Genomic DNA, 117,500 nt, shown 5'->3' with positions numbered 1-117,500 from the left:
ACCCACGCCCACTGCCTGCCTGCTTCATATAAACTCCAAATGGGCTGTTTTCTTAGGTTCTGTCTTTAGAAGTCATTGGCTATCTGCAAGGGCTGGGAAAAGACAAGTTTGCAACACCAAGTGTCACCAAATCAATATTATATTTGTTTTGTTTCAAAGATTAAAAAAAAAGAGATTTATGAGTGCAAAACTGCATATCAGACATGTGTTAGCAGAAATTAATGAATATGGATCAATCCGTTGATTTCTTAAGCACAAATGAATCCATTCATTAATTTTCTGAGCTGCTTTATCCTTATTAGCATCGCGTGGGGGTGCTGGAGACTATCCCAGCTGACTCCATGCATTGGTGGCCAGCCAATCGCAGGGCATGAGGGGATGGACAACCCATTCATGCTCACATTTATACCTGAGGGCAATTTAGTGTTCAACCAGTTGACCATGCATCTTTTTGGAATGTGGGAGGAAACTACAGAACCCAGATAAAACCCACGCAGGCCCGGAAAAACATGCACACTCCATACAGGAGAAGTGACCTGGATTTGAACCCAGGACTCCAGAGCTGTGAGGCCAACGCACTAACCACTCAGCAACCCCAAAATGAATCCAAATGAATTCCAATGCAAAAGGATAATGTATATGGATAATAAATTTATATTTTAATATGCAATTTTGTTATTTGCTTCAGCAAAATTGTCGTACATATTAAAATATGTATCCCATAGATGGCTGGGATAGGCTCGAGCACCCCCTGCAACCCTTGTTAGGATAAGCGGTTTGTAAAATGAATAATCTTTTTAATGCTTTAGGTTAATAAAAGATGATTGTGTTAATTTATTCCTTCAATCAGTTCATTTTCTCACAAGGATTACAGGGGTGCTGGAGCCAATGTGGCAATATATAATGAATGTGAAAATGACATTGCAACCACTGCAATGCTAATTTTTAAAACAGGAATCGAGAAATTGGGATAATTTGGTTGTTTGTTTTTTTACTAAGCCAAAGTATACATATAATTAAAATTTCTTTCCAATTATTCTTACATATTTTGGTCAGTGGAGACAGAATTTCCAAGTGCGTGAGAATGACATCAGGTCTACATAGTTTATTTCCCGCTCACAAGTCTGTATTTGTTACTGTAAATGGAAATATACCAGAATATACTGCAATGAGGTCGCATGTGGTTCATTGTTCAGGTTATTGTTTCATATTTGTATTCACGAGGCGGCTCCAAAAAGAGTTGCCTGTATTAATGTAATATCCGCATTGAATCATTGACTAACCTCCAAATTTTTTGCTTGCATGCTCTTGTGTAGTAAACGGTTCCCCTCCCAGGGCTCCATGTTTCAATAACAGGAAACAATTGGCCGACATCTTTCATCACAGCTTGACGCCGATTCTCGCACGGTGCCAGCCTACCAGTCACCACACCATCGGGCATGGAAGGTGAGGGGGCTGGGAGAGGGGTTGCAAGGTCGAGCATGAGTCACTTGACGTGTTTCCTTCTAAGCATTCTGAGGGAGGGAATTTAAATGAGGTTTTTTTTTGCGAGTAGGAGCAAAATTTGAGTGTGTTAATGCCAGTGGAAAGGGGTCAAAGGGTTCATATTTTACATGGAGTGAAATTGTGAAATAATAGGAACATGAGCATTATTAATGAAAAGGTCACAATTTGGTGACCTTTTCATTTTTTTTCATTTTGGCCATAATAAGCTTGGTCCAGTGATTTATTTGAGGATAAAATAAATGTGATTACCTCTGATGTGCAGATTTGAGAATGAAAACAAACTGAATGACTCCATCGAAAAAGAGAAAATATTAAAAATGATATGTATCCTTGTTACATATCAGAGTAAGGAAAACTGATTTAATTTGTCTGTATATTTCACTTTTAAAAAATCAATGTGAAAGTATTGTTGCTTTACATCATCTTATTATGAAAATAATTATAAAAAATATCAAATTTAATTCTAAATTATTCATTCATCTTCCATATCCTATACTGTAGTGAGGGTGCTGGAGCCAATCCTTGCTAACTATGTAGCGGGATTCACACCAACCATTTGCAGGTTCTAAAATATCGACTTATGTTATTTTAAAAAATGTATATCAAGGTGGACACAGATTAAATCATGTTCAAAATACAAAATATACTCATTGCCTACCATTGATAGATGTCTCAATCCGCCTCCTAGTTTTTTTCCATTCATTCATTTTCTGTACCGCTCACAAGAGTCACGGGGGTGCTGGAGCCTATCCCAGCCAATCGCAGGACTCCATCTCCTAGTGGCAAACACATTGAAATTCTCAGCAAAATGTTTTTACGCCACATTTGGACATCTATCATTGTCAATGTCATTGAAAGTGTTAAGCTATAAAAAAAATACTTTGCATTACATACATATTCGCACTAATTGAAGTTTTGTACTACCACAGGAGGGCGATAAACAAGGGAAGTCGATGAATTGTCCTCATAAATTCCGATTTGAACTGTTTTCCCCTTTTCTGTATAATTAGCATGTTTGAAATCCTCCCCGTGTGTTGTCCACGTGTTATACTTCCTGCCCCATTGTCCATTTTAGCACCGTACGTGATGTATCGCACTGCCACCTCGTCTTTTATCAGCTACCTTTTTTTTCACGCCAGCATTCCGCACATAACTTTCGTTGGAAAGCGCTTACGGATGCCTTTTCTTGTCAGGGCTTCCCGACAAGGAGGCATCCTGTAAACCCCCCCTCTGTCTTCCTCATCATCATCCCTGGTCTCCTTGGAGGATAGTCCGGATACCTGGTGGAAGTGCGCGTGTATTATTACGAACTGTTGCCTTGGTAGCAAAGCCGCAGCAACAAGTGCAGACTGCGATGTCTGACATCCTGTTGTGTCTCCCTGATATTTCTGAAGAGGAGTAATTCCTGTTTCCTAGGGATTGGCAGTGAATGAACACTTGTTTATTCGCTTTTAGGCCGCACGTAGCTCAAAAGGATGAAATGGCAGTCGGCTTACCTGCTTTGGTGCAGAAGGTTAGGTATACACTTCATTATCATGTAGTTTCAGTGGACTTAATTTCAATGTAGAGTCATTGATTTTTAAAAAAAAAGTGGTAAATATACCTAAAATATATATTCTTTTGAGTGTTGTATATTTTCCTCCTTTAAGTAATTCAGTTTCAAATAAATGTTATGCATTTCTGTCTTTGCGTGCATGTTTGTGTTCAAGATAATTCAAGAAGTGATTGTGAAACTAGTAGATATTTGTAATGGAAATAAATGAGGTGGTTCAGTTGTGGAGTAGTGAGGTCAAATACTGGTCTTCAACATAAGGATTAGATTCAAACTTGTAAAGTGTAAATTAGAATGGAATAATTGTTCACATTTTGGGGTAATGACGTCACAGATGTATGTCCGTCTGTGTAGTTTTGTTAAAGATAATTCAAGTATGAATACAGGGATTATTATTAAATTTGTAGGATGACTGTAGCATGAAATCGATGAGATGACTACATTTTGCAGTCCTTAATTCATTGGTCAAAGGTCAGAAAGAGTTTTAAAATAGCTAGTTTCATACTTACAGGATGTGATGACCTTTTGAATTTGTCTTCTTAGGCAAAAGTCTGCTCTCAGAGGCCTTCTATTTTATTTTTTTCTTTAGTATGGAGGAGGGCGCATGTGCGTGATGAAGGCCAACTGTGAATTTGTAGCTAATTTACATGAGAATAAGCTTTTAAATAAAGGGTTGTCTTTTGAAGGATTTTCGTCGATTGGCTTACAATATCTTGCGAGATGTCAAAGAATGAATAAATGAATGAATGGATGGGCCTTGTTGGAAGTCACAGGAAACTCAAAAGCAACAAACAAGTGTCTTCATGTTTTTTTTTCTTTTTCTTTTTTTTAACTACAGTGCATCAATAGCTTTTGAGACTTGGGCGAAGACCTCCTCCACTGGAAGTTCAGAGTCCACCTGAGCAAGATGAAATAATGACATTATCAGCTAAGATTCTTGATAAAATTACAGCAATATTATAATTGACATGATTCATTTGTTGTGTGAGCTCATTCATAATGCAAATCGTTGAAATCTTTCTCCATTGAAGTTGGACTTGAAAAAAGTTTCGTATCAAGGTCCTCACCTTCCTGACAATGCCCCGCTTCTCATAAAAGGTGATGACAGGTTCGGTGGCCTTGTAGTAGAGGTCCAGACGTTTCTTGATGGTCTCCTCGTTGTCGTCGGAGCGGCCGCTGGTCTCACCGCGCTTCAGAAGCCTTTTGACCATAGTTTCCGACTTGGCGTCCACATACAGGAGCAGGCATGGTTTGCCGATCTGGAGATGCCATAGATTTTGGTTAGAGTTGTTTTTTTATTTAGTTTTTTGTACTGTACACTAAAAGTTGTACCTTTTTCTCAAACTCCTCGCCCTGCTTCAACTCGCGGGGATAGCCATCTATGAGGAAGCCCTTGGATACGTCAGCCTTGGCAATCATGGCGTCCTTAATCATGTCCAATACAGTTTCCTGAACACAAGTCATGTGAAAAATAGATGTGTCACAAAGTTGGAATTTACCAAAAGATTTCATATGGGTTCCTCGGAAATGTGCTTTTTCTCACCAGAGGCACAAGTTCTCCCTTCTTCATGATGGCATTAAGCTGCTTTCCCCTCTCAGAGCCAGAGTCCACTTCAGCACGTAGCAGATCACCCGACGACAAGTGAGTATAGCCGTACTTTTTCACCACCATGGCGCACTGGGTGCCCTTGCCGGACCCGGGACCGCCTGAGAACATGAAAGTTGTTTGAAGCAGGGAGCGCCATCATAGGGGACGCAATCTCCACATGAGTGTTTCTACTCACCGACCACGAAGATGATCTTAGCGTCTTTGATTTTGTCTGAAAAGAGATGTTCTTCATTAATTTAAAGTTAAACAAACACTCATTAGTTCTCATTGACAGTGCATAGACGTCAAAACTATTTGAACTGGAAGGGCTGCCTTCTTTTAATGCCTGAATTTACATTTAACTAATATACAAAAGGCATTGGATGAATATGAGTAAAAAAAAATGTATATATAGTTATATACATAAATATATGCAGCATATTTTAATAGAAAATGTCATTATAAAGTACAGAGAGATTGACAATTTAAAAATATATATACAAATTAAATATTCATAAATAATTTAGGATTTTACATTCATGTTGTATTTCACTTATGGAGTGAAGATTTATAATAAAAAAACGAGCCAAAATTTGCCTTAAAAAATAAAGAAAACAGCAGAACATCCCTTTTCCAAGAAACTAATATAAAATAAAACATTGGTATTTAAATGAGATAAATGAAATTGATTTGACAGACCTTTTCGGCAGATGAAACCTTGCGAGGTGCATATATTCCCCATATCGGCAGCACAATTTTTAAACTACTTTTGTGTTGACACAATAACCATGTCAACGGCTTGTTGCCAAAGAGAATTTAACAGATCCGATTTTTATAATCTACCAAAATTAAAACATTGGTCTTTACTTTCTTTTTTTATACATTGGTTCAATGAAAAATATGATTATTATGATGAATCATACAAATACAAATGGGTATTTAACAGTCCTGTTTAGCAGTATTCCCATTTATAGCCACAAGGTGGCAGCAAATGACAAGAAATCGTCATTTGGACTTTAGTATTCAACTCCATGCAAGCAAAAATAACGCTTTCTTTTGTCATAGAAATTCACGACATTGACATTTTGTCATCAGAGTGTCATATTTAAAGCGTCACTCACCTGCCATTGTGTTGCGTTTGCTGTCAGCTCCTTTTCAACTAAAACAAAGAAGAAAAACATGTTAGTGATGATTTTTAAAGAAGGGGCGTCTTGTCAAGTCATGGGCAAGCCTCAAATACAAAAGCACAACAAAAGCAATGACAGTGTCTTACATTTGAATTGAATTTAAATGAATCAAATCCAAAGAGGTCGGCAAGCCCATTGTTTTCCTGTTTTGGTGTTTTTCTGCAGAGGGCTTAAGAATGAGGAAGGAGGCGTTGCAAGGTTTTGATTGACAAGTCCAAATCCCAATGCCCATTGTGCATGTTGCAGCCTCTGTAATAACCTTGAAATTAAGATGCTTAATATGCCAAATGTGATGAACATGAGTCCCAAAAATAATAATAGGATGTCCATTGGTTGCTCATTATTAGAATTTGGTAAGGTGACATCATTATTATGTGGAAAATGTGTTGTCATTGCTCAACAAGTTATTTTTTAACATCTATTCATTCAAGTCAGCCTTACTCAAGTTAATAGATTGGAAATCTATTGCTGTCAATAGCAGCCAATGTGTCAAAAATGTTAAAAAAATAACTATAAAAAAGCATGTAACTATAACTACTGCTTTGGGGACTGCACTTTTAAAAATAAAACACTGTTCTAATAAGTACATTAAGCTCTGTAAATGAAAAATATAATCAAATTAAGTTGTAGCAGCAAATGAGAAGCAAAAATGTGCATCGCTGTGTCCTAGCTATACTTGTCTTCAGTCTAAGGTGTCCATTTTTATGCCTGTGCCCCTCCCCACATGATGATAAAGGTCACTTGGGGGGCCACCTTTGAGTCAGCACTGCTCCTGTATGGAAACCGAAGCATTAACAACTCAATTAGGATATTTTAAAATATATATTTGATGACTAGTCATACAAATAAAAAGCCATTATGTTTATGCCCCCTAATAAAACTTTAAACTTTTTTTCAGCTTTAGATTTCCAAGCAATTTTGATTGGGAGGGCCCGTTAACAAAAATGTCGTATCCATTTTTGACAAAATCTCAAGAAGCACTTTTAAGTCATCCATTCACATGCATAATGTCTTGACCCCATTTGTTAACACGCTAAAAAAAAGAGCACGTCGCAGCTGTTAAGGGATAGCATGTCAGGCGGACCCAGGCGTTCACCGAATGCCAATTTAGGCGCGTAAAAGGCAAGTGGGGCAATTCCCACTTTGGTTGTTGTGGAGAGGCCTGCTTGTGATTCAGTGGCTGGCCCTTTAAGGCAGGCAGTGCAAGTCTTGAGGACCCTCAGTGCATTGGATAATATTGGAGAACATGTCTGTGCATGCCGTCTGGCTTCCACAAAAAGCACTCACTTGAATCGATAGAATTCAGCTTGAAGGCCTTTATGACATATTTCAATTATGCAAGGCATTGCATCAAAATGGACACTAATGGAAAATGTTTCATAATGGGGGTGAGCACACAAGGCCAGTTCTATGCAATTCTGGGCCGAGAGGCAAACCCCCTAGTCCTCTTCAGACCCCCAACGTCAACATCTAGTATAGAAATTAGGTGATTTTTTTGTCTAGTATCAGAAACGGGTGACAATTTTCATTGCAAATTACTTTTTCCTGTTGTTTTTAGTCCATTAATAATTGATTTGAAGTATTATACACCCTGTTTTGGCATCCTTCATCAATTCATCCTTCTTGAACTTTGTCATCAATTGCAGTTTTGAGGAACTCAAACTTGTCTTCTTCCCCACAATGTTTAGTTCCTTTTTTTCATGCAATTGACAATGATTGTTGTTCAATTGTTTGGCTTTTTTTTATCCTACTGCTCAGAATTGAAATTTGCTTATGAATTGTAGACATCCAATCTATTTGGCCTTGCAGGAAATGAACATTTGTTATCGCCGTCACCCTCAATGACTGTCCAACTTTCTATCTTTCTCCCTGTCATGTTAACTTCATTCTATGCCAAGTGCATAGAATACTGAAAGCGTCATAGCAGAGCGGCATGGAACAGCCATCACTGTCAATAACAGTAAATGACATGCCTTCATTTTTTGACATTCTTGTTCCTCTAAAATGACATTATTGTTTGTTTTGGTCACTAACTGACCAATGCTGCCGAACTCAGTCCTCCATTCTTGTTTATCTCAGATGCATCCCTTCCATGTCAGAGAATCCTCCTCTGTGTGACATTCACATTACATCGAGATGTCCTCACCATCACTGCCAATGATGACATCACACCCCTTCCTCCGCCTCCCCTTCCCATGCCCACATGGCACATCGTCCGGACTAACCTGTCCTGCGTCTCCCGTCTCGAGATCACCCGGTTGCGAGGGGCTGGCCACCGACACAGTGGTTCTCCCCACCAGCGAGCAAGAGCGGTTCCTTCTGAACGGCAGCCCTCCCTCCCCCATGCGACGCCTTTTTATAGCACTGCTGAGCCTGCGTCGTCTGGGCTGCGCTGCATTCTGGGTAAAAGGGCATCTGAGGAGGGGAGGGTGCAGATATAGGGATGGGGTGAAATTACAGAGGGGAGCAGATTATGTCACTTCATTTAGAAATGATAGCAATGGATACAAGGCAGTTATTAGAAATACAGTGGCACAAATTTGTAAAACCCTGTTCAAGAAGCACTAAAATTGGGTGAACACAGGAATAGTCCGAATTTTTTGACACTACTATCAAAGAAAAGAGGTCAGGGGTGTCAAAAGTGCGGCCTGTAGCGTTGTTCTGCCTGGCGGGAAATTTGTAACTCATTCATACTGTACATATAGAATTAAATGTTAAAAGGTCATCCCAAAACCGTGTTTGTGAGCTGTGTGATCAAGTGTGTGCAGTCTTGCACTTTGCTCTAGTTCAGGGATAGGTAAATTATTTCATAAAGGGAGTGGGTGCAGGTTTTTGTTCCGACCTATAAGTGGATACCTTTCCACCAATCTGGTATTTTAATCAGTGGGTGGCACTTTTTGTTTTCTGCAGAAATCTCATTGGTTAAATTGTTTGTGTTGGATCCTCCAGGACTGGTTTACCCACCTCTACTCTAGTTCTTAACCATAATCACATTTGTTCATTTGCCAACCTGTCGCCAAAATAATGCCTTCAACGAGTTAGTAAGGAATCTTAAAATTCCCCCAAATCAACAGAAAATAACCTGTAAATGCCCCAAAATCCATTGACGTTATTGTGGCTAAGTGAAATGTATTCCACAATACCAAAATGAGTGATAGATCTTACACCAGATTCATACGTCACATGGCCTGTTGTAATTTTTTTATACTTCGTTTAACCATACAACAGCATATAGTGCATGGATGGGGAAAGCACTGTTATAAAAGAAAGTAAAAGGTCATAAGAGCACATACCTCAAACATTTTATTAAAATCATAGCCAACTTACTTGCAACCCCCAAATGGAACATAAATATAAAATATAATTATATACTGTACATATACAAATTATGGCAGTCACAAATAGAAGCGTACGCAAGTAAAATCACAGAAACTGCTGCTCCCAATGCTATTTTTTTTCTCTCTTCAGAGTCATATATTGAGGTACAAAAATTAGGCACGCACCCCCTTTGCATACATTAAAGTACATGTTCGTACCATTGAACTGCCACTGTTTAATCCTTTATAGGACATAAGTATTCATAGCAAGTGGTCCCGGTTTAAATGAATTGGACATTTATTATTTTTGAGTAAAATACAATGTTATATTCAAATTGACTTGAGTGTTATTGGAGGTCATAACTAGATTATATTTGCTTTGATTTAATATGTTTATTCTATTTTAAATCATTCTTCAACAGAAAAGTTTTAAAAATAACGATTAATAAGAATGCATGAGTATAACACTGGTTTAAAAAAATAGTTGAATTGATACAAATGGATAATTTCAAGGTGCTGAATCTGAAGTTAATTTTATTTCTGTAAATTGTAATTTTGTGTTCTTTTCCTAATATATATTTGTGTGGAACATTTATATTGTAGCCTAAATAGACCAAAACAACAGGTTTTCATTGGATTACTTATTTTTTTCTAATTACCAAAACAAGTCAGTTGCCCTATAAAGGATTAAAAACATCTTTTACTGACTACAACTGTAAATGCAAGTAGTTTCGTCAGTAAAATTCTTACAGCCCTTCTTAATGTATTAAAAAAAAACTTTCAGGATGGGGTAATTTCAAGTTCACTGCAGTATTACTGTATAGTACAACACTGTGTATGAGCAGTTGGTTGAGGCAAGAATAATCTCATTAAAGTGGATTGGGGATTTTGACCACATGGGCGCAGCATATCATTTGCGTTAATAATTGCCTGGATAACATTTTCCATAATACTGTACTGTACTACAAATATTTGCTTTTAAGTTTGATGCATTTTAGTAAGCATTCGCTCCAAAATGTCATCACTGCAAAGTATTTACTATACTAATCTTGTCACTGAACATCAGTGACACCAGTCTTGTACAAATGCTTAAAGTTGAATAATAAGCATTCCCTTGACTGAAATTCATGGATACCAGATTTGGCATGTATATATTAGTACATATATATATTTTTTTAAGTAAAGTCAATAGATAATAGGGGCTCAAATAGCAAAAATGATTTGCACGATTTGGAGGTTTCAATGGACCTGACGTGCATGATTTTGGAATATGGAAGAAAGCTCCCACAAAAACTTCACAGAAAAAACAGCGGAAAAATTTAAATCCCAAACCTCAGTGAGGCTGATGTGCTAAGTACTTATCCGCCAAATATAAAAAACTGGAAAAATAAAATAAAACTTGTGTCACACCGATACTATCAATACTATAAATGGCTGTCTTGGCAAGGACTAAGAAATAACGTGGCAATTCTGCACTTTAAGGATGTTTTGCCTATGATGGCCACCACCTATGCATGCCACAGTTAGAAAATAAATAAGATGGTATGGTGTCCAAACATTTATCTGCTGTAATTTTAAGTTTTAAATAAGTTTAGCACTTGTAGATGTCCAATACATTAAAGTGTTCTACTTAAAATGAATTGGACATCTAGCACAAATCAATGGTAGATAATTAGTTCAGCAGTGTCTGGCCATGTTCGTAATTACTTTACATTCGGGTGTGCAGTAATTTAAGATTTTTTTAAAAGTATGGAAATATATATTTTTTAAATTCGATACTTGTAGGTATTGGCTTGGCCGCGATCAGACAACTGGCTGTTGGAAAAAGTATCGGGAGATGAAAATAGTATCGGTGCAACATACACACACATACACACTCACAAAAAGTAGCAAGTAATTGATATGATGTGTACCTATTTCCCTAAAAATCATCTTCTCGATTTCAGTGCAAAATCATAGAGGTCGACAATTCAAATGAGTCCCAAACAGTTGGTGTGCTTCTACTAGTACAATCTTGAGTCTGGGAAACAAACAAAAAAATGCTGATTAAGGCATCACATCTGAGTTCACGTTATGTTGACTCACTGGCTGCCATTGATGGTGATAGACATCCGAAACATTTGATCTTGGATAGCAAACTAACAAATGTCCAGCCTTATAGTTTAGATGGACGTCTACTAGAAATAAACTCTCAATTAAAGAGTTTTAATTTAGTTTTCAAAACCAAAATGATTGGATGTCTATCATCGTCAATGGCATTGAAAGAGTGAAAAGCAATGGCAGTCAAATATTTAGAAATCCCATGATCGTGCAAAAAAATGCAACTTTTTCCCCACAATATATTATTAGTAAAATGGCACCACCTGTTTCACTTTTGCTTGCAAGCGGCCCATCGATGCATCATTTCAGGAGCTGAGGACAGACGGGTCCCTAGCTAGGGAACCCGCCCCGTGGCTCGGGATCGGGGGACTCCTCGTCTGGGCTGTCCTCTTCGTCATTGGACAGGTGGACTCGCTGCTCGTCCATGCGCTTGGCTTGCACCCGCTGAATTAAACTGAAAAAGTCCTCGTCTGGCACTGTGGGGGCATGGGGACCCGCTTCGGGTGGGGAACACCGCTGGTCGTCGATACGGGAGGACTGCAGTCACAGAAAAAAATGTATATTAGAGAGAATTGCAGTGTTTGTATTGGGTATGGGATTGAATTAAAAAGAAATGATATTTTAACTTATCTAAATACATAATTGCATGTAGCTATTTGGCTTGAGTATATGTGATAATAAAAACATTATTTAATATGTGTGATTTACCTTTAAGTGTGTATAATGTTGCAGTTGGAGTAATAAATGTCTTGATTCTATTTTTTTTTTATTCCCTCATGAGTAGATGCCATGCAAAAAATAATAATACGTAGTACCACATTGCTTGGAGCGCAAACTCCAACTCTAAAAATGTGTCTGTTTTTTTTTTTTTAAGGCTTTTTGTTTTACAGGCATTTCAGCTGGAGAGGGGAAAAAAACACAATTTATAGACATCATGAAGATAAAAAAAATGTCAGTAGTTGTACTAAGAGACTGAAGTAGACAACACAATAAAGTTCGACATCTTTCAGACCTTTCCCACGAAGAAATGTTCTCAAACTGGACTGGTTTAAATTTTAAAGCCTGCTTTCTTGCAATTACCTGGCACTTGATGAGCATGTTGAAGAAGTCGTCTGTTGGCTCCTGCTCTCCTTCTCCCACTAGGTGCCCCAGGTTGTTCTGTGTGATCCTGAGACCCGGAAGGTTTCCCACGTTGACGCGCTGGTCATCCAGGCGGCGACTCTGAGAGCTGGCTATGAGGTCAAACAACTCCTCAGTCTGGGGGGACGTAGTCATGCTGGGATCTTTGGAAAAGAGAGAAGGGGGACATGTCAGTTTCTAAGTAATCTGTAACATGTTTTTTTTGTATAAAAAAAGAGGGAGATTGATTATTTTGCATGTGTTTTCTGACTCAAATTGTGCCATTTTAGCATCTGTCATGGCGCTGACCATTATGTGAACACATTGATGTAGGGGAATATGAATTCTCATCTCAAAGTGTAGTATATAAACTTCAGACAGGGGAATTATGGTTTGCTGTTTGGATGAATGCACCAACAGATTTTCAAAAGGTTTGCTTACATTGACACATTTTACATTCCTTCAATCGCTGCCAACCTCCAGGTTCAAGTTCATTCTATTAAAAAGAACTCTAGTGCCATCAATGGTAGACAGAGTCGACCACGTTGCATGAAGTCATTTATATATATATTTTTAAAGATTTAAAGTACTGTATTGGCATTGGATGACTTTTCAATGCTCACTACTCACCGAGGATGTCACTAAGAGAAGCGCCATCTTGGCCATTGGTGTCGTTTCCTTCATCGAGATTGCAGCGCTGGTCATCCATGCGGCTGCTTTGGAACTTGCTGAGCAGGTCGAAAAAGCAGTCCTCATCGGAAGGGTCACGGCCAAGTTTCTAACACACATGCACCAGCGAGGTCAGCCGTTTGAGGGAACACATAAGCAGCCGATGAGACAACTGAACAGGATGTCCATTATGATTAAGCATAATGAGGAATATGGGGAAGTAATTTGATGGCATCACAAGAGGCCATTAGTGCAATCTGACTGTGTCCTTTTATCACCTAATGTTGCAAGCACATGCTGATGCAAAAAAAGGTTCCAATCAAATAAATAGAATCTTATTGGGCACGGACTAATGACCTCAGAATTAAACATTGACAAAAATAAAATATCCATGGTCCTTCTAATGTTCCATGTTCCTGTGGTGCAAATATGCCACAATAAAATGATTTGATTTTGCTTTGAAGTATTTTTACATCCCTATCACCTGGAAAATGTAAGTTATATAAAAAAAAAAGATGTGTGACCCTAATCAAAATTAGATATTTAATTAGACTTAAAAAGGAATCAGTCTTATCAAGAATATTTGTCTCAAAAAACAATTTATCATCACCCTTAAGATAAGATATAATCTCTTTAAAAGCTTATTTACTTTTTTTCTTGTTCCAGTGGCAGAATTTGGGGGGTTCGAAATATTCGTATTCATAAAAGATTTTTTTTTCCAGGATAGGCATCCCAGTTAATAGGGGGGAACCTCTGGGTACCCCCGGATATAGTACGGAATGCAAAGCTCACAATAATGATTATCTCATATCAGTATGGCAAAAATGATCAATACATGGCTAAGGAACTCAACCTATAATACAATACTGAAGAGGAAAAATTAGGCTACTTTTAACACACAAAACAATGTTTACAATCTGCCAAAAACATTTCCCCTCCTCGCAGACCATGAAAATATGTCAGTGCAACATATCTTTAAATATAGCAATATAGCAATGCAATATGATTGTTATATTCTTGTTAACAAATCATTGCCTGCCATTTGAAAACAATTCACATCAAATTCACTAAAACTGGGAGGAACATAAATATCATAGTAAAACATCAAAATAAAATTAATGTCTACAGCAGTGATGGTAGCCGTAAACTAACATATCCACTACTCCACATAAAACAGCTTAAATGTAGGTGTCACTAGTAAACATCCAATACATTTGAATTGGGAGTGTGGCAACAAATGAATGAATTTCTCCCAGTTCAAATGGATTGGAAATACGTCACCGTCAATGGCAGGCAAGGGCTGAAAACAAAAGTTGATGTCTCTACACCATAAGGCGTGATAAGTAGCTAAGCATAGGCAAACATAGTTTGATTTGCATTTAATGTTTAACCAATCTAGCAAATAAAAACATGTGAAAACATGCCTGAGCGCAAATGCAATATTCATTAAAACTTGAATGAAACCACTCACCAGTTGCTGCACTCTCCTCAACTCGGCCTCTGTCATTCCTCTCCCCTGACGTCCCCCCCAACCACCTTACATCCCTCTCCTCCCCAATTGTGTCCTTCTATTGCAGCCAACTCTGCTTTCATGCACACCCTTCCTCTTTCTCTCTCTCTCCCTCTATTCCGCGGGCCGTTTTTGTGCCATTCACTCACTGTGGGAAAACAAGTCATTATGGGAAGGGTGGGCAGTGAGGAGGGGGTGGAAAGCGCTTCTGTGATCAAGGTCACATTATCAGACTGCCGATGGGGGAGGGAAAACGGGTGCTAGGGCTCAGTTATGAGTAGATTGCATGCCAGTGTTGGCAACACTTGCCCAACCAGAGTCGGCAATGTCAACCAAGCTTTTGTGTTAGGAGTGTGACAATATCTGGATATGGCGATATACAGTAATATCTTGCCATTTCATGCTTCAACTTTTGCTGCTTCATTCTTACTTATGGTTTCTTTCAAATCGTTATTATCTCAGCCAACCCATATAAATATTTAACACTTCCAGTGACAGCAAATTAAAAAAGTAATTTCCCTTTTTTTGCTACTGTAAATATAATACCAAATACCAAAATATACCAATGTCTATAAGAGAATACAAAAAATGTCTATGTAAAAAGCCAAATGCTGTTAGATTTACCATTATGCATGAATTGAGCACCAAGGAAAATGAGATGAGGGACATCAACTTGTTCACTGTTGGTGACCGACTAAATCATGTAGCTCAATGTCATGGGAAATTAAAGAAATCCTCGAAATACCTAGGCTAATCATTGTTCTTGTTAATTCTTTCAGTGTCATTAACGGCAAAGACTCTTTGAAAGAGTCTATTACAAACGGACCTCTGAAACTGTTGAACTGACAGGGCAGCTGCTAATGAACATTTGACCCCAGGTCAAACAGATTAGACATTTATCGCCAACACGTTGACTTGTTTGCATATTTGAAGGCTAGACCACCAACTGAAAAAGGAAATTGAATATCTACTCACGGGCACCAGAGGCGGAACTTGCAGACTGATGTCATCTGTGTCCACGGGAGAATCCAACCAGGGCCTTTCGTCTGAAGACTGGCTGTCGGGATAGCCTTTGCCTTTTCCCAATTGTGGCGTCTCATTCTTGAACCGCCTCGGGATGTTTTCCACCTCCTGACCCTCTCCGTCCTACGGAAAGATAAGAAATAAGTCATTGGTTGCCTATATTCAAATGCATTAGGTATCTTCTAGTGACCACCTAATATAAATTCACAGCGGAAGAATAATTCAACAATGCATAATTCGATGTCTATTGTCGTCAATAACACTGAAGGTGTTTCAAGGCTTTACACCACAATTCATGCTTATAGAATTGTTGATCATCTTTGTTACCCTTTTTATTAGTCACTCAAATAGGGTTTGTCACATTTAAGAGAGTTTTGTGTGTGTGTTCGATGGAGTGTGATGAAGTACGCAGTTAAGTAAGCCAAAACTGAGAACTGTAAACAACTACTTTCCAGATAAGGACTTCGAATGCCCTACACAAGTATCACCTTATAAGAAGACAATTTCCACAGCTCCACGCTGTCCATGCTGTTTCTCTTGGCGAATTTGGGCCTCGCTCCTGAAGAAAGTGTATAGAACATAAAATTAGCCAAAAAGTAGAGCAGTTGAAAAATCTGATTACCCTTTTTGCTCATAATTAAGAGTCTATTTAATGGACGTTCAGCCTACAGCCTATAACAACTTTGACCCAAATCTTATTTACCAATGTTCAGAGACCCAATACATATGGAAACAATTAAAAAGTCAATTTTCTAAATGTTATGTTTGAACGCCAAATGGAATTGGATTAACTCTAATAATTGCATTCTAATCTATGTGCTTTATATGAACCACCTTGCATCTCAAACTCTGAACTTGAAGGTGAAAGGTCACTGTCATTGACACCCAAAGCTTCCATCAACTGCTCCACATTCATCTTGGCCGTCAGCTCACCATTACGGTCCCCAATCTGTCAAAGTGAAAAGCAGAAATAGATGTAAAAATTCAGGAATTAAATTAAAACATGTTCATTTTCATAGAAAACCACTCACTTCTTTGGAGATCTCCAGATGTTTCCGAGCATAGTGAAGTGCTTGTTTGTGATTGGCTAAGGACACGTAGGCATTTCCCAGGCTCCAACAGGCTCGACCTTCGCCAACCCTGACGTGACACGTGCACATTTGCAGCAATACTTTCTTCAAAACATCGACACTCGTCCGTTTGAACGTAAAGTCAAGTATAAATTACCTGTCTGTGAGATCCTGAGCGATATACAGGTGCTTAAGATGATACTCTATGGCTCTGTCATACTGCTGTAAAAGTGTGTAGGTGTTTCCAAGACTGTAACAGGCCTGCGCCTCCATCACTTGGTCCCTTAGCTGTCGTGACAGGTGCAGCGTTTTCCTGAATAAAAAAGATTTTCAACAATAGTATCAGTGCAAGTTCGCACAATTATACATATATGCATTAGTTTATTGAAATGAGAGTGTTATTGTTGATTTATTTAATCTAAAAAAACTTCTGTTGTTTTAAAATAAGCAATTTCTGAGCTTAGCAGAGACAACAGACTAGACATAAATATCAAAATCATTTAACAATTTAATATGTCGTGTCTCCAAATGCTGTATCCCAAAATAGGATTCGGTCATTGAAGCGAAAACAGGCCATAAATAAATGTTCGAAATGAAGTCGTTTTTTTAATACATTATAAATAGACTTTTTTGCTAGGTGGAATTCGAGGAAGCAGTTATTTCATTCCGTTCCATTAAGCATAATTATGTTATATTTGTAAGCACTTGTTTCATAGGCAGTCTGTCAAAACTGTGGCAAAAAAGGGTGATTGCACGACATCATTCTGCATATTTTACTTCCTAAAAACACCAGCAGATGTCATGCTTTGGCCTTACCTGTAGTAGTCAGTAGCAGTGTTGAACTGACCCAGGAATATCAAAGCATTGCCCAAATTGCTGTAGGCTCTTCTCTCTGCCGCTTTGTCACCAAACTCCTTGGCTATGGATAATCTCTGTTAATTAAAGTAAACACAAGAATTACTTTAAGAGAATACATTTTGTCAATTGCCTTTTGAAGAAGATCCTGTTTTTACACTACTAGAATTTTCAACTCAGTACTACATGAATAAAAAAAATGGCAAGTGGATTTGTCTCCAAAAGGTAAACATAATCTTCCATTACAAACTTGTTGCTTCATCTGGTAACAATTTATGGATTTGTCTTTGTGCAAAGGACATTGGGCATCCAGAGTCATGATTTCAAAGTTCAAAGCCACCTGGTATACTTACTGACCTGCCTGTGAAACTTGATGGCTTCAACAAAGTTTCCCAAAAGGTAGTGCGTGTTTCCCAGGTTGCCATACGCTCTCCCCTGGGCAGCGCGATCGCCAAGTTCTTTGACCAAACACAAATTCATCCTGAAGAGATAAACCAAAATTGAACACTACATAATCCATCATGGAGATCCTGAAGCATTTTACAACTTATAGAAGAGAAGTACTCAAGAGAGAAGGAATTCTAGCTGCAAATTAAGTTCCCAACGTATGAATGGGTGAATTTAAATACCTCATTTAACATTACAAACATAAATAAAATGTAATAATCCAAAATAGTGACAGAGCGAACCGAATACGCTGCACATTCCATAGGTTTCACCTTTTGTTTTTAAGACTTCTACATACTGATTCACAAAAGATACGTACTCGTAAAAGCTTGTAGCCCTTTGTAACGTATCCCTAACGTCGGGTGGAAGGTCTCCGGGTTCTTGTGTGCATCCCCACAATTGCTGTTTGCCTTTAGCGTGGAACACGTTCCCAATGTTGTATAGCGCCCGGGCCTCACCCACCTAAAAGACAGTAGAGTAAAAAATAAAAATAAAAAAATAACACACATACATGCAGTTTATGACATCTAGAAAAGCTTTTCGGACCTTGTCGCCTTGCTCTTGAGAGATATCCAAATGTCTCTGGCAGCAGACTGTGGCCTCATCAAATCGGCAGAGTACCTTGAGCGTGTTGCCAAGGTTACCACTGGCTTTTCCCTCACCAATTCGATCTCCGATTGTCCTGAGGGAAAAAAAAGGTGTTTCGGAGCTTGTGTTAATACAGCAATTTCCTATTGAATTAAATGGCCTTGGTTTAAATAGTAAAGTGTGGTGCTTAGACTTTATTTAATTAGACAAGGAAGCAAAGTGCCTTTTAATGAGCAGCTTCATTGGGACCAGCTCTCCATGGACCTGCCAGGTCTACAATGTAACGAGGTAAATCCTACCCTAGGGGGTCTTTAATCACTCCCCTGCTGCCAAAATACCACCTGCAGTCACAGCTGGTTGCTAATTTCTCATACGTATCCTCGATTATAGTTGTTGCCAAAATGAAAGTCTCCTTACTTTTTGAATCATATTTGGTGCATTAACCCAGAGCACTTAGTGCAGTCATTTAGGGCAGTAGACGTCCAATCCATTTTGATTGGAAGGGACGAATGACACTAAAACTGTCAACGTCGTTCAGTCAGCCTTGCTGTACAAATGGATTGACCCTGTATTACCCTTAAACGTTTATAAGGAGCAACAATCGACAACTAGAATCATTGAAGGTTCACAAATTCAAACATGTTTCTCACCTGGCCAGAGTAAGATCGTGTTTGTGGTACTCCAGAGCTTTTCCATACTCTTTCAGATAGAAGTAGGCATTGCCTAGCTGGCTGTAAATGGCACTCAGGGTCTTCAGGTCCTCCGTGCCAACCTGCACAGCCGCCTCGAAGAATGTCGTTCCACTTTTGAAGTCTCCAGCCTTGCACATGCGCTCCCCTTCCAAGGCTAGCTCCAAACAGGAGGCCTCCATCCTGGATAATGAGAATTTGGGTATTTCTTAGTATTTTAAGTCCAGCTCCCGCAACAAAAACTGCCTTCTTTGACTTTCAGTAACTAAATGGCTTCACTCCTACGCCCATGTGCACCAAGATAATGCAAAACGCATGGATTAAAGTGGTGGTGGGGGGTAAGGAGTCATTCAAGGAGGGGCACTGTTGGTATTTGAGGTGTTAAATCAGTCACCAGTTTTCCTTGAAGTCTATTGCAAATCAAAAGAATGCAATAATAAGCCAAATATATTGTAGGGAAAAGAGGGTAAATGAGGGGTTTCCAGTACATGTACGTCATAACCTCGACCAAAGCCTACGTGACGTCGTAAAACTTGAGACCATGAAAATGCCTTTCAAAAGGAGACTTCTCAAACACAATACTACTTGGTTACCGTGGCAACCACTGGAAGACGTGCACTGGTTGAGTTAATGCACAAAACGTCTTTGTGTACTCTGACAAGCACTTCTTTGTAAACACAGCGCACGATTCAATGACAGTGTGTGAAATGTAATGCAGTACAGACGTAGCAAAGTATCAACAACAAAAAAGTATGAGAAGATCCGTAAACCAGGATGAATGAAAGAACATTGTATGTTTGGGATATGGCAAATTCCGAGAAAGAATGTTGCTCAAGGATTATCACCCAATTTAATCTAATGTACATATGCTGCCTATAGAGAAAAGACAAAGCCATATGCGATTCAGTAAAGCAGATTTAGTGGAGGGATGATGGGTCGGGGTCAATTCCCTGTAATCATATCACTTCACTTGATGGCTAAATCATGGATTTTACTGATTTTTTTTTACATGACAGGTGGAAAGTCAAAGCAGACATGCCTTAGTGGCTTATTACCATTAAACCATAAAATGACAAATATTTACTTGTGACATTTAGACATAAATATCAGAATTTGCCCTAAATTGTGAGACTAGAAGCTTGGTGGAAGAACCAACTTTTTGTATTTGTAGTACCTTAAAACTTTCTTTTGAGTCATAGAAAAGGTATAAGTGTTTTGAAGAAAAAGACCCTCCCTACCCCTGTTTATAAATCACTTATTTCTCTTGATACTTGTATTGTGACTTCCTTGCATTGACTCACTTCTTTCTTGAGGAACTTATATTGTTTGGTTTAAGTACCTGTGTTTCTTCTTGCGAAGTGTCTTGTCCACAAATACCTGTAACTCCAAGTGTAAAGGCTTGAGCATGGCCTGAGGTCTAGGGCCACGGTGCACCAACCTACACACCGCCTGCTCTGCCCCCGTCAGAGGACAGGACTCCGAAGCCATCAAGATAAGGCGTTAAAAGTAGTACAATTATAAAGCAGGCATGCAGGCAATGTGACTGACAGAGGAACCTCCCTTTGGGTCCATCAGGGTTATTGCAGTAGAATAAAAAGAAAATGACAGAATTCCAAGTAGAATCTTAAAGCCAAATAATCACATCTGCTTCACAGGTACTTGGAAAAAAAGACTGTTTACAGAATTCCAATGCAGAGCCATTCCAGATTTGCCACTAGGCAAAATCAGTTCAACTTAAAAGTCTACTGAAGACGTTTTCATTCTCCTATCCATCCATGATATTCTTTTCAGCCAGTTCCAATTTCACACAGCTCACGTATTGGGGGAAAAAAAACACAAAAGATGCTTTGATTAAAGGCAAAAGAATTTTGAATACGACTCCTTGCCAACAAAGACAGAGCTTCATCTTCTCAATAGAATATAGGCATCACAGTAAGTGACCGAGGCTAATCCAACTATACGCTGAATCAGCCCGAAGCTTTTTAGGTCATTAGATTTCCAATGTAGAGTTGTCCAAAGGTTTTGAACTGTCAATACAGTGTATATATACACAAACACATAGGGGACAGTTATCTAATAAAATTCGAAAATAAAAGTGTGGATGACACTGACCTGTCACATTATCGAAAAACAAGCCCAATCACATAATTTTTTAAAAGATCAGGCAACTGGTGGTAATGTATATTTAAAAAATAATAATAATAAAAAAATAAAATAAAAATAAAACGTATGTATATGTGTATATATACATATATATATATACATATATACGCATATACACATATATACACAATAAGTACACACATATACACATATATACACAATAAGTACACACATATACACATATACACAATATGTACACACATACACATATATACACATATATATACACATATATATACACATATGTACACATATATACACATATATACACATACATACACATATATACACATATATACTCAACTGAATATAAATTCAGTTTCTCACATGTCCTGGTTCTTGTAAATCACTGTGAATTTGGATTCTAAAACTACCTCAACAAACAGCAAAACTCATCTGAGGGAATCAAATGGACAGAAAGAAACCTAAGAAAATAAATAATGAGGGGAAGAGAAGCAAGGCCGCAAGAAAAACAATAGTTTCAGTTCCACTCGACAGTCACATTCTTGACATCCTTGTGGTTTACGAAAGAAAGTTCTGTGAAAGACATCCCACTATTATTATACGAATTGGTCAGGTTAGGGAAAACTTTCATTCCTCCAGTAGCCTGCGGCCGACATGAGGTTTGTAGTAGCAATCACAGTAGATACATGCTTGGCATGCTACAGTAGCACAACTAATTCCAGGCAATTAAATGTACTGTCTTAATCAGATTTCATTTAACTTTATTCATACTGCCCAATTGACTACAGTAGTAGTAGTAAGGTAGCCATAATGGTAGACTGCAGTGGCCAGTCAGTCGTCTGGAAAAGTAAGTCGGAATATTTTCCCCCTTCCCTTCTTGCGGTAGGCACTTAAAAGTATATTTTTCTTTTTGTTTCATGGAAAATCTAATTTTCTCCTTGCAAGTTAGTTCGGATTGCGACAAGGAGCAAAACTAAGGAAACATTGCATTGGAAGGTCAAGTTTGGGGAAGAAAAACAGCCTTAACAATCAGATATGTAACATATTTAACCTTTAAGTGTCAACCATGGCCTATCTTGAAAATGTCATTGCAGAGCTTTAAACATTACCTGTGGTGTCTGTTGAGTTTGTCAGGGACTTAGAATTACCTGTCATTAGAAAAGAAATGTTTACCTCGCTATTTAGAAAAGAAAAAACACTGTAAAAGAATTGGTGTGTTATCATTCTTGATATTTGGAGTATTTTGGTATGCAATAGAAATTAAAAAAAAAAAAAGAGGAATACAGCCTGAATAACATCTGATGACCTGAAAACCATAGGTATGAATTAATATTGCGGTAATGTCGACCAGTCATGGCCCATGTCATAACCATTTTTAGTGTGCATTTTCACATTTTTATGAATTTAAAATAATAATAATAAATTCTAATAATTAATGCCAAACCCTATCAAAACCCTAACTCTATTCAAACCCTATTAAAGACCCTAACTCTATCCAAAATCTAATGCTAACCCTAACCTTAACCCTAACCCTAACCCTAACCCTAACTCTGACCCTACCCCTAACACTTAACCCTTAACCCTTAACCCTAACCCTACCCCTACCATTGGGTCCGCCCACAAGTCGAGCTAGGGTTCTTGAGTCTCCTGGTGCCAATTCTACTCGCGATCCGGTTGAGTCAGCAACGATCGCATGCCCTGGACATCCCCAAAGGCTTCGATCTGCCATTTTTTAGTATTTAGGAGGGTTTTGACATCTTAGATCTTCTAATATTAAGCACTTACCTTGAATGTAGCCGCTTGCTAGCCAGCCCCTGTTCCATACCATTTGCCAGTGACTGATCCATCTCGCCACCTCGTACCTGATCCCCCTCCTCCTTTAAAAAGAGCCCCCCTCTCACAGCGAATTAACTTTTCGGGTAGCCCCCTCCTGCTTTAACCCTCGCCGTATGGCTCTTTTTTTACCCTCTTTCCCCCCACTCTGCCCACAGTAATGGCAGCAACTGTGTGGAAAAAAATCGACAGCGACACATGGTCACGCCCATTAAGTGACGTCACAATGTTGGATGTCAAACGCGTGGATTTACGAGTACTACTATGTAGGCTTGATGTTTTTCTAATCTTTTATCACTCAGTCTCACGATTGGTATCACGCTTAGCCTTTAAAATGTGTATTTGAACGGTTGGATAATATACAAATATATTAGATATGGTGCCACAGTCTGGCTTGATTTGCTAAAAGAAATTATGCAATCCAAAAATGTGTTGAAACAGCAGAAAAAACGTCAGCAAAAAGACAAAAACAAGTATATTTGTTGACCTTTTGACTTATTTTTTATAGATCTTACCGTTACTTTATTATGTTCTATTTTATCCTCCGTATAGTCGGTGAAAATATTTTTGGGGGTCTTTGACTGCAATACTGCTATAATCCTCGCAGAGGGCAGCATAGCATTGGTGATACTCTCGACCCAGTTTCAAAACCAACCAAGCCTGTACAAAAATTATTTGGGACCTCAGGTTTGAAGGGGGTTTTGGTCATTATCTCCACTAAAAAGTCAAAAGTTTTGTCCTTCCTTTCAATTTTTATGATTTTCTACTCTCACAATCCCAAAATATGCATTGTAATCTAAATGCAGACTAGTTATGTATAGGGAATATTTTCTAGTTTTACCCTATTAAATCAATAATTGCATTTTTTAATTCCCAAAATGGTATGTTTTTTTCTCTTTGTTTTGTCTTTAAATATGTTTTAGATCTATAACAAATTGAATATTTAGGGCTTTTGATCAAGTTTCTTTTCTCCGATTTAAAAAAATCTACTAAACTGTTTCTTTTTCCATTTTTATTTTTCATTGTTGATAAACATATATTCAAACATGCAATTTTGCCTTTTTCCTTTTAAAAAACCCACAAAAGGTTAAAACATAATTTTGATTTAATATTAGCTCTCTCTCCCAATTAAAACAATTATAAATACATGTCAAAAATTCAACTACAAGAGAATATTTGCTATTAAGAACCCCAAATAGCAGATTTGTAATCATTTCATTGTCAAAAAAAGATCTATTGATTAGCACATTAATCGATTAATTTTGGCAGCCTATTTGGAAGACATAACGGCCCTCCAAATAAAATTGAAACTATTAAAATGTGGCCCATTACAAAAAAATGAGTTTGACACCTCTGAGGTACAATATAGTTAAGTATAAGTACAATATAAGGCCCACGTGCCACAAGTTGCCCACCTCCTTCTTAAAAAATTCATTATTGAATGGTTATACATCAACTAAATAATCCCAGCTCACAAACATCCCTTCAAGGTTACGGGTTATTATTTTCAGTTGAAGCCTCTTAATTTTTAATGAATTGCTCACGTGAGTAATACGCTTCTTCAAGTCTCTTCATTTTCATATTTTTGTCATGACGGTAATAATCCTCTATCGGCCGTATACCAGCGGCACTAGCTCATTACGGAGCGAAGCGAGGAGCAACAAAAGCAAAATGAGATTGGAGGTATAAGCTGATTTTAGATTTAAACTGAGCAACTTAAACTTGCCTCTCACTGTTTGGCAAAAACAAAACCATCTGCCTCCTTGTGTGTGTGTGTGTGTGTGTGCATGTGCACGTGTGTGTATAACTATAAAATTGACACCGTTTATCATTATGACCAAAGATGAATAAATACAATGGTATGCAAGCATGGAATACTTTCGGTTATCTTGAAAATCTAGCATTTTTTGCATTATATTAGTTTTTGAAGGGAATAAATCAGCCATAGCATGAAGTATAATGAATGATATTAATCTTCAGTTTAGTTCAATATCATTGGGTAACATATAAGGACAAAATAACTATTTTTTACTTCAGAAGGGGTGCGGGGAAAATAGCAATATAGTCTTAAACATACTAGCATGATCTTGATGAGCAGAATTGTGAATGGATGTAGAATATATGCAGATGAATATAATATTTCAATTTTATTCATCATACAGGAGCACAAAATGCAACTCATGACTAGCCACCCCTTCCCATTTGTTGACATAGTTTAAATGTCTATCTGTGTTATTTAATAAAATTAAAAGTATTTCCAACCCTTGGCATTTTGTACTTTCTTATGTATTATCCGGACAATAAGTTGCCTTTTTTGTCATTGTTTGGCTGCACCTGAGATTAAACATCAAGAGTGATTTATATGTTTAACTTGTTTTTGTTATGTTTGTTATGTATTTCACCGACAGCTTGTTATGTTTTATAGGCTTTATCTGAAAAATTGCCGGCATGTATACATTTTTTATTGACTAGTTTGTTTCAACAGTTCTGTTTTCTAACTCGTGGTGCTAAATAAGAAAAATAGACAAACTCTATTAAGTCATTGTCCCATCAGGACATAAGGACTCTTTATTAGTATGATGGACATGAGGAAAGGCAGACTGCTGGCTTTTTTTTCTTTAAAAGCTAAAGCTTACATTCAATAAAATTAATTGATCACAGGGGGAGTGGGTATGGGCATGACAAAATATTTTGCATAATGTGAAAGTCAAATGTAATCTTTTGCACCATTGCTAGAATGAAAGTGAGGGGGAGTTGAAGGGAGGAGCGTATGAGTGACCTAGGGATTTTATTGACTCAACCAATTCCTGCTTTAAGCAAATATTTTCAATAACATTAATGTACTCTAGTTTAAGGTTAATGTTTCATTTTAATTTAAGAAAGTCCATGTTGTTTGTGTAAAGATGTTATGTATTTATTTCACTGTCATTTCAATCATTTAATGGGATTATGCACAACAAGTGTCAGTTTTTGTTAAAATTATTGTAAATGTTATTTTCGCATAAAAGAAAATTAAGAATAATAATATACAATAGCTTCATGAATATATATATATATATATATATATATATATATATATATATATATATATATATATATATATATATATATATATATATATATATATATATATATATATATATATATATATATATATATATATATATATATATATATATATATATATATATATATATATATATATATATATATATATATATATATATATATATATATATATATATATATATATATATATATATATATATATATATATATATATATATATATATATATATATATATGTATATATATATATATATATGTATATATATATATATATATATATATATATATATATATATATATATATATATATATATATATATATATATATATATATATATATATATATATATATATATATATATATATATATATATATATATTTATTACTCTTAGGTAGGAAACCGCATTACCCAGGGAAAACCCACGTAAACCTGTGGAGTACAAGCAAACTTTAAACAGTAAGTTCAAAACCTTCTGTTAAACTGTTAAAATTGTCTTTACCCTGATCAATTTATAGATTTAATTGTGCTTAATGAATCATATACCCTTCGTAAATCTCAAATTGACCAGGGCCTGTCTTTTAAGGTGGCAGTTACCACCCCATGCCACTGGAATAGAACCGCCCATGGCTGTGCCTTTAGTTTACTGCATATGAGTTTATATGTCATCTATCCCATGTGTGTTGTGGCTTCTTGTTCTTGACCTACTTTGGCAGAGGTGAATTGGGGGCAAGTGGAGTCTATGAGTAAGGGGATTAGGTCTCAAACATGCTCCTCTTCAGTTTGGGATTTTGCTGCGATGCCAGACACTTAAAGTCTGCCAGGGATTAAGACATACAGAGAAGTAAGAGCGTCGTGTATTGTGGCGGATGTGTGTGTGTGTGTGTGTGTGAGTGTGTGTGAGTGTGTGTGAGTGTGTGTGTGATGTTTTTGACAACAAGGAGGAGGGGGACAGTGGTTAATAAAAAATATGATAATAATAAGATGATGATATGACCTATTTGGAGGTGGCTCGTGCCGTGAAGTCGGTCAGTATGTTTTCAAGGGATGAGACACAATAATGGAGATGCTGTTCTTTTGATTTTGTTTGTGTTAGTGGCTCATCTCAGCTTAATTTGCTGTTTTAATTAGGAAATGGCTTCCTTATTTAGCAAACAAAGGCAGGCTCTTTGCATGATTAATGATGGCGCGTGCCATTTTTAACAATTGTATCAACATACCATTGAACAATGGTCATTTTAAGGGGAAAGATATCTACGGAATATGGCGATGGATGGTATCTTTGAAAATTGGGGTATTTTGACCTTTGTTTTGTGGAGTCGTATTTGCCTGATGAGCAGGATCAGGTGCATTTATGACTCTGTGAAAATGTTGATATATTAAAATGAGAGAGAGTTGAGCCAATTCCAGAAACTTAACAGTATGAATTGAGAGTTATGCAAAGGGAGAAATCATATATCAATTAGATAACTTTTAAGCCTAAATATTATAAGATAGAAAATACATTTTAAAGATCTTGGTCTTGACTCCAAAAAGTATTTTCTTTGGATTCTTTGGTCTTGGATTAGATAGATGGGAATTTTTCATAGAAGTGTTATGAAGCAACATAGACCAGCTTTTAAAATCATGTTACAAAAATTCATTCAATCCCCCAAGTTAAAAGAGCAGATATACACTATTTCTTTAAAGTATTTTTACTCAGTCGCTACAAAATGTTCTCATTATGTCGTCTTATACCATGAATCACAATGCTATTTTAAAACGAAATAAAACTGAGCAATTGTCTGTCAATGAATGATTTTACGACTTTAATAACACCACTGCATGAATGAAAATCACGTCTATTATGAGTAATTTATTTATTGATTCATCATTTTAGTGTCAATGAATCTCCCAAGGGCCGGTCAAGAGCCCTTTAAAAGCTAACATTTTTCATTTCTCGCTGCTATTAAGTGTCATCATCCCTAGCTACGTATAGCCTTCCCTTTTTTAATGTTTATGTTATTCGCTTTTGGGCTTTTGACACCCTTTGGCGTGGTGGTGAGGAGTTAGAGTCCAGCTCACGCCGCACCACCCCCCTTTTTTCTTTAAAATGAAGGGGTGGGTGCATCGGAACAGTATGGCTAAGTAAGAGGTGGCCTGGCACACGCCTGGACTCCTAATCCTTCAGTCTCAGACTCATGACCCACTTTTCTTGGAGGAGCCAGGGCCTCTAACCCAGGAGGAGCCTCCAGACGCAGGGTGGAGGGGCGTAGGAAGACACCCGCCCATTACCCGCTCACTCCCCCCACTCCTACTCAAGCAAGACAAAGGGAAAGACAACTTAAAGGCAAATAAGAGGTCAGGCGGCATTTCATGCCAGCTGATGCTTGTGAATTAACAACGCCGTCACAAGATTATTGACTCGGGTACAGTATTTGAAGATAAATTGATAAATAAAAAAGCAGTCCCTACAGTCGTTTAAATCCAAAAAGGTGATGCATGTTGATTATTTTTTATAAGAGTAGATTGATGTATTTTAGGTCTTTCTCCAATAAATCAATTTAAGATCATTGTTTATTGATCCCCATTTTGGTTGGCATATTCAGGTGTTGTGGCAGCATAGTACAGTTAGAAGTGTAAAAAAATATATATATTGGCCATTTATAAGAATATGTATTTACAATTCATATAAGTAAAGTCTAAAGTGGCTTAATGTATTAATGAATACATGATCAAATAAAATAAAGTAAATATTTATGCCTATGAAGGATTGCAGTATGAAAAAATAGTGCATTAAGATGGAAACCCACAGATTAATATTGGTGGATATTCTTGAGAGAAGTATTTATTATTTGTATTATAATTTTATATTATATTATTTGTTATTTAGTAACATATTTTAAGTTTACAAAGGCCACTGATTAGTTGTTGGCCAAACATATTCAAATACAGTAAGGTGACTTTATTCTTATTATGGTGTGTGTGCAAATCCTATAATTTTTTTTTTCTAATTAATTCTATGTTTCTTATAATATTGGAAATATTATAATATTGGATATTGGATATGAGGGGATGGGGGTCAGTGACAATTTGTTAAGTCATTGGCTACCATTGATGGCATCCATTCCATTTTAACTGACAGCAAATCAGCATGTTTATACAAGTGGCAAACAAATCTAGACAAACTAATATATGCTGTGTTACCATTCAGATCTATCCAATACTATTTACACAATTTAAACAAAATGAAAACTCTCGCATTCAAACAAACAGAAATAATATAAACCCCAACTTTCTACGCAGACCTCACAACAGGCCAGCAACATCTGTAATGACAAGTGAGGTCAAGCTTCAGCACTGCCTGAGAGCTTTGAACTCTGACCTCTTTGGCTTTATGCCGATTCTCTGGGGGGCGTTGTCCGAAGCTGATATTACCCACTTGCCGTCAAAAGGCAGGCAAACACAACGCCAGCAGCCGGGGGGACCCCTAGACAAGCGTTTCGGACCTTCCTGGCGCTAAATGGGATGCCGCAGTTTGTTTGGCCTTTCATTGTGTGAGCGTGAAAGCAGGGACACATGTTGCCTAGTAAAAGTGTCAAAGCCAACTGAAGAGCCTTTGTGCAGCCCTCCAGTGGTCACCGCACGCCTTTTGTCCCCCGTGTTGTTCGCCATTAGCATCTCAATATTCAGAGGGGGTGACGGCGTGCAGAGGTGGCAGGCTTTTTAGCCTCGAGTGCACCCTTCCACACACGGGGGACCAGCTGTTGACTCAAGATGGCGGGCGATAAGACTCCAAACGCTGGCTCAAAAGTAGTGTCGTGTTAGTCGATAACCGAGGCACTAACTGTATCGAAAAAAAATGACTAAATTTTACCACCCAAAGGCGAAAGAGTGACGTCTAATTATTTGTTTTTGTTCTTGTGAATACAAATTATTTTGGTACAAGTGCGACTATTCATCTGCTGCAAATTCTCCCAGTTCAAATGGTTTGGACATTTTTTATCATCGATGTAATACATGCCATCATGTCATCGATATAATGTGTAGATACTGCTTACTTAGTAAGTTCTTCTTGCTTAAGATTTAGAGTTTTGGGCAATAAATTGCACTAGCAGGTTTGCTTTCAAATGGAATTGAAATAGTTTGACTTTACATTTCAAATTTTGCAAATTATTTTCTTAAGTCTATACCTCAATTTACATGATAAATGTAGCACTTGTTATGGTAATTCTCATATTTTTACACAAAGGCGAAAACATTGGCGTGCTACCTATTATGTTTTGCCATCACGTATTTGAGTGGTAGTTATGTTGTCCATAATAATATTTCACTTTATTCCTGGTTATTGTCACTTTTTACCTGCTAATTGTGAGATGTTAATTCTTAAACTCGATATAATGTTTTTACATGCAAATTTTCACATTTTTACATGATGGTCATCACATTGGCAAGTAGTAGTTAATACTTTTTTGCAGTAAAATGACTACTGAAAATGTTCATTATCCCAACAGAGCTTGTGCACACAACTGTACTTCTGACCTATATAATAAAAATCTTCTCTTAAAAAACAAAAAACAAAAGGGCCCAAGACGACAGCGCTCCGCCAAGCGCCTTGGCTCGACTCATGCCAGATGACCATCAGGGCCGTAGCGGTCAACACTTTGTGCACGCGCGTGTTGTTGTTGTGGAAGGAGTGTCGGTTGCTGCGAAAACCAAGCCGCAAAGCGGTTGGGCAGTTTAGCCAGCTGCTGGGGGAGCATAGCAGCGCCGCCCTGGCCGGTCAGTGAAACCTCGCCAGATGGAGCCGTTTTGCAAACAATGAGAGCGGGGAGGAACTTCATCTACCGTGATGGCCGTACGCTGGTCGGTCCATGCTCGTTTTTCTTGGATTTCCAGTCCTTAGTACTACTAGGGAAAAAAAAAGCATGGACCACCATCTTTGAGGCAATTGTATCACTTATATGGCAGAGTTCCCGCTGCTTTGCTGTATGAGCAACGGGCCGAGGTGTCTTGGGACCACTTTGCTTGGGAGTAACCAAGCCTGGCTAATGAGGCGTGTGATTGGTCCCCCTCCCTTATGGAGAAGGCCCGTCTTATAGTGGTGAGGGGGACATGATGGATCGTGACAGCGGAACAATGGCGGCCTGGTGTCAGGAGGGTGGCATGGGTGCGCTCGGTACCCCCGTCGACACTTGGCTCGCTTATGCTCAGCTGTTCTTGATGCACACTCAGAATTTCGCAGGAGAGATAATATATATTTATATCATCGTTTATGGATTCCTTTTAAGGAATGTTCCCCTTTTTAGTTTGGTTAATTGAATATGATTGTCATTGGGTTTGTTGCATTTGACTGGCAATCAATTCAAAGTGTACCCCGCCTCCTGTAGGTAACTGGGATAGGCTTCAGCACCCCCCGTGATAAACGGGACTGAAGATGAACGAATGACTGATTGTCATTGGGTTCAAACGGCCTTCCTGTTTGCATTTAGATTCTTCTAAGTGGGTACTTTCTGATTACTAGTGTAGGTACAATACATATATATTTTGTATGAATTTACCATGCTATGAAATTAGAAAAAAAATCCACCAAACATACAGAAAATGACCCAAAAATGCAGAAAAAAATTTACAGAAAGTGGCCCAAACAACATTGACCCCAAATCAATCGGAAACTATGCAAAATCAATAGTTAGTGAACAAAAAAAATACACAAAAATCTACAGATACTGACCAGAATTGGACTGTAATCAACTGGATGTGATCTAGGAGCAACAAGAAGTGGATTGGCATTGACCTAAAATCAATAGGAAGTGTCCTGGAAATGCTACAAAACCAGCATGAAGTAACAACATATAAAGGGTAAGTGGGTAAGTAAGAAACCCGTAAAATTCCCAAAATTAACAGAAAGTGACCCGATAAAATGCCCCCAAGTTAAATATTTGCCTAGTTAAATGTTTCAATTCGAATTTGATGAATTCCTATGTTTTTATCCCTCAAGAAATAAGACAAAAATAAACAACAATTCAATCAATGATAGTAAACCTACATTTTTTAAATTACCAAGAATAGTTCCATGCATGTCAATGTCAGTATTTTCCTGATGAAACAACAGCAGCGATTTGTGTTGCGCCAAAGATATTTCCATTCATGTCATTTGTTTGTTCTTTTGAAGCAGCTTTTGACCCCCCCAAAAAAGCTCGACATTAAAAAAAAAAAAGCATGGAGAGCTTTGTTGAGTGCATGACAGCACGAAAGCCTCACTGGAGGACCATCGAGGGCAGATTGCAGCTGCTTTTTCAAGTGGGACCTCAGCTGTGTGGACTTATTCAGCCATTAGATACGATGATGCTTCAGCTCTCTGGCCAATAGGGAGAGAATTACAATATTCATAAAAGGCTTATTTGTAATGTTGCACCATTTTTCTGGCTCCCAATACCCATGGCCTGGGATGTCCACTGACGCCGAAACTGTACTCTGTTAATCCCCCCAAAAAATGCATATACTCGCTTGAAAGTAGAATAAATAAATCTATTTTTTAAGTCATTGACAGAGCTAGATGTCCAATCCTTTTGAGATAATTGCCATTTTGGGCATGGCTGTTGGATATTTGATCTTGCAAAGTACATATTGGCATGAAAAAAGGAGAGTAGATGGAAAAAAGAAATAAAAATTAAATTATTACTGGAAATTTGGAGCCCTACAATCAACACAAGTGATATTTTTTTGCATACACTCAATGTGCATGGCAATTAAAAAAATCTATATATGTCTATATAGAATTTACTATATACTATTTAGTGAACTAAAAGTATTCAGTTAATCCTATAGTATAGTCAAGCATCATATTTGATTCTTGAGATTTAGGCCACTAGATATTCTTTTGCTGATAATTGAAATGTATCCTAAGAATAGGATACATATTTACAACAAATTATATTTGAAACTTTGTAGTATTTTTGTCGAGGGATCAGTAAAGGCTTGGAGTTTAAAGAATTATTTACTGGTTTGGGCTTTAAAGGGTTCAAATAAGTAACCATGACAACACATCATGACTTGTTTTTTTTTGGTTTGTGCTTAATTTTTTGAAGACCAAGCTTAGAAGATGTCCCCCTCCTCCTTACTGTCCCCTTCCCTGTTGTTATGCAGTGTTGTCCCTTCTAAGCTCCTTTGACACCATGTCAGGCTTTAGCTTCCCCGTTACTGTGTGTGCCTCCTTGCAGATTTACAAACCTTAATCTGTGCACGGCTACACACTGACTTGTTGACTGGAGATTAGGACCAAAAACCGCAAAACATAAAAAAAGAATAAAAACACCGGGGGGGGGGGGGGGAAAGAAAACATGTAAAAATCTGCATTGATTTAAAATCAACATCCCTCACACCGGTAGGTTTCTTTTAATGGTGGAAGCTAAGTGGCCCTGGAGGGGTGAGGTCTAATTGGAGTCAAATTGAATCAAAGCTGTATGTATAAACGGGTGTGCTAATAATTGGCACATTGTCAACGGGGACGGCAACATGGCACTCGGCCAAAAATGGGTGACGTAGCCGTGTGTGCTACAACTAGCTTTGTACAGCTAAGGAATTAGACAGGTATGATATCATTGCTAGTAAAAAAAAGTTTAAAAATGTTTAGAAAAAAATAGGCACTACAGTGGAAATGTATGAGAAAGATTGACATTTAATACTTTTAAACCTAGATAGGGCAAGTGGCTAGTTTTGCTCATTATAAACTTAAATATTTGCATTCATTGAAATATAGCCATTACTGTATTTTGCATATTATTTTTTAATAATTATATACATTTTTTTTCATTAAAACACTGTTTAAATAGCTAAATAAAACTCAAACGAATAAAAACAGAAATACAGTCATATTGTGATATGAATTCATAGTGATTTGCATGCCATTGACAGCAAGAGTCGTCCAATTTATTTACTCTCAGTCCTTATTCGTACATGACAGTGTTGGTAAACATGTCCAGTAATCTCAATTTAACAATAAAACACAGTGAGTGAATGACCATGATCCAATGCCATTGACAGCTGTAGACGTCCAATTCATTACAACATTGTTCTCCTATACGGACGCCCAGTTGGCCTATTGTGGGGCCTCAAAAGATAGACACGTGCACTACGCACGGAAGAGGGGCGGGGAGGGTTGAATGATGATGGGGCTATTCAGGACCGTGGACAGTTACCTCCCACTCTGGCGGAGGTCTCTTGTGGATCAGCTGACCGTGCACGAGCACCGCCCCCCTCCCATTCGGAACCAAAGTCTCCACACTTGCTGACATCTCACACTTGTGAGTAACAGCAGGAAGAAACGACCACTTTTGGTGCTTGTTTTTTTTTCTTAAAACCCCTCGGTGGAGCCCATTTTTGGGGGAAAAGAGAAGGATACGGCAAGTGTTCTGCAAAATGTTGCTCGAACATCCTGGCTCAAGTTGCCAGAATAATGCCAATTTCTCTCGCTACAATGCAGGTCAAGGTAAGATAAATTATGTTTTTAAGTATTGTTATCATCATCAATTGTAATACACTGGATTTTTATCTGCATTGAGAAAGGTGGTTAAATCGCTTGGCATGTTTTTTTGCTATATTGTCAATAAGAATACTATGGAAACATGTTAAACATTTAGAAAGTATTTTAACAGCTTTAATAGTTTACATCAAGTAACTCATTGGATGTCATTGACGGCAATAGACGTCATTTCGAGTTGGTTGCATGTATGCAAGTTTTCAATTGACCTGTATTTCCTAATAGTTGTGTCAGGTTTTAGTTTTCTCAAACTCCGATTTTATTGAATTGCATAGCTTAATTTGTTTTATTTAGTGGCTTAGGGTGCTCAGTAAACCCTTTTCTAAGTTTTATTAAAACAATTATCATGATAGCTTCCCTAAAAACTCCTTCCATTTTCTTCATAGGTGCACAAGAAGCAAAACTTTTCTTTTCCTTCTACATAATTCATTCGTTTACAGTGCATATTTCCCACAAATTACAGAAAAATATCTCTTAAACATGGTGCAGTTTAATAATAAACACGAGAAATTCAATATAGGATCCTCAATATGGGCCTTATTTTAAACATGCGAGCATCTCCTTCACTTTTTTTTCCACACATCACACAAGATGAGCAAATACTTTTCCTGTCCAAAGATAATAATATTATGGAAAGATCGCATGCAACACATGACATTTTTTTTGATTGCCTTGCATGCGTGCAGAAGACGTTATGAATGCGTAATGAGCTCCTATTGTTGCAGCAATGCCTGGAACAGATGTTGTGCGCGTTTCGTCATTTTACACCGACGAATATGGTGTATGAACGCCCCCCCGACTCAGACCCCATAAAAAATAAAGTCAAAAGAGGTGGCCGGCTCACCTGAGAGACACAAAGGAGAAGGCAACAGGTGTCACGTTGCTTCGGTCGTGCACGACAGGTGGGACACTTGGAGGGGTCGAAATTGACGTGAGTTGCGTCAAATATGAGAAAATCGACCATATGATGCACATATCAAATTAAAAATGAAATTGGTAAAATCAGGAACGCAAAACAGGTTTGGCAATGGTGAAATTGTGTAAAATGAGTCTTCACATAAAGACAGCATTTTCGCCAAATTTAGAATTTAAGGATATAATATGATTAAATTCAAAATATAAATGTATGGAGATGCAGGGAAATAGTCAAGTGAGTAACTTAGCCATGAAATTGTGATACCTGGTTCAATTAATCTGCACAAACAAAAACAACATAAAAAATGGATGAATCATAGTGATGTAAAAACAAATAACAACTGCAATATTTGTTATTCATGCAAATACTTCAAGTTAGGTGGGTGAACAGCAGACTGACATTTTATATCTATAAAATCTATAGAGATCACGCACACACACATACACACGAATAAAAGGAACAATTATAATAAGAGATATCAATGCAAAAGCATAATTTACTAGAATATTATTTTCAAATAGTTATTGATAAAAAAATACAAACAATTTAGTCAAAAAGATTAGTTTTTAGGCTTTTTGCAAAGTAGCAAAGCTCTCGAGTATTTTAAATGGGACATGATACACACACACACACACACACACACACACACACACACACACACACACACACACACACACACACACACACACACACACACAAATGTGATCATATCAATCATAAAAGCCAAATATTAAGTTCATGTTTCTTTTGGAGTACAATTTCCTCTCATCAGGTTGTAAAAATAAAGCTTCAAATTAACAATAAGAAAAAGAAATTTCATTTTAAAACAATTTTATGAATATTATATTATTATATCTGAGTGTGATTGTCCTCGAACTACTTTAAATCCGAAAAAAAAACAATATGCACCAGGTTAATGACCTAAAAAAAATAATAACCAAAGCTTCAAATGAGAAAAAGAGGATATGTTTTACCGTACTTGCTCGTAGGTGGCCAAATGGTGCAATTGATTTTCGATTCATCAACATGCTTGCACTTCGCCTGATTTCCCCAGGCGCAATTTTGTGCCAAAGATCAGCGTCAATAAAAATCATTGGGGTGCTGTTAGCCCGATCAACATCGCTATTGAAACAACAAATATCGGCCCTAAATAAACACGAGCCCCTCAGGACTCGATGACCGTACATAGTAGCACTCCATCCACTAGGGCTGAAACGTTGACTTCCTTTGAATTTGATTTTTCATTTTCGATGCATTATGCCCGGCCAAATACCATTCTCTTTTTTTCTTGCATCAACTACGCTTTTTTAAATCATATTTTGCATTAAGATAAGTAGATGAAAAAGGTAAATACTTAAGCAAGAAAGAGAAAAAAGGAACTTTAAAACAAAAGTGTTCCTATTTTTATTATTATATTTTTATGAACACACCTGTTTGAAATCAGCGTGAAGAAAATAAATAATGTTAATACTTGTATATTTATGTGTACAAATGTATTTTTTATATTTACTATAGATGTAACACATTTCATTCAATTGCTTCATAAATCTTTCCTAACAAATTCTTCACTACATTTTCTTTCCCTTAATAATTATTTATGTTATTATTTCAGTCTTTGTTTTTTTTCATTTAAAGTATAAGACTTCAATTCAGTTTTTAATTGAAATATTATAGCTCCTTTTATATAAAATATCTATTTTTGCAGTAAAATCTACTTTATGTTTACCAACATATATATTTTCTTACCCTTAATAATTCACCATGTTAGTTGTTTTCTTTTAAAGTAAAACCCTTTAATTCAGTTTTTAATTTAATGATTCAAGCTTGTTTTTGTTAAAAAAAATCTGACTCAGCAGTAAAATCTACTTATTGTTCTCCATTGATGTGGATGATTTTCATTCAAAATGGTTCTACTGCAGTATATTTTGTTGTTATATTAACACAGATTATTGTGATTGCGCGACATTCGAGTATGGTGTGTCTATTCTGGGTGTTTTAATATTCCAACCGGAGCTGTGAAAGCGAGCAAATGACTTGTTTGGGGCATCTGGCTGATGACGTCAAGCTTGTACAGGCTCCAAAACCCTAGTTCAGGTTCATACATGTTCCATTGGATGGAGGGCCACTCCACAAAGACCATGATCACATTCATTGTGGTGTTTGCTTGAATAAAATATAAGCCTGCATGGGTCAAGACATGAGTAAAGTTACTGGTGTTATTGCTTCTCTATTTAGAACTAGGTGGACGATATTTCATTATCTGCATTGCATTTCATCGTAGTTTAATGGATTTGAGGCTCTTATCATAAATATTTTTGTTTTATGGCATCGGGTATCTGGAACATTCTTCTTGTATGTGTATGTGTGTGTGTGAGTGTGCATCATTTTTCTCAACCTATAGTGCAGTTAAGATTTTTTATTATAATTTAAAGGCCTCATTTATTTAATATTGTTGTTGTGTTTTTATTTTATATGTGTACATTTAACTCATGTTCATTGCTGTGGGCCCTCGCAGTTTGTAAAGGAATAGTTAATTCTGAAAAAGATTTTTTTTAAAAACAAAACTAAATTAGGATAGCAAAATATGCATGGACCACGTGTATTTATTGCCATTCAAAAATATAGATATTTCCCCCAGAATGCAGTATTCAATTAATTTACTCATTTCATTTTATGAATATCTATACTATACAATTATTTTTAAGTCGCCCTTTACAAACTATTTGCAGGCAACAAATAACAATGTCTAAGAAATAAAAATCATAATTCATGCATTAAAGGGTTCATTTATTAAGACTCAAAAACTGCCCGCCAAGATAAAATTGGCTTAAAATGCCTATACTACGAAATTCTAATTTCTATTTTTGACAAAATACATACAACATCCCTGTTTTAAACTACAATCCTGAATATGTTCAGCAATAAAATTATGAGCACAAATCCATTAACATCACAACACAATAACACAGAATAACACATAATACATTATAATGTTTTCTTGTTTCTTTTGTGCTATGTACCCAGACATCCCAGTGTGTGCGGGCTGCAACCAGCACATTGTGGACCGCTTTATCCTCAAAGTACTGGAGCGCCACTGGCACAGCAAGTGTCTCAAGTGCGCTGACTGTCATACTCAGCTGTCCGACAAGTGCTTCAGCCGTGGGGAGAGCGTCTACTGCAAGGATGACTTCTTCAAGTGAGCAGCATACAATACATGCTACATACATACAATACAAAAAGCTTCCAATAGTACATGCTTTTGTATCAAAATGTCTGCCTTCTCTGATATAATGACGCTTGTGTTTGATTGATGCTGCTGTTGAAAAGCTCAGGAAATAGTTCAAATAGAGCTTTTAAGGCAAAATATTTGTTTTTTAAAATGCAGTATGTGTATTTTTGATAGCAGATGTGACAAAATAGTTATATGTTAACATGAGGTTTGGTTTGGGTGATACATTAATTTTATCAGTTAATTTGGGATGATTCAAAAAATAGTTCTTTTTAGTTCTTATATCAATATTCAATATCAAGCGAATTTCAAGGAAGTCCTTACTGAAGTAGTGCCTGCGAGAGAAATGAATTCAATACCACTCACAATACACAATTTTGATAATGCATTTGTATTGAATTTGATACAGTTGCATTTTAGTACGTTTCTCTGCAAGATGTGAACTGACAATCCACCTTGTCTGCACCCGAAAGGAGATTTGGCACCAAATGTGCGGCGTGTCAGCAAGGAATCCCGCCAACGCAGGTGGTGAGGCGGGCCCAGGACTTTGTCTACCACCTGCACTGCTTCGCATGCATCGTTTGCAAGCGGCAGCTGGCCACGGGCGACGAGTATTACCTGATGGAGGACAGCCGTTTGGTGTGCAAGGCCGACTACGAAACCGCCAAACAGAGAGGTACTAACAACATCCTTTAAAAGACAAGAAGGGACTATTAATGGCCTTCGTGTAAGACATTTGCTCCTAAAATCAAAATATGCATATCAAGAATCTCTCATAACCATGAATGATCATGTTTTGGTGCCATTGATGCAGATTTTATCACCACATCTGTTTCAGTTGAATGTACATTTAAGTACTCAACTCAACTTTTCGCTCTAAAACATATATGTTTATTTTACTAATTAAAGAGTGCAATTAATCGGTGGAAGGGTATGTGGTTATTTGCAGGATGTTTTTTTTTTCCCAACAGATGTGATGCAATTAACATGAAGCCAGGTTTGAATTAATGGGCATATCAGGGTCATTTTAGCTGTTAAACTTGTTTCACCCTTGCAATTTGGGCGACCATGTTTTTTTAATTACTTATGTGTAATTGGTTGCTTTTGGAAGAGCGACATAGGTCATATAAGATAAATTGAACGTCTATCGCAGTTCTTGGCAGCCATATGTAAAATGTACTGTAATTCACCATTGGGAAAATATTGTATGTTGTGGAATCTTATCCATTACAGCTTGACATCTGAGATTATAAATTATCTGATGCCATGAAAACAAAAACAATGCAATAAAAGGATGTGATTTGCCTTCTAATTGTTCAATATCTAAACAACATGAACTAAAGTGAATGCTAATCAAGTTAAACTTTAGATATTAACTCTTTCAGATGTGTCGCATAGACATCTAATTCGTATCTACATATGAATGAATTCAGGACAGTTACATAATAATCTGAGTTGGATTATTCATGTTCCATGAAATATATTAGATACACACAGTTCACATATGGCTATATTTTTGTGTACTGTAGAAACAATATCAGACTGATAAAGATGGCTACACACAAAAAAACAAAATCTCCATATAAAATCTGAATTGGGCATCACCACCTACTCCGTGAATGTAGCATTAACCTATTTTACCCCCCAATTCCACCTAGCCTCCTATAAGGGTTTGTTCCACCATCATGGTTTTTCCATCTCAATTCCCATGTTCGATAGTTCTATTTATCTTCAGGATGTCCTCTGTCCCACACGTCCTCACACGCATCCCCTACCCTGCCCTTCAGAAGCCGACTCAACCGCGAAAAGGCCCCGAACGACCATCACGGCCAAGCAACTAGAGACCCTGAAGAACGCCTACAATAATTCTCCCAAGCCGGCACGCCACGTCCGTGAGCAGCTCTCCTCCGAGACGGGCTTGGATATGCGGGTCGTGCAGGTAAGGTTTATGATGATCCATTAGGGAGCCGATCCATTAGTGTCCCGACTTCATTACGGCGGGACAACCGGGGTCCGGGATAGCACAGCAGCACTCGCGCGGGCCGTGGCGTTGCGGTGAATTTACGGCAAGATTGAGCAAAATGAAGTCCACATCAAAGTCGGCGCGGTTTAAGTGCACGCTCGTTAACAATGGCGGCGGTGCGTATTGTCAGCCGGGCCGACGAGCCCCCTCTCACGGCCGTATATATTGTTTTATTTGCAAGGACGAATGTGGGGGACGGAAGCCACTAAAATGCCCCTCATTATTCCTTGAAAGGGAAGAAGGCAAAAAGGGTCGACCCAGGGTGGAATATCATTAAGGCACGTGTAAAATGCCTTTTTGTGTTTTACATGGGAGATTAAATGGCGACGAAATATAACCATTTCAGCCTCTTTTTATAAAATTTTTACTTTTATAAGCACTTCACATTTAAATCGCTTTGAGAATTTTGCTTGTGTAATCAAAATAACAGTAAAATTGACATCAGGAACACGATAGATGAAGGTTTTTGTCCAATAACAGTGCAGGTGAAGTATGAATAATGGAATGTGACATCTATTGCCGTCCTTGGCTAATGACTTTCAAAGGTGATTTAGAAACAGCTCTACTGTAAACTGTGTTCCCATCTAGGGTTAGTGTTAGGGTCATTCGGGTGGGGGGATACTCAGAGTGCCTTGCTCAGCCAATCATCGCACCCTACTGGTCTCGTCCTTCTACAATTGAAAATTAACGTCATGTTTGTCCCTAACAGGTCTGGTTCCAGAATCGGCGGGCTAAAGAAAAGAGACTGAAAAAGGATGCCGGACGCCAGAGGTGGGGCCAGTACTTCCGCAACATGAAAAGATCACGTGGAAGCTCCAAGTCAGACAAAGACAGCATCCAAGAAGAGGGCATGGACAGCGACGCTGAGGTGTCCTTCACAGGTATACAACTCATTCACTTTATTGTAGTCCAGGTAAAATAGCATAAGAACCCATCCTCATTTGTATTTACCACCCCTGAAACAGATGAACCTCCAATGTCCGAGCTCGGTCACAGTAACGGCATCTACGGCAGGAACTCCCCAGCCATGGGGGGCCGCCAAGGGGGCAACTTCCCCCTGGAGCATGCCGCCCTGCCCTCGCAAGAGCAATTCCACGACATGCGCTCCAATAGCCCTTACGGATTACCCCAGTCTCCGGGGTCTCACCCAGCGCTACCCCGCCACCAGCCGCTTATCACCGGCCTGGTCTACCCCGAATCGGGCCTGTCCATCATGTCCCAGGGAGGGGGGATGAATCCCGCTGTGAGGGTTTCCATCGGAGCCGCCAATGGCCCAAGCTCAGACCTATCCACTGGTAGCAGTGGTGGATACCCGGACTTCCCAGCTAGTCCCGCTTCTTGGTTAGACGAAGTGGACCACGGACAGTTCTAAATGCTTGATTCTAAGAAACTGGACTTGATTTTTGGGGGGATTTTGTCTGTTTTTTTAACATCTTTTTTGGGGTAATGAAATACAAACTGGTGGAAATCACCAATATTCCATCATCATTTCAGTCTGGATGGAGAATAAACTCGTAAAAAGCACTTAGCCTGATATTGTATGAGGCAGGTTTGACGTCTTCATGACAATCTAAAGATTAGTGTTGCACCGATACCATGTTTTTCTTTTATATTATTTTTTCATGTTGGTTTTAATAAGAAATTACTACATACTCTTTGGTATCTCATCTTATTACTATCATGCCTTGATCACTGCTTAACTGATTTGCTGCCACTGAAATGAATATAATAGAATAAAATACACAAATACACAAAATAAAACAATTTTTAACTGTCACAATTTACTGTTAAAAAATAGTTCATTCACTGCCACTCTCTTAATTTAATTGAGTTGAATTGAATGCTTTTATTGTCATTTAACAAGTGTAATGATCTTTAAAGCTCAAATAACAACAAAAACAAATAGACAAATAAATAAGTAAGACTACATAATAAATAAATAAGTAGTCACAACACAAAAAAGTACTTCACAACATACATACATAAATAAATACTTCAAATGGATTGGATAAACATATTTTATTCACAAAAGAAGGAAAAAATGGACGCGACAGGATTGGACGTCTATCATCATTTTGCAAAGTACAACATGAAAACTATTAGATCTTGAAGTGTACATATTAAGCAGTGTTGGCATGTTACTTCTTAGTACTCCTCGATACTGCTGTATTGGTACTGATGTTAGCATCAGTATTGGTGCAACACTAACAAAGACTGGAATTTAGACATCTATCACTTCTTCCTTTTTCTTTTTTTTGTCGTGCATTCAGGTGCAGAAGTCTTTCAATGTCTGGTTGTTGCCAAATGTCAATATATAGAGAAATATACACATAATGTTTTATCATTGTGGAGATTTTATTTTTATACGAGGACCATAAAAGGAATATCCAATGAGGAAGTACATTGTCTTTAAACAAATGGCTAGATATTGTGATGACGACAGTTCTTATTGGTCCAGTTCCATCTATGCATTTGTGTGTCTTGTTTTACTCTCAAAAAATGTTTAAAAAAAGAAGAAAAAAAAAGAAAACAGAAAGTGATTGCTTGCTTTAGCAACCCTAAGCTGTGATGTATGTTTAATTATGTGGAAAAATGTTTTTATGTGTAATTTATTCCTTTATGGTGATGACCATGTTGATTATGATGAATCCTGATGAATGATGCAGGAATTTAATAAATTAATGAATTTGTCAATTTTTTGGCTTTCCTTGGCTAGATAATAATAATCAATGGCCTCCATTGACTTTCCTCAATTCATTTTTTAGGACAGTTTATGGTTATTGAAGAACTAAATGCAAATTCAGCACCATGTAGTTTTCTCCATATAAAGAACAATGCTTCTTGAGAAATGCGACGCAGACGGACAATTCACTCGTCAATTGAGAGATTACTTGCCCTTGTTTGCGCTCAACGGCCCTTATGGGAAAGGAATCTGCAATCCATTAGCCTGGGAGGGATCGGATACCCCTTGTGAATTCTTACCATTTGTTTAGACATTCAAAGTCAGGTTCAATTAAGTGGATTAAAGCCCAAAGGTGTGCGTCCGTGCGCGTGTATGTGAGCGTGCACAAACTGGCTTTGCATATGGCGACGACGTCAGTGATAAAAAAGGTCATATCAGCTGTTTTTCATTCCTGCTATGCGTCCCAGTTGCTCCTCGTTACCATAAATAATTAGCAGAGCGTTACCGCAGCAACCTGACCTCTTTAATTCATAATGAGCCCTTTGCAATATGAAACTCAGATAATCTTTCAAATCGCCAAGTTTTTTTAGGGGTGGATATTGTAGTACTGCAGTGAAGATACTGTATTAGGGTTATTTCTAATACTCCTACAGAGAGATAAGCATTTGTTTGTACAAACATTTTTTCTGGAAATCACAGTAAACAATCAATAGGAAACGAAATAACAATGATATAAGTCAGGTAAAGTGTATATCCAAAAGAATTTCATTATTTTGACCCATTCATTGCCAGCACAGGTTTTGTACTGTGTTGTGGTAGTTAGCAAAGGAGGAAAATTGAGACTGAGAACGCGTACTAACAGGAATAGACGTCCAATCCATTTCAACCGGAAGCCGTCAATGTAAAGTGTAAAGGTTAAATGTCACCTAATGTATTTTCCACAGCTCAACCTGAAGTGAAATGCTTGAATAGACAAATAAGACGTGGGTGGCCAGATGTCCTTCCTCTGCCGCTGATGGCCGGCTGCTTCCCCTCTCAGGTTGCCAGGACAAAAAAAAAAAAAAAAAAAAAACATAGTCCAGGCAGGATATTGATTCGAATCATTCAAGCCAAGCAGCAGGTTAGCAGTGTTACAGCTAAATGTTTAAAAAGAGTCAAGTTTACTGATCAAAACAGGATGTTTAACACCCACATCTGTTTAATCTGATGGGACAAACCTTCACCCTATTTAGACGTCGCTTTAACGTCTCAGCAGGTGTGAGATTTCGGTGGCCAAAAGATGAACCCTTACTTAAAGACTGGGGATTATCCCAATCCACTCTTTGGGATTGAACGCAAATCCCAACAGTTTTCCCTGTGGAAAGAATTGGATTAAGACAGGTATGCAATTTTGGGCCCAACAATTGCAGGAAGTTGTGGCAGGTGTTGCGCAGCAGGTACATTTACAACTCGTGGGAACTTCAGGAAAAAGAAAAAGGTGTTCCATTTTCGGTGTTAACGTTAATTAGGTCAGTGATTTTCTAGTTAATCCTTGTATTTAAATTTGTATGCCATTTGTAGATGTCCAATTTATTTGTAATGGGAGGTCTAGCAGCGAATGGATGTCTACTTGGAATAACCTCATTTCTATTCATGGGAAAAGCATGAAAAGATATATCCTTGCCACTCCCCAAATACTTTCAGGGTGGCCATATTGGTAGAAGTAACATTCCCACCCAAGTCAATGCATTGACCTTCAAATGAATTCATAACTATCTTTTCCTCTCCTAATTGTTAAAATATTATTTCATCAATGTCAAAGCATCTTCTATTTACTCACTACCTGCCACTTGACGAACATTCATTCGATGCCAACCCTCGCAATCCGAATGTATTGGACGACTATTTCCATCAACGGCAGCCAATGAGTTATTTAGACCGGCATTTTACATTTAACTTTAATGGCGCCTTCTGTGAAGGACTCTAACCATGTTGTCTTTTTCTCACAGATACACGTGTAGAGCCATCATACCCAAGGCCCCACGACCCGTGTCAGATGGTGGCGAGTAAATCAGCGGTGACAATAACACCTCCCTCGGGTCCCACACATCACAGCTACAATTCAGACCTAATGGAGCGTTGGACCGAGGGGACGCGCGTGCATGTGTTTGTGTTTGTGTGTGTGTGTGTGTGTGTGTGTGTGTGTGTGTGTGTGTATCTGCATTCGGGGTTGTGGTATCTGATTGTGATGCCGTTATTTCGGACATTTGTTGTTTTAGTGTTGTCTAATGTCTCAATTTTAAAGGGCCACATCCGGTCTATGAAAATGAAGTTGGAAGTGTTTTAAAAACCTGGAGGATCCGAGATTGCCACTAGGGGCTAGCTTCAGATTTGTGTGTCTCTGCATTTACTTCCATTGTAAAGCGCCTGATTTAATCCTCAATGCAGTTTAAAGCCTGGCGTGAACTTGGCAGAATTTGGACTGTATTGTGACAATAGTTCTTCTTAACAATTGCTTGGTGCAAATTATGTGGAAGTGAAGAACGGCCCACTTGTTGACCAAAACTTGAGAAAGAACCGTTTATCTTTAAACACAATGTCGCTTTTAAATGCACCCGCCTAATTACTGGCTTTCGTTCATGTGGACAAAAAATGTCATGGCAGCCCTGGAGGTGTTTTTTGTTGTTTTTAGGAAGTGGGGAACAAATGGATGCAGGCTAAGAGTAGGAATGATGTTTATAAAGAATCTTACATATGCTTAATGGTGGAGTCGACAGGGTAAATAACCATTATGGTTCTCCTAAAATGCTCTTGCCTATCTTTCTGAATTCCTGATAGATTTACCAACTGTTTGGTTCATAACAAACCGTTTTAACCTGGCTCTAATGCAGGCTGAATTTAGTGAAAATATTTTAAATAGGCTTACTAATGTCGTAAAATGTCTCCATTTCTGTCATAATTAAGCTGTTTAAAATCTTAATGTGCATATTTGATTGTCTATTCTAATTCCGGCTAGTTTCCAATGAACTAATCCTCAACCAAAATGGATTGGACGTCTGGCACCGTCAAAGGCGACGAAAAAGTTTTTGTCTGTTTGTGCCTGAGATTAATGAGGACGTCATTCACGCGGTCCAACTAATCAACACGGTCATTAGCACGTGTTGTCACTGACAGCTTTAATCAAATCCATCACGGCTCCCCTAGGCCTCGCCATTACAACTCCGTCCGCATAATTATCTCTTCGTTCCGCCCCCGAGACCAGAATGCAATATGCGGGTAATGTGTCGGCGGCATCTGATTGAAATGCATTTTGGGACATTCGTATTAGAAACACATCAGCCATGTATCACTTTCGTCTTTGCTCGCAGGTAGGAAGTCATTTTTTATGCAACACTCGCGGCACTTCATATGCAAGTCACAAGTAGAGCTATACTGATTTATACCGGGAATCGACTTCTGATGAATGAAATGCCTTATTTTTGTCTAAAGCACCACTGTATAACATTCAAGCAAAATTCATATTTTGGTCACAGTCTGTTTTTTTTCTCTCTTTGTGGTTATGCTTTGTTTGTTTCCTTGAGGTAACTTGGGTTGATTGCCCTCCCAATGGTTGCATTTACATGGACCAATTATTTCAATTACAATCAAATTTTAAGACCAAGACGAATAAAAGTAGCCCATATAAACACCTCCATTGGAATAAACAAGCTGAATCTGGATTGAATTTGATTCCAATTTGTACAGGTGGAATATTTCTATTTGAAAACTGTAGCAAAGTAAAAAATATGTATGTTTTATCACCTGGTGTTCTTATTTGGCATTTAGAAATTTCCATTGGATGAAATGTGAAGTCATTTGCAATTATTCTTTACCTAATAGATTAATTTCTTGGCCTGATAAATTAATAATAATAATTAGAATTAATTAATGAGTGAATTTTCTATATACAGTACTCGTCCATAAATTTTCTAAGTTTGCTAGTTTGACATAAAACTCCTCCACTACAAAAAAAAACAAGAAAAAAATTCTAAAGCCCATGAAGAAAAACATAAAATAACAAATTGCTCATTTCCCAAACAAGAAAGGCTTTGATGAATGACCTCAACACATAACTAGTGAATCAGCTTTCAATTAATCCTCTGTGAATAAATTACTACTTTAAATGGGCGATAAATCTTCCCCCCTCTATTGCACACTCTTGGAATCTTTAACTCTGCCTTCTTGTTACTGTTGTCAGCGTTCATAATGATGCAAACTACAAACGCTAAAACTCACAGTGCGGCAATCACCCATTTTCTCATTAAGGCTCTCCCGGTGGTGCCGAGGAGCATCTCGGGGGGTGCCTGTGGCATCTATGAGGTGTTAACTGCTCCCTACGGGGAGGCCGTCTGGCTCTCCATCCACCCCGCCGACCCCCCTCTCCCAAGTCGGCCCCCGCCCACGGGGAGCCACACTCGACAGTGCACTCAGACTCACAGATGGTTGCAAGACAAGCAGCCGGCCCGCGTGTCGTGCTTTTCAATTACCGGCGCGAGCCAGAGGGAAGGTCATCGCTCTGCTGTCAGCGGGATGGATGGCGGACGCCGAATTCCGGCATACGCAACCACTGTTGGAAGAAGCTCAGTGCCAAGTGCCTTGTTACCACCATGCAAGAACCAGGGGCGGAACAAATGTGAACAAGGCCCGGGTGCATTGACTATAAACAGGGCCCCTCTAGTATGCGTCTGGGGGGGATTAGTCACTAGTCCATTGACTTTCCATGGCATAAATGTCTTTGTAGAAAAAAAATAATTGAAAGTGTACAAGTCAAAATTCATTCATTCATCTTCTGAACCGCTTATCCTCACAAGGTTTACAGGAACACTAAAGACTAACCCAGCCAACTACATGTAGGATACAGAGGACATCCTGAAATGAATGCCAGCCAATCACAGGCCACATAATGAATTGTAATTTATTAAAATGAAATTTCAACTAAAAACTACCTGTGTTGCTTTCAATGATTGATTTCAAAATGATGAAACAGAAAACCATTTGCGTTCACAGTCATACCAGAGAGAAATTTAGAGTATTCAAACAGCCTACCCTGCATATTTTTCTAAACTGGAGTACCCAGAGAGAACCCATGCAAGCCCAGGAAGAACATCCAAACTCCACTCCAAACTTTTGATCAAACCTTCAATCTCAGTAGTGCGTGTCCAACGAGGTAACCACTCTAGCACCGGATTTGAATGCTTCTGATGACTTTGTATTGAATAAGAATTTTAAAATTAATGGACAATCAATGTAGTTATGGGAAATAAACATCTCAGATTTTTTATTCTGAAACACCAGCTCATTCTCAAAGCTTAGTGCATATGTGCATGATTCATGTGAACAAAATCAATATCAACCCGCACATACATCAGTCTAATTTCCATTATTTCTCCCACATTTCTGGATATTGCATATGTAGAGTGGCGGCATCCATCTCATTCACTTAATGGCAGCGCTTTGATGCCTGCACCACAACAACTGACAAGACACACTTTTTGGCAGCGACGGGAAAGGAAACAAGGAAAAAGGATGAATTTGTATAAGGTGTACAGGTTCAAAGTTCAAGGTGCAGTCTGCCAACCAAATGTGTTTATGTCCCTAATAAGAATGAGTGGATTAAATAGATTGTTCGTCCCTGACCTTGGTGATCAGGTGAACCCGGCGGCACTATATCATGGCCGAGAGGACGGGAGGATGTCGTTCGTGTCTCGGTTGACGGCTGCCACCCGAAGACCTAAGATGGAAGGTGGGGGGGCCGTTGCAAGCGATGGGAGGTGAAGGGGCAGCGGTGGCATGCATGCTTTGCATCTTGTTTGCAATGAGGCGTAGGGCTCGAGGGCGCCTGAAGGACGTATGCAAAGAAAATACAAACGTGAATGTCATGCTTATTTTTGCATATGTATGAGCTATTACGGCTGACCATAGGATGGTGAGAATTAAGTTAAAATATTATAAGAAAGAGAGTCATAACATTAAGCTTTATACGTTGGAATGAATAGGAGATTAAAGTGGAGGAATTAGAAATAAAGGGGTTAATATAGCACTGTTTTTTCTATTACATTTCATTATTGGAAATTTTTTTTGCAAGTGGTCTGTTGGTCTCATTCATCCGATCTTATATATGTTTCGAATTTAAAGTTTAATGACACTATTCACAGATTATTATGAGAAATAATGAAAAGAAGCAGAATTGTTTTTTTTTTTAAATCACAGACTAAGGTGGTTCAAAGATAAAGCAATTGAAGCCATATTGATCGTGTAGTTAAATTAAAAATACATTATGTTATGGTTAAAAATGTTAATAAAATAAAATATATTTAGAAAAATGTCCTTCAATCCTTTTGAGGAGAAGCAGAATTGAAAACGAATAACAAAATATCTAATTTGGGCATGCTTAACACTTAAATTCTGCATAAACCCTTCAAAAAAACTCAAAGCTTTTAACCTAAAGAGTTTTAGCCCTCTTGTATCGGATTTAACTGTGTCACAAATATCCGTTTCATTTGGCTCAAAAGACTTCAAGTAAACAAAAAAAATAAAAATTCATACCCTGAATCACAAAGGGAAATAAACCATCTCCCAGGTGGGAAAATATCACATGGCAAGTTTTGAATATGATCAAAAAAAGAGCATTTAAACAAGAATACCACAGGGAGCAGCTGCTTTTTGTGTGTAAACTGACTGGACTATGACTCAAACAATAGTAGTGCCTTTTGTCTTTTTTCCCTAAGCCCCCCCGCACCACCAGCAGCACCACCATTACATCCCCTCTTCTCCCCACTCTCCAGAAACCAAATTATAAAATCATCGAGAGCATGATGAGATTGCTGCTCGGGTTATTAATCTTCAATAAATACATCTTGACCCGAGGATTAAGTGTGTGCCCCGGCCGTCCCCCGACCGACCACACAAACACACACACACACACGCTCATCTCTCCAGAGATGCTTTGACATGAATTATGACAAAAAATAGGGAAAGAAAACAACAATCTGTGGGTTGAGGAGAGAGAAAGAGAGGCTGGGAACCAATGTTTCAAACGGGGATTGAGCCTGGGCGACGGATGGCGGTGACCTTGGATTGGGGATTGCTCTCCACTTTGAAGCTGGATTGCTTCTTCCTGTCGAACCTAAAGACAAATAGCATGAAGGGCAATGTTGTCAATTTATAGCTCAGGGAATATCTCAAAATATCCCTATCAGAGGCAGGTTAGTGGTTCAGTTGTTATTTGTGATGACTTTTTAAAATTATTGTAACTTGAACTGCACTGGGCAAGAGCCAGAATGAGACCAGCCGAGAGTGACGCAAAATGAATTTTAAAAACCAGGATAAATGAGAAAACAACTGTATAGGCACATAGCTGTATGTACTTCATGCTACATGATTATAAGTAACATTACAAAATTGTCCCAACTTCTTTGGGTATTTGGAGTGAAAATGTTGGCCATCCATTGGAGACTGGATTTGAATATTTGGTTGCACCCAAATCTAACCAAGTTTAAATATTCTATCATTTCAACCTTAAAAATATATTTAACCAGGGTGAAAAAAACAGTATTTTAGTCCTTTAAAGTCTTTCCAGGGCTCTAGTTTAAGTCTACTGATGCAACTAGACGTCCAATTAAACAAACTTGTGAAACTAGTTTCTTCAGATTCATTCATTCATTTTCAATACCGCTTATCTTGGTCACTACTATATAAAGGCAGACTACTCCCTAGAATGGTTGCCAGTCAGTAGCAGGTCACACAGAGGCAGACAAATATTGGCACTCATAATCACACTGCCAACAACCAGGAATTGAACCCATGCTACTACTACTACACAGTCAGGTAGTCCCCCTTAGAGGGTGATGCTAAATAAGCAGAAATTTAGACATAAAAGACTTCAAACTGCCAGAAATAGCAATCCAACCACCCTTGTCTAATATCGAACAAAGTGCTCCCCTCTTGACTCCACCTTTTCTTTGAAATGACTCAAGAAGCAAAACAAGAACGATTATGAGGGAGGGTCACGGGGGGTGCCGACGGATTCGAAGGATTTACGGTGACAAAATGCCGGGGTCAGCCAGGGTGTTCGGCGGAGGTATTGATCAGAGAGGCGTACGGCTATTCTGAACTCTTGACCCTTAAATAGCGAATGAATCTCAATCCAATAGACTGAAGCGTTCGCTACAGTGCGCACACTCAAGCACCACACAAATATGAGTGCTTGAATACACTCTCCTACATTCGCTGGGGAGAGCAACGACCCGGCCTCTGCGATCGATAACACCGGCGAATGATTTCCACATTATAGATTGCCGCTTCTTTCATGGAAGGAAAGGCGCGTGTACCTTGATGGACACTGAATGAAAACCAATTCAAAGTTAGAAGGAATAGACTAAAGCCCACTCAAAAATGTGAGGATTTTAGACATTATTTTATAATTCATGAGCAGAAAAATTCATACAAGCACTGAACAATAATCACTGTTAGGCGACCAATCCATTTTTAAAAGGGAGAGGCAATATACATTCTAGTTAAAGAGTAAATGTTAGAAACGTTAGACTAAACATTACCAACAGTTTAATTTACACTACCTGAATACATCTTATTGGCAAGTGTGTTGGCTTCACAGTTTTGGGGTTGAGGGTTTGATTCCCAGGTCGTTTGCATCTTCTATCCGGGCTTGTGTGAGTTTTTTCCGGGTACTTTCCTCTAAAGTTCTTAAAAATATATAATTTTTATGTGGATTTGCACATTACATTGGAAATAAGTGAGCCCATTTAAAATGTATTGGCTTTAGTCAAATTCTGGTGGAACTTTTTTAGTGTTTGAATAATGTAAATCAGACAATCATTATAGAAGTAGCATTTGGAACGTTTTAAATTATTTTTTTTTTTGCCAATGTAAATAAAGGGGGCTCAAAAAACTCATATTTTTGCCACATTCGTGTTCATAAGACAACAAAGAATAGTGTTGAACGTTATTAACGGGTGCGCACAATGAATCGACACAAACATGTTGACAGTAAGGTACTTTACCAAATAAAAACACTTCAAATAATCGGGTTGCTCTCTATTCTTCATTTTGGGGTTTTATCATAAGAGTTGAGATCCGACTATGTTTTACATCACTTAGAGCTTTACTCATAATCACATCTTCTTAAAATACGCACACATACACGCACATCACTGCAACAAACACAAACCCTTTTCCATAATGAAATTACACAGAGTCATATGTTACGTCGTCAACTTGAGTTATGGAGGAGGGGGGGTTTAAATAAAATTCACATTGCGAGTGGGGGGTCGAGAGTGGGGTAGGGAGAGGGATGCATGTGTGCATACGGATTTACATTTTATTAAAGAAATGAGCGAGGTGCGGTAAAATAAGGTAGTGGATGAGAAGCAGAGGGGGAGAAAAGGAAAGGGAAAAAGCGACCCAATTTCCTGTTCTATCAGCTCAAATCCTGGCAGCCATAAATAAAATCAGCTCACATACACACACACACTTTTCCATGCAAACTCCAATAAAAATATGATTTTAGTGCCTCCAAATTCCAACGACATCATTCTTTCAGTGCCTTTGACGATGGTACACGTCCAATCTAGTGGCTTTTACTCCGCTATGACATAGAGACCAAAAAATAAGTGTTTACAACAGTTAATTATGAAGCTCAAAATTGACCCTAGGTACATCATGTGTCATTTTGAAATACACTTTCTGTAAATTCAAATGGTTGGAGATAATTTGGAAAGGCTGACCCATATGTAAAATGCCTGAAGACCTTCGAAATAGGATTGTTTCGAGGCACAACCCTGGGGTTAGAACAAATACTTTATCTGCTGCCATTTGGGTTCCAATCAGCAAGGTGCTTGCCATCATTTGTCAATGGAAGATGTTTAGAACCATCAGGACTTTTGCCAATGATGGTCTACTGTCTAAAATGAGCAATGGGGGGGAAGGAGTTTAATTAGAATGACTTCAGTGATTGCGGTAGCATAAAGAAAACAATTGAGGCTGTAATTACTATTAAAGATATATCAGTAAAGTATTAAACAATGTCTGTAAATGCTTAAATTCATGTGATTTTAATAGTTTATTTATCATTCTTTTGGAAAAATATTCTTCCCTCGAATGTGGAACAACTTAAAAAGTCCAGTGTCTCATCCAGGAGCAAAGCTTCCTCCTCTGATCTCAATCCAAGCAAATATCAGATAATATACGAATATATATATATTTACAAGACCGGATTATGTTTTTTTTTTATTTCTTATTACTGGCACTGAAACAGCGTTGTGTTGCGGAGGCCCGACTGACAAGATTACCAGGACAAACCCCCGGGACTTAAAAATCGAACAAAGGAATAATAATGACGATTTATTTTTTTAAATACATACAGTTCTTTGTGTAAAGATGCCAGGATGCTGAAAACAGGTAAAAGTAGGTCTAACACAAGAGTTGTAATCCTAGGATGAGCCGGAAATCATTTGACAACAGGACGCAGTTGATTACATTCGTGGAAGATGAGTGATTAAAAAAAATGTACATACAGACCCAGCCAGACAAAGTAGACAAAGAATATGAAATATGGACAAATTGACATCTTGCCTTTAGCTGATCCCGACCTACCAGGACAGAACCAGATTACACAGTTTAAAAATAACAACAAAAACAAATAATATACAACAGGAAAACTAAAAATGTCATTGTCAAATAAGCAACAAATCAAAGGGAAAAAGAAATATTTCATTTTATTTTGTATAGTTAGTAATATTTACACTATGTAATAATTTACTGGACAACTGTCAATGCCTGCCGTTGACAGCAATAGATGTCCAATTCACTTAAATTAGGAAGACTGGCTGTAAATGCTCAGCTTTGACCTTTCATTCATTTCATTCAATCTAGCGCCGTTAATTTCTACTTTTTTAACAGCACAAATCTGGCCAGTATTTACCATATCATATTGTATTCCATTTTTTTTAAATAGTATAGTATGGATCTATTGTGAATGTAAAGCCAACGATATGGCCGACAAACCAACGACCTTGTCCGGAAATAACAACAGCAAGCCTTAATGTGTTGTATTACAAGATATGTGATAAAACACTTTTATAGGGAAGGCTGTAAATGCTCTGGTGTCACCACACACACCCCAACGTCCCCACCACTCAGAGGACCATTTTCTACAGGGGGTCCAGAATCAGAGCACCAATAGGGGGAAGTGTTGAAGGGTGGTTGAACGTCTTTGTTGTCACCTTGGTCCAGGTTAGTAAATGTCATGTGAAGACAAGTATTATGGTTATAAGAATGATGCAATACTCATTTCAGGGCAATATAACTTGTTTATCATTAAAAAAAAACTGGAAAAGCTAGAGAAAGTGCTAAACTGCTATTTATTTCTTTAAATTGGACTCTTTGGTAGTATTGCAATCGTTTTTCAGTTCCCAACACCAATACCATGTGTTTTTAAATAATTTTCTTTTTTACATATTCACTTTTGAGTAAAGGAGTTATTGTTATGGCTTGGTCAAATACTTCTTAACTCATTGTTGGTGGTAGACGTCCAATTAGGCAGCATGACTTCCCCACCCAATGAGGGACAATTTTATAGCCAGTTTTGCCCACTCCAATAGGCAAATACTTCATCCAATAGTAGCCTGTGTGATTCTTCAACTAACTGTCACTCTTTTAATTCCCCCTTGTTCACCTCCCCGCCTTGTTTGTGCACTCCAGCAACGGTCCCGGCCCTGACATCCGTGTTAGGCCAGGACTTATTGATCAGCCTATAAATTACCAATGCATCACCCGTCTTCGCCTTCGGGGACCTTATAGAGACCAGCGTGGTAGTCGGGAAGGAGGCAGAGAAGGAGAGAGAGCGAGAGTCTGCAGCAAATTGTTAATTAAATACAAATCAATCCCCCGCCATTCATCAAGCCGGGGTGTCCGGCTCACCTTTGAGGGGAGGCGGGAGGAAAAGGAGGCGAGGGGGAAAGACAGGCAAATCGATAAGTCAGACCAAGGGGAGGGATAAGTGTTTAATCTACCAATCAAACTATATCACGGGCATTATAGAAAGACAACTGGACGTTACAGGGTGATCGGGAAGAGGGGAAGCTGGTGATAAAATGTACATTGAATGCATTTTATGTGTACTTTGGCTGCTATTTAATCAAGCGATCGTGATGGAATCCACTGGGAAAAACGTCATATTTCGCTTTGACATTTTTAAAGAACCTGGTTGTCTTCTTTTGCTTCGAACTTTGGCAGCTTAACCCAAGCCAGCATCTGTCTGTGTCCCGGCGAAAGGCAAAGGCCCAGATGTCAGGCAGATTGGTCTTATGGGTAGTCGGCTTCTTGGCCCCTTTACTGGTCCAGTTAGCCGATTAAGAGTTACGACATATCCACTAGCCCAACACAACGGCTGCCCGCTTAACACCACCTTTGCTATAAAAATCTATCGACGAGTGCTTAAATTCAGCCAGAGCCGTCTTGACGGATCGCTGCAATGTCGCTGGCATAAAAGACAAATTAACAAGGTGTCCCAGATAGAAAAGCGTCAGGCGGTGGAATAATGAGGCTGATTTATGAAGTGGGCACAGATACATATTTATCACTTATATTTATCGTCGTCCAAATATTGCTTTTGGCACCATGCCTCTTCGCGGGTGCCCATCCTGAAGATATTAACCACTTAATGGCCACGCAGTGTAACACGTCAGATGGATTTTCCTCTATCAGTGTTTGCTTCTGTTTCTCTTTCTTTAATCCCCTTCCACTGGAGCTTTCCTTTTGCCTCCTAATCACGGGCACAATCCCTGCTGCAGCTGGCTTGCCCCGTATAAGCGCCGCCAAAGAAGTGAGCTCATCCCATCTCATCCCTTTTCTGTTATCCGTCAAGTCCTGCGCATCCCTTTCTCCCAACATTACTCCTTCATTTCTCACCCGGGACATTTGGGTTGTTTCTTTTTTTTCCACTCTTGCCCTGTTTCCTGGAAAAACTACTTTTTAACTCTGTGAGCAAAGCCCGGGCGGTAAATAGATTTTTTTAATTCATTGGATTTTTTTAAGGCAGATTTGTTTTTTAATTAACATGCCTTTTTTTCTTTACATGATTTTTTCAGCAGCTTAGAGTCAGACAATAGAGAGAAAATCTGTGTTTTTTATAGGCTGAATAGTTATACGTAATATGCCACATGGTAGTTTGCAGTACTCCGATTATGTCAATTTATATATATATTTTTTTTATTCTAAGAAAATAGCTGGCCAGAAAATGGATTGGAGATAATAGAGAGAAAGGAAAAACAGATAGAAAATCATACAGAATCATGATCCAAAATAAAAATAACATTAAATATACATGTTACTGAATACAAGTAGCTTTTTAAGTATTTGGGGCTTTCAAAGTTAAAAAATCATGTGGATTTTGTGTTACTCCTTGTTAGTTTTAGGCATTTTCGGGTTGTTTAACATCCTTACCGCCAACCTATTATTTAAATGAGTTCCATACAATATGTTAGTAGATTTTGTTTACTTACTCACAATAGCAGAGTTCTTCATATCTTGGCAAGCCTACTTTCTACAGTCAACAATCAATAGTTTAGTGTGATATGTCGTTTTTCCAAGAAAAACACTTCAAAATAAAGAATGAGATTGTAGCATTGAACGGGCAGGCCTTATTTCTTCAGATGCGAAAGGCGGGATTGGACTGTGGACCAGGAAGTGATCGGGGTCCACCAGACGGTAGGGGGCCAGGAGAGAGATGATGAGAGGTAGTTTGGTGGCGGTGGTGGAGAGGGGGATTTCGAGGGGGGCAGGTTAAAGTGGGGAGATGAGAGTTGCGGCACCATTTTTCACAGCAGACAAAAACATTTGCCGGGATATCAATTTGGAACTGTGGCGGCAGTCTCCCCTTCCTGCCCCACCATCCATCATCTTTTCGGGCACCGCGATGAGTGGGTGACCCATAGCCGCCGTGCGTGGGAAGGAAATGCCGCACTGGCTACTGGGCGGCGCGGGTTGCCAGGGAGGCCGCCCACCTCCCTGCCGTCCATCTCCCCCGTTTCACCCCCCGCCCCCAAGTCTTCTCCCATTAGCGCCAGTGCCGGAGACCCCGCCCTCTGCCTGCCCTCTTATTGGCACCTTTGCCTGCACCCCATCACTCATCTCCCGGCCATCATCCATCACCCATCGCGATCAATAGGAGGCCACGCATTCATCAAGAAGGCGACGAAAAGAAGGAGGATTGCAGGAACACTGAAAACACGCATGGCAAAAAACAACAACAAGAAAACACCAGTTAAAAAGGAAAAAGATGTTTCACAAAATACATGGGCTAAATATACAAGCTCTTAATTAAGCTAAAATATAACTGACTTTGGAGTGGCCCGGTGAGTGAGTGGTTAGCGCATCGGCCTCACAGTTCTGAGATTGCGGGTTCAATCCTAAATCCAGACCTTCATCTGTGTAGTTTACATGTTTGTGTGGGTTTTCTCTGGGTATTACATTGTCCTCCGACATCCCACAAACATGAAGGATAGACGAGATGAAGACTAAATTGAATTGAATTGTTGTCCGTGTCCTTGTGCCCTGTGATTGGCTGCCCACTGATTCACTGTCCCCCACATTGTGAGTCAACTGGAATAGGCTCCAGCACCTCCCGCGACCCTAAACAATTCAGAAAATGGAATGAATCAATTCATTTTGTTTTCACAACATATTAAAATGACATTTTTTGTCAGATTATAAATTATGCTGAACAAAACCATACATTAAGCCACTTCAATTCAACATTTGGCCAATGTCGGATAGTTTTATACAGGTAAATATCAAAATCATCTGAAGTTTTTTGTTTTTCATTGGCATCAACTGGGGTGACAAGCTTGTCCTGCTACCCTTATGGATCTACCATAATCATACAGATACTATCCCGGTATTATCGCCCAGCTATGTATTAGAATGCAGCAAGAAGAAGGGATGAGGCACATTATGTTGTAATTCGGAGCAGTCGCATGTGGCGTTGACAGCGATGGCGCCATCACGTTGACAAGTCGCCGTGTCATGCGGATACTTTGAGGGGAAGGGAGAAATATTACCAAGTGCAGCTTTAATCAGACACAAGCACACACACACACACTCACTGAGGCTGAGAGCGAAATGGCGCAATGTCACTGTCAGTCATTTTGTGCTTGTCAGTTTCCGGCAAGGCTGCGCACTTTGTGTTGACAGCCCATAAGTTGTGTTGGATGCACACACATGCGCAATGAGGTTTAGCACGCATACACACTTTTTCAAAGTGGAGCCAAAAGAGAATAGATGCTGTTTTAAGAAGATTGATGCATCCTCTGCCCAGAAAGATTAAGGCCTACTGTGAACGATAAGTTACCAGGCGATGCGTTCAGTGTACACGGTAATTGTGATGACTAGAAAGACGAGTATGTAAAACTGTGCTGTGTTTATGTAGTAGATGTGGAGGAAATAAATGAATGAATACAAAGTGCAAGATTGCATGTGTTCCTTTATTCTACAACTGCAGGGTTTAAATTTATGTTTTGCTATGACTTAATGCGCACTGCCAATGTTTAAAAACAATCAAATATTTACACAGTTTATATAATACAGGACTGGTTTTTATTATGGGCCATGTGGGCGACTGCCTAGGGTGCAATATATTTGTGAATGTAAAATAGTCCTTCCCCTAAATGTGTTTTTACTTATATTACCAGTTGTCCCAAATATTATATTCCACATTTCCTCAATTGATTATTCAAATTTCAATAAATATTGCTTTGCACTTCCAGAAAGCATTGGGAAAAATTACATTATATAAACTGTACTATTGCATCTAGAAAAAAAAGTCTCCTGTCGTCAAAGGCAGTTAACAAATGAGTTCCACAATTAATTTGATAGTTTAAATAATATTCAAACTTTCTGACCATGACAAGTGTACTAAACCATCAGAGTAGTCTAGTCTTGTAAAAGTAGCGATGAGGTCAAAGCGCTCCTGTCCACATCCAGCGTGTCACGTGTCAGGTTCTCGGGTTTCGAACCCTCACGGGCACCCTCCATCTGCTGGATGCTTACTTTGGATTATTTATGAAAAGCTAAATGGTCTGTGAGGAATGTTTACCTCTTGATAACAAGGGATTGTTGTTACTGAAATTGGACTCGTCACGGGACTAAAGGGCTAAACATGTGAAAAACAACAACAGTTGATGAATGAAAATAGAATTTGATCAGAACGCTAGAATTTAAAAAGGCATGCCACACAAACATCTCACGGCCCCTTATTTTTTCTTTATATATTTATTTTTTATACTACCGTGAGGTAATTTGCTGCATAAATCAAGCCACGTTCAAAATGTTCCGTCAAGAGCCGGTCCAGAGGGTCGCGACGTAAATCAGCATAAGTGATCGGATAGATTTTTTTTCCACCCTCTTCCTGTTAATGTACACCAGCGTCAGAGAAGACGCAGTAATTCAGGTCCAGTGGAAGGTGAGCATGGCAGTACCGGCGTCGTGTCCCACCGCTGGGTCGTGCAATCGACAGGGTGATTGACCTGTCGATTGACCTTCGCTGACCCCTTGGGCCAATCTGGCTAATGGCGGCCTAGCTGCGTTAACGCACAAGTTATGCCAACTTTGCCATGGCGAGGTTTTAGCATGTTTTTAGGGCACAGTATTGTTGTAGTTTGCTGTTAATTTGACAATGAACATTTTTAATGGTATATTTGTGCAAACGCAGTTCCCAGTAATTTCATCTGAATTCTGTTTATCTGGTTTGTTTTTATATATTTTTTTTTTACAGTGAAAGTAATTATGTATGTAGTGTATGTATCATATTTTTACACAATTTAGACAGCCAATTAATTTGAACTTGGAAGTTTGGTAGTGAATATAATGCATGTTTAAGTTGAAGTTTGATTTATCTAAAAAGGGACAGCACATATTACTGAACATATTTATATTCATGTTAATGAACATAAGTATGTAAATATGTAAGATTGTAGTCAATAGATAAATTCCATCTTTAGTCCCTCGTGCAGGTTGAGATTAAACAATGCACACACACAATTACACATAGAATTAAACCTAGGAGAAAGCCAAGTAAACTCGACAAAATAAGTCAAGTCCAAGCACACAGATTCATCTCTTTCTGCATTTACCAAACAAGCGGCCGTTTTGATTAAAACTTTCCATCACAATGAAGACTCCCTCATCTTATTAGCCTGAATAATTGATTTAATTTGTCTCACACCAAGTCCCGCCACTGACCTCCACTTAGTTAATGAATTAACTGATTGAGCGTGTTTGAGAAGCAGAGTGGACGAGGCCTTGGGCTTTAATCTTGTGAGCTGCGGCACCCATGTTAACTGGGGTTAGAGTAATTAAAGCGCAACTTTAGTCTTCCTAGCACAAACAATTGTTCCCCTCTGACTTTTTTCCCTTATTAAACTATTTCATCATCATTGACCATGGTAGACGTCCAATTATGTTGGCTGTTTTTATGTCTCTTGTCTGACGGGTCAGAAAATGAATGAAGGAATCTTTTAGAAACTATTTCTTTAGCATGTGAAGGCTTATGGTAAAATCATTGTTTTTCAAGAAAAAACATGACTTTCTTTTAACATGATAATGATCTTAGTTAATTCAATGAAAATGTACATCTTTTGTATAGTAATTTTAAAATTAATAATATGTCATCAAAAAATTATTCTTTGATATTTATGTTTTATCCATTTATTCATGCATTCATGATCCTACTGGTTAATGTCCAAGGGTCCTCTGAGGACTAAAAATTGAAGGGGATTTCAAGGGGGACAACGGGGGACGGATCCCTGACCCCTTTTGCAGTGCAAGTACGCCCTCTTACGGACAGAAAAAAGATCACGTCCCCAGAGATATTTCATTTTATGAATTTGGCTTCTATTCAAAAGGAACCTGCAGTGAGTTTCATTACTAAATCCAATCAGTGGCCCATAGAAAACGGTAAAATATATTGAGTCCACCCAGGACAGCTTTATGTGTGTTTGATTAAAAATCAGAGTAATGTTTGTTTTTCTAATTTTAGCTGCCTCTTAAATCCTCAGTAGCAAAATGAAGCTTTTTCTAAGTTTAATAAGCTCTTTATTTATTGGAGTTATGTAGCCTCCTGGCAGGTTCACAGATATTTGACACATGTATGTGGATCTGAAATTAAAATGATTTAACTGAGTGGTTCCCATTGACACATATAGACGTCCAAAATTTTGATTGGGAAGGCTGCAAAGTATCATTTGTTTGTTGTCACCTGTCGAGTTAATATATAGAATACTATATAAATAAATGGAATGCTTGTTCTGTCTGAGAATATTTGACTGTATTACATGATATCAAACATGATGTCTAGACTAGGTATATAAATATATTTTAAAAATAGGTAGTTAGGTATACAGTTGTTAAAAAAAGAAAATAATATCCAGAATTATTTGTCTGATTGTGACTAAATGTGACTTTAATATCATATAAACGTGTATATAGTACAGTGTGCATGAGCTCCAAAATTACAGTGAAAGTACCTTCTCCCTAAAGTGTACTGTGCCTTTAAATGCGCAATGCCGTACCACCAAGTGTCGTACTTCAGTTTTTGCGACACTGGCCAATGATTTCCGATAACCTCGTTTAGCAGGAGGAAATGTGAGCATCTTGCTCCAGAAAATAAAAACATGACAACAAAATTCAACAAGGTGACATCTTAACTCTTTTTAGTTACCGTGATGCACTTTAAGGTGGAAAAAGACGCCAGTAGAGTGGCGTATTTCATGTAAGTATCCTTGGATGATGAATTGCACGATGAAAACAATGACAGGACTGCTAAGCACATACAAAATGTAGTTTATTTTTCATTATTATTATTATTTGATTGCTACGTGATTTTAATTTGATTTGGAACAAGGTTATAAGTCGTTATTTTGATAAATGTAAGGACAAATGTGTAAATACGTAAGATTATATAGCCGAAGTGCAGGTTAATGTTAAAAACGCAAGTTAAAATCAATTAGGCAATACTGGCTGCCATTGACAGTGATAGACGTCCAGTCCATTTAGAACCCAACTGCTAATTTACTGCCCCCCCTCCACTTCAGATGGTTTGGATGTCTAATAAATACATTGATACATTGATATAAGTTCACAGCAGAAGAATGAACTCCTACATTTGGTCTTGGTCATTTTTGTAAATATTCCACTTTCCATGTTGGCTATACATGTTATGGTTGCAAATGGAAGCTTTACTGTAGTATATTTGTTCACTGATATGTCTTGAAATCCCCAAAACATGCAATAAAACAACAAACTTGCTCTTTCAGACGCTGTGGATTCAACCGGGAATCGGTCAATGCACGTGGAAAACGTCGGTAGCCGCCACGACAGGAAAGACACCATCTGACCGGGGGGCTCCCGTAGCCCACCCATGCCTGTCATCCCCATCCCTCGGCGAGTGCGCAGCTTTCACGGCCCCCACACCACCTGCATGCACTCGGCGTGCGGCGCGGCACACGCCACCAAGCTGGTGCGCAGCAAGTACAACAACTTTGAGCTTTACGTGCGCTCGCGTTGCATCTACAGTTTTCTGCGCTTCCTACTCTACTTTGGCTGTAGCTTGCTCACCTCCCTCCTGTGGGTGGCGCTCTCTGCGCTATTCTTTGCGCAGTATGTCAGCGTTCGCGCGCTCCTACGTCTACAGTACAAGCTGTCCGTTATCCTCTTTTTGCTCGGCCACAGGCGCCTGGACTTCGGCGCGGTCAACGATTTGATCATCTACAGCATGCAGATCACCATGTTCATGGTGGGCGGTCTTGGATGGTGCTTCATGGTCTTTGTGGACATGTAGGTGGAAAGAGGGCGAGGTGGAGGACCTCGTTGTAGGTATGTGTACATTTTCGTGTGCTGGCACGAGTTGCCAAGCAATTTATTTTTTGGCTTGTTTTTGATTTTTTTTCTCAATATTTTCTTTATAAAGCTAATAGTTTATCATTGGTCATTAATGGGGATTTCCAGTGATACCCAATAACATTGGGTGAGGAAATAAATCATTTAGAGGCCTTCTGTCGCACAATAATAATGACAAAATGGGTTAAAAATTGACTTCCCCGTGTATTACTTTTTATAGAATCTTGATCTTGGATTTTTAATTATAATTGTTTACATGCAGATTATACTTTTACCTCCATTTTTTTGTTATTTACTTACTCATTGGCGACATTTTTATATTTACTCCCAGAATGTTCAACGTCTCAAAATTTGCGAGTATTGAATGTCGAGTGTACAAGTACAAATTCTGTTACTTTAATGTTTTGTGTACTATAAATGTTTTGGGATTTTTTGGGGGGGTGGGTATTTTTATTACAATAGCATGGTAGAACACACTGATTGCTCCCAAGGGACCCAACAAAAATCCCATTAAGGGGGGAAAATAAAATAAATGGAAAGGTAACCCTGAATTGATGGCCAACCAATCGCAGGATAAATGGAGATGAACAGAAAAATGAATGAAAAATGAATTTTGTAGACTTTCATATACATTTCTGGTCTTGTTGAAAACATGTGCTTTACATGTTTTATTGTGCTAGCTCGCGTGTCTCACATGCTTTGAAAGCCAAAGGCTGTTTTGTTGCGGTTGAACGCATAAAGCAACTGAATGATGTGTTTGTCAGCATGTGACGCCACATGAGCAATTAGCCAAAGGCGTAGAAAGTGCAATTTTAGATCGTTTTGTCTTTAAAATGATCGTTTACTGTACGATATGAGTTTACATTGAGAACAGTTGTTAAAACAGCTTCTTTTTTTAATGTTGTTAAAACAGCTAAGTGGGTGCCTTGAATTGTGGAAAAAACGGACTGGGTGTTGATACATTTGGAATCAAATATCATGTCTGGAAACTTCATTTAGATAACCATTGTAATGATGGAGACCCTTCAATTACCTTTACTTTCCCACCGATGTCTTTTTTCTTGCTTAGTTTTAAAGCAGTGTTGCAATTGGTTTGCACCAGCACTTTTTGTTTAACATTGCATCATTTAATGTATTGTTTTTTTAAGATATCCCTCCATGTTTACACTCAGCAATGTTTTTAAAATATCTTTTGATAGATGTTTAAGTATAAATGTATTTTTTTGTCTCCTTGTGCCCTGCAATTGACTGGCAACCAATTTGTGGTGTCCACCCTCTGTCTACTCACCATAGTTGGCTGAGATAGGCTCCAGCACCCCCATGACCGTTATGAGGGTAAGCAGAATGGAAAATGGTTGAAGTATTTTTTTTTGCATTAAACCCTAAGCTATAATAAAAGCAAATATGTAATATCTAAGGTCTCCATGCTATCCAATGTTACCAGACTCACTTCCATTCATTCATTAGATGTTCTATTTGTACATTTCTCAATAAATGTAACTTTCCTGAAGAGCTCCATTGTCCTAATATTTTATCCATAAAGAGAAAAGCTCATGTTGTCCAATGGCATTTGCTCTGTAGTATATACAGTACATGTAACATTCTACTTTTTTACTTTGTATCTATTAAATATTCTACCGGCAGATAGAAAAAAAAGCTGACGAGTCCATGAATGGCTCCTCTGTGCAACTGTGTTATAAAAGATGCGCCAACTGGATACACTGGACTCACGGGTGAACTGTTCCATCTATCGCTCTTGGCATGTCACCGTTATGCCTCTGATGTAAAAATTTGCCGTGAAGGTGGTATGAAAGAGGCCACACACACACACACACACACACACACACACACACACACACACACACACACACACAAACACTTTATGGCCATCGATGTTCTTGCCAACTATAACAATGGTCACGGCTGTGTCCCAATCTTATATAGCCCCCTCCCAGTCGGCTTATAGTGGGGGTGTTGGCATTTTTTTTAGACTGCGTGGCCATAAAAGACCTTATTTTGATACGTGACCTCAAATGAAACCTGTACTGTGGGAAAAGTGGCAGGAGCCATTAACTGACCTGAATCCCTCAGTTTGAGTGGGAAATTGAGCATGTCAGGTGTGTGTAGAAATGATGGTGGTGGAATGGAATGCAACTTGTAAAAATAGACGTTTTGCTGATTTTAGTGGGAAAAAACGTGAAATCTTGAATGATTTCATCTTCAAAAATGAAAAATCGGCTACTATCTTACATATTTACATATGTTCCTTAACATGAATATAGATATGTTCATTAATATGTGAAGTCCTTTATTAAATAAATCACACTCAAACTCATTATGAATTACGAATGAGATAAAAATTTAATGAACAAATATATAATTGAAACAAGATAAGAAAAGCGGTCGGAGAAAGAGAAGGAAGATCTAGATATAAATACGTGATCAATGTTCCAATGACTGAGATGACAGTTAACACTGAACAAATGCAGTAAAGTATCCAAGTACAAATTTGTTTGCCAAATTTAGTTAGTGCTTGAATGGTGTAGTATTCTCTTATATTTGGCATTAAGCTAAGGAGAAAATTTAGAAAAAACAAATATTTAATTTGTATTTTAATCCTCGGTATGTGTGATTTTCCTTATTGTTTGTGTGTAATGTTGCAATGGGCCTCAACTGGTGTGTAATATACATATTTAATCTGTAGTTATTTTGGAAAGAACTAGATAAATACTAGATATATAACATGAGCTTGACTGTAGAAAGTACACTGAACAGTAGTACATTTTGTTCATTTTCACATACATTTTTACATCCTTATGAACAATAGCCCCTACTTCTAAAATGATGGCTACACCCCTGTCAGGTGGTCACTGGCTAATCATGTTTCCAATAATGAGCTTTGTGCGGTCTGTACTCGCTGTACAGTGTACATGCTTAGCAGGAACAACAACATTATCATGAAGTCATCCCACATTTATTTTCATCTCTTCTTTTCCAAGAAAAACAAAACATCTCTCAGCATACTTATCTTTTATGGGAATATCATAACTTTCTTTTTACCTGCACTAACACAGGAATGCTGAGTAAATGTTGATAAATATGTCCCAATGGTTCATAAAATTTTGTATTATGTTGATGCTAGACAAACCAAACATGAGTATTCATAGACAGTCTTACAGGTTTAAATTAATTAGATGTCATTTTCTATCATTGGCATGCAAATACATCAAATGCTATGAAAAGTGTTGTATTATTTTTTAATTCCATGTCATCATTTTCTCTGACTTGCAGTAAAACAAATCGCCACAAGAGGGCCATGTTGGGATTGTTTTGATAAAAAATATAGACGATGGCGCATGCGTAGAAGCGTACTTGCCGCTGTCATCTGAGGACACGTGAGGTAACCACACATGTTCACGTTGTTCTCGCGCACATGGAAACCCTGTGCCGTGTCACTTATTCGCCTTTTCACAAAAGCACTACGACACAATCGGCAAGCAACGATCGCCCACTTTTACCGGTGCTAGTTACTGGTCTGAGAAGCGAGGTGACGGGGAGGGGGTGGATCACCGGCTTCTCTTAAATCTCAGAGAGCACGGAGTTCATGTGTCCGTAAAAGGCGGGCCGATCGAGACGCCTCTCCGGCCGCGTTCGCTTGCTTCCGCGTACAGTATACTTGTGAAGCGATCTATACAGTACATTGCCCTTATTTACTCCCCCCTTGAGCAAGATGTCTGCGTCTTTAAAGCGAAACGTTTCTAGTGAAACAGGGCATGGTGACAGGGTTCTCCATCAACTGCTCGCGTGAGCTGACTTCCACTTCCTGCGCAGGAGGGCACTCGGAGGACGAGGGTGGCCGAGGGAGGCGCGCGACGGGCGGCCACCGAGGAGACACAGTAGCCGACAGAGGACTGGGGAAGGAGAAATCGGTGGGTGAACCGTTTTTCTACCCAACTTCATTCATCATCGTCGCCGGCTGACAGTCAATGGACTAGCAACATATCTGGTAAATATATTTATTTTTTTTCAAATAGAAACTATAGTGAAAATGCATTGACTGCTTTATGTACGTGACGCAGAGATTGTGTCTCATTTGAATGTGCTGACATGACACTGCGGTGCTGCGTTCGAGTTTCAAAAGTCATTTCAAAATGGTTGCCTCTTGTTCTAATATTTTGTCAAGATGTTGTCATACTTAAACCATACGTGACCACGAGGAGGAAATTGCCTTGTCAGAAAAAAAGAAGAAAAAAGTTGCGTCAAAGCAAAGTCAAAACAAAACCAATTTCTCCACCCACAATCAAGCTATTGTGGCGTGGGAGTCCTGCGATACTCTGGAGAGCTGATTTCCCTACTTTTCATACTGCAGTGAACACATCTCTTTAAAGGGTTGCTTTTATGTGCAACTGTACAACTGTACAAGTGCATTATTGGTGAGAAAGATTAAAATGTAACTTTGTGTTGGGAGCTCTCCTGTCTTGAACTCTTACATAATTGCATATATTTTATTATACTATGTTATGCATAGGTATATGTGTAACATGTATATGTATAAATTGTATATGCATGCATGTATGTATAAAATGTATATGTATGCATGTACATGTATAAGATGTATGTGCATGCATGTATATGTATAAAATGTATATGCATGCATGTATATGTAAAATGTATATGCATGCATGTATGTATAAAATGTATATGCATGCATGTATATGTATAACATGTATTTATATGCATATGAATGTGTATAACATGTATATGCATATGTATATGTGTAACATGTATATGTATAACATGTATATGTGTGTGTGTATGTTTATGTTAACGTGTACATATACAAAATCTGCACAAAGGTCAAAGGAAAAGGCAAGAATGGATTCTTGGGTTTGCTTAAAAGTTAAGTCATGGAATTTTCTTTCACGTGAGATCAAGGATGGTACCAAATTTCATTTTTTTCCCCCAAAATTTAGTTATCTTTCATAGCACCTGTGTTATCCTACTCATTGGTAATCTGTTGTTTCATATTGTCAGTTTTTTTTCTTCTAGGGAGGAAGCTCTCAACTGCCATTTGCTCAAAGTGAAAAAATACAGCACCAATTTTCACATTTTGACATTGTTTTAGCTAAATATGAACATTCTTTCTAAAAATATAATTGTAATTCTTTTAAAATGGAATATTCTATTCTAATTCAAGATTTCAATTTTAATTAAGTTTTCTATTCCAGTTTTACTAAATTTACTTTAACAAAAAATAGAATGAAAAATATTATTATTAAATATAATGGATTTTTTGGGTAGCTATTTTCCCCTTTTAAATTAATTGTGCTGATATATAACAAGTGCCCACTAAAAGCAGTTGTTTTCTTTAGCTGGTCACCTAAAATACTCTGGAAATGGAATGTTGCTCTTGTAATATTGATGAAGCCTTTGGACAAGTTTTGGTACTGTCGGAATTTGGAGCGATAGTTCAGCTGAGTGTTTTTTAGATTTTTTTTCTCCATTCCACGTGATAGATGACATGTTATACGGTATAATGCAGACGCACAGGCGTCTTTACTGTTTATGGTTAACACACACGGTCTTACACATAGACATGCAAGCGCACACACAAATAAGTTCATGTGCTTTCTTGTCTCCTTTCTTGCAAAACCTTTCATTGCCTGGCGCTCCTCCAGAGGGTCGTGACGACTCTCGGCAGCTGTATTTGTGTGTGCGTTGGCTCGTGTGTGTGCTTGTGTGCTAACCATGTCCCGAGATGCCCTTCCTCCATAGGCCTCACACTATACAGCATTCCACAAGGGGGCCCGGGGAGAGGAGGAAAAAGAGGAGGGTTGGTGGGTCGATGGAAGAGGGGAGTGTCAAGGAGAAACTATGGCAGGACTTTTCAAACCCATTTCAGGCTGGAAAATGCTACTGAAAAGCACAGAAGAAAATTATTAGAAAAAAAATATCAGGTCGATTAGTAGTGTGTTTACGGATGTGGTAGACATTTCCATGATTTTCAATGTTTGTCTTCCACTTTAAACATTCAAATTCCACTGTAAAAAATTCCCAAGTACATGAAAAGCTGCATGCAAGCTCGGATGCAAACTGGCAACATAGAGGGGGAAACAACAGTGATAAATGAGTAGAAAGATGTTTTTCTCTCCCCATTTGTGTTGTCAACACCCAATATTCAATGTAACCATCCCACAGAAAAGAAACATTGTCTTGGAATTATCAATAAAATAACTAGTAGCAAGATTTCTATTTTATCATAAACACAACAAAACAAAAAGGGAAACAAACCCCAACACAAAGCTTCTCCAGTGCAAGATTTTGTACAAAAAAAATGGCTGGCTCGAGAGGTGACTATGTAGTTCCCTTCAAAAAGAGTGGATTCAGCCAAAGCATGTTCTCTGTCCGTGCCACACATACCTGGAACTTAATACCAATGAACATGTGAACTCAATGCTAATTAACATGTGAACTCCATCTCTGAACCTTTTTGCCAATCATCTTAAAGCCTGCCTTTTAGACTAACAAAATTTTGATTACAACGCTGTCTAAAACTGTGCTATGTGTGTGTCTAGTATGTGTCATCGTTTATCTTCAACCTCCACAAAGGACTAAAGATGGAAATTTGCTCCTCGGCTACAATATTACATATTTACATATATATATGTTCATTAACATGAATATAAATATGTTCATTAATATGTGCTGTCCCTTATTAAATAAATCAAACTCGAATCATCAGTAATGAAACAATTAAAATTCATAAAATCTATCTCCTAGACCTACTATTTATTATAATATGCTGTACTTTTAATTAGACAATTTATTACGACGTTACAACAATGAGGGAAGTGTTTTCAATAGCAATTTCCTTCTTTTACTACCAACCACAAGCACATTCACAGTGACCTGGGCTGGCATTGAATGAGTTAACTTAGAGATAACTTTTGACTAGTCATCCACATCAATGTGAAGTCATCATAAAGTGTTTATATGTCTTAGTTTAAATTTATGATCATGTTTGTGTTAGCCATTTTTCCTTTCTGAGACGCAGCGCTGACTCACCATGGATAGCATGTGATACGCAGCAGCAGGCGTACGCCACACTCTCATACAATAGTCTTGTATTTCCTTGGCAAGTGTACGTGTGTGACGTGTGTGTTTCCTTGGCATGTGCGTAGGTGTGTGCATGTGTGTTGGTGGTAGTGTAAAGTGTTAGTGGGTGTGTGCCGGGGCTTGTCGATGGCTGCGACTCAACTGCAAAGTCCTCCCACTTGTCTTCGTTTTCAAGTCAGCGTCGCAGAATGCACTATCTAGCTATGAATGCACTGTGTAGGTGTAGGATAAAATGTCTTTCCACATTGTACATCTATTCTTTCCAGGTGCCCAAAGGGCTTTTAGAACAATGACATCTCATTAGATTGTACCCAGTAAAGCCACCCGTGAGTGTTTAATTAAAATATTGTTGTCACAGTGTGGCACGGAATGATGGTAATGATTTAAGCGTGAAATTACATTCAAGTACTTAAAAGTAGTACTTTTAATTCTAAACTACAAGCACTTCTCTCCTTTCACAACTTAGACCTGGTGTCGTAATATCATTTTGTCAAAATATTTTATGAATCACTTTTGAAAACCTGTTTTAGGCAAATGAACCTGTATTAACCTTATCTTGTTTGCTCAAATGTCTAATACGGAGTATGACTTCATTTATGACAAAGCCAAAAGATCTTGTGCCGATAAGTTTTAAGGTGGATATACACAATGAAACATATAGTCCACTTGGTTTCTGCCCTACCAATCAGTTGTGAAATTAATTTCTCTCACTTCTAATCACATGGCGCATATAGACAACATTTAACACATCTTGAAGCGACCCTTGCCAGAACCACAGCATTTCCGCTCTTCTTTGAATCTATCAGTTGACACGTTCTGTATTCCAGGAAAGTAATTGCACTCTATTTGAATTCGGGAAACCAGAGTACCTGGAGAAAACCTACACAAACCCATGCAAGCGTCACACAGGAAGGTCGGAAATCACCGGGGATTGAACCCTTGATCTCAGAAGAGAAAAAAATGGATTAAAAAATTACAGTTATTGATTTAAAAGGGGGAAAATCTGGAAATTTAATATAGATCTATACTCTTCATTTTAATTTGATCCTAAAATAGTAAGTCAGCACTCATGATTTACTACTTTCCCGGGCCACACAAAATGATGTGGTGGGCCAGATTTTGCCCCCGGGCCGCCACTTTGACACATATGAGCTATATTATAAAATACAAGAATTAATTCCTAAAATCAATTTATCATGCAGGCTGGGAATGCTGGTAAATTCTTTAATTTTATTTTAAGTTAACGGCAAGACTGATTGCTACATGCTGAAAAACTTGTTACAAATGCTTCCACGCAATCTCTATGTATGTTTGTATCAGCTCTCTGTTAAGTGACATGTTTTGCCATTGGCGTGATGCCAAGCTAGCGCGATCACATGGCACGAAATGTCGTGCCTGCATTTGTGTTGCACATTCGTGTTCATTCCATTCGCGACTGGCTGCAGGAATGGAAGGACGGGGGAGACAAGTGGAGGAGGTGGAGGGGGGAGTGTGCGTTTGTGCACTTGGGGTCGATTGTTACAAGTATTTTCAGCATGAATAGGCAGCATGTAGCATGCGTTCATGCCAAAACAAGTCATGAGATTGTCCTCAAACAGGACGGAAAATTAGATTTTGACACTTAATGACATTTGAAAGTCCAACTAATGTGCCTTCAAATTTAAAATGCGTTTAAAAAATACTTAAATAAACGACATCAATCTTCAGTAGCCTAATTTCCTTGTCTTGTGACCTCTTTTAAATCTTCAGGCATTTGCTGTGCTGTGGATGGGATGATATGTATTATATGGTGGCTAAGGAGTGCATGGCGAATGCATAGTCTAAATGTTTTGTTAAAGAAAAACAACAACAATTGAAATTGTTTTTTATTTATGTATTCAAGAACAAAGCATAGGCAAACACAACCAACATGCCCTCAAATGCCTTCAAATCAACAGGAATTCTCAATAAGAAGTTGCCCCCCGAAATTTACAAAAAGCATCCTAGGTGTTTGCAATTTCTCCCAAAATATGTGCCAGTTGATGCACAACTTTTTATTCCATTTTAATTTGGTCTTAGGGGCATCCATTATTCGTAAAGTATTGATAGTTGCCCCACATGTTGTCCACAACAACAATTAGTATCCCTGCGGCATGCAGCAGTAATACAGTTGTTTATAACTAAATGTTCATCTAAATATCCATCTTGTCTTACAAGTCCTTATAGCAAACAAGAGAGTCATCTGACTCGGCACATTTCCTTGCATCTTTCTAGCTGCAGTGAGTCGACGACTCCCAGTGAAAGTCAAACCTATAATTTGGAACGAAATGCCCGCAGACACGCACAAAGGCAAGAAAATAAAAGCCTTGGCCTTAGTCTTCAAGACATCAAGTTGGCAGCACATATTAGCATGCTTGAATGGCATTTTTCATTGCAGCCCACCTCAATTTTCCAGGCTCTTTTGCCACGCGCCGTGCATAATTTAATTGCCGCAAACTTTAAGCCTCTCTCAAGGCCCGTGCTGGTAAACAGAGGCTGCAAATTAACGTCTAAAGTAATAAGCGAGGGGAGCTAATTGACAAAGATGCCTCCTATACATACTCCTCCTTCGAGCGACCCCATGGAGAGTGTCGGTTATAGAAAGCTATTCCCATTACTGCAGTCTCCAATGTCATCCACTCTGTTCCTTTTTCTGAGCGTGACTTTGCGCCTTGGTGGTTCACCGGTTCGGATGTTGACCCAGATGTTATTTTTTTTATATATATATATATATATGGTCCCGCACCTGCTCTTATTTCGCACAGCCTTGTGCACAGAACGTGTGGGTGTGAGCAAGTGCAATCGAGAGATTTAAGGCAGTCCTCCCTTGGTCATTATGATGGCAAAGCATACACGCTCAGGACATGGACAGACCAATCAAATGCATTGTTTACCCCTTAGTGTGACGATGAGTTGTTCAGAGGAACTTTGCCAGTAGTTTGAGTGGGATTGTGTGAGGTAGGCAGGAGGTGTTTATGCAGGTTTTATGGAAGTGCATCATGCTCTGTTTTAGTATAAGGGTTTCATTATGCAAGTGGAATCAAATGTAAAGAGAAGAAAATAGGTTGGTGCACTCTTTTCCTATGGTTATGGTATGCATTAGGGTTGTCTAAAGTATCCATAAATATTGATTAATGTCGTGCCCGCTAAAATGATGTCATTTTACTAAGAAATACTGATACTGTGCTACATAACTGTACTTTTTGAGATCTTGTTTTTAACCTCTAGTTACCCTACCCAAGGAGGCCGCCAGCTACATACACAGCTGATTTGTTTTTTTACAAAAGGAACATTTGTCCTGATAATTGACATCCTTTTGCTGTAAATTTCTAGGAGTTTAACACCCATAGACATCAGATCCATTTAAAGTGGGTAAGTAGCATAGAATCAATGGGTTGGAGGTCTCTCAGCAAATTTCATTGCACTGGCATTTAGTTATTAAAAACTCATGAATATTCTCTATGATCTAGGTTTTTTTCTAGATAATAAATTGATTGCAATTGGACTTTTCTGGTTGTGAAAGAAGACATTTCGCCTGTTATACGAGTTTGATTCATTTAATAAAGGACAGCATATATTAATGAACATATTTATATTCACGTTAATGGACATATATATGTAAATATGTAAGATTGTAGCCGTGGGCTATTATTTTCCATCAGTAGTCCCTTTAAAGTGGAGTGGACTACGTCAGTTCATGCAACGGCTTAACGAGAACAGTACCAGTCTATTCTATGTTCTATCTCAAGGGATTCTTATGCATCACTCATAACCCGTGATTTCATATTTAGGCTGAAGCTCTTAAAGGGTTCAGTCATAATTCAGTGTTTCAAGTTAATGGATGCCCCAGGACACATGGGCATAGAATGTGGATTCATTTTATTTTCTCTGTGAACATCATTTGCTGTGTTTTATAAACATGTATGATTAGCAGGCCATATCTGAAGATTTTAATCTACTCCAAAACACCTCGATCTGATAATATCTCTTGGCCAAGCTCATTCTATGTTTCTAATATTGTTCAATTCATCTTTTAGATGTCATCATGTACACATAGCACAGTTTTAGACAGCGTTGTGATCGTAATTTTTGTTCGTCTAACAACCAGGCTTTAAGATGATTGAAGAGGCTCAGAGACGAGAGTTCACATATGTTAATTGGTATTGAGTTCCAGGTATGTGAGGCACGGACACTGACTGAATGCACTCTTTTTGAAGGGAACTACAAAGTCACCTGGTGAAAGAATAACATTTGTAAAAACTAAAGTTAGGAAAAAAGAGGGAAGAAATCGACTTAACAAACTACTTGTACATCTGGGGAGAAACATTACTCTAAAAATGTAACAAATAAATAATAAAAAATCAAAACAACATACCCAGCCAGGAATTTTCTTAACAATAGAACCCTTTCCCAGAAGCTCTGTAGCTTGTCAAAATGCTGTTTGCCAAATTCCAGTCCTGATTCATTTTTTTTCTCCATACTTGTCAATTGCCAATTCCTCACTAGTCGCTATAATGTACACTGCCTTCTTATAAATATGGAGTAGACTCAGTTATGTTCTAGATCATTTTTGCTGCATCAAGCATATATATGTAATATGCTTTAATGACCTATTCTTGTACAAAATCCTACTAAATCAACTATCAAGACCACTACCTAGAATTAGAAGACCACTTTGTTCCTTAGTACCGTAGTGTCAATCAACTTCAAGATGCCCAACCTCCATAGTGGGCATATTTGTTAAGCAAGTGTGATTTTTTTCAAAACTTAAGCATAATTCAGGAGGACAATGAAGCTCAGGAGGGAATGGTGGGAGGCACTTTAAGAAAGCGGCCTGTTTTGACTGTTTGATGAGGTCTCTCACTGAGACAAACAAGCTGTGTTTACCCGGGTCATTTAGGTCTCTTTGCCGTGTACTGAGGTTATCCAAGGTGACATGTCATTTGAGCACATGTACACGCCGGAGTCAGTTCACAGCAATGAGTTCCAGTAGGCGGGATCTGAAAGTAGGTGTGTTCTGAAAATAAGTGCGTATGTATAGTCTCTTCACAGCTTTTTAATGATATCTTAACACTAGACTCCATTGTGTTTTTAACGTCATGAGGCTTTTTTTTCCCTTCACCTAATATGACGCACTGTGATTTTTTTGTTTTTCTTCTCGGGCCCCATCAAAGCCGTGCAGTGTAGTTGCTCGGTGTGCTTGCGTGTACGTGAAGATGTTTGACCCGACATATGAGACAGTGGAGAACTGATGCGGAAAGTGTCCTCATTTGGCATGTTCCTCTGGTGGCAGTGTTGAGCCACTGGAATATCACGCATGTGTCAGCTCTGGAACAGCAATGTGACGCCAGTGTTACCTCTCTGCCGAATGAGAGGCTACTTTATTTGTCTAGTTTGTTGATTGGAATGAGCATTTAAACTGGAAGATCTGGCCGTGAATGCTCATCTTTCAGCGCCATTGACGATGCTAGATGTTAAAATCCTTTTTGACTGATGTCAAACCAACACTGAGTAACTTTCTGTTTTTGGTGGCAAAATACTATCTTGTAAAAAGGCAACACCTTTGTAGTTTTTGTGTAATCAAACTGCCACATTTGTATACATCTAGATTGAATATTTTATGATTTTTTTCAATTCTGAAACCAATATTTTTCAAAATTTTGTAGACCAGTGTTTTTTGGCTCCAAGTGTATTGATTGTAAATTCCTCAATAGAAAATCAATTGATCCAGCATCCTTATTCCCAATCTTAATCTTCCATTTTTGCTAAATATGAGAAGTTAAGATCAGGGTATGGCTGAATTATTTTTCCTAATGACACACTTGTAAAAATAGCAGTCATAGGAATTAGAAATTTTCCAATCCTAATCTTAGTAGTCCATCAAGGACATTAAAGGGTTATGTCTAAATAAACCGGAATCACAGTCAAAAAAAAGATGATGGCAGCCCGACATGTTACACAATTGTTCCAATTTCAAAAACAATTAATTGCTGCTTAAATATAGCATAATTAATCATTAGAATCGATGATAAAATGTCTAACAATGGTCTGAGAAGCAACCTTTGCAGGACCCCGTTTTTTTGGGGGGGGCTCTTCTGATGCACAGAGCATTAATTTTGATATACAGAGCAAAGCTATCAAAATGAAAGTCGGCAGAGTTGATAAAAAAAGCGAAATATAATAAAGTAAATGCATCCATGTGATGTGCATAAATAGACCATGTGATAGCCCAGCAACAGTCACGCTTTAAATCCGTTATATTGGCATCCGCACATAGCCGCCATATGACTTTGCCTGTGTCTAAAACATAACAGGATTGTACATTTTTTTTATACCAGCCTGAGGGTCTTAATTTCACGCTGGCATGAGCCAGCAGATCATTGATTTGATGGGCTGAACTAATAAAAAAAATAAAGAAAAGTTGGATTTTTAGACATTTTCTTCCATGTAAAAGAACTAAGAAAAAGAAACGGTTGATTGAGGACAAGGCAACGGTGTCACGTTAGGACGACTACTGAAATTTTGAAACGTGATACTTGAAAACCAAATTGTAACTTTTAAAATATGTCTTATCACTTGTAAAAATTCAATCCATTTGAACTGGGAGGGCTGATTAGCCCCATCAGCCCTGGCAGCAACTGGGTGAACTGAAACCGCTCCTAATAATTGTCTAATTATTTCCTGAATTCAGTTTTAATTAAGCCATAGCTTGTTTGGCTCAAAATGAGTTCTAGCATCTGTTTTTGACAAAAAAAGATTGGGGCATGTTGGCAACCTTACATGGCCTTTTAAAAAGAAAAAAACCCAAATTCAAGACAACGTTGGCCTGCAGAGTGTCACAGGCTGTCTGTCCCACGATATGTGATAATTCAATTCAGTTTTACAGGACATCTCCATCTTTGACACGCGTTCTGTATTTGTTCCAAAGATAATTACATTTTTGCGCTGCGTGAGATGCTGAGAGAAAATGCAAAAAATCGGCATGAAATAGGAAGTTGACCAATACAGATTGGATTTTCTTGAAGAGACAAAACACAGAATAGAGTTGAGCTCATATTATTTATTACTCAGAGATGTCCGTCTGTTTATGACGCCACCAGCAGACTTTTTAAATTTACAAATAGCATCTAATTTCCAAAAATGCTGCCATTGATGCAATCTAATGGAGGTCTGGTGGAGAATGGATGAGTATAATCAAAGATTTTGTTCTGATCCATGGTTAGGGAATCATTATTATTTCAATATATTGTGAAATATAATCATTATCGTGAGTTTGTGTTGCAAATCCTATTGGGAGTTACCCAGAGGTCTCCATGGCTACTTATAATCAGTAGCAGTCCTGAACATTTTTGGGCTGTTTTTTGGCGGTCTTTTTACGACATTTTAGACTTCTTTCTTCTGTCTTCGCTGCCATAAAGACGTGATTAATAGACAGTCATTTCTACAGAGTCAACTGAATTTTTCAGCAATCAATAATTGATGATTACCATATCCTGTGCAAGTCTTTGTTACTTCACTTTGATTACATTTTATTATTCTTTGGGAATGTTTTATTCATTGATTCAGCATTTTTACTATAGTTGTTGTTTTAGGTAAGTCTTTATGATCTGGCCTTATGTATTTTGTAATGCAAAAAGTTGAGATGTGCTGAATATGCTTATTATAGTTGGGACTCAATTTGGGGCCACTAGTGATTTGCTTCTTCATTTCTTAGCTGGTTGGGTTTTGTGACTTTATTGTTAATATTTGTGTTTGTATATGATCCAATAAAAACTGCATGTAGTGTTTTGGTGATGGTAATCCATATTGGCATGTAGAAATGTAGTAAGATGCGTTCTTTTAAGTTAGTTGCTGCTAGAAAAGATGTAGTATTTTTTTTCTGTCTGATTCAGTTGTGTATCAGCACATTTCATGTGATGTCGTCAGTTACCCTGTCAGCTACGACAAAGAACTACGTATGCTCAAACCCTTTTCATGCCTTGAAAGCTTCTAATACAATTACTGTTTCTCCAAGTTCATTGTACACTTTTCAAAAGGCTTGAAGGCTTGCAGTTCAGCAGATTTCTGGAATGTTTGGTGCGACTAGCTCTCTTTTAGCTTCTCATTTGGGATAAGGTTAGGACTTTTGACGTGGCTACTCCACATTCTTCTTCTGAATCTATTGTGTTGTCGATTTGCTTCTCTGTTTTGGATCATTGCCCTTTCGTGAAATCCATCTTCATTCGAGCCTCAACTGTTGGACAGATGGCCTCAAGTTATTCTCCAAACTTGTGAATATATTTCTCATTTGATGATAGCAACATTTCCAGACATTGTAGTAAAGCATTCCCACAATACCACTGTGCTTGTTTTACTATGCTTGAAACATTGGATAAATATTTCATGTTGCTGTATTGTGCGGTTTGTCCTCCCCGGGTGGCGTTGAGTGCTCCTCACCTGTTCAAATCTGTCCAAAGAGTTTTCAAGTAGTTTGGAATTCCAGATATGCTACAGTCAAACCTTTTTTTCACGTTTCGGTGAGTTGGTTTGGCAACAAATGTTGGGAGTTGAGTTCTATTTTTTTTTTTAAATCACAACTTTAGAAGTTTGGCTTGAAATATAAGCAATACCTATAATGAATAGGTCATATTAATATAACAACATAAAGGTTTCACATCTGCATTGTACTACGGAATATATATACACACACACGTATATACACATATATACACACGCATATATACATACACATAAATACACACGTATATACACACATATACACATATATACACACATATACACATATACACACACATATATATACACATATATACACACATATATACACACACATATATACACATATATATACACATTAATATACACACATATATACACATATACACACATATATATGCCCATATATACACACATATATACACACACATATATATACACACATATACACACATATATACACACACACACATATATTCCTTGAAACAAAACAATCACAGCGCTTTGTCTTTTACTTTGATATTGTCGTCAGAGCCATTTTGCGACTTCTTGCCAACCAACGCCGAAAATATGTCAACAAAGACCCTTTTATAGGCTGTATTTCCAAAGCATATCAATGCATTTTCCCTGCGGGCCCCTCTTTGTCAGCGTCACCTTTCTTCGTCACCCACCCTCCCTCCTCTTCCTCTAAATGTCTTCTCCCTACGACTGTGATTTTGCAACTTCATACTTGTTCTGTTTGCGTTTCTCACACGCACACTCTTTCGCTCCTTGCCTCTTTTGTTCATGTATTCTACTCGCGGCTGTTCAGTTATTTTTCTTTCCATCTCTTGAGCCCGGACAGTGGACATAAGTCACCCGTAGATATAGAATGGAGGTCGCTGCAGGTGTCTGTGCTTCTTGAGACATTAGTCGCTGCCACTGCTGTTTGTTTGTTTGTTTGTTTGTTTACCTCCCGCAGCCACTTGGAGTCCATTTGCCTTTGCCTCGAGGGATGAAACACACACACACACACAGAAAAATGCACGCACGATGAAAACATGCATCAGTCCTTCTCAGGTTTCATTATGGCAGAGGCATTGTGAATCAGTATCAAAGGTGGAATATAGAGGCCCATTGTAGTTTTTATAGTTTTTAAAATTCCTCTGAGGGTCGTGTTGAAGTTGTGAAAAAGTATGATTTAATGAGGCAGTGGGCCGGGCCAATTGGTTAGCACATCTGCCTCACAGTTGAGTTCTTGGGTTCAAGTCTTTTCTTTAGTTTCATGGTTTGGAATTTGGATGTTCACCTGGTGCTTATGTTGGTTTTCTATGGGTACTATGGGTTTATGGAAAATTAAATTATACATAAATGTGAATTTAACTGCCTCCTTAGAACCTTACTGAGGACGAACGCTATAGGCAATTGAGTTTGAGTTTGATTTATTTAATAAAGGACAGCACATATTAATGAACATATTTATATTCATGTTAATGAACATATATATGTAAATATGTAAGATTGTAGCCAAGGGCTAATTTCCATATTTTAGTCCCTTGTGTAGGTTGAAGATAAACGGTTTTAGACAGCATTGTGATGGCAATTTTGTTCGTCCATCAACGTCAATGGCAGCAAGTGAGTTAGATGAGAGGCTTTCTAATGGGTTAAAACAAAACATTTTGTGAGGGAATGTTTGCATTTGTAAAGCTAGACAAGAAAATGGCTTGTGCAATAAATCTCATATGCTGACCTCTTTTTCCAAGTGTTGTTCGAGCATGAGCATCAAAGCGGACATTCTTGAAAATCTAAATGCACACGTCAGTCTAGACATTTTTAAGCGCAGTGTACTTTATGATCCTTGAAAAATACAAGGGGACCATTACAAGCAAAAGGAATTTTATCTTGTGAGATCACTGTAAGTGACCAAAAGCAGGATGTTAATCTCAGATAGGGACCAACTTTTGTTAAGCCTCTTTGGTCCTATTTTGCTTTAACAGCCACAACCCAAATGCTGTGTTCACGCTGAAAAGGGACCAAAATCCCAATTCTTTTGTTTACAGCCACTTTAATATTTATGATTGCATTTAACGGACGATAAAAGTTTAAGGTTACGCATCATCTAACCAGGCTGCAATATAAAGTTAACAGTCCATTTTCCTACCTGGAATCTTTTTTCTGCGCACTTGTTACATTGCAGTTTGGTGCTTTGAGTGGAGAGCTAATACACAAATGGACCCACTGCAGATCACTTCATTGCTGATAGGAATATAACTGCACGAATCATGTGTGTAAGTGTATGTATGTACATGTATATCTATATGTATATGTACATGCATATGTACATGCAGATGTACATGTATATCTACATGCAGATGTACATGTATATGTACATGTATATGTACATGTATATGTACATGTATATGTACATGTATATGTACATGTATATGTACATGTATATGTACATGTATATGTACATGTATATGTACATGTATATGTACATGTATATGTACATGTATATGTACATGTATATGTACATGTATATGTACATGTATATGTACATGTATATGTACATGTATATGTACATGTATATGTACATGTATATGTACATGTATATGTACATGTATATGTACATGTACATGTACATGTATATGTACATGTACATGTACATGTACATGTACATGTACATGTATATGTACATGTACATGTATATGTACATGTATATGTACATGTATATGTACATGTATATGTACATGCATATGTACATGTACATGTACATGTACATGTACATGTACATGTACATGTACATGCGCATGTACATGCGCATGTACATGTGCATGTACATGTACATGTGCATGTACATGTGTAGATATATATGTATACATAAAAACATATATAAAGGTGTTTTTGGAATGTGTGAGGAAATCGGAGTACCCGGAGTAAACCCACTCACACAGAAAGGCTGGGATTGAACCCTTGCTCTCACAACTTCACCCAGCGATGTCTATACTTCACAAGTGATGTACTGTGAACAGTGATAAGCAACCTCTCTAGCTTTTTCTCTCCCTCTCGACATCCCATAATGATACTCAAACAGGCAGACAGCCGCTCAGTCCCCATTGGCGGAAGCGTTGCCAGGGAGCGTTGTCGGCTCAACGTGGATAGAATCTGTTGTCTGGTACAACTGCAGGATCTGAATATCTATATTAGGGCCATTGTTTGCATTGACAGTGTATAGACGGGGGAATAGAAACAACATCAGTTTTTTTTATGCTTGAAAAGCTTTTAACTATAAGTATTGCAAGTTTGTCTGTATCAGCACTTTTGTACAACTGTAGTGCATTGGACCCAAAGCTGTTTCTTATACAGTATTTTGGTTACATTATGCAATATTAAAAAGCAAACAAACCAAGAAAGTTTTGTGAACATTTTTGCTTTGTTGATTCTAATAACATCCTTGATAGTCAAAATAACGCCGCAATGGCAGTTTTTTTTTCTTTGGGTGTAGGTACTGTCAACTGTTCTCACCGTTTTTCATTATATTGTACATTTACAGCCAAATATTCATTGCATAACAGTCAACTAATTGCTATATTAATCTGCGATTAGTCTGCTAGAAAAGTAATCTGCAAATATTATACATCGTAGAGTTATGCCATTGCAACAATTTGTTTTCTATCCAACAATTTGCAGTCATTTTGAGTGTGGGCATAGCTTTTAGTAAATGAGTGTAGCAATTCTGCAAATTTTAGATCAAATCAATATCTTTAGTTGTATTTTCCCTCAATTGTATAATTGTTTTTAGTATGTAGTGCAACAGAAAAGGGTGTACTTGGTTTACAAGTTTCAGAACCTTGTTAAATTTTCTTTCAGTTCATTTGATGCGGAAAGTGTTCAGGTCCTTAATGGTTAGTGTTGTGGCAGTAAGGTGAGAATAATTGCCACTTGAAATAATCACCCTATCTAATGGCGCACTGCCACCTCCTACGATGAACCTGCGAGTGTCGAACATGTTTATCGTAAACTTGCCCTTGAGACAGGGATCAATCATTCAGGGAATGTCAATCACTCTAATTTAAGTAAAGCAGTAAAAAGATTTGGAAAAGTGACTCTTTGAAGTAACATCAGAGAGAAAACTACCTCATTTTTACTTATGATGCCTCCTCAGTTGCAAGACTAATACTTATTTGACCAATGTTGGACAAAACTTCTTAATGATTGCAAAGTTGTATCTCATAACAGCATTGAAATAATAATGTTACCTTGAATTGGTTAGGTGGAGGGCGCTGTTTCTTTTGACATCCAGTTTTTTTGCAAGCATATTTTGTAAATTGGATGGCCTTCCTTCTCTAAGCAATGTTTGGCAGTTTGCATTTTTCTTTTGTCCCTGAAAAATTCCAATTCATTTTCTACAGCAGAGAAAGTTAAGTTCAGGGATGTTCATTTTGTTTGGCTGTCATTTATGACTCCTAGACTGGGAAACTCATTAAATATCTAAGATTGAAAATGTCTGTTTTTTAAATCTTTTTTTATGCTTTTGAACCATTACCATAGTTTACATTCTTATCTCTATATACAGATATTTGACAAAAACATTTGATTTCTCAAAAATATCTTTATTAACCATCAAGATACTGAGTTGGTCCCTCCTACTTCATCTATGTTGACCTTTATGACCTTTAAAGTGGAGGCAGATCCCACAAATGTTCGTCCTTATGATTTCTGCGGGAGTCTGAAACCATAAAACACTTAATTTTAAAAAATTATACATGCAAAGAAATAAAAAACTCCACATTGAGTTCTAAGCTCGCTGCAGATAGTCCTTTTAAATTTCCCCATAGTTTCTGATCAACTCAGGGCTATTGGCAATCAGCACTAACCTTAGCCTCGTAGCTTTGTTATAACACACTATCATCCTCTAAAATTCTTTCAAATCCATCCAACCACCCATAGTTAGCTCTTTAATTACGTCAAGCATCAGACAGAGCTTTTGTCGGCAGTCAAGTCCTCTGAGTGCTTGTTGGAAAAAAGTGTTTGGCGCAAGTATAACACCCATCTCGTTATAGCAAACGGATTATATTCATTCTTTTCAAATCTGTCTCAGCACCCATGATTAAACCTAAATTATCTTTTGGAGGAGCACATTGCATCAAAGGAGCCTGATTCGTCTATAAAGTCCCAAGAGTCTCCCCCTATCTTTATTAACGTGAAGAAAAAAATCACCTTCTCGCATAAGAAGCCTTTGGAATGCACATGTCGATGTGGGGAACTGAAGTGCGTTGTCAAAATGGATCTGTCATGCCAATTTGGGGAGACCTTGAACGTACCTAAACTTTGGTTGACAAGATGCCAAAGTGGTAACATTATGAAGAAGTACCAGGCCGGGAAGTGACATAACAAAACGTTATTTTTAAAAAGCAAACATAAAATGGATTGGTCCAAAAGAAAAAAGACAAAGGGTTCAAGTGTAGGACAAAATGTATACGGCTTGTAGTCCAAAAATCACTGCCTGGTTTTCAAAATGACAAATATTCTTAACAAGCCAACAATAACATTTCAAATCTTCATTTGCTGCAAATGTCAAATAAGACAACAGCACATTTGATTTACCTAAATTCAGATTTTTTTTAATGCACGTGTGGCTTCTATCTGATCTATTTGTCTACCCATTTTAATTTAATTCAAATAAGCCTAGACCTGAGCAACAACACTATGCATAGCAACGAAGCTATAAAATCTTCGATTAAAATCCACCAAAGAAAACACTAGTGCGACCTAAAATGGCTAGACGGCCCCCTCCCAAGAAAAGAAAAAAAACAACTCGGTGAAAAGTTTGAAGTGCAAACGCAGGGCGAGAAAATGAGGACACGGAATAAGAGACTGAAGGCGGGGGTGGGGGGTTCTTTTTTTTTCATCTGACATGCTTGGAATTCATATTTAATGCCGACAGTTGGGGTGTTTATGTTGGTGCATGCATACGTGCGCCACTATTCACCCCCTGCATACATTAGTGTGAATATGCGGCTTTGTGTGTGTATGTGCGCATGCTTGTGGCCCGGCCTGTCTGCCTGACTCGACATATTCTCCATCCCTCCCTTCCATTAACACCCCCACCCTCGCTTACCCTCCCTCTCTCTCTTGGCTGGCACGAACATGCATGTCTGTAGAATCTGTACCGTGCGCCAACTTCACTGCAATGCAGCCCTCTGTGCATTAATTGGCAGCGAGACAGCGACTACGTGCTATGCGGGCGAGGAGGGAGAGTGCATAGAAGCCGGGAGGGGTGGGATTTGGCGAGTGGAGGGAGGGGGGGGGGTAACATGAGGACAATCGTCACGGTAACTGATGGATGGACGAGCAGGTTCATGGTGACACGCATACCAACAAACATGAGTGTACAGGGAGATGACGTGACTGCGTCTATAAAAGAACACGGCGAGAGGGAAGCGTGTGCATGTGTGCGTTGTATATGTCCAATTGTATTAGCGGATTTGCTTCTCCTGTCTTTTGTGCCTGCTCGCTCATGTGAGCCTATATGTGCAGTGCAGATATCGGTGTTCAGGCCGAGTTTTTTTTTTTTTTAAAGCTTTAGTCAAAGCTGCTGCTTTTGTGTGAGAACTGTGATTTTTTTTTTTTTTTTGGAAGGTGAGGTTCAGTATAAAATTGTTCCTTTCTTGGAACACAATACAACCTGTCACAATGGTTGACACAATGTTAAAAGGAGTTTGTTCAATTGGCATTTTTTTTCAAACTCTGCAATAATGGGAGTTTTATTTCTTCTGTGCTCGGGGTCAACATGGGGTCAACAACAGTGAAAATCAAAAAAAAAATGTTAGCGTTCATGTCTGGCACATAAGAGTAAGCATTTTTGTACTTTTTTTTTCTAAATCTGGAGACTCTTTGTGTTCTGTTAACAGGGATTGACATCCGATCCATTTGAACTGGGAGAATTGGTTACAGCAAGTACTCCCAGTTGAAATGTTCTTATGAGAAATTCATCAAAGATTAAGCAGGTTTTCTTAATTTCCTTGTTTTCATGAATACTAAGCACTCAATTGTGCCATTCTGCTTCAAGGTCAAGGTGTGGCCATTCTTAATCCTTTAACTGTTTTACTAATCTAGAAAATGAGACCATTTTTAGCACTAATGATGATACAAGCAGCATCTTTTTAATGCGGCTATTTAATCCATGTGGAAGGGATTTCAATTTTATACCCAATTGGACACCTAGTCTTGTGAATTAAGTTAATCTGTTACAGGGTCAAACTAACCAGATCATCTCATTTTTAAGTAACTTTTTAACATCTGGTTCACATCATGGGATCATTTTTCCAATATGAAATAGTGCAGAAAAATGTAAATAATACCCTATGTTTCCCCAAAGTTGGTAAAAAAGGCTGTTGTCAGGCATTTTTTAAAGCCAGTACTATTTAAGCCAATCAAATATGTTTTTTTTTACATTATCTTGCCGTCATGTCTCATATTTGCTATCCAGGATGTGTGGCTACTGGAGAAACAAGTTTTAATGGACCCAGATAGTGACTGCATTTGTTCCGGGTTTTTTTTGTCCATTGTCAGAGCTCTAAATATAGTTTGTTCAACCATCTTTCACATGAAGGTATTGCTTTAATTTAAAAAAAGATTTCCTTTGGTCAACCTCACTAAGTCCAACTGTCCATCTTCAGCCATCTGGCTTTTTATAGTTACAAAAGTGTATAAGACAGTTGTTTAAGATGTAAACAATCAAATGTCGGCTCAAGCAAAGAGACAAACGCAATCGTGTCATATACTTTGCATCAAACCAACTACATCTAAGTTGTTGACGATATTTTCTCTGTGTATGCGTGCGTGTAGGTGTTTGGTAGAAAGGTCTTTGCATGATTCACCAGCAACGCACATTTATGTGAGCCAACTAAGAAAGAAAATAGACCCAAAAAAATAACTATTGTCTGCCACTGACTCTTAAATGACTTTTCAATGATGCATTGTGGCTACTTAAGATGAAAAAGCAGTTGATGGTATTATATACAATGTAAGAAATGACGCATTTTCTCATCGTCTGCGTGTCATACAGGGATTTCAGGAGTTGCATCATTAGATGTGCAAATGATTCGTTGGCCATCCTGAAGTCTTTTTCTCTTTTTTTTTTACATTAGTCATCGTTAGTTTGGCTACTGTTTGTCTTCGTACACCGCTACTCTTAAACCATTCTTGTTTTTGAGAGAAATCTATCTTATTAGTATTACTGTAGTTCACACAATGAAAGCATCAGGCCACATTTTTCACAAATTGGTAACGTGGGTTTGTTATAATTTTATTGTAGAATATTGAGATTGTTTGGTCAATTGGACAATCAAATCCTAATAGTTCAACCAATGCTTTTGGTTTCCTGACAATCTCACAATGTTCTTTGCACAATTTGTATGTGTATGTGTTATACCGCCCCTTGGTGGTCACACTAAAATGAGCAGTACATTGTCTACTAACCAATGGAAGGCACCTGCTGCCATTGACGGTGCTAGACGTCCAATCTATTTGGCACCAGATCTCACTCACTTTTTGTTATTCGTACTGGGAACACCAACTAAAATGGCTACTCCTCTGTTATTTGTGTTCAGTTTACTTACTTAGAAAATTGATTGGTCCCAGAAGTTTCTTCCTAATTTATTTTAATGAGCATAATTCTTCTCCACGTTCTTTAATCCTACCCCTAAACCCTTTAAAAATTATACAAGTATGCAAATTCCCTATCACATATTCATGCAAATATTAAACAACACCACAACAACACAAATCATCATTCCTGCACAATAATTATAATTAATAATGTACACCTTACTTTAAAGCATGTTTTATTCGTTTTCTTTCAGTGCTCTTGCTTTAACTCCATGTTTTGACATCCGAGCGTGCAAACGCAACACCAAAACACCCTCAAGTGGAGGTACATAAGCAAATAAGTTCTTTTTATTCATCTACTGACCATTGAAACTATCACATGAAAGCTCCCATGCAGATAGTCGCTCTCCTCCTTCATCCAGAGGCAAGCTTTGCAGCTCGCCTCAACCTAATTGTCTTTCTCTGCTCGTAGCCTCGTCCTGTCCTCAGATGACTTTCTCCGTCTGTCTCAGCGACAAAGCCTCCAGCCCGTGCCCCTTCCCTTCCCTCCCCTCCTCTTGCTTCCCCTCCCTTCCCCGTTCTTTCCTTTCTCCCCAGCACTGCCCACTTTCTGACGGTCTGTAACTGTAGCTTGCTTTTTCTCTCCCTCCCACTCCCTGCGACGTATAGATACTGCATTGATCCAGCAGCATACCCTCACAGCCTCCCACTCCTTTCATCATTGATTCACGCAGCTTTTCTCTCGCTTTTTCTGTCACACATTACGTGCGTCTGTGCGTGTATCTTTCGCTCTTTCTCTCTGTACCGGCACTTGTTGAATCTTCAGTCTCCGGAGAAGGAGGACCAAGAGATGGGAGGAGAGATCGCGACAGTCAGACAAGGGGGACTTTCGGCTGTACGGCATGGAATACCGACATAGAAAACGGAAAAGTCAGTCATGCTGCAGAGCAAAAGATGGGCTTTTATTAGGGGTGTCACTTTAAAGCGCCCATCAAAGTTGGCTTTTTGGGACGTCGTCTGAGCACGTTTCTCTGCATTAGTGCATGGGAGGGTGATATACTTGCGTTTTTTCCCAGGTGAGTAAGCGCTTACGTGCCAGAATACACACTGCTTTGCCTATGCAGTCCGCGCAGTAGGCGCGCGCGCGTGGGTTTGGCTTTGTGCGTCTCGACGCGCACTTTTTAATGGGTGTGTGTATGGAGTGGGGAAGGGTATGTGAGAAAGGCGGTGACTTTTTTTTGCCTTGTGTTCCTGGAAACTGTTGTGCTGCATTGCTCAATAATGGTCCTGATAGATAGATAGATGTGTGTGCGTGCGTGTGTGTGAAATATATTTTTGATAGCCTGGGTAGGGCTGGGCGATCTAAAGAATCGCATTTTTCCCATATCGTTGGATTGTGATTCTTTTCAACTTGGTTTTCTTCAGTTTCTTTGTTTTTAACTTGTAGTTTTAACCCATTTGGCTCATTTAAAGTTGACCTATTAGAATGTTAACTGTTTAGCAGGTTTGTGACTACTTTTTGGTTATAAAACATTCAAAACCTCAATATTGTGAACTATAATTTGTTTTGTTTTTATAAATTATTGATTATTATTGTACTTTTTAATGTTATTCATGAAGAGGGCTGCCCGTCAGTAGGTGAAAATAACATTTTTAATATTATTCGAGGTCAACATTTAGAACCAAGAATCGACATGGTTGTATTTTAATATTTCAAATATCCTTGTATGCCCAACTTTGTTTTTTTTTACATTAATGGGGCCTTGAAAGTATCTCAGGGCATTAACATAGCAGGAAAAATACATTTGTTACTTTTCTGAGGAGGAAACAAAGGTTAACTGAAAATATGTTGCAGAACTTCTACCATTGTTATTTTGTTTTTATGGCAAACGTTTGATCAAAGCACAAATATTCCAATATTTGCAACAGTAAATTTACTATAACGCTTGCTCATGATGCTGTGTGGTTTGTCCTCAAAGGGCAGTGTAAGACCCATCACAGGAACGTATTTGTCATTGGCCTTATATGAGCGCAGCTCACGGCTCTATTTTTACCCTCAGGGTCCATTCGCAAACATCTTTTCACACCATTTTTTTCCTCACCTCTCATCCTCCTTGTACATTTATCCTTTTTCACAAGCGCGTCTTCCACTGAGAGATAGCACTTAAGCTTGAGCCGATACTAGCTGACTTTGCACAAGAAGCAAAGTTAGTCCGCTTCTTAATTGTTTTTTTTTTGTTTGTTTGTGTGTTACAGATCCCTTCCCTCACTGGTGCTTTTCTGCAGTCCACACAGCAGAGGTTTTCTGGTCCAAATATGTCGCAACTGCTCCATGTCGAGATCCCAAACTTTGGAGCCACAGTGCTAGGCTCCCTGAATGAACAGCGTTTGTTGGGACACTACTGTGATGTCTCCATCCTGGTCAAAGGTGAGGTCATGCTGACATTTTAATAACTATCTTTGTTTTCTCTACTCCTTTAATGGAAAAGTGAATTTATTAATCAAATCATGTGTTCATTAGAATACATCCGACTGTTCCTAACACTCAAAGGCAGCAGACATAACTACTTTGTTTCTGAGATTCCTACTTTAAACACAAATTTGAGTTTACAATAAATCCAATTATAACTACAAAGCTAAATATTAAGAATTGATTGAATCATAGAGCTGAAAAACTGATTTCTCTTTCTCATATGCTCCCATCAAGTCTATCTTCTTAAAAGCACACATTTACAGATATGACTGTATATACCACTACATAATACAACATCACCACCCAGTGATCACAGCCAATAACAATTCCTATTGAATATATTGCTCCACAACTGTGGTCAAGTCTACAAGTCGATTACGACCGACAATAAGGTGGCGGATTAACCCAAATAATTCCCCGAACACAGAAAGGCCCGTATCGAATTAAACTCAATCTCATGATGTTTTTTTTTTCTCCCCCCCAAAATATTTGCTATTTTTTGAAAGCATTGTAGCTCAATTCCCATCAAATCAACCCAAAGGATGCACTCATCTAATATACTATTGTTTCTAAAAATCCAGGCCAGGCGTTTAAAGCTCATCGGGCCGTTCTGGCTGCCAGCAGCCTGTACTTCCGTGACCTCTTCAGCACGTCCACCAAGACCCAATTCGAGTTGCCCTCCTCGGTCACACCGGCGTGTTTCGAGCAGATCCTCTCCTTCTGCTACACGGGCAAGCTGACAATGGCAGCGAGTGAGCAGCTAGTTGTGATGTACACAGCAGGCTACCTTCAGATCCAGCACATCGTGGAACGCGGGATGGACTTGATGTTCAAGGCCAACTCTCCACATTGCGACTCGCAAACCGCCGGAAATCTGGAGGAGACGAGCTCGGAGCCTCAGAGTCCGTGCAATAACGGCAACGGTTTGGCGGTGGCTGCCCTGCTGGCCAACACCGGTTGGTCCCCGTCCCTCCTCATGCCACCGCGCAAGATTAAACTAGAAGGCGGTGAGCCCACTCCCTTGACCATCACAACCACGCAAGGCAAAATCTCGTCCTCTGAGCTGGGAAGCCGCCTAGCCAGGGCCAGTTCGCTCTTTTACACCACAGCTGGGGGGACCACTATCCCTGGCGTGCCTCCTTATCACCTTTTGGGTGCTGGGGGAGGTGGGCCGGCAGGTGGAGCTGCGGGGGAGCGTTCAAGTCCCGGCGAATCCAGTCTGCCCACCACTGACAGTCCCACTTCGTACCAGAATGAGGATGAAGAGTTTGAAGAAGAGCCTTATGACGGAATGGCGGAAGACAGTTTTGGTCATCTCTATGCACGTTCAGCCAACCCCTATGGCGGTGAGAATTTTTACATTTTTATCTTTGTTTTATAAAAAAAAAAAAAAACAGTGCAGCCACCTTTTGTTCTGTCAAAAGTGTCTTTGATTTTTGATAGCCACTGTTTAGTAGCTGTCTTCAAGCCCCAGTTAGCCTGATGGTACATTCCGGAAACTCAGTGTGTCATCCATCAGTGTCTAATAAGACATTTTCATTACACTCTGTGAGGACTTGTGCTAAGTGCAGTATTTTTTTTTTCTCCCGTTGACTTTGGCACATGCCCGACAGAGGAAATTCATTTGATGTCTGGCCAAAATTTCATTGAAGAACTCAGCATGACTTGCAGAAAGACTTTTCGTTTTCTTTTGGAGAGAGACAAAGGGGAGCTGGCATCATAGTATTTGATACACGTTCAGCCCTGTTTTTATATGCACATTTATGATTTCATATATCATTGGTCCTGTGCGGAATTCAAATGCAGCCTTGTTGCTCATTTAACTCTGTCTCTTTTCTTTAGTGGCAGAAAAGCCTGAGATATCGGGCATGCAGCTAGCCTTGGAGAATCGGAATTGCGTGCTGATTCGTCGGGATCTGGTAGCGCTACCCGCCAGCCTCATCAGCCAGATCGGCTACCGATGTCACCCAAAGCTCTACACCGAGGGAGACCCAGGAGAGAAGCTGGAACTGGTTGCTGGTAGGCATTTTGACTGACAACATCATGAGTGACGAGTATGTGGATGGTTGACAATAAGTGCCAGAAGAATTTTTTCTCAGTGTTAAGCGTTCAATTCTATATACCGCCCATATATTTAGTGGTAACTCATCAAAAGTTAGTTACAGAATAGTGAAATGAATGTTCTTTTGTTGAAAAGTTGCTCAATAACTGCTGTTGCTGAGCGTTCCATCAAGTCGGTTAGGTAGTTAGTGGTTTGTCCAAGAAACAGTTATTGTTTACACAATACTTTGTTATGTCAAACATTACAAACAGATGGACTCAAATTCATGACAGTAAACAGAGAAGCCAGTCAACTTTGTTGCAAACATTTGATTATTGTACGAGCCAGCTGAGTTCTATCAAGCGAACTAGAATGAGAAGCTCATGTTACTGATTGTTCTCCATTTTTTTTCAGTGCTTTCAATTGCTTAGGATAAGTCCTACATCCAAATCAAAGTCCATTATTCACAAAGTTTGTTGATTACAGCTAACGCTGGGAGAATTTAAATCCGGTTTGCCAACCCTGAATATTATGAACTCGATGCTCTTTCTTGTGAAACAGTACAAACAAATGGACTCAAAATAGATCATCACAGTCAAAGATGCAAGTTAGTCACAATTAAATGGGTCATGTAAGCATGTCCATTGAAAAAAAATGACCGACATTGTTTGCTTTATTATAATAACTCTGTTGCAGGAGGGCATCAATCCATTTTGAAACCTTTTTTTTATTATTTCTGGCTTTTATTTGCATCAATGTTGTGGGTCAACCATGGATAGCCATTGAGAAGTTGGAGATGCAGCCAACAGTTGCACTTTAACGAAACCAAGCTATCTAGCTTTAAAAGCCTGAGTATATAGATGGTCTTTCAGCATTTTTCAAAAGTACTGTAGTCAGTAAATCATTAATTTTGCAACATCCACAGTAAATGCGTGCTGTGTTCAGCACCCACAACTTTGATCAGGACTCTTGTTGTGTGGAACAATTATTTGGCTTATTTTGTTTCTTATCTGGATTTTAATTCATTCATAGTCCAAAGAAAAGGCTCTTATTTTTAAAATTAATCACAAAGATGACACTGTTTTCATTTCATTAAGTGTACACAGTTAACAAGAAGCATAAAAAATATTTTCTTTGTCGGAACAGTTAAATTCGACCATATATAATGCTCCACACAATAAAAACTGAAATGGGAAAGCTTAATGAGATGACCCATGCACCACATTTGAATGCTTTTGTTCTTCATCACTCACAGGTACACAAGTGTTCATGACTCGAGGTCAGTTAATGAATTGTCATCTGTGTGCCGGAATCAAACACAAGGTCTTGCTGCGCCGTCTGTTGGCGACGTTCTTTGATCGGTAAGACTGCTTTGAAATTGTTTCTTTTGAGTCTGCTAAAAGTCACAATTACATTACATTTGGTTTGTTACTGTGTTTGACGTTGACTTTGGTGGTGAATTGCAGAAACACTCTAGCCAACAGCTGTGGAACTGGTATCCGCTCCTCCACCAGTGACCCCAGCAGGAAACCCCTGGACAGCAGGGTTCTCAATGCTGTCAAACGTAAGTCTTTACTGCAATAATACAACACACACAAGAGTATATTATATACAAAATATCACATCAATTATGACTAATGCTTAAGAATTATAACTAGTATTGAGAATTGACATCGGCAGGTGTAACATTCTGTACCAAGTGTTAATATTTTGACCTACATCAATAAAACATAGAAATAACTAAATAAGATTATTATTTTCTTCATGAGCCTAAATGACTTATGGAATATTATTTGAAAAAAGTACTGCTTTGCTGTCAACTTTTGGCACGTATATACTCATACTAAACCTTTTAAAGGGGATGCCAATTAATCACAGATTTCCGCTATACACAGCAGTATTTTAATATAGTAGGATAGTATTATTGGTTATGAAAAGTCAGCAGAACTTAAAAGTTGAAGTGAACTGCTCTGTAGTTGAAGTACACGTACTATACAAATACAAAGATCTCATCCAGGTTATTACAACTGCTCACAAATAAATATATAGGGAATACGCTAACTATTTACTGGTAAATATTTGGATTGTGTGTATTTTGCAGTCTACTGTCAAAACTTCAACCCTAACTTCAAGGAGAGCGAAATGAATGTGATCGCTGCTGACATGTGCACCAATGCACGGCGTGTCCGTAAGCGCTGGTTGCCCAAGATCAAGTCCATGCTCCCCGACAGCATGGAGGTGTACCGCGCCGGCATGGCCGTGGGCGCCGCCACCCCCGTTCCGGTGGGCCTGAACCTTAGACTAGGCGCCACCCCGCAACAAGTGGCCCTCCCCTTCGAGGCCGACTTCAAAAGCTTTGACCAGAGGCTCTTTCCTGAACGCAAGGACCCCCTGCGGACTCATCCGGCGTTGGCCGACAGCAGCCCGGGCCCCACCGCCGCCGCCGCAGCATCCGAGGGGGACGCGGCGGGAGCCCAAGAGGAACAGGAAGAGGACGAGGACGACGGCGGCGGCTTGGAGAGTGGCGACGCCTCGGCCAATTTGATCCCCAATGGCGGCGGTGGCAGCGACGCGTCCGCCTGCGACGACGTGCCGGCCGAGCAAGAAGCTTTCGGACAAGGCCTGAGGGTGAACGGACAGTGAATGTCGCCTGATCAAGTTCTACTTACCTTTTGCTTGTTCTCCTCCTCTGCCATCTTTCTTCTTCACCCGTACTTCCTACCGCGGCGCAGAAAGCTTGTGATCGTACGCTAAGGGGGCATTTTGGTCACCCGCGTACGCATGCAGAGGCGCTCACGTGCAACCCGCCGCCCTATTGTCGATGCACAAAAAGTGCTCCAAGCAGACGCAGGCATCAATAAGTCACTGTTCTACTCTTTTCAAGAAGTCTTTTCGTTGAATTTCACCTTGACAAATATCGTGACTGCCATACAAATTTTCCCATGCCTGCACTTTATAGACTTTCTCTAAAACAGAAAGCAATTGTTTTATAGATAAAAGTTCACTATTTGGCTCCCTATGACGTACAGATAAGTCCAATATATTTAAGAAGGGAGGGTCGGCAGCCGGTGAATGAATTTGATTCACTGCCCTCCCTTCTAGTTGAAATGAATTGGACGTCAACTTGGGGAAAATTAGAAGGATAAAAAGCCACGATTGAAAATTGTCAATTTCACTGAAAGAGTGAATTACAGGCAAATTTAATACTTTGAATTCATAGATTATATTTCTTTCATCCTTTTTGTGATTGGATATTTCATGGACTTTTTTAAGTCTAATTTGCAATTTGGCATAAAATGTCCTCAGTTGTTTTTTTACACTGATATATTTTTCTTATTTTTGCACATGGGACATGGGTCAATTTTCATTTGACACACAAATTTTGACAATATAACTTGCCTAAAAAGGATTAGGGAATTTATACAGAAAATACCATTTTTATTTGGCTAAACATGTGGTGAGTTAGTAAGAGTGCTGCCATCCCTATGTTTATCAAAAATAATAATATTTAGCTATGACATGTTTAACTTTTACCTAGTTCTGTACAAGTCATAACTAGGCTCAAAGTCTAAGAAGTTTTTTTCCCCTATTTGGACCAAGTTGAAACATTAAGAGTCAATTAAGGGCCACAAATCTTTAAAAAAACGTATCTTATTTTATTCAATGTCATATCAATGTTGAAATAGTTACATTATAATTGCATTTTGACAATTTACTGATTTAACCATGCATTTATAGTCTATTAATGTGACTATGCCTACGTCTGCTTTTGGACCTCACACACACACACACACACACACACACACTGAGTACTTAAAGTATAATTGCTAGCCAACGCATTGAGAAAAAAAAAGAAAATATTCATGCACTGCAGCAATGCTTTTGTAGTACAAAATTATTGTCTTGGGGTAAAAGAACATGCACTAAAATGGTACATTGCATGCCCACGTACCGAGGACGGATGATTTAATGACCGATCTATACAGAACTGAAAGTGTCAAACATGAAAATGACTGTTTAAGGGGTTCATGTTATTAATTGTATTTTCATACTGAGAGCTTAGCTTATACTCAGCTCGATGCGCTCCGTGTGGTCACCTGGGTGTGACCCAGTAGTGGCTTGTGTATGACACAATGCACGGCGCGAGCTATTAGGCCTGCCCAGATTTTTTCCTGAAAAAAAAGCCCTGTTTCACCTTCACGTCCACGCCATCCCTCCTATCTGTACGAGCGGTTAGGGCGGGTCGATCATCGACATGCTGGCTTATGGCATTTGCACTCTTAAAAGACTCATTTTTTTTCAAACTACGTGACTGAATGACCATGAGACTGAACACCGTCAGAATGCGAAGGAAGGCGATATCAAATATGGATTTTAAGAGCTATTTATTTGTCTTACGCACGCGCTTTTTTCTCTTTCCACGCCAATTTAATCCTGCCCTGTGTTAATTTGTCCATGTCCCTAATTAGTGTTGAATTATCATTTTACTACCCTCGCAAAAAAAAAAAGACATAGCAGAGGAATAAGTGTCAGGAAAAATAAGAAAAACAAGGAGGGAAATGCCCTGAATATGTTTGTTTTTTCCCCCAAAAAAAAGATGTGCCATTTGCAAGGTTATTTGAAGGCGAGCTTTAAGAGGGTTTCTGCACAGGGTTGTAATTGCACTATAGGTAATAATGTAAATGATGTTTACAGTATCGTTTAGGTTTTTCTTTGTTTTTGTTTACTTAGAACAGGGCTAGTGTAGACTAGTTTGGTTGAGTTGCTCGGATGAATGTAAACGTTAGCTCGGTTTGAGCAAAAAGTTTTTGAACGGTCTTCCAATAGGGGCAAATGGCAAGCCTTGTATACCCCCCCTAACCCCTAATATCAGCTGCTTTTAGCAGTCCTGAAATGACACATCTCAAATCAAGATATTATAGGAAATAGATAGAATTCTAAGCATTGCATAAATCTGTAGAATTATTGAGTTTAATACATTTTATTTGACCATATTCTTCTTTGAGATGCGCCTTTAGATTTCCTCAAATAATGGCCTCATTCACACTTTTGGTATTTGTCATTTATTCCAATTATCATGCAAATTGTCGCGGCTCTAATACTACCTCGCAAGGCAAAATAATGTCAGGTTGACGTCTGCGTTTGTTCCGTTCATCCAGGCGATTATCGGGTCCCGTTAACGATACTGACGCTACCTCCCAAGTTGGAACATATTCCCGGACTGACTGTCTTATCCTCGTCCACTTAAACCATAAAAAAAACATTCAAATCCTGGCTTTTGTAGACAGTATGGAAGGGGTTGTAAATACAGGCCACTAAAGGCTGTACTACTACCTCCAAAGGCAGAAAATTGCCAGATTAATTTGGCTCCCTCACCCTCCGTTTCCGGGTCTTTTCCCCCTGCATGGTCAACAAGAAACCATCTTTTATAGGCAGTATAAATACAGCTTTACACATAGGTGGCAATCTGCCTGTGTTACTACCTCTCAAGGCGGAAAATTGCCAGGTAACCTTTATAGCGACCTTACTTAATGTCACTTCTAATTTCCTGAACATTCTCTTTTAAACATAACTTTTAAAGGTTCAGTCACACATCTGTTGTGCTCTGATACTACCTCCGCAGGACAAAAAATTGCCAGGTTGCTTCAGTTTATAACCTTTTTTTTTAATTTAATTTTATAAAAGTGCCGGGAGAAGGTTAGCCGTTTGAGGGATTGTAAGGTGCTTTTCTTTTTTTTGTTACTGCACTGCTACTACCTCGGAATGCAGAATATTGCTGGGTCGCATGTCTTTCTCGTCTTGGAAAAAAATTTTTAGCTGTTTTTGTTGCGTCTTGGATAAAATTTGCTGCGTCGACGTCATGTCCAACTCGTTTAACGTGAATTATTAAGTTTCTCTTTGAGTAATTGAACACTTTTGGCCATTATTTGAGGAAATTATGTCATTCACTGGGAATAATTGCGATTTTTAATATTTTTGGGTAAGTTAAGTTCAAAATTAAGCCAATTGAGGCATTTTGCACACCATACATTATGAGAGGACGATTAAAAGATGACTAAATGGGAAAAACAAATGTAGAAATGCTACACTGTGGTAAAGGAGTGTGAAGCTGTGCCTTAGACTGACTGCGTGGGTGTCAATGATGCACACTAAGACTATGAGTGAATTAAATGTTACTTTCTTTTTTTTAAACAAGGAATGACTTGTATTCAACCTGGCTGTCCCTTCCAATATGATTTACCATATTTTCATGACTATAGGGCACACTTAAAAGTCTTAAATTGTCTCCAAAATAGACAGGGCGACTTATAATCCAGTTTGCTTTATATATGGAAAAGAAATGTATCATTCATTGAGGATGTCGCCTTATAGTTGTGAAAATATGGTACTGTTTATTTGGATGTACCCAAAGAATCTATATAATGTTGGTTGTGTTAGTTAGTTAGTGGTTAACTATCTAACTTGTTAGCTGCTATTGATGGTGTAAACAGTTTGGGACTCAATCCAGTTTTGGAAGTTCTGAGATGCAAATGATTTGGCAAAAGTGTAGATTTGATGTCTCAGTGGCAGTGAAGGAGTTAATGACTAAGCATTATAAATGCATTGGTTCTTTTGGTTGTGGTTGATGGAAAAGTGACAAATGACTCAATGTTGTGTTAAAGGCAGAAAGGAGTCCTATAATTTATCCAAATTTTAATTCCCCCTAAACCATTTGTACATTGTCAGTTCATATCCAGGCAAGAATGGCCTTTAAACAAAAAACTAAACAAAAAACGTCTTTATATTTCCCTTTTTTCTGTCACGATAACCTGAAGATGTCGCGGCAAACTTTGTACTGATTGAAAAGAATACTGAGTTTCCTCTTCTAGTGCTTATTTTTCCACATTTGCCAATTTGGTCTTCACTCTCACATGTGGACATATGGAAAAGAAAAGGGCGGAATAAAAAGGCTTGGGGGAAGAAAAAAAACAAAAAACATTGATATGCAAAAAAGAGGAAGCGCTTGAAACCATCCAAATGCATGACATTCAAAGCTAACCCGATAAAACCTCTGACCTTTTATGCACCGTGTATTTACGCTACTTTAAACACAAAGACTGTGAAGTGTCGCAGCAGGCTGGCTTTGTTTTCTTTTTCTCGTCACAACACTTTGTTGGGCCTTTTTAAGTGAATGTTGTTGGGTTTTTTTTGTCTGAGGCGAAATGAGAGCGCGGAGGATATAAAACTTTATGTCGAATAACTCCCCCGGCGGTGCATTTGAAACTCAAGCAGACTTTTGAGAGGAAAAAAAAACAGGAAATGCACTAAAATGTTTGAATGTGTTTGTATTTGTCCTTGAACCAGCACTTTAGAGTGATTTTAAGGCAGGATTTCCCAAATGTTGGGCTCGAGACGCAAATGCAATTGACGTGCAGTTGACACGAAATAAATCGTTAAAAGCGTCGGGTTTACGACGAAAGTTTCGTTTGACAGATTCCAAGTTTGTCCAAATTGGATTTGATGTGGAGGGATTGGAATGAAGTTATTCTTGATCTTTTTTTTTCTACTTGTAATTTAATGACTAAGTGAACACAAAGCTACTTCCAGTTAAAGGTTGGGAAATTCAAGGAACCTTTTTCAAGTGTTGTTTTGGTGACTGATTGATGGTCATTTTATGTTCAAGCAATTTTTCTTTTGTGATAGAAATATTAAAATATTCAGAGCCATGTTTGGTCACAAAACCCAGGTTGAAAATCTTTTAACACCTAAATGCCTGAATTTACATTTAATGGAAGTCAATGAGTTTACAATATATACATCAATGAGGAATGCATAAGTAGATACAACAAATATGGGACTAATTGTAAATATATAACTAAAAGGAGGATATTTCAAAAATGAAAAACATGAAAGAAATATGAGACATTTGGAAAGTTGACATTTCAAATAAAGAAAATCTTCATTTAATAACATTGAAAGAATAAGGATTTTTTAGATGTATATTTCCCTTTTAAAGTATAAATTATATTTTATAAAATTTATAAACCCAGCTAAATTTAATATCAATTTACTATTATGAATCTAGTACAAATATTTTCACATTTTTGGCTAATTTCTTTTTTTTTTTTTACAATTTAATTTGGTATTAATTGTTTTATTGATACTACTTTATATGTGCTTATATATTCTATTTTTGATGTATTATTGTTATATATAAATTCAGGCATTTAGGTTAAGGTTCCCTTTTGAAAAAAAGTTAATTCTGCATTCACATGTCCACATTTATGTGATGAGAAATATTCCCTTTTAAGAGAAAAATAGAATAGATACATCTTTATTCTGGCCTCCCAAAAATAACATACCAGATCTCTGTCAAATGTTGCGCCTTTCTTTAGAATAAACAATTATTTTTTACAACATGTCCCCCTTGGTAGATCAATAGCATGAAAAAAATGTGTGTGCATGATGTGCTAACCACAAATTCCATTTATGATGCAATTTCCTTGACTTTTAACTAGTTAAAAACAATTCTTATTGTGATATTGGCTTTAAAACAGATCCCAACTTGAATTCTCTATTTCAAACAGAGGCTAATTTGATTCAAAATATGCAATGCCCCCAAATGGAAATGACCCAACCAACCACAGTCCACGAGCCTTAGTTTGGGGAATCCTGTTTAGATTTAGATATTAAAAACAACAAAACAAAGAGTGTCATGGAAAAACAAGAAAACCGCACCTTTTTTAAAGCCATGTGTTCTGAGCGCTGACAATCAGGATGCGTGGATGCACTTTGGGAGGACGCGACTTGACATGAACTGCCGTGCTCTTGCTTTTTATTTGCTCCTCTTTTACCGATCTTATACTTAAGAGGGACGCAATGATCATAAAGAAAGACTCGTTTTTCCTCGGTGCTTTGGACCAGGCCTCTTCAAAAGCTCCATTCGGCTGACCTCAACATGGAGAAAGAAAACAACAAAAACATTTTAAATCATGGACATTCATCAGCCAGCTTGGACCTATTTCAAGTCTTGCTTTTACATTTTCAAAATGATTCAAAAATGTTTATGCGCCTTCTGACTCCAGCATTGATAATAATATATATGAGATACAAATGCAAGTTGCCATTTTTGATGTTGCATTTAAAAAAAAATGGACAGTTCATTCCCATCATGGTGTGTCCCATCATCAATTGTGTAGTCCAAGATTCCTGATTTCTTCCAATGCAATACAGAAAAAAACTGCTTTATAATAAAAAGGTCCTTACTTCACCACAAATGTGTTATTTTTGTGTCACTTTTTTGTTTTTGTTACTGCTCATTGGCTGCTGTTCATGCCGATCAATGTCCAATCTATTTTGACAGGGAGGGGTGACAATCAAATTAAATTAAAATAAATCTATGTAAAAATACTCAAATTCTTCAATTTCTTTTGGGTTTTGACCCATGAGGTAATGGTGGGGCACTTTTAGTTGACTAGCTCCGTCTAGTGTTGAAGCTGAGTAGTGCAATAGTATTTAGGTTGGATTTAATCTTCTTGTTTGGGCCATATTCAGTTATATTTCATAATTTGCTTTCTACTGGAGTTTGAATACCATCTTTTGTACATTAAGCTACCTGTTTGGGCCATATTCAATTATATTTTCATAATTTGCTGTCCAATGGAGTTTGAAAACACTCTTTTGTACAGTGAATAACATAACTAGTCATCTTTCCAAATAAGAATTCACAATATGTCAAAATAAAAATCATTTTACATGCATCTGATCCCCACAAGGTTCTTGGGGAAATCTATACGTTTTGATATTGCAATGCAACATAAAACAGTATAATTTAACAATAATTTGCAAGCATGTTTTTATTTCTGACATTAAAAGAAATATAACTTTATTCTCAACAATCAAAACAAATGTACAAACATGCATGACTAATGAAGCATGAAGTCTTTGCAAGATGAATACAAAATAAATTAAAATGAAAACATGAATAAGGCCTTTCCCGTACAAAATTTGCACTGTAAATATGGAGCTTTATGATTCTGGGTTCGATTGGCCGCCCTGATATCTCTGTGACGTTGAAGTCGCTCCTGCAAAATCGCGCGGAAGTCAGACTGAGTGTTGAGTTTTTTCTTGTCACGCGACAAAATAAATGCTGCACACCGTTGAATTTCGTCTTAATAAAAGAGATCGGGGCCCAAAAAAGCAATCTATTCCTGCAGACGCGTCGGATCTGCGTGTTTAAAGATGAGCGACGACAATGACTCCCCTCCCGAGAGGGAGATGAAGGTAAACACTTATCTGTTTTGCCCTCTTGACTCGTTAGCATGAGCTAGCTCATAGTGTGTTTTAGTATCTAAATGATCGATTGTACCAAGCCAAATGCTGAAATAACTGCCTTTTAGTGTAATGCAATTTGGTAACATGCTTTGGCGTGATTTTAAACTAAACGATCCCACCATTGAGTTAGTGATGTAACGCTAAAGGACTTTTTGTTGCGATCTACTTTCTTTTGGTTTGAAAACAAATTAAAAGAACGATCTAAATTGATTTTTTTTATGCACCAACTCTTTATTCTCTGGTATTTAATTTATGTGGCAATTTTTCCCCACTATTGCACATGTGTCCTATCCTTTTGAAATGAAATCTCCAAATGATGCTGAAAAAATGTCTGATTTCTGCATCTAGGACTTTCAATTTCGTCAGATGAAGAAAGCCAAAGTTTTCGAGCCTACGGGCGAGATGGCACGAGAGCGCACCAGTTTGCTCGCCATCTCCAACAAGTTCGGCTTGACCTTTGCTGGCTTTGGTGGTGCGTTCAAGGTCTACCGCACGCAGGACATATTCGCTGCTGACAAACAGGATGGCACGTCCAACACAATAGGTAAGATTATTTGTGTATTATATTTTGTAAATATTGTTTTCATGACATTTATCAACATGAGCATTCAATTGAAACTAAAGTATTTTTAATTATAAGAAAAAATTGCACTGGACAGAAGCCATTGAAGTAATACTGCTACATTTTCTTCAATAAATTAGATGCGCATTGTTAATTACCACAAGAGGGCAGTATTGATAGAACTCTAGGAAAACTGATCCATAAAGTAGACTACTTATGTATAATTACTGTGTAATATTCTTTGGCTGCATGTGTTGCTGTACCGTTTGTATTCACATACCAGTTAACAGGTTTATAACTTCATCATATTTGCTTTGTAGTTGATGGAATCGCAGCACTGGTGGAAGTAAAGGTGCATTCGAAGCTGCACAACTTGGCTCTCAGCAGCGACGAGCTTACTTTGTCGGTATGCGGCGCATCTGAGGAAGCCGCACTGTCCGTCAGGTTCTACGACGTCCGTACATTTGTCAATGAGGTAATCACCTGCATTGCAAGACTGTATAAAAAAGTTTGGAGGTATCTGGGCTTAGTAGTACATTTTACAGACAATTTAAGCCAAAAGTGTTCACCTGGTGGCCTGATCTGGCCCAATGCATAATTTTGTGTTGCCCCTATAAAGTAAATTCATATGAAATGACTTCATCTTTTTTGGAGAAATGAAATTTATAGAATTTATGTTGTCCAAAAATTAGAGACTGCTATTTTTTTAAGTATTGTATTTTCTGCACCATAAAGTGCATCTTTGATGAATAGCCTATTTTAAAATTTGTTTCATATATATAGTGTACCCAAATTATAAAGCACAGTGGTATTCGTAGTAATAGTAGTGGTGGTGGTAGTAGTAGTAGTAGTAGTAGTAGTAGGGGATGGAGTTATACATCAACTAGATAGATGGAGCTTCAGTAAAGGTAATTTCATACAATAGTTAACCAATATTGTTCCATAAATAATGCCTTTTCAGATTATTTGAAGCACTGACACTTTTGAGAAAATTGGAAAATATGGTACTAATTTTTTGTCCTGTTTTTAGAATTAAATAAAAAAATTAAAGTCATTTTGTGATCTTTTCAGGCACGACCACAGAAGTTACCTTTTGCCTCATGGCACCCCAGCGTGCCGCCTGAGACTCTCGTGCTGGACCTCAAGTGGAATCCCGCTCAGGTGTCCATGTTGGCTGTGTGCCTGTCCGATGGCCGAATGTCGATCTTGGATGTGGCCGCTGATGCAAAAGTGCTGGCTGAACTTCCCCCATCCAGCGGCGTCACATGCGGTAAGCCAGACAGACGTCTCTCAATTTGCCACCATTTGTTAATCACTGATCCTATTTTTGTCATTCTCCAGTTTGCTGGAGCCCTAAAGGGAAACAAGTCGCTGTGGGGAAAATGAATGGCACCGTCAGCCAGTATACCCCAGTAAGTGTAAATAGTGATTTTAAAATGATACCCCTCTTGCTAATTGATGTTCTGGTTGGTTGATTAAAGGCACTAGAGGAAAAGAAGGTGATCCCCTGTCCCCACTTTTACACTTCAGATGACCCCGTCAAAGGTAACGTTTTACATACACACGTGGCTTTCATGTATGTCATTTCAAAGGATCACACATCATCTTTGTGTTTGCCATAGTTCTGGATGTGTTGTGGTTGAAGACGTTTTCTTTTGCTGTGGTCTATGCCGCGGCTGATGGCTCCCCGGAGACCCCACCTGAGCTTGTCTTGATCACCATACCTGTGAGTTTTGTCTTTGACTCTTGAGGAGATAGTCTAATCCATTTGAACTAGAAAGGGCTGAAAGGAAGGAAGATTTATATGTGATACATGATATGAATATGTCCTGTTATAATAACAAAATATATAAATATAGGCCATGTAAAAAGATTCTAAATTGTAATCCATTGCTATTTTTATATACTATATATTTTTCTTCTTTTTTAACCATTAAGCAATCTTATTGTCAAAGGAAAAAAGGACAAAGCACATTTTTCTTTTCAAATGTGCCCTGGGATATTTATTTTATATTGTTTACAAGTCTTACTGAATGAAAGAGTTAACAATATCCATCCATGTGTATATATTAGATTCAGTCATTCAGTAAATTTGATTTCAATTAAAATATAGATTGGAGATAAATAGTATTAGGAGATTAAATTCTGATAAGTCAAGAGGAAATTTCATTTCAAAGTCGCTTATTATATCAATTATTGTAATCAATCTTAACTTGACATGTATTTACCTCTAGGAAAGCTGATTTTGTTTAAAATGGGTCTTAAGCCGTCTTTTAAATTGTAAAAATATCCTGGCTGTGTAGCAAAATGTAATGTATTTTATTTTCCAAACAGAAAAAGGATGAAAAGTCAGAAACCAAGTACCTGAACTTCAGTGACACTGTGTACGGCTGCTGTACAGAGCGACAGCACCACTACTTCCTCAGCCACATAGAAGACTGGTAAGACTAATCTGAGCATATCAAAGTACTAAACTGGTTTACTTCTGCTATCTGACAGTGTTCTTAATTTCACACAGGAACCTTGTTCTAGCTGCTTCTGCAGCCTCCATCGAAGTCAGTGTCATCTCCAGACAAGATGAAAAGGTACTTCGTAATGTAACCAATAGTAGTTAAATAGTAGTTAAAGAGTGTGGTCTACATGTGCAGCCATGACAGGTTTCCAACTTTTTTTTATAATTTTTTTTAAAGATCTGGGAATTGTGGATGCTGGAGGACGCCAGTAGGGCTGAGCTTCCCGTTTCTGAGTCTAATGAAGACACGCTGCCTCTTGGCTTAGCTATCGACTACACCAGCCAGCAGGAGATCCGCATCAGTAAGTGTTTTCTGCTACCTGAATAGTTTAGTTTAGATTTGTATACCCTCTACTGCGTTTTCCATTCACAAACGTGACATGAAATTATCTCATTACATTATAAGAACAAAACAGGAACTTCTGACTAACGCAAGGACACTCCTTTTTTAAATAAAAAAAAAAACTTCCCAAAGTAATCAACACTTGCCGGCGTGCATATTTTAATTTGTTAAGTATAACTCATCGCCTGGTATTGACAATGATGGACGTCCTATTCATTGGCTGCTAGGCACCCCAGTTCAAATAAATCCGACGTCTGCGAGTGGAAAACTAATTTAAATTGTAATTGCTTTTAACTACTGAACACCCAATCATGTAAAGGCCTTGCAAGTGCATCTTATTTTCATGCTGAACACACTCTCGGTAATGAGAACAAGGCAAAATCTATTAGGATTTCTTTGTCGCTGCAGTGCTGGACGGATACCTCGAGAATAATAATCAGCATCTGACTCAATAGACATTCACGTCCAGTATGTCTCCCCACCTCTCCCTTTTTGGAAATAAAAAACCTGCAATCGGTTGCAGCACTTTTAATACAATAAAAATCCAATGTGCGGCAGGAGAGAGTCATTATATTGAGAGGTTGGTTATATCGTTAAAACTCTGTTGAGCTTTGAGAACCAAAACAAAGCGGCCCAAGTGCTTGCAGAATGTTTATGAGGAACCCTTTGACTCGTACTCGCCATTGTTCATTGTAAAGCAGTTTTTTTAGTTAATGTTGCACCGGTGGGAATTTTTTTTAGCTGCCATTATCGATTTTACAACCAGTTTGTATGGTGTCGGTTGATGCCGATATTGCACCAAATAATCAAATGTCCCTTTTTAGTAATGATTAGAGTATCACTGCAATATTTATCTTTGCTTACCCAGAGACTCCTTAAAGTCATTTGTGCCCTAATTGGTATGAATCACAACTTTGACAGAAGCAGAAGCATCATTTTTGTTGAGTTTCTCATTGCTTGAAATTGTTTCCCTCTTTTTAAGGCGATGAAAAAATATTGCCCCCGGCTCCCATTATGCTCATGCTATCCACTGAGGGATTGCTTTGCCCATTTGTGCTACTAAACTTCAATGCTGGTGTCAAGCAGCTGATTTCACCCTGTGTGGCCCTCACAGCGGCAGGCGAGAGACCCCCAAAGCCAGGTAAGAAAGTTAGTGACCGGTAACTGAGTTGTACTGCTTGTTATGAATTGAAAAGCATATTATTATTTGTCGTCTTTAGAATCTTTGGTAACGCCGTCCCCCAAGCCCACCGTGGCACTCCCGTCTACCTTCCCAACCGTCGCTGTGACTTCACTGGCCACGTCATCTGCCCCGCCCCCTTTTGGTCTTGGTTCCACTGCCCCCTTGTCGTCATCGTCGGGGTTCAATTTTTCAGTCCCACCCATCGGCAGCAATTCTGCCGCTCCGGCCTTCTCTTTAGGAGCACCGCCATCTTTCGGCTCTGGGGCCTCGGGCTTCTCATTCGCCCCCTCCAAGCCTCCCTCTGAAACCCCCTCGGCCACCTCTGCGTTTTCTTTCAGCACCCCCTCGAATAAAGTCCCTGCCCTGACACCCCAGAACATTGCCACTCCCTCTGCGCCGGCGGTCAAACTCAATTTGACTGACAGGTAAGACCCTTATTTTTCTGATTGTCGGTAAATATATTTATAATTAAAAATTCCCACACACTGGAGTATAAACCACATTTTGGCTTTTAATTTTATTTGATTTGAGACCAAGAACAAACATGCATGCCTAATGTGACAAAAAATGGACGGCAATAGGTTAAGTTGTTGTCTTAGGTTACAAGCTCAGCTCTGACTTTTTAACCTGCAAAATAAGCTTTAGAAATATATTAATTTTATTAACAATTGTCAATGCCTTTTCTCTTTTCAAGGTTTTCTTCTGTAGAAGCACCAACAGCAACTCCACCATCTTTCTCCTTTGTCTCATCTATGCCTAAAAGTGTCTCTAACGGTGGCGTATCTGCTGTTGCTGCTGCAGTAGCGACCACCAAGCCAGTCACAGTGTCAAGTAGGAACAAATTTTAACTTTAATTCTGATTTATTCATTTTTTTAACACATTTTTGCTTTCATTCCAGCCCCAATACGTTCGATTCAAACCAGCGCACCACAAGCAGTGCTCCAAAAACCATCACCAACACCAGTGACCCACGGTGTTCAACACCCTCAGGTATTGATAATAGTTATTCTTTTTCCTTGTCATTTTATATCACAATTATATATATAGAGATATTTATATGGGATTTCCTTGCATCTTATTGCAGACACCTGTAGCCGACGTCAAGCCGGTGGAAAAGAAGCCTCAGCCAAAGAAAGAATGTGATCCCATCATGATTGGAATACAGGAGGAGGTAAGCTTAATGTCCTCCACATAACTTTGGCTTTACATTTTGCCGTAGTTAATCATGTGCATTTGTGTTTGAACGCCCTCGTCAGATTTCGCACTTCCAAAAGGAACTGGATGATTTCAAGGCAAGGAGCGCAATGGCCGACTTTAAGGTTGGAACCAATGAAGACATGAAAGAGCTCAGGAAGGAGTCAGAAGATCTGAATATTTTTACTCTGGAGATTAAGGAAACCACAGAGGTAAGGTTTTTTTTTTTTAGAAATTTGATTAAGAATTGAATATGTAAAAATATGCTCTTGCCAGTCTCTGCACAGCGACATCGGCATGCTGAAAACCACCTTATTGGAAGGTTTTGCCGGTGCTGAAGAAGCCAAGTCCCAGAACGAGCTTAGCAGGGATCGAAATTATCGACAATTGCTGTACAAAAGACCTCTTGACCCTCGCAGTGAGGAACAACTCAAGGTGAAATCACATCAGCATATTTGGACTCAATCATTGGTTAGGGCAACCAACATAGCAGTATATAATAATGGGGAAACCTCCACACATTCTAGAGAGAGACAAAATATCCAGACCAATAAAAAAGTACTCCACATAATGCGAGTAATACATTTAAAATATTATGACTCAAACGCCATTAACACTGTTTTATCTGTGAGCAAGTCTTATCTATTTTCAAGGACAGATCATAAATAAAGGCCTAAAAGTATATTAATTAATCAGAATTGTACATCTCAAAGGAAACCCACTTTGCTGACCTATTCACAGCTTTTTCATGAGTCACAGAAAATGTTTCTTTTCCTTGTAGGAGATTCGCCGTCTCTACCAGTACGTCATGGTCGCCGTGGAGGACGTCAATGGTGTTCTGGATGTGGAATGGGAGAAACACTTGGAGAAGAAGAAAAAGAAAAAGTATACTCCAACCCGCCAAGTATTTTAACAACGCAGAATTAACATTAACTGGTGTTGGTGTGGTGACAGGCACATGGTGGTTCCCGGGCGTGAGGGTCTTTACACTACGCTGGCCAATAACCTGTACATCATCAACCAACAGAAGAATAGGCTGGATCAAATTGTCAGTGAACTCACCTCGCTGCACCTTTACAACAAAAAAGACGCTCTCCCAGTCAGCCACAACACAGCCACATCTAAAAGGTATGTCAGGCACAGAAAGAAAAACAAAAATCCTTTACAAATCCGTTTTTTTTTTGCATTCTTCCACCTGACACTTTTTCAGTGTTTTTTTTTTTGCTGTGAATTGATAAAAATTCATTACAAGTAGACGTCTAATCTATTTGAACTGGTGAATGATGGAATGCCAATGCTCCCACTTCAAATGGACATCTGTCACCATAAATAGTAGCCAATGAGTAACTACATATATTTATACAATGTAGCAAACGTGTACTGATTGGCGGATTGTGCCATCGCATATCTTTATCTTTGTTTGTTTCTTTTAGTATGGAAAACGAGCTTGACAGTTTAAGGGATGCTCTCCTGAGGGCCCGACTTGACACCGCTTCCCCTAAACCCAAAAGCCCATCACCTGGTACTTAATTACATAACTTTGTGTATATATTGCTGAAAATAGAAGCCCATTACCATGATAAACTCTCTCCCTTCCTTTTTTCAGTCAAGATATCACCAGTGAAGCAGTCCCAGCTCCGTAACTTCCTCTCTAAGGGTCTCATGCCTCCCGTTCGCTCTACTGCGCCTGGTACTTACTTGCTCTAAAAAAACATGGATAAAAACGACCTTATTGGAACATGTTGGTCTGAATTTTCTTTTTTCTCTTGCCAAGCCAACCTGTCGCGCTCAGCTTTCCTGTCCCCCAAGTATTACGAAGATCTGGATGACGCCAGCTCCAATTCGTCCCTTTCACAATACATGGAGCCTCACCTGGAATTGGAGGAGGAGGAAGAGGAGGAGGAACTGCAGCCCGAGCGCTTGCCCATTGTCGCACCTGTTGCGGCCCCTCCTTCCTACCCCAGGCACCCCACCGTGGTGAGGACTCCTTCCATCCAGCCGGGCTTTGGAGCTATCCAGAGCACGCCCTTAGCCAAAATGCAGTCGGTGCCAGGCGTGGGTTTTGGTCTGAGTCCAATCGCCAGCCCTGGTAAGTCTCACATCATTCTTCTGAGGCTTAGAAAGAAATTAATCTCGATTTGACATTTTAAACCTTTTTTAGGGCAAGCGGCTGTTTTTGCAAATTAAAAAATGTTAACCTCATTAACACCGGGCGTCCACATAGTTTGGGTGATGTCGGCCATATAGTATTATATATTAGTTGTACTATATATCATACTACAACTTTATCGATGCATATTACACTTTTCTTACTGTTAAATTACCCTTTTTGTTAAGAATTTTTGTAAATGATCAAACCATGACTATTTTCTTGCTTTTTAAACCTCATTTAATCTTAAAATTTTCTTTTCTGTGTTACAATAGTGTTTTTTTTCTCCAAACATGTTTATTTTCTTTTAATTTCAGTACCCACCAATAAGATCAACCTAAGTGGAGCTGAAAGCACTGCCCTTGCTACAAAAACTGTCAAGCATGGCGCGCCGCCTGCCGAAAGGACCGTCCCTGTTACCATCCCGGCTCAGCAGGCCGCCGCTACCGCAGCCCTCCGCAGGCTTATGGCCAATCAAAAATCAGGTACCACCTATTCAATGAACTTTCAATATGGCACTACGCCCACCCGCTTCAGATCAATTGTTTGTTCTAACTTCTGCTGTAGTCATCCAGGTGGCGACAGAGATCAGTCATCAGTTAATTTTCGAATCAAATATATATTTCTTATTGTTATAGCCATCGCCAACACGTCCTTAGGAGAGTCCACCTTAAAAAGTGGGCCGCAGGTGGTCAATGTCCAGGAGAAAGGGGCGCCCATGTCAACTCCGTCAATTATAAGGTATTATTTTCCTATATGCAACATTATCAAAATTAAAAAAAGCCACATGATTAGGTGTCTAACATTGTCGGTGGCAATCAAATATATATATTTTTAAATAGTCCTTTCTGTTGTTGTCTTTTGCAGCTCAGCAGCAGCAGACACCTCCACCGTGCAGCTTCCGGTTCCTGTTGCTATCACATCCAGTCAACCTAAACAAGTGAGAAAATTAATTACTAGTATTGTGAATGTGTGTAGCATAATATTGACATACAGATTTCTTCTACTAATGTGAAGCTTGGGATTTATGGGACTTGTTTTATGCAAGTAAAAAATGGCATTAAGATTTCCAATCCTGGACTCAGTTTTGTGAAATTAGGTTAGAAATAAGTTAACACCATATTCATTTTAAAGGTCAAAACTACATGATTTCTTGGTTACATTAGTATCTGTTTACTTGGGTATTCTACAAAAGAAACCCACATATGTTTGTTTCTTCATTGTCATTGTTAAAACTTTTCTCTGCAGAATCAAGGCATTGGCATGCCAAAAACATCTTTTGACGCAAGCACTCCACAGGGAACCTTTATGTTTGGTGAGTTCATACTTTGCATTGTCTCATTGTTCAAACCTTTTATTTTGCATTTTCTTATTAGGAGCATGATTAAAATACTCCTATTTTCATTTTTTCCTTGCTCCCCGACAGGTCAATCTGCCAAAACTGACAACTCTGGTACACCTTGTAGCACAGCTGATTCAACTATTAGCAAAGGTTTCTCCTTCACGTCAACGTAAGTCCACTGTGAAATTAAAGTATTATAATTTCTGTTTTTATTTGAGATATATACCATCATTAAAAAAAAAATCAAATCCTCTTTTACTCTTTTTGGGAACATCTGGCTATTTTTTGGTAATTTAACAAAGGCTTCACATTTTAGGTCATAATATTTCATATACATAGAATAATTTTATAGTACAAGTTGCCCTATATAGGATTAAATAGCTTGAAACATTTTCCATATTTTCTTCCCCTGAATATATATTCCTGGTATTAGAATAAAAAATCAATTTCCCTAGAATTATTTTCTTCCTAACATTTATTGCTTCTTTTTGCAGCCCGTCAAACTTCAGTTTTGTATCTGGCACTTCAGCAACAGGAGTACCACCAGGTAAAAATCCTTAAAAGTTAATGAGGATAGTTAATACATACATTTTTCTTTTTGCAATTTATAATATTTCTCAGCAACATGAAATTGAGTTTTAAACCTTCAAACTGTTGTCAATTCAAATGTCAATTCTCCTTAATGTGACCTCTTAAATATTCTTTGTTTCCAGTCAAAAATGTGAATGATTTGCCCTTTGGTGGAAATGGCAAGATGATATTTGGTCAGAACGCAGAGGAGCTGCCAAAATCCATCTCACCAGCCATAACTACTACTCCAACAATGGAGGGGTCCGTCCCAGTTTCAACTACAGCTTCTGCAAGGCTAGAAGCTCAACCCATTAAACCAACTGGAGGAGAAACTCTTGGCAGTTTCTCCGGCCTTCGTGTGGGTCAAGGCGAAGAAGCCAAAGATTCGTCAGCCAAGCTTCCCCCTGCCAACAACGCTTTCAGCTTTGGCGGTGCGAGCATAGGCAAAGGAGCGGCACAGTTCAACTTCAGCGGCGATCGCAATTCTGCCGGAGACTCTATCGGAACCGACTTGTCCAAATCCGGTAGCTTATTCAAACCTCCCGAAGCCACACCCAAGCTGACCTTCTGCATGACCGTATCAAACACACCTGTCTCAGGACTGCCCACCTCTTTTAGTAGTCTACTAGCTGCACCCGTTGAACCAACAGAAGACCCCAAACCAGTCTCACTACAATCAGAGCCTTCACCTGAAAAAGTTCCTTCTCCAGAACCTCCCGTTGAGGCCATTGCAGCTACAGAGACCACTAAGCCTTCGCCGGATGCAGTTTCAGTCAAAGACCCAGGTCCTGTTCCAGATGAGTCTGCTTTAGTCCCAACAACAGAGACAATCTCAACAGATACACCTGTGGATGTCACATCAGCTGCCCCTATTGTTTCCGTTCCCCAAGTAGCTCCATCCGTGTTCCAAGTATCTCCTTCGGGGAAGCCCGGGTCCATTTTTGCTCAACCCGTGGCGACTGAAAGCAGTGCCCCCGCCGTGACGCCAGGCGTCATTTCAACGGATGCCCCCACAATCACTGCCCCCGAGGCTCCCGCCACAGCAGCTGCTAGCACACCAGCTTTTTCAGTCACCGCTGATACTACCACTGTTCCCACTGTTTTTGGGCAACCCGCTGCGACTCCTCAAGCCTCCGCAGCCTCGGCTACGTTTGGGTCTTCTACCTTCGGCGCTGCAACTGGAGGCGGGTTCAGCAAGTCTGTTTTTGGACAGCCGAGTGCTTTTGGTAGCACACCAACGGCCAGCAGCTTCTCCTTTGGACAGTCCACATTCGGAGGAAACTCTAACGCCGCCGCCACCACCGGAGGAGGAGGAGGCGGTCTTTTCGGAGTAGCGACACCAAGCGCCAGTTCTTTTTCTTTCAACACGTCCAGCGGTGCGAGCACTGGAATCTTTGGACAGAGCACTACCTCTGGTTTCGGACAGAGCTCTACATTCGGACAACCTTCCCTTTTTGGAAGTAACACAACTACGTCACCATCGACTGGATTCAGCTTTGGTCAACCATCAGGTATATTTAACACTTCCATTCGGGATGTACTAGATTGCAAAATGGATTAAAAACATTGAATTTTAAAAGTTAATCCATTTTTAACTTCTAAAGGCCAAAATTGTCTTGAGGTAAACATTAAGCCTAATCCAAAATAAACACACACAGTATTTATTATTATTTTTAAATGGCTGTGCCAAGGTATTGCTATATTGATCTCCTTTTTCAAGTAGTGCGAGGCTTATTCATTTTTCATTTCCAACAGCATTCGGATCGTCTCCTTCCGGATTTGGTCAGCAAGCCAACACAGGGAGCGTATTTGGACGGGTACCATCATATTCATTCTCTATGAACAATCACATTTTCGAAACTGCTCGCTCAGTTCAATTTTCTTTCAACTACAGCAGCCGTCGGGTGGAGGACTGTTCGGTTCCGGCACCCCCAACGCAGCAAACTCTGCGGCAGGAAGCCTCTTCAGCGGCCTCGGAGGCAAACCCAGTGATGATGCCGCTAACAAGAATCCATTTGGTCCCACTGCTTCTACTGGAGGATTTGGGCAGCCTGCTCAAACTGGTATGAGGCACTGGCCCTGGTCATATTGTCTTGTGTCACCTTAAAACTTGTATTCATTTGACCTTGTCTTTTCATAGGGACTCCCAGTCTTTTTGGAAACACCGCAGCTAAACCTGTTGGATTTGGACAGGCCTCCTTTGGAGAGCAGAAACCCAGTGGCACTTTCAGTTCTGGTGGCGGATCTGTTGCTGCCCAAGGTTTCGGATCCTTCACAAGTCCAACAAAAACAGGTATTGCAACAAAACTGAGTGTTATTGTTTGATTCCTGTTATCTTTACACCTTTAGAATACAGTGCCACAACCTAAGGCAAACACATTTGCCTTTTGTGACCTTGGGTGGCCTCCCAAGTTAATTCTAAGCAGTCAAGAAACAAAAAAAATATCTTCACATTTTATAGCATGATATGCCATGATTGAGTATCTTTCATCATTATTTGATGAAACATTTATTTTAAAAAGATTATTTGCCAATGAACACAATGGATTGGACACTTAGAATAATTACTGCCCTTCAAGTAATTTATGGTCATTTGGGCAATAAGTAGTTATGATGCCTTGCACACTCAGCATAATTAAATGGAAAACTACAGCTAATCTATGATTCATATTATAATTATTACCATTATTTATTGTAGGTGATTAGCTGAATTTGGAACCTCCTACGTACCTCCAAGTGGAAAGCTCATTGTCTTCCATTCGTTTTATTCATTTCTAAGAGGCAAAAACTTCTGTAAAATTCTGTCTAGTCTTGGCCTGGGATTTTATCATCAAAAGTCAACAAGTACCCTTATCTACTCATCCCACCCATGCATAAGGAGGCTAAGTCTGATGCTGTCGTTGGGCTGCTATTTGATATGACATTGAAGCTGCTCTTGACATGGGCGTATTTGGGTCAGAATGAGTTGTGATATTTTCCAGGCAATCGCTAGTTTGGCAGAAAAAAAAACTACCCGGCAAATTAAACAAGCTAGATACACTTCTCCTGAAAATGTACAATTTACAGTATTAGGTCATACTTTCTTTCAATGGTTCTACTTCACTAATAAACAAATGGAAAAAGCGTGCTTTCAAGGAGCACATATGCATTAAATATCTTAGAGCCCTAATAATTGTGCTCCTATTGTTTAATGTTATATTTTCCAGCACTGTTGTTTGTCTCCTATCTTCAGGCCAATCCTCCTCCACTAACTCAATTTTCAGCTGGATATTAGCAACCCCGCCCATCCGTTACTCCTAATGCCTGATCACTCTGCCTTGTTCAGACAATGTAATCCTGTTACATTAGCACAATCAATTATTTACTAGGGCGTGCTGGTATGTGTGCTGTAATTTCAGCACACCCTGTTTGTCCACTACACATTAAGGGCTTTGAGATGTGGTCTGGTTGCCCCAAAACAAAATATCCGTATCAACTATTTACTGAGAGCATTACAACAAATAGTCCTTAATTCCCAATAGGGCAAGTGAATATTATAGTAATATAGAAAAAGAATTTGGGTCATGTTGGTCAATGGAAAGTCCATATGTGGATGCCAAGAGAGGTCACATGAACTCAATTGTTTTTTCCTGTTTTTCTTCTTTGTTATTTGTGAGCGGATCTTAGTGCAATTTTTTTAGGTATATTCTTGAGATATATACGTATTAATCTTCAGAGCTTGATTTTAGGGTTTTTTTCTTGAAGCTGATTAATTCTATCAATTGTGGAGTTATTGTTGGGTGTAAGTCTGAGTTAGTCTGTAGGTAATGAGATGTTTTGTTTTGGTAAATCATTTTGAACTTGGTTTGGGGGCTCATCATGATTGTATTTTTTTTTTAATATTTCATATGTAGCCTTCTTTACTTTATTCTTTACTTTAAGTAAAATACTGTGTCATTTAATAAAAACAAATGTATTAGGATTAAATAAATTAAATATAGGGTATTATGTTTCACTCCCTTTTTGATATATATGTAAAGTATTTTCTTATAATGACTTATTTCAATCCTTTCAAAATACAGGTGTATTTGGCAGTGCACCAGTTTTTGGAAGTCCCCCTGCCTTCGGTGCATCGCCATCATTCGGGACCAATGCGTCTTTTGGCGCCAGTCCTTCCTTCAATAACGCCATGAATTCCTCCGCCGGAAAGGTCTTTGGCGAGGGAACTGCCGCTTCCAACATGGGTGGATTCGGGTAAGAAAGAGTGGTAATGTCTTTAGTTTATGTGGCGTCCTTATTTCTCAGTGAAGTTTTATTTATTTATCAATACAGCACAAAATGCGAACATTATATACACAAACAATTGACAGCTATTTGATGAGAGAAAGTTTAATAAGAAAACCACCAAGCATGACGGGTACGAGTGTGGTCACATTCTCTGTATATCTTCATCAACTGCGTGCCTGACAGTGTACCACGATCCGACTTTTCATAGCTACTAGCCCCATTTCTTGATGGAGTAGATTATTCCCCCTTGATAATCTCACTTTGGGATCACGCTGCCTCCGGATTAAATCATCTCACTTTCTGTCCTACTCTCTGTGCTTTGCATAGTCGCGGATCCGCTTGCTGATGATTTTCTCGACGCCAATCCTACGGAAGGATTATCTTTTTAAACCTTCATTTCCCTCCCCCATCATACCAACACACGCACCATCTGACACATTCTGCTGTTGTGAAAAAAGATCTAAATGTATGTCATATATGTGAGTCCATGGGTCTTATCCAAATTGGGAAGACTTTATTCCGAATGCCCTATATACATATATACATATATACTATTTATACACACGATCGACGGCTAGATTTTTACTGCAAGTAGAGTGAGAAATTAATATGAGCAGTCCTGTATTTAAGTACTACAGCACTGAACGTTATATTTGTGTAAACCACAACACAGATGTTTGTCATGTATCCAAATGAATATATATCCCTTGTATAATTCATTCTTTCCTCTCTCTCCCTAATGGCTCAGTTTCGCCTCACCGTCTAGCGGCTCGTCCTTC

The 117,500-nt window shown here is 38.6% G+C and overlaps 7 protein-coding genes across 14 annotated transcripts in view; 4 read left to right on the top strand and 3 right to left on the bottom strand.

Annotated features, from left to right (window-relative positions):
• Nucleotides 1-8, bottom strand: part of eng (endoglin) — a 33,004-nt gene extending 32,996 nt beyond the window's left edge. The window contains exon 1 of the mRNA XM_077737851.1: nt 1-8. This exon is cut by the window's left edge and continues 157 nt beyond it. The gene's annotated coding sequence lies outside the window, so the exon portion shown is untranslated.
• A 3,607-nt stretch (nt 9-3,615) lies between these two features.
• Nucleotides 3,616-8,205, bottom strand: ak1 (adenylate kinase 1). 3 transcript variants are annotated; one of them, XM_077737995.1, is made up of 7 exons: nt 8,059-8,205; nt 5,768-5,805; nt 4,843-4,878; nt 4,602-4,765; nt 4,391-4,507; nt 4,126-4,317; nt 3,616-3,956 (listed from the first exon to the last, which is right to left on the bottom strand). In XM_077737995.1, the coding sequence occupies exons 2-7, from the start codon at nt 5,772-5,774 to the stop codon at nt 3,891-3,893; spliced, it is 582 nt and encodes a 193-aa protein (XP_077594121.1). In that variant the 5' UTR covers nt 5,775-5,805; nt 8,059-8,205; the 3' UTR covers nt 3,616-3,890. The 3 variants fall into 3 exon arrangements, with proteins under 3 accessions (XP_077594121.1, XP_077594122.1, XP_077594120.1); XM_077737996.1 differs by lacking the exon at nt 8,059-8,205 and adding an exon at nt 5,920-6,008; XM_077737994.1 differs by lacking the exons at nt 5,768-5,805; nt 8,059-8,205 and adding an exon at nt 5,346-5,633.
• Nucleotides 8,206-10,892: 2,687 nt separating this feature from the next.
• Nucleotides 10,893-23,297, bottom strand: gpsm1b (G protein signaling modulator 1b). Of its 4 annotated transcripts, none has more exons than XR_013329431.1 (15): nt 20,560-20,994; nt 19,182-19,403; nt 18,490-18,625; nt 18,263-18,405; nt 17,854-17,977; nt 17,458-17,573; nt 16,799-16,954; nt 16,603-16,711; nt 16,406-16,520; nt 16,060-16,130; nt 15,524-15,694; nt 13,000-13,147; nt 12,331-12,533; nt 11,514-11,787; nt 10,893-11,170 (listed from the first exon to the last, which is right to left on the bottom strand). XR_013329431.1 is itself a non-coding variant. In XM_077737451.1 (15 exons), the coding sequence occupies exons 3-15, from the start codon at nt 19,400-19,402 to the stop codon at nt 11,581-11,583; spliced, it is 1,920 nt and encodes a 639-aa protein (XP_077593577.1). In that variant the 5' UTR covers nt 19,403; nt 22,457-22,495; nt 23,133-23,210; the 3' UTR covers nt 10,893-11,580. The 4 variants fall into 4 exon arrangements, 3 of the variants coding, with proteins under 3 accessions (XP_077593577.1, XP_077593576.1, XP_077593575.1); XM_077737451.1 differs by lacking the exon at nt 20,560-20,994 and adding exons at nt 22,457-22,495; nt 23,133-23,210 and having other exon boundaries at nt 10,893-11,787; XM_077737450.1 differs by lacking the exon at nt 20,560-20,994 and adding an exon at nt 23,133-23,297 and having other exon boundaries at nt 10,893-11,787.
• Nucleotides 23,298-34,453: 11,156 nt separating this feature from the next.
• On the top strand, nt 34,454-42,690 carry lhx3 (LIM homeobox 3). Its single transcript, XM_077737990.1, has 6 exons — nt 34,454-34,718; nt 38,710-38,881; nt 39,388-39,590; nt 40,702-40,853; nt 41,647-41,818; nt 41,903-42,690. The coding sequence occupies exons 1-6, from the start codon at nt 34,649-34,651 to the stop codon at nt 42,307-42,309; spliced, it is 1,176 nt and encodes a 391-aa protein (XP_077594116.1). The 5' UTR covers nt 34,454-34,648; the 3' UTR covers nt 42,310-42,690.
• A 19,578-nt stretch (nt 42,691-62,268) lies between these two features.
• On the top strand, nt 62,269-65,059 carry tmem250 (transmembrane protein 250). The gene is made up of 2 exons (XM_077737210.1): nt 62,269-62,422; nt 62,967-65,059. The coding sequence occupies exon 2, from the start codon at nt 63,071-63,073 to the stop codon at nt 63,488-63,490; it is 420 nt and encodes a 139-aa protein (XP_077593336.1). The 5' UTR covers nt 62,269-62,422; nt 62,967-63,070; the 3' UTR covers nt 63,491-65,059.
• A 1,898-nt stretch (nt 65,060-66,957) lies between these two features.
• Nucleotides 66,958-96,870, top strand: nacc2 (NACC family member 2). Of its 2 annotated transcripts, none has more exons than XM_077737076.1 (7): nt 66,958-67,555; nt 90,028-90,199; nt 90,826-91,590; nt 92,087-92,263; nt 93,541-93,646; nt 93,752-93,849; nt 94,387-96,870. In XM_077737076.1, exons 2-7 carry the CDS (start codon nt 90,088-90,090, stop codon nt 94,926-94,928), a joined length of 1,800 nt encoding a protein of 599 aa, XP_077593202.1. In that variant the 5' UTR covers nt 66,958-67,555; nt 90,028-90,087; the 3' UTR covers nt 94,929-96,870. The 2 variants fall into 2 exon arrangements, with proteins under 2 accessions (XP_077593202.1, XP_077593203.1); XM_077737077.1 differs by lacking the exon at nt 66,958-67,555 and adding an exon at nt 88,449-88,847.
• A 5,482-nt stretch (nt 96,871-102,352) lies between these two features.
• The window catches only part of nup214 (nucleoporin 214), a 15,909-nt gene continuing 761 nt past the window's right edge, over nt 102,353-117,500 (top strand). The window contains exons 1-34 of one of the 2 annotated variants that reach the window (XM_077737073.1): nt 102,353-102,548; nt 102,948-103,143; nt 103,482-103,636; nt 104,233-104,431; nt 104,503-104,573; nt 104,643-104,706; nt 104,784-104,887; nt 105,496-105,602; nt 105,680-105,746; nt 105,852-105,975; nt 106,999-107,157; nt 107,237-107,624; nt 107,894-108,030; nt 108,099-108,190; nt 108,285-108,371; nt 108,457-108,606; nt 108,671-108,829; nt 109,176-109,279; nt 109,349-109,522; nt 109,828-109,916; nt 110,001-110,084; nt 110,169-110,483; nt 110,861-111,028; nt 111,182-111,284; nt 111,411-111,483; nt 111,792-111,858; nt 111,970-112,054; nt 112,380-112,432; nt 112,599-113,966; nt 114,211-114,272; nt 114,353-114,518; nt 114,596-114,748; nt 116,517-116,688; nt 117,470-117,500. The exon at nt 117,470-117,500 is cut by the window's right edge and continues 118 nt beyond it. In XM_077737073.1, coding sequence (XP_077593199.1) covers nt 102,507-102,548; nt 102,948-103,143; nt 103,482-103,636; nt 104,233-104,431; nt 104,503-104,573; nt 104,643-104,706; nt 104,784-104,887; nt 105,496-105,602; nt 105,680-105,746; nt 105,852-105,975; nt 106,999-107,157; nt 107,237-107,624; nt 107,894-108,030; nt 108,099-108,190; nt 108,285-108,371; nt 108,457-108,606; nt 108,671-108,829; nt 109,176-109,279; nt 109,349-109,522; nt 109,828-109,916; nt 110,001-110,084; nt 110,169-110,483; nt 110,861-111,028; nt 111,182-111,284; nt 111,411-111,483; nt 111,792-111,858; nt 111,970-112,054; nt 112,380-112,432; nt 112,599-113,966; nt 114,211-114,272; nt 114,353-114,518; nt 114,596-114,748; nt 116,517-116,688; nt 117,470-117,500 — 5,568 coding nt within the window. In that variant the 5' untranslated portion in view covers nt 102,353-102,506. Of the gene's footprint in view, nt 102,549-102,947; nt 103,144-103,481; nt 103,637-104,232; nt 104,432-104,502; nt 104,574-104,642; nt 104,707-104,783; nt 104,888-105,495; nt 105,603-105,679; nt 105,747-105,851; nt 105,976-106,998; nt 107,158-107,236; nt 107,625-107,893; nt 108,031-108,098; nt 108,191-108,284; nt 108,372-108,456; nt 108,607-108,670; nt 108,830-109,175; nt 109,280-109,348; nt 109,523-109,827; nt 109,917-110,000; nt 110,085-110,168; nt 110,484-110,860; nt 111,029-111,181; nt 111,285-111,410; nt 111,484-111,791; nt 111,859-111,969; nt 112,055-112,379; nt 112,433-112,598; nt 113,967-114,210; nt 114,273-114,349; nt 114,519-114,595; nt 114,749-116,516; nt 116,689-117,469 lie in introns of both variants that reach the window. The other variant, XM_077737072.1, reaches the window with a different exon arrangement.

This window comes from Stigmatopora nigra, chromosome 17 (genome assembly GCF_051989575.1).
Source record: "Stigmatopora nigra isolate UIUO_SnigA chromosome 17, RoL_Snig_1.1, whole genome shotgun sequence".
Classification (NCBI taxonomy): domain Eukaryota; kingdom Metazoa; phylum Chordata; class Actinopteri; order Syngnathiformes; family Syngnathidae; genus Stigmatopora; species Stigmatopora nigra.
The sequence above is the reverse complement of the archived record's forward strand: the minus strand, read 5'-3'. Positions and strand labels throughout refer to the sequence as shown.

Coding starts and splice junctions, on each gene's coding strand:
- tmem250 (XM_077737210.1), top strand. CDS start 63,071: ATGCCTGTCATCCCCATCCCTCGGCGAGTGCGCAGCTTTCACGGCCCC.
- gpsm1b (XM_077737449.1), bottom strand. CDS start 20,708: ATGGCTTCGGAGTCCTGTCCTCTGACGGGGGCAGAGCAGGCGGTGTGT. Junction 18,626..19,181: donor CACGATCTTACTCTGGCCAG/GTGAGAAACATG, acceptor TTTTTCCCTCAG/GACAATCGGAGATCGAATTG. Junction 15,695..16,059: donor GGAAATTGTCTTCTTATAAG/GTGATACTTGTG, acceptor ATCTTTCCGTAG/GACGGAGAGGGTCAGGAGGT.
- nacc2 (XM_077737076.1), top strand. CDS start 90,088: ATGTCGCAACTGCTCCATGTCGAGATCCCAAACTTTGGAGCCACAGTG. Junction 90,200..90,825: donor TGTCTCCATCCTGGTCAAAG/GTGAGGTCATGC, acceptor CTAAAAATCCAG/GCCAGGCGTTTAAAGCTCAT. Junction 91,591..92,086: donor TTCAGCCAACCCCTATGGCG/GTGAGAATTTTT, acceptor TCTTTTCTTTAG/TGGCAGAAAAGCCTGAGATA.
- ak1 (XM_077737994.1), bottom strand. CDS start 5,388: ATGGGGAATATATGCACCTCGCAAGGTTTCATCTGCCGAAAAG. Junction 4,318..4,390: donor GCGAGGAGTTTGAGAAAAAG/GTACAACTTTTA, acceptor TGGCATCTCCAG/ATCGGCAAACCATGCCTGCT. Junction 3,957..4,125: donor AGCGGGGCATTGTCAGGAAG/GTGAGGACCTTG, acceptor CATCTTGCTCAG/GTGGACTCTGAACTTCCAGT.
- lhx3 (XM_077737990.1), top strand. CDS start 34,649: ATGTTGCTCGAACATCCTGGCTCAAGTTGCCAGAATAATGCCAATTTC. Junction 40,854..41,646: donor TGGATATGCGGGTCGTGCAG/GTAAGGTTTATG, acceptor TGTCCCTAACAG/GTCTGGTTCCAGAATCGGCG. Junction 41,819..41,902: donor CGCTGAGGTGTCCTTCACAG/GTATACAACTCA, acceptor CCCCTGAAACAG/ATGAACCTCCAATGTCCGAG.